At 40.6% G+C, this 139,096-nt stretch overlaps 2 long non-coding RNA genes across 4 annotated transcripts; one reads left to right on the forward strand and one right to left on the reverse strand.

Annotated features, from left to right (window-relative positions):
- Positions 1 to 6,281: 6,281 nt before the first annotated feature.
- LOC119826572 lies at positions 6,282 to 20,419 on the reverse strand. Of its 2 annotated transcripts, none has more exons than XR_005287451.1 (5): positions 20,151 to 20,419; positions 19,872 to 19,935; positions 19,607 to 19,752; positions 14,946 to 15,094; positions 6,282 to 6,370 (listed from the first exon to the last, which is right to left on the reverse strand). It is a non-coding gene; the product is annotated as an uncharacterized LOC119826572 (long non-coding RNA). The 2 variants fall into 2 exon arrangements; XR_005287450.1 differs by having other exon boundaries at positions 20,141 to 20,419.
- Positions 20,420 to 20,775: 356 nt separating this feature from the next.
- LOC119826337 lies at positions 20,776 to 117,254 on the forward strand. 2 transcript variants are annotated; one of them, XR_005287399.1, is made up of 7 exons: positions 20,776 to 21,037; positions 30,994 to 31,079; positions 34,415 to 34,525; positions 52,134 to 52,239; positions 65,073 to 65,135; positions 107,337 to 107,402; positions 117,196 to 117,254. It is a non-coding gene; the product is annotated as an uncharacterized LOC119826337 (long non-coding RNA). The 2 variants fall into 2 exon arrangements; XR_005287400.1 differs by having other exon boundaries at positions 107,369 to 107,402; positions 117,196 to 117,248.
- Positions 117,255 to 139,096: the final 21,842 nt, after the last annotated feature.

Genomic DNA, 139,096 nt, shown 5'->3' on the forward strand with positions numbered 1-139,096 from the left:
AGAAGGACCCAGCAATTCCACTATTGGGAATCTACCCAAGAGATGCCCAATCATACAACAAAAGCATATGCTCATCTATGTTCATAGCAGCATTATTTGTAATAGCCAGATCCTGGAAACAACCTAGATGCCCTTCAGTGGAAGAATGGATGAAGAAACTGTGGAATATATACATGCTAGAATACTACTCAGCGGTAAAAAACAATGACATCTTGAATTTTGCAGGCAAATGGATGGAAATAGAAAACACTATTCTGAGTGAGGTAACCCAGACCCATAAAGATGAACATGGGATGTACTCACTCATATTCGGTTTCTAGCCATAATTAAAGGACATCGAGCCTATAAATTTGGGATCCTTGAGAAGATAATAAGAAGGTGAACTCCCAAAAAAAGATATAGTAATCCTCCTGGATATTGGAAGTAGACACGATCGCCAGGCAAAATTGGGAACTTGAGGGTTGGGCGAGACTGGGCCAAGGGAAGATGGGGAGAGAAAAGTGTGAAGGGGAGAACGGGGGGAGCTCGGAGGAATGGGGTGCTTGGGATATAGGAAGGGTGGATATGGGAGCAGGGAAGCATATATCTTAATTTAAGGAGCTACCTGAGGGTTGTCAAGAGACTTGACCCTAGAGGGGTTCCCAGGTTTCCAGGGAGACGCCCCCAGTTAGTTCCTTGGGCAGCTGAGGAGAGGGAGCCTGAAAAGGCCAGTTCCTATAGCCATACTGATGAATTTCTTGCATATCACCATAGAACCTCCACCTGACGATAGATGAAGAAAATGACAGAGCCCCACATTGGAGCACCGGACTGAGCTCCCAAGGTCCTGATGAGGAGCAGAAGGAGAGAGAACATGAGAAAGAAAGTCAGGACCGTGAGGGAACCTCCAGCTGGCGACAGATGGGGAAGGTGACTGAGCCCCACATTGGAACACTGGACTGAGCTCCCAAGGTCCTGATGAGGAGCAGAAGGAGCGAGAACATGAGGGATTAAGTCAGGAACGAGAGGGGTGCGTTCACTCATGGAGACGGTGGGACAGAACTAATGGGAGATCACCAACTCCAGTTGGAATGGGACTGATGGATCATGCGAACAAACCCGTCTCTCTGAATGTGGCCAACAGTGGGGGCTGACTGAGAAGCAAAGGACAATGGCTCTGGGCTCTGATTGTTCTTCATGGACGGGCTCTGTGGGAGCCTTCTCAGCTTGGTCGATCACCTTCCTGGACCTGGGGGGAGTTGGGAGGACCTTGGTCTTAGCATAGAGTGGGGAACCCTGATGGCTCCTTGGCTTTGAGAGGGAGGGAGGGGAGGTATGGGTGGAGGGCAGGGGAGGGAAGGGGGAGGAGGAGGGGAGGGAGTGGGGAGGAAGAGGGAAGGAGATGGAAATTTTTAAATATAAAAAAATAAACCATGAGAAAAAAAAAAGAAAAATAATTCATTCACAAGGATGATGATCATACTGATGGTAAGAAAAGCATATAGGTTGGGGGCAGGGTTCTTTTCTTATCTCCACAGGAAACCACTCATCTTCAAAGAACTTAAGGGACCCTGGATATTTAAATACTGATGGATGGACACTAGTTACAACCTAATATGGATCAACACAGAACCCGAATAGGTTTAGTAAGTATAAAACATTTTTTACATATATATATATTATATATCTATAGATATAAATATATAATATATATATATATATATTACTGTGCTTTTATTTATATGTATATAGAGCTGGTTTTGGAGTTGGACTATGGCTCAGTCCCTCTTCAATTTCAAGCCTGTTGATAAGAGATATCTCAGAGTTTCTGTCTCAGGTCAGGAGCCATGAAATGAGACATAATAATAATAATAATAATAATAATGATGATGATAATGATGATGATACTTGATAAACTTTCTTTGCCTTTCCTCATATCTTTGTCTGTCTTTATTATACCTTCCATCGAATATATATGTCTGTATATGTCTTTGTAGATAATGTTTACCTTTCCTGTAACAAACAATAAATTTTCCTTCAGTAATCTTTGAAGTTTCCAGGATGAAGATGGGGCCCCACAACATCAATTTCACCTGGTTACTATGACATCATGTTTTTAATAGCGCTAAAATTAGACCTGTTTTTTTGGGTTTTTTTTTTGGTACCAACTACACAAGACAGTTTCAAATGGTGTACAATTTTGACAACACTCTGGCCGGACCTCCTCAAAACACTCAGAGGCTAGTTACAATTTCCTCGACCAAATGTTATTCTGGGAATTTTACCATCATTTGCTTTCATGGGACCCCCTGAGAAGAACGTTGCCCCCATATCAGCTGGAAGCAATCATAGAGGACGACGCCCCCTCTCCCAACAGTTTGCCCTCTGGTTTAGGGACATCATTTAGTAGTTGGTATAGGGTTGAGGGGATGGGGGAGGTATTATATGGACTCAGGGGTGTTTTAAAAAAAGGGGGGGAATTACCTGGTTTGATGGGATGACTGGTATTTGTGAATTATTGTTTTTAGAAAATTGCATTGTTGTTGATTCTTGTATATTGAACATTGTATGTGAGTATGCTTCTACCTCTATTGTATGAGAGTATGCTTCTACCTCTGTTTAAAACAATTGTTATATTGAGATATTTATCATATTGCAATGTACATTTGTGTAATGACATTGTTTACGTTTGGGGATATTGTCCTCATTTATTGCACAGTTGTTTATTCTCTTAGTCTCCAAGTTAGATAGGTATCGGGAATTATATATCAATAGTCATATATGTTTGTCATATTTATATTTAGGATATTCAGGTTTTTAGATACATAGAAATTATATTTAGTATAGATAGTATAATCTTCGACCTCTTTGAAGAGCTGTAGAAAATGGCCTTTAATCTAACCTAGAGTTTTGTACTTATGAGACACAATCACTCCTGGCAACACCACTCTACTCCCGAGAAAATGTTGAGTACCAAAGGCACTCCACTGGGAGCTTGTCTTCTTCTTGGCAGAACTGGCCTTTGGGCAAAGAAAAGCCCACACCTCAACTACTGACAAAGATACAGAATATCCATAAGTGGATAAAACAGGATTGTCTTATCTTGCCAAGACAGGGTAGGACAGTTCTACAAAAAGTTCCTTGCCTTTGAAAAATGTTATGTCAGTTGTGTTAGGCCTTAGCCAAAGTTGGTTGCCTTAACATTGCAAAACAAAACTTTGGGTGACTGCCCAGGTAGTTAGTTGTCTCTGTCATTTGTTGCACATTTTGGAAGTTTCTTGTTTGCACTTCCTGGTTGCTTAAGTAATGTTACTTCCCTTCTCAGATCTTTGATGGGGTTGAAGATTAGATAATTGTAGTTACCCTCTACATTATTTAGACTCCTTGAAATAGAATGTTTAGTAAAACTTTTGTTATATGTTTCCTCTTAATATTATTTGTTGTTTGTAATTTTATATTTATTATTTGCTCCTATTGAATATAGTTGTATTTGGTTTGGTTCTGTCTTATTTAGACAAAAGGGGGAGATGAAGGGGAAGCCTAGCCAAAAACCTTGTTTTGTAAGGCGTGTCCCCCTTGGTCTAAAGGCGTGTCCCCCTTTGGCTAAAGGCGTGTCCCCCTTAGGCTAATATTGACTTATAAAATCTTGTGGGCCTGCAGCCCGCCTGCTCTTTGTTTTCCTGTGCTCCTCACTGGAACCTTGGTTCTGTAAGTTCCCTTTCCTTTCCTTTATTAAAACTGAATTATATATATTAAAGCTAGTCTGGTGAATCATAACTGTCAATCAACCACGCACCTTCAAGCCAGGACTTTGAATGTGGGCCCATAGCTTTCTTAGCAGAGAATAGATGATGCCTGCCTCTGGGAAGCCTTTTCTCCTGGAGAAAGGTAGGAATAGTACAGCCTTAAGAAAAATTCAGTCATATGGTAGCCACCTCTTTACATTCCTCATGCTCTACAACAGCAGAGGAAAGCACCTTCCAGGTCAGGGTGATGGTATCATTCAGGGATGCCACTGAAGGTCATGTCTACTCCAGAGGAATAACACGTACCATTCACTTACCTTAATCTTTCTCACGGCTAACTCCAGTCCAGGGAAGCATTCTGGATTAATGAAGAGGGATATGATTGAGAGTTGGGGACTGTAGACTTAGGGTTGTATAAAAAGAAATGAAAACCTTGGAATCAAAGAGAGAAACATGAAGGTGCTATAAATATGTTATCAATGAGGAACCCTTACTGTTCCCCTGCCATCTGGAAGCCAGGAGGAGGAAGGAGGATATGAGGGCCCAAGTGATTCATCTTGCTCACACTTGTATCCCATCTATGATCCTTGGTCTCAGACCTAGAGAAGCCAACAAACAAAAAGCCCAACATAGACTGCATTGGAATTTAAAATAATAATTAGGGAAGATAAATTTTTTTAATGTTGCATATAATCAAATCTCTGATCCTAGAAAGGATGATTTCACAATAGATGTCAAGACCAAGGACCTTGAGATCTTGTCTGTTGTATGTATACACAGTTCCAGGACTACTACTATTAGAGAAATGGAAATTTGAAAAGGGTGGGGGGATGTCTTGGGATTACATGCAAATTTTCCTCAGCTCTTTGTCCTTGTTCAGTTCAGAAACCAATAGGAAAGACACACTCAGAAAGGGCATGCATTGCCAGTACCTTGTCAAAATGTATCCCCTCCCCTGTGTAGGATATAGGAGAGGTCTATGCACTACTCTCTGCTTCTAGCATTCCTTCCTACTGGGCTCTGTCCATTCAGAAAATTAGGAGGAAGAACTATTTTTGTGGAGAACATGTTCCAAGCTGTGCTACACACAGAACACAGAATAGGCACAGCTTAGAAACCTCATAACCCATGGAGGAGAACCTTGCACCAGACTGATCCTGATGCCAACAGAAATGGGATTAGGCTGGTACTCACCTACATGTAGGGATAGTAATCACAGGCCCCTGGGGTTTAGGTGTTGATACAACTAGCCTTCTCTTAAAGATGGACAACTAAGTTAGCCTCCAGAGTGGGACCAACAGTGAAAATGGAGCTGGAGCTGGCAGGAGGGTCTGGAACTTGAAGCATAGTTGTTCTCCAGACAACTAATACTAAGAAGAGGGTAATATAGGGTGGACCTTGACCTCAGAAGAGGTCATATCTGACTGCTGCTGGCTTCTCTCAGGACACCAAGAGGTGAGTTTTCTGAAGTGTGGGGGAGTTGGACCAAGATCCCATGGTTCTTAAGAGGAAAACGGCAATACATTGCTATACTGTTGAACCAGACAGGAGAAATCGATACTCCATCCTCCACAAGATTCGGGAAGGTCATCAAAGAGATCTACAGAAGACTACCAAAGATAACAGACAGCATGGTCATCTCTCACTGCCACACATTGCTTTGTAATGTGAAACTTCTCATAGTGACTTTCCATGGGAACCTCACATAGCTGAGTCCTCATGTCAACCTACACATGCCCCATGGATATTTCCATGAAAGCTCTCATACACAAATCTCACAGACCCCCTATAGAGGCCTCTACAGAGACCACCCACAGAGCTTTCAGTCATACAGAGGCCTCAATTTCATAGTTGCACCCCTTCTCACACAGACACATTCCCAGACCCCACAGTTAAACTTCCACATATACCTTATATAGAGACCTGTGTCAGTCAGCAAATAGGGACCCACAGATACTGCTCACAAAACATGTAAGGCAACACAAAGACCACCCCAGACTTCTCCCAAGGATGCCCCCAGTCAGCATGCAGAGATCCCAAATCCTAAACTCCCCCAGAAAACCCCCGAGACTCCCTCACAGAAATAATTAGAAAACAAAGAGTCCCCAAGTCTCAAAAATCTCTCAGAGGGACCACCCTCCCCCATGCTCTACACATCTTTCTTAGATTCCAAACACCACCCTGAAAAAAACAGGTGATGTTTCCCATCTCTCACAGGTCTAATTCAGACAGCACATTAGAGACTGCCATAGAGACCTCCCATGGAACTGTTCACAAGAACTTCTTTCTCTCTGACATCCTATAGAGATAGCACCCCTTACACACTTCCCACACAGCACAGATCTCCCATTGCCAGGGATGCTTCAAACAACCTTTCCCAGAAATTTCAGACTGCTCACAGTTCACACAAAACCTCTTACGGAAATTCCACAGAAACCTCACCCAGGGATTTCCTCAACTTCTTACAGAACTCTGATCCACAATTTAGAGAATCATACATTTTTAAACATAGTAAACTACTGTCAACTTCCAGTGAAAGTATTTTGTCAGTTTCTTACCATTTGCCCAAATGACAATAATGCCACATTTTTGTCTCTCATGGGGGGGAGGTTTTGAACTTAGATGGTTTTCTTTTTTTGAAAGACCTGAAGTAGAGGAACCAAAAACAACTTAAGGAATGAAAGGGCTTATTCGTCTTACAATTTCAGTTATAGTGTGTCATTAAAGGATGTATGTCATTAAAGGAAACTGTGGTAAGACCTCAAGCAGGAATTTGAAGCAGAAACCATGGGAGAATGCTTCTTGCTGGCTTTATCAGCTTTGTGCTCAGCAGGCTTGCTCATACATCTCATGGCCCTCTTGTGTAAGGATGGTGCCACTCACAGTGGACTGTGCTCTTCTACATCAACGATAAAGACAATGCCCCATCCATATACCACAGTTCTATCTGATCTGGGTAATCCTTAAGGGAGACTCCCTTATCTAGTGACTCAAATGATCCTTTTATAGGGGTTGCCAAAGACTATTGGAAAACAGGGATATTTGTATTATATTGATAACAGTAGCAAAATTACAGTCATAAAATAGCAACAAAACTAATTTTATGGTTAGGGATCACCACAAATGAAAAACTGTATTAAAGGACCATAACACTAGGAAGGTTTAGAACCATTGCTTTAGGCTGTGTCAAGGTGAAAATTAAAGTTAATTAGGACAATATATTTTATGTTTGTTATAAATATAATTTCTGATAAGATTATTGACTGTTACTATCTGAACTGAAGGAAGTGTATATTTAATTAGATTTATATAATAGCAATTAATACTTATCTGACCACTTTCCAAAGGACACGCTTTGGTATGACTTTATGTTTCTCACATGAATGAACTGTTATCCTTGCCTTGATCAATTCTATTTTAATGACAGCTGTCAAGTATGTGTCACTAGATGATCCACACCATCATGGTACTTTCTCTAAGAGTTACAGAGTTGATGTGAAGGGATTTTGAATTAGTTTTGATATAAAATTTTCATTTTTCTATTGTGTGTGTGTGTGGAGTTATGTGTTACATGCATGTGAGTATATCTCACACAACAAGCCTGACACCAAGCTGAAGATCATGGGGTGTTTTCCTATGTCACTTTCTACATCATTGCCTTGAGACAGGGTCACTCATTGAATCAGAAGCTCACCATGTTGGTTAGGCTGGTTGTTCAGCAAGTTCTTGGAATCTGCCCCACAATGCTGGGGTTATAGGCATCTATAGCTATGTTTGACTTTTTTCATGTACTAGGCACTCTCCCTAGCTCCCTATAGTTTAAAATTATTTTTCTATGTCATTTCCCTGTGAAGACATTGAAACCTAAATGACGGAGTAGCAGCATGGTTGCCCTCTAGCCCTAATCAGATTATATACATGTTTTAACAGTGTAAACTATGCAACTAAGCATAGTGATCAGAACCAAATTAAGTCAGTTAAGGGAAAAGTAAAAGAAAACTTTCCTACAGGACAATATTGTCTTAGGGTAACTATTTTATCAGGTTTAAATGATTGATATTATTTCGAATTAAAGTTGTGTATGAGGAGTGAGCCTGCTTTTGGTCCCAGCCGCCTGGCTCCCAGCTAGCTTAATCCCCAAACTAACCACACAGAAATTTGTAGGGCCCGGGTCTGACCTTGTTCCTAGGGCTCATCTTGTGGACAGTTTCTGGTCAGATGACTAAGCATCCTGTTTGTTCCTGTGCTCCCTCTGCCCCGCCTGGTGATTTGTTGTAGGGCATTGTTGACTCTATTGTTGGTATGGTAATTTCCCACCTGCCTAGGTGGAAGTCCTTGTGCAGCAGTTAGATAAGGTAATTTCCCACCTGCCTGGGTGGAATTCCTTGGGCAGGAGTGGGGTATATAAAATTTTCCCAAGGCTAAATAAACAGCATTCGGCTGATCTCCTTTCGAATGACCCAGGTCTCTTTGTGTGTTCTTTCAATCTCCAGGCCCTTGTCCAACTCGCGTAAGGTACAGTGGCGCGCGAACTGTACCGAGGGGGCAACACAGAATCGGGTGTTACAGAAATTGTATTAATTAAATTAATGCTTGGACAGTAAACTTTAGCCTTTTATTGGCTAACTCTCACATCTTGATTCAACCCATTTCTAGTAATCTGTATGTCACCGCGAGGTCGTGGCTTACTGAAAAAGATTCAGCATGTCTGACATGGAAGCTTCATGGCAACTCTGCCTCCTTCTTCCCAGCATTCAGTTCTGTCTACTTCACCTACCTAAGTTTAGCAGGCGAGCACTTCCTACTTCAAAAGTTAGTCCCTTCCTCTCATAATACCAGGTATAGAAAAGTTGATTTAGAGAGCACTGTGTACATTAATATCATAATTTAATGCCCTAGATGTTATTTTTGACATACCCTTTGAGCATGGATATGTTGTAATCATCAGCTATATTTGTCAAGATTAAGCTAAACATTGGTAGACTGTAAATGGAAGTTTCTATTCCACCTGGTCCTGTAGCCATTCAGTCCAAAAGAAACACACAGAGGCTTATTTAATTACAAACTGCTTGGTCTATTAGCTCAGGCTTATTATTAACTAGTTCTTACAACTTAACCCATAATTCTTATTTATGTTTAGCCACATGGTTTGGTACCTTTTCTCAGTACAGCATTTTCATCTTGCTTCCTCTGTGTCTGAAGGACAACTGCGACTGAGCCTTTCCTCTCCCCTGAATTCTCCTAGTCGGGTCATCCCGCCTATACTTCCTGCCTGGCTACTGGCCAACCAGCATTTTATTAAACCAATAGGGAATGAAAATCTTCCTGCTATGAACGTAATGAACTAATTTGTACACAGACCCCACTAAATGTTTTTCTTTATAAGAGCTGCCATGCTCATGCTCTTCACAGCACTAGAAACCCCAACTAAGACAACTGGGCAATTCTCATATAAACCTCTCTGCACCCTCTCCTGGTAACAAGGTCACTTGGTTAGTGCCTTAGTTGTCAAGCCAAGTCCACTCGTTCTTTCTGGGAAGCCCGTTTCTTCTCGGCTCCAGCACAAGGTTGCTGCCTCCAGCATTTACCCATCTGCCCACCTCATTCCTTCCTGCATTCCAGGAAAAAGTGCTACCCTATACCAGGGTTCTGGAGAGACTGTGTATAACAGCCTGACCTTGCTACATAAGGGGCAGCCTGTATATGAGGATACACTTTAGCATGTCATCTGTGAAGGAGACAGGACCACCTGTGGAATTCGAAGGTGGTTAGTGGGAACATCTCACTGTCTCCAAGAAAGACTATTGTTTCTATGGGACCTAGCTGCAGGATTTCATCCCGAAGAACACCACAGTACACCATTGCAACAAACTTCAGAAATGAAACATGTAGAAAAAAACACTAGTTTGTTCTCCCTTCTCTGAGAGTTGTGGAATAAGCCCAAGTTCCATCAGGGTATTAAGGAGACATAGCTATTTATTCCTTTAATTGGCTGGCTTTCTCTTGGTAGGTGTAACGATCCAAGAATGTCCAGCAGTGTCAGTTTTCTCAATATAATGGCATAATTATCCATTGTTAGACCCTTATTTCTGGCTTCCCTACCTGACAATTACAGTTTGAATATGAAGCGTTCCTGTGAAAAGGCTTATCTACCGAAAACTTGGTTAGCAGTTAGAAGGACCATGAAGAAGTGACTGGATCCTGAGAGCACTGCTCTCACTACTCGCAGCTGGTAGGACCTGATAACTGGAGGAGTAGATGTGCCTTTGAGGGCTATTCCTTGTCCTTCCCACTACTTCATCCACAGTTCAACTATTGTGAGATAACCAACTCTTTTCCACCACATGCTCCCTACCATAATGCTCTGCCTCATTACAGCCTGAAAGTAATGGAATTAGCCAAGCATGAAATCAAACTTCTAAAACTCCCTAAGTTGTTTATCTTAGGGACAAATACACAAAAAAGTATTCTTCAATTAGGCCTGAAGGCATACCATCATTCTCCCTCATACTATCCCTTCATGCATTATTTTAAAAAGGGATAAAGGTAGGAAATAAAAATATTAAAATGGAATAGGAACCTGAAACATTTTTCTCTGTCAACTTATTTATTGTCCTTGCTCTAAGTCTCAGATTAAACTTTCAGAAAGCAGCAGATCATGTCCAGGATTAAGAGATATTTTATGTTAGAGATTTAAAACTGATTTCGTGTTGTTATCCATGTTGAACAAACTTTTGGGCTGAAATGATAACAGATTAACAAAATGTGCTCTTGGCCAAGACTACACTGCAACATATTTTTTTCCTCAACGTGAGGATGTGACATGCCTGGATAAGAAAGGTACCGAGCCATTTGGCTAACATAAATAAGGATAATGGGTTAATATAAGTGATAAGAACTAATAAGAAGCCTGAGCTAATAGGCCAATCAGTTTATAACCTAATGTAGACTCTCTGTGTGCTTTTCTCTGGGACTAAAATGTTGGGGGGCCAGGTGGGACAGACACCTCAGCAAGCAGGACCTCATACTACAGGGCAGATGCAAGGGGACAGGGAGATGAGTGGGATCAGAATACATGATATGACATCCACAAAGAATCAATAAAAGTTAAAAGAATTTTCAAAATATTCAGCAATAAATGCAAGTAGGTGAGAAAAAAATGAACTAACTAGAAAATATGTCCACACAATGTGAAACGCATAAAGGAAAAAATGAGCTGTGGTACAGCATATTAAATTGCTCACATATGCATAATGAGAACACCAGAGAAGGGTATGGTGGTTTAAATAAGAATGCCCCCAAGGTTTATATATTTGAATGTTTTCCAGAGAGTGGCACTACTTCAGAGGGGTTGGGAAGAGTAGCTTTGTTGGGAAAAGTGTACCACTGGGGTAGGGTTTGAGGTTTGGTTTCAAAAGCCCATGGAATGGGACTGATGGATCATGCGACCAAACCCGTCTCTCTGAGTGTGGCCAACAGCGGGGGCTGACTGAGAAGCAAAGGACAATGGCTCTGGGCTCTGATTGTTCTTCATGGACGGGCTCTGTGGGAGCCTTCTCAGCTTGGTCGATCACCTTCCTGGACCTGGGGGGAGTTGGGAGGACCTTGGTCTTAGCATAGAGTGGGGAACCCTGATGGCTCCTTGGCCTTGAGAGGGAGGGAGGGGAGGTATGGGTGAAGGGGAGGGGAGGGAAGGGGGAGAAGGAGGGGAGAGAAGGGGGAAAAGGAGGGGAGGGAGGGGGGAGGAGGAGGGAAGGAGATGGAAATTTTTAAATATAAAAAAAAATAAACCATGAGGAAAAAAAAAAAAAAAAAAAGCCCATGCTAGTCTTGGTGTCCCTCATTCTTAAACCAGAATGTAGCTGTCTGCTACTTCTCTAGCACCATTTCTGCCTGTGTGCCACCATGCTGACCACCATGACAGTGGACTGAACCACTGAAACTGTAGCAAGCCCTCAACTAAATTCTTTCTTTTTTAAGAGTTGCCTTGGTCATGGTGTCTTTTCATAGCAATAGCCACTTATTAGGAGAAGAGGAGAGACAGGGATGGCTGAAAAGAGTACACAAGGAAATATTGGCAGAGAAGTTCCTGAATTTTACACAAAAATGTCTCTATTGATTTAAGATAGGACAAACTTGTAACTAAGAAGCAAAGCCTGGATACAAGACAAATAGGTAATCTTGAAAGTCACAAGAGATAAATATCCCATTATATTAAGAGCTGTCTTTGAATGAATAACCACGTAAGAAACATGGTAACAGGATGACCTACTCTGGGGATACAGGTAGAAATGGAGCTAAACTCAGTGGTCAAGTATGTAATTTGTGAAAGGTCCCTGCATTTAACTACCAGTAATTAATCTAAAAGTGAAAGAAATAGTTAAGCACGGATTATCTATATCTAGAAAAAATGAGAAATTAAAACCTTCCCTGATGAAGAAAAATTGAGAGCTCTCATTTACCATGGGTAAAACTGCCCTGCAGTCTGGTCCAAACTACGGTATGACCCAATAACAGTATGGTCCAAAAATCTATAGACAGAAAACAGATCAAAGCTTACTTGGAATTGGAGGGAACAGAGTAAGAATTAAAGTGTTTAGATAATCTCTTTAAGGCAACAAAGAGATTTTCAGTAAAATTCAAAGTCACTTCTTAAATTGATTCTGGTAATAGTCATAGATATCTGAAAAATCACAGAACTCAACATTTTTTAAAATGGGAGAATGGTGCAGTATGAAAACTGAATCCCAGAAAACCTGTTTTTGAAATGGGAGAAGGCAAAGTGACTCAGATATTAGAGAGAAGAAAAACAAATCCAGGATGGACCTTGGGAAAAGCCACATGAATTGATTGGAGAAGACACATCAGGAAAATGCTTTCCAGGAAGGAAATGCCAAGTGGAGGCATGTGGAACATTCCAGGGAAGAGTAAGAAAAGTAGAGACAGGTGTTATAGAAAAGTTTAATAAGGTAATATCCACCAGATTTGCAAATAATCAGGTCCGGGAGATCACAAAAAAACTGGAAGAGAAACTGAAGTATTACAGAGATTTGAAGTTGGATGCAACTGGGTTTCCCGCCTAGCTCTATTCCACCCTATCACAGCCAAAGCAGCTTCTTTATTCATAAACCAATAAAAACAACACATATACAGACTGACTTCCTACATCAAGGCTAGGAGTGCGGCTTGGTGATAGAGCATTTTGTCTTGTATTCATGGAGAACTGGGTTTTACCTACTTTATGGAAGAAAGAGAAGGGCAGCTAAGTCAACTAGTCAGAGTTCTCACATTGAAAATACTTGAGTTCATATTACAATTTTCAGTTGAAGAACACAGCAACACTTTGTATTACTTCAGCAAGTTGTTACATAAATCAACTACTTCAAAAGCAAATATATTTATCTTCATATTTCTCATGTATGTAAATCCTTGCTATTATCTAACACTCTGTGATGATCACTGAAAAACCTGTCAGATATAAATGTGAAGTTCAGTAATATTGAAGAACCTGCATCTTCCCACATACTACTTTTGACTCTGCTATTGTATGTTTATGAAAAAGTGTCTCATCCATTTATTTTCTACTTTTCTATGTTAATATTTAGACAAATATTTATAAAATGTATTATATGTAAACTGATTATTGAAAACCAAACTGAACCTGAGATACTCCCTTGTTCTTAGCAGAGTGTGGAGAAATGTGTAGCTTCTCCTAGGAGGAGAAAAGATAAATGAGAGGCCTGGTCTGCCTCAGAGCCCCTATATTCACTTTTCTTATGAATATCTCATTTCAGCTGACAATCCCTATGACTCTTAAGAAGGAACGAGAGGGCAGCAGAACATAGAACTATTATTATCTTTGTCCTTTTATTGGGACTTTAGAAATACCCTTGGATAACCCTGGCTCCTAACAAGGAAGCATCAGAACGGTCACATGGTGACGGACTTGGGATTGTGTGAGAGCTTAACATCTGGAAAGAGTGAGGGAGAATGAAGGAAATAGGGTATTTCCTATTTTAGGATTCACCAGCTGATTGGCTTCTCTGCATACACCACTTTCCCCCACCTTTTCACTAGTGACTTTTTGATATGTAGCCAACAATTATCATCTTTTTCTATCCTTGTGCAAGTTGTTGTAAGATATCCATGGCCATAAAAGCCTGCAACGGCTTCTGGACCAGGTTGCATTACTTAGTTATTATATTCATGCTGGCATAACAAATTTGGAATTTTGTTTTCCTTTCTAGAATGTTCTAACTGTACTCTGAAGATCTTGCAGGGGACTCTGTCAGAAGGGCTGTTTAAGTCGTAGAAGTCTCTGGAGCTCCCTCTCTCTAATTTTTTATATAAACTGCTTTGATTCAGAGGGGCTATGACATGGTCTTGAAAATTAGACTCAAATTAGACTCAACTCAAATTTTCAAATTCACTAGACATGTACTGTATAGTACTATGGCCATTAGCTACAAGTAATAACTGAACATCTGAAGTTTAGTCAATACCCTCAGCCAAGCCAGTGACTTAACTGTATCAGTAAAATTGCCTTCACTCCTTTTTCCTGATCAGGGAGTGCAAACCTACGTGTTTTGCGTTCTCTTTCTATTGGGCAGCACAGCACTATAAAGCCAGTCAATCCCTATCTTTAAGGACTTTGCAAGTCCACATGCACGCTACACTCATCTATGGAGACCTGGGCTGGACTGCTCTACCTCAAGCTCACTGAGGGTTTAAGCAGGTACTTGCATTTCTGGGTAGTAGATTACAAGGAGTCAGAGACAGGGACCAAAACTGTGTCAGTACTGGTATCCTTTCCTTACCTGCTTGTTTGTGTCCTGGGGTATTTATCCATATAAATACATTTCTTGTTTTATTTTTTATTTTTCCTTAATGACTTGTTTAACTACAGGTAGGATTGAAAATGGTGAGATAAAATACTAAACAATGGAGCAAGTGTATTTGAGGGTTGCTTAAATTTATCACAGGAATTTGACACACTCTCCTACAGATTATTTAATTCTATGAATAACAGCAGGAGTTTCTGGTGCTATCCCCTTGTTTAACACCAACATTACAGATGGATTTACCTTTCCGGGCCCAATAATCTGGCATGTTCTATACTTGTCAGAGCTTGGAGTTGAGGCTTGGGTGCTAGAGCTAGTGGGGAGGTCCTGCTTAGGGAATTTCCATAATGTCCACAACGGTCCACACACACAAACTCACCTGTGCGGAGATCTCCAGATCCATAGTCTTGTCTACCTCACGTAGGGCAAGTTTCAGTAGACTCCCTCTCTTAGAGCAGATGAGAAAATAATGGCAGGAGACAGGGGATCCATATGTTTACAGAATAATGGTCACATAGGACCTTCATCCTAAGAACAGCAAGGTAGACAGCTCAAAAAACGACAATTCCCATAAACCTTTGCGACCAGAGGAAGTACCGTCCTCACCCCGCCCCTTGTCACAGCATTGGTCAGTGGGTTGGGAGATTAAAATGTCTGTTTATCCCTGACCATGGGGACCCATGTTTTTTTCACATCAGAGTCCTAGGCATAACAATAAGCCACCAACTATTCTCGGTTGGGTCCTGTTGTGTGTGTGTGTGTGTGTGTGTGTGTGTGAGAGAGAGAGAGAGAGAGAGAGAGAGAGAGAGAGAGAGAGAGAGGGAGAGGGAGAGGGAGAGGGAGAGGGAGAGGGAGAGGGGAGAGAGAAGACGAAAGAGAGAGAAAGACACACACACAGAGAGAGAGAGGGGGGGGAGAGGAGAGAGGAGAGAGAGGAGAGAGAGAGAGGAGAGAGGAGAGAGAGAGAGAGAGAGAGAGAGAGAGAGAGAGAGAGAGAGAGAGAGAGAGAAGCAACAACAAAAGAAGCCTCAACAGAATGTGAAAAACACTAAGGAAACTTGTATTACTTGGTGTATTACTTGATGCAGGAAGTTCTTACTTTCAAAGGACATATACCGAAACTTGGACAGCTATGCATTTGTAGCTTTAGACAATTTAGTGTATATGTGTGCTTGTGTATGTCATTTGTCTGTTTGTGTGTGCCAGTGGGTATACGGAGACATCAGAGGATACTACCTTGGATTTTGAGACAGAGCCTCTCACTGACCTGGAGTTTACTGATTAGGCTGGGCTAGCTAGCCAGTAAATATCAGTGAACACTTGTTTCCTCCACAATGCTGTTACATAAGTGTCCACCACACCCTTCATTTTTCACTTGAGTTTTATAGATGGAATTTTAGCCTTCACTGCCCAAATGCTGGGATCACACAAGTGTGCCACTATGCCTTTTTATTTTTCTTAAGACACATACTGACATCTAGATATTACTAAGTAGGGAGTTCTGGTCTTTGCCTTTGCTTCTGGTGTAAGATCAAAAGGTAAATATTGGGTCTGTAGAGTAGAAAACAGAACAGAAAGCAAGGATAGGAGTTCCCATGGTAGCAGTGACTTTTCTGAAGGGGTGAAAAACTGAATCTTGAAGAATGTCAAGGAGGAATGGAGCAGTGAGTGAGTCCTCAGGCAGGAGACCCAAAGGTCTAGTTTTGTGTGTCTATTCCATTTGTCAATAACAACAACAACAATAATAATAATAATAGAAGAAGATGAAGAAGAAGAAGAAGGAGAAGAAGAAAAGAAGAAGAAGAAGAAGAAGAAGAAGAAGAAGAAGAAGAAGAAGAAGAAGAAGAAGAAGAAGAAGAAGAAGGAGAAGAGAGCAATGTCATACAGACACCAAAGAACATTAAAAATCCTCTTTAGAGATTAGGAAATAGCTTAGAGGCAGGGGGCTTGCCTAGCAGTGTGAAGCTAAGGGTCCAGTGCCCCCACAAAAGTCTTCATTTTTATCCTTTTTTTCCTTTTTTGAAACAGGGTTTCTCTGTAGCTTTGGAGCCTGTCCTGGAACTAGCTCTTATAAACCAGGCTGGCCTCGAACTCACAGAGATCCACCTGCCTCTGCCTCCCGAGTGCTGGGATGAAAGGTGTGCGCCACCACCGCCCAGCTCGGCTTCTTTGACTCTTTTGAGTCAGGATAGGAACTACCTTCTCCTCTTTCTGAAGTGAACTGACATGAGATGGAAACCTCAAAATAAAGAATGTGTACTTCTTTCATCTACAAGGCCAATTTACTTAAATCAAGAAGTTACTCCAGAAAACAAAAACGTTTACCTCCTGATCAACTATACCACATTTAATCAAAGATATGGTGAGTATGCCATGAAGAATATGTATGAATGGATGTCCCATCACACATCTCAGAATGGAAAGTTGTAGTGATGAGAGCAGCGGGCTGCATCCCGCCACCCGGCTGCTGGCTAGCTTAAAACCTGAAATAACAACACACAGACTGTATTCATTTAAACACTGCCTGGCCCATTAGTTCTAGCCTCTTATTGTCTAATTCTCACATCTATATTAACCCATTTCTAATAATCTGTGTAGCACCACGAAGTGGTGTCTTACCAGGAAAGATTCGGCATGTCTGACCTGTTGGCTGGCTTCATGGCGACTGTCCCAGAGAGGAGAGGCCGGGCAATTGTCTGAGCCATCTACCACACTTCCTTCTTCCTGTTCTGTCTACTCCACCCACCTAAGGGCTGGCTTATTAAATGGCCAAGGTAGTTTCTTTATTAACGAATGAAATCAACACAAACAGAAGACTCTCCCACATCAGGAAGTGTATTTACAGATGCAGCCACTCTGGTCACTTACTGTATAAAAAAGAAATAAAACCCCATTCTCAGTCTTTGACCTTAAGAACATCTATAAACAAAATATTAGTTAAGATCAGATCTCCAAATTAGCCAGTTATATAAAGGGATTTTCAGTTACAGTCAGAAGGTTCACCCACCATTTGTTTCATGATCTTTTCTAACTTTTCTAACATGAGAAAAATGGGAGCAGATGCTATTCTTCCCTTCCCCTTAGTACTGTTTCGTGTTTTCTCTGGCCCTGAGCAAGTCTGATACCTCTTATAAAATTAAGTCCTCATCAAGAAGGTCCAATCTGCTGCAACAGGAGTTACAGTTGTGAACTGCCACGTGGGAGCTGGGAATTGAATCCAGGTCTTCTGGAAGAGCAGACAATGCTTTTAACCATCTAGCTATCTCTCCAGCCCCAGATTTCTACAATCTTAAAATCAACTTGGTCTAATAAGGGTGTTCTAGGCCAGCCAGAACTACACACAGTTAAGAGAGCCATCAACTTAATGGCTATTCACACTTGTTGTAAAAGGAGCTGCGTGCTGCCATCCTGGTGCCCAACTGCCCGACTAGTTTACACCTGAAATAATTACACAGAAACTGTATTCATTTAAACACTGCCTGGTTTATTAGCTCTAACCTCCTTTTGGCTAACTCTCACATTTTGATTCAACCCATTTCTAATAATCTGTATGTCACCACAAGTTCGTGGCTTACTGGGAAAGATTCAGCATGTCTGATCTGGCGGCTGGCTCCATGGCGGCTCTCTGTCTCTGCCTCCTTTCTCCCAGCATTCTGTTCTGTCTACACTGCGTATCTAAGCTGCTGTCCTATCAAAAGGCCAAGTCAGTCTCTTTATTTAACCAATGAAAGCAACACATAGAAAGAAGATCCTCCTACACCACAAACTGAGTCAAAAATGCTAACCTACTTAGCTACTGAGCTATTCCATAGAGAAGGAGACTCAGTCATAATATGATTTTATTTCTCCAGAATAGATGCTTTGACTAAATATATGCTTAGGTACAAGCTTTTTTTTCCCTGACAGAAGTATAAATACTTATATAGGGGTAGATTATAAGCAATTAGAAAGGAAACAAAGTATGTTTTAGGTATAAAAACACACACACAAAAATTAGTTCAGTGCTCTTGAGAAATTAAAAAAATGTCTTTCTGATGATGGCTGCGTACACTACTACTGGACTATATGCCACACCTCAAATTTTTGTGACAACAGGCTTTACCATTGTAAACATCAAACCCAAAATACATGAGACTTAAAAATATAATATTAAATATAAATTAAAAATTTGTCTCAAATCTAATTATGTAATCTCTTCTAGTGATATAGTCTTATTTCCCAATCATTGTAAGTTTAAAATCAAGGGCATGCCTAATAGGGCATTGCTCTCAATACTTAAATATACACTAAATGACAATAACTCTTCAGTCAGCATACTGGTCACTGAACAGGGGTTAGAGTGAGCACAATATACTACCCCACCGATCTACAAACTGAAGCAACTGTTGAATATGTCAAAGAAAGTTCTTTTCCTTTGGTGTTTTGAAAAGTGCCTTTCAAATGTTTGAGATTATAATATGATTACATAATTTCCCTTTCTTCCCTCCCTCCATGTCTCCAGCACCAACCCTTCAATTTATTTTGCAATTAGGGGTTTTTGTTTTAGTTTGGTTTTGCCTTTTATGTCTGGGCATAACTTGCATGCAGGGAATTCCAAAAGTCAGAAGAGGGTCCGGGCGGTGGTGGCGCACGCCTTTAATCCCAGCACTCAGGAGGCAGAGGTAGGTGGATCTCTGTGAGTTCCAGGCCAGCCTGGTCTACAGAGTGAGTTCCAGGACAGGTTCCAAAGCAACACAGAGAAACCCTGTCTCGAAAAACCACCACCACCACCACTAACAACAAAAAAGTCAGAAGAGGGTAGTGGATTCCCTATAGCTGGAGTTCCCTGACCACTGTGAGCTCCCACATGGATACTGGGAATCAAACCCCCACCCTCTAGAAGCGGAGCCAGTGCTCATCCAGAGGTCCTGAGTTCAATTCCCAGTCATCACATGGTAGCTCACGACCATCTAAAATGAGATATGGTGGCCTCTTCTGGCCTGCTGCCAAACATGTAGGCAGAAGGACACTATACATAAACAAACCATGAAATGTACTCACGATGTGTCTATTCCGAAGGTGTCAGCGGTAAACCATTTCGTACATATTCCACACTGCAACTCCACCTCTCCCAGTTGTCGACCATTCTCTTCATCCACAGAGCCCACCTGGGTATCCATCGCTTCTGAAGTATCACCAGCACCTTCCTGGAGGCACGGGGCAAGAAGAGAATCAAATGGGTTGGCTGACTACATTTTTTAAAATTAGATTAAAAATCTTAAAACAAAATCGAGCTTGTCTTTCAAAGCCATAAAATAATACTTACTAGAGTATCTTTCCCATTAGAAGATTCTGTCTCCAGACCACTTACATCAACCACGTTTGCATCCCTATAAACAAAGTAAGAGATTTCAAGATAAACAAACTTCAAAATACCTACTCCGAAACCAGCAAACAACAAACAAAAACCGAGGAAGCAAATACGGATGGACTTCCCAGTCTCAGCCTGTCCTGGACTGGATGCCCAGGCAAACAATCCGAACATTAGAAGGGATATAGTCAAGGCAAGCACAGAGAAGCCTAATGGGTCCTTACAGACGCGTACACGGCTTAGAGACAGTCCTAGGGGGAAGAGTCACAGGGATCTGCGTTTCCCAGGGCTTTCAGAACGACTGTGTCCACACCGCTACCAACGGGAGATGCCCTTCCTGCGCTTTTTCAGGAACTAGGATTAGGAGAGGCAGGAGGATTGCAAGGGCGGGAGAGAGGGAAACAGGCTTGGCTCGCACGGGTGCTGATGGAAACGACGTCTTGAGGCGCAGTTCAGAGTTTAGCAGCCTGCGGGGTTGCAGAGGGCACCGCTCAGGCCGAGACCTTGGCCCGGGTCTAAACCTTTGCCCCGTGAGCCGCCGGTTTGCGCGAGGGGCGGGGCAGGGCGGGCGCGGGAGGGGGGGGCGGGCACGAGAGGAGAGGAGGGGCGGGCACGAGAGGAGAGGAGGGGAGGTGCGGGGCGAACACGAGGGCGGGCCAGGGCGGAGACGAGGGGCGGAGTGGGGCGAATGCAAGAGGCGGGCCGGGGATGGGCGGTGACGAGGGGGAGGGATGGGACGAACACGAGGGGCGGGGCGGGGAAGAGGGGCAGAGTGGGGCGGGGACGAGGGGCGCGGTGGGGCAAGGACGAGGAGCCGGATGGGACGAACACGTGAGGCAGGGCGTGGTGGGGCGGGGACGAGGGGCCTCCCTCTCTTGCTCTCGCGGGCTGCAGACGCCTCACCCGCTCTCAGCCTCTCCTGAGCTGGGCTTCGCTCCCGGAGCAGCGGACGGCCCCTCTCCAGCCACGGCGGCCACCGGCTCCGTCTCTCCCGCCTCAGCCGTGGTGGCGCTTGCAGCTGCTCCAGGACCAAGACCGGAGCCCACTCCAGGGCCAGGACCTGCCCCAGTGGCCGCCATCGCTACCCCTTCGGAGGCTCTCGCGAGAATAGCATCTGTTCGGTGAGTTGCCGTGGGGCCCTGCCTTCTTGAAGTGGTAAAGGCCTTTTGTTGGGGGCCCACCTCTTGTTTGTGAATCAGGAACTTGGAGCCTGCCCGCTTTAAGGCCAGAAAAGCGGAGCGCGACCCAGAGAGCTAGGGTTTGAGGGAAGCCGCGCACTAGGTCTTTCATTTGCTTTCCTCTAGGTTTTACGTTATTTCTTAAAAGCAAAAACAAACAAACAAACAAAAAAAAACCCTGTTCATTTCGTGGCTAAAAGTGGAAACCACCGCGTATATGCGGCTTTGAGAGCGTTGTGTGCGGAGCGAACGTTCATAAGACGTAAGAAACTTCCAGGAAAAAACAGCACCTCGCTACCTCAGGGCTGCTGTAGGCTGCTGCACTCCTGGTGGCTCGCCACTCCGGGCCCGGGCAGGAGACGGGGGAAGAGACCCGAGGAGGCTAGGAGGACCGTGCGCGCCTGGAGCTGCGGGGCTTCTTCCCGGAGGAAAATGAAGCCCCGGGGCAGAGTCGGTACCCGAGAACTGAGTATAGACAGGTAGAAGAGCAGATACTAAAAAGTGGAGAACGGGGGATATGAGCAGGTAGTTGAAACCCTGGAGTAAGTGGAAGGAAGCATAGGGTCTCCAACCTCTAGGATATAGACTGTAACAGAATCTCCCACCTCCTCTCTCGCTCAGTGTGTGTGTGTGTGTGTGTGCGCGCGCGCGCGCGCGCATGCTCGTCTATGTGGGCATGTTTGTGCCATGGCGCAATGGAGAGGTTATAGGACAATTTGCGGGAACGATTCTTTCCTTCCCATTGTGTGGTTGTAGGGATCTATCTAACTCAGGCTTAGCCATTACCCACTGAGCCATTTCACTGACCCTACATTTGCTTTTTTTTTTTTTTTTTGAATGATTTGCAGTAGAACATAAATCTTTAAAAAAAAATAGGGATAGATTATTGATGAGTTACTTTGCTGCCGTGAGGAAACGCCATGATTAAAGGTAACTTAAGGAAGAAAGTGAGTTTCATATTTTGACCTGAGGGCTTCACAGGGTTAAGAGTTCATGATGGTAGAGGAGAGAAATGGCAGCAAGCAGCAGGCATAGCGACTAGAACACATGACAGAGAGCTCACATTCGTTACCAGAATCGCCAAGCACAGAGAGAGGGAACTCCTAGAAAGTAGCTTTACTTTTTATTCATAAAGCCCGCCCCCAGTGACGTACTTCCTCCAGTAAAGCTTACTCCTTAAGCCTCCCGAAATACCACAACAACTCGAGACCAAGTGTTCAGATCCCCCAAGATGATGGGGGACAAGTCTCATTCAAACCATCATAGGTCATAATTCTTGGGGAGTAAACTTTCTCTGAAAGTAGTAAGTATGGCCTGGGAATGTAGTCTGGCTGCGGAAGCCATGGGGGTACATCACCAATAGCCCTCAAAGTGCCAATAAGACCTAGATTGAGGGAACCCAATCAACAAAAAGGACTGGGTTCAGAGCATGATCAACTTCGCGGACTACATCACTGAAAAAAACATTGCAGCCCTTACCACTACAACTGTTAATTGCCAATTCTCCTTCCTCAAGGAAGGGTAGGGCCTCATGAGCCCTTCCCTACCCATAGTGAAATGGTGACAGGTCCCCATCTTGTGCATACTGGGATTTTGTGAGCGCAATGGTTGTTCCATGAGCAGAAGACTGTGGGCGTGGGGGGTTCTATAGATGTCTCTCTTAGGGCTGCGGACTCAGCAGTCACCTTTCCTTAGCACTGGTCCGTGGAGTTTCCACATGCAGCCCTACAGAAAGCAAGCTTCTCTGACAAAGGCTGAGAGCGGCAGAGTCTACTGCTCTAAACAGATACGTGGAAGGCAGTTTGAGCACTTGTTAACTTAGCAAAATAACAGTAGTATGTTCCCCCTTAGTGCTGTGGGATTCTGAGCAAAGAGATGAGACATTGAGATTTTTTCAGGAAAATAGCTTGAATGATGCTAGCAGACTCAGCCAAACATCTGCTCAAAAGAACCCGAACTCCTGGAGCCCTTGGTGAAAATAGCCCTCCCCCCCCCCCCATTGTTGAGCGATGGAGGGTTTCACCACAAGGTCACACATAAGCATTTGGGCTGGGACTAAAGCACCAGGTGAAAGCTTTGTGTCCTTTCCCAAGACCTCCAGGAAGCTTTAGTAAGTTAAGAGGGTGTGTGTGGGAGGGCTGTGGTGAAGCTGACATTCAGTCAAGGATGATGCTTGGCCTGTTGGTTTATTTTTGTTTTTCTGGGTTCTCAGGGGCTCCTACCATTCTAGGACTTATCACCTCTGGAGCCAGGAGTGTTTGACTAGGTTTACAGTACCAAGCATGAGTTCTTTCTTTCTTCTTTCTTTCTTTCTTTCTTTCTTTCTTTCTTTCTTTCTTTCTTTCTTTCTAAATAAAGATTTCTTCATTTATTATGTATACAGTGTTTTGTCTGCATGCATATCTACATGCCAGAAGAGGACACCAGATCCCATTGCAGATGGTTGTGAGCCACCATGTGGGTGCTGGTACTCAGGACCTCTGGAAGAGCAGCCAGTGCCCTTAACCTCTGAGCCACCTGTCCAGCCCCAATAATTCCTTCTTGTGGAGCAGGCCTCTAATTGAAGTAGAAAGGGTTTGGTTAACCCTGTATGAGCTCTACCACTATTGCAGTAGGGTACATCTTACCTGCAGGTTGGTATCTACATCGTTTCTCCTCCAGTGATCTTCCAGCACCTTTTGGCACTATGAACACCAGCCAACTAGGAGGAAATTTTTAGGTCAGCTCCAGACTGACTTCTCTATGTCCTGTAATCAGGGTGTGTACTATCTTTGTCAGTACAGTCTTAGCATCTATTTCTGTTTGGCAACCAGGATGAATGGCGAGAGCTTATATTGTTTTGGGAGGCCTCTGGGGCCTTATAACAACACCTGGCATTGGGGCTTTTGTTTAATAACCCATGACTTTGGGAGCATTAGCCATCCATGTAGGCTACTTCCATTAATTTTTTTTTCATACTTTGAAAAAGAATAGTTTACAGAATAATGTGTTCCTGCATGTTTCTCATACATCTTTAGTTTTGGTTAATTCCCCATTCCCTTTCCCCCATCCCCCACTCCCACTCAGACTTTTCAACCCATGGTATTCTTCTCTATTGTCGTCATATTACCCGTGTTACACTACCCCCTTATCCTACTACATTCCTTAAGCTCTTTAAAATATTTTCTCTGGTTCTAGGATAAAGCAGTTGCCTGTGTATTTTTTAAGTTTGTTTACTTTTTAAGTCTTAAAAGGGAACATACCTGCGTGTGTGCCCCACTACATCTGACAAAGACCGGCTTATAGTAGATATTCAAACGAGCGTCTACTGCTTTTCATTCTTGTTAGCTTTCCAGGCATAAGCAGAGTGCTTTCTTAGTAACTGTGGAGGGCGCTGCTGCAGCAGAGTTATTCTCCAATCTTCAAACCTAGAATTGCTACCATGACAAAATAACTCCGTACCACCATGAAAAGTTATCGGATTTGAAGCTAGCAGCATGGACATTTACACCTTTACTAGCTCTTGGTTGCAGCAACATGTGACACAGACACACACTAAACTGTGGTACATATCCATGGATGGAAGGTATCACCCTCCTGTCAGTTTGCAGTGAGAAGTGGGAACCATGGAGTAGAGAAGTGTGCACAGTTTGAGTTGAGGTCTGTGTAGCTTTAGGTTTCATTCTCCTAGCAAATATTTTTAAGGATCCATAATTTACACACTCATTACCAAATAATGATGAAATTCATATCACTTGCCAGGTGTAGGCCAGGTGCAATATTAGTTGCAGTTGCTTAGTGCTGAGTGAAACAAGCAGGATACGCCATGCTAGTGGAGTGCACAGTCTTAGAGGAGAGAGCAGAAAACAGGCCAGTAACGTAAGTATGAGTACTGTGGAGAGGGGCAAAGACAGGGTCTGAGCCGGGTGTGGTCGTCCACACCTTTAATTCCCAGGTGGGGACAGGAGGATCAGAAGGTAAAGTCCCATCAGGGCTATATGAGGCCTGTCTCAAAACTACCATCAGTCCTCTACCAAGAAAACAAATGAAAGCCAACAAAAAAGGGTCAGAACACCATGAGAGAGCCCAGTGGAGCAGCTAGTTGGGTTTCCATTTGTGGGGTGGTCAGGAGAAGCTGAGACTGAGGAAGTGGAGCCCCAAAGAATAGCAGGTCCTAGGGCCGTGAGATCACTAGATAGAGAGCAGAGACAGCTCACACCACAACTGACTGTAGAAGGAAGGGGCTTTGTGTCTTCCCACAAAGAGGAGGTCATGTGGCTGGAACACACAAAAGTGTGTCCAGTGATCTCAGTTTGCCCAAGACTGAGAAATTTCCCAGGGCATACAACTTTACATTAAGTAAGGGGAAAATTTCATCTTGAGATGGTCTCACTGTGTAGCTTGCTATGTAGAGTAAGTATATTGGCTTTGAACTCACAGAGCGCCATCTGCCTCTGCCTCCAAAGTGCTGGGACTAAAGGTGTGCATCACTGTACCTAGCTAGTTCTTGGTAATTGGGAAACAGAGCCCTCCCCAATTAAAACTGTTTATTTCATTTAACTGATGTATAATTATAGGACAATTTAATTTATTCCCTGAAAATGTCATACAATGTGTTTTGATCATATTCACCTTCTTTCCAACCCTTTTCATATCCACCCTCTCTTCCCAATCCACCCAACTTTGTTTTATCTTGTTTTTTAAAATGCCCATCAACTCCAGTTTGTGTTGCCCATATATGGATTTGTGGCCTTCTTTTGGTTTATGGCCAATTTTCCAGGAGCTACACTATTAAGGAGAACTGACTCCACTTCCCCAAGCAGTTATCAGTTGGCATTAGCTCATTATCTAGTGGTGGAACTTTGTGCCCATCTTTCCTCTCCATATTAGAATTTTGGGTGGCTTGATGTATGCTGTCACAATAATTTTGAGTTCATATATGAAACTGCCGTATTGTATTCAGAAGACACAATTTGTATTCATCCACCATATCTGGTTCCCACACTCTTCCCAGCCCCTCTTCCACAATGATCCCTGAGCCTTGGGAGGAGGGATATAGATGTCCCACTAAGGGCTGATCATTCTGAAGTCTATTGTTTGCACCTTGACCAGTTGTAGGTCTGTGTGTTGATCACCATGTTCTGCAAATAGAAGCTTCTCTGATGAGAAGTGAGAGATGTGTTAATCTATGGGTGCAATGATAAATCATTAGGAGCTGATGTAATGCTGTGTCCATTTAGCAGAAAGAAAGTAGCAGGTTTTCTCCTACAGCTCATGTCCTGTCTAGCCATAGATTCTTGGCTTGACAATAGTGCCAGGTATGGGTTTCATCTTGTAGAGTAGAACTTGAACTAGAAAGTGATTGTTTACTCCCATGATGCCCATGCCACTATTGCACCGCTGGACATGTCTTTACCATAGCTCAGGGTTCACATCTGGGTATGGCTGATGATGACTTTTCTCGTCTGGTAGCTTACATAACTCCTTCTAGCACCATGAGAGCTAGCATGGAGGAACAAGCTTCCAAGTCAGCTTGATATCTCCATGTTCTATGCATCAGCAGAAATGTCTCACCATTAAGTTTTGGAGGTTAACCAAAAGCGTTGGCAGTAGATGGTGATATTCAGAGGTCTGTAGGTCCACACTGGTCAACAGTTCAAAAGGAGATGGCCAAACTCACAGCATTGCTATTGAAGTCAGAACAAAACAAAGGATGTCCCATTTTCACCCTCCTGTTCAACAAGTCCTGTGTAGAATAATGAGGTAAGTGAAGGTGATAAAAGGGATAAATATAGAAAACGGAGAAGTCAGTGTAGCAACTTACAGTTCTGTATGTAAAAGACTCCAAAGACTCCACCAGAACACTCTACAGCACATTCAGCAAAGGAGCAGGATACAAGAGCCAATAGCCTTCCTCTATGCAAACTGCAAGCATACAAAGATAACATAGTAGCCATACAATTTGAAACTGTCTCAAAAAAAATCCTAGAATAAATCAAACCAAGGAAGTGAAAGACTTACACAATTAAGACTTTCCTACACTGAAAAAAGAGTTGCTAAAAATACTAGAGGACAGGAGGACTCCATGCTCCTGGATTAGTAGGATCAGTACTGTGCAAATGGCCATCCTACCAAAAGCAGTCCAAAGATTTAAGTCTCCTTCAAAGTTCTAACAGTTCTTTACAGAAATTGAAAAAATAATCTTCAATTTCATATGGAAACCCAAGACCCAGTATAGTCAAAACAATACTTAATAGTATGCGACGTGCGCCCGCGTGTATCTGTGTGTGTGTGTGAAAAGTAACACACCCCATGAATGGTCCTCTTTCAATTTTCTTACCATCTAGTCTCCATTTTTACATTTAAATGAAGCATATGTGAAAATTATAAGTTAAGAGAATAGTGAGGTGGCCAGTGGGTAAAAGCACTTGCAGCCAACCTTGATGATTTGAGTTAGATTCCTGGAAGTCACATAATGGAAGGTGTTGGGGATTATTGAGGTGTGTGACTTTTGTTAATGGTGCTTTTTGTTTAACTCTGAAGCTGTGATTCTTTGCCTGCCTAAAACACGGAATGGTCTATTAAAGAGCTGAATGACCAATAGCACGGCAGGAACAAGGATAGGTGGGACTGGCAGGCAGAGACTATAAACAGAAAGAGAAATCTGGAAAGAGGAGCAAGAAAAAAAGGAGAGGAGGACATCAGGGGCTAGTCACCCAGCTATACAGCAAGTCACAGAGAATGAAGTAAAAAAAGCTATACAGAAATAGAGAAAGATAAAAGCCCAGAGGCAAAAGGTAGTTGGGATAACTTAGGAAAAGCTGACAAGAAACAAGCCAAGCTAAGGCTGCATGTTCATAACTTAAGAATAAGCCTCTGATTCATTTGGGAACAGGGTGGTGGGCCCCTCATAAAGCCAATGTGGGCCCCACATTTCACAACAGGAAGGAGAGAACCAAACTCCTGCAAGTTGTCCTCTGACTTCTATATATGTGTCTGGGTGTGTGTGTATCCACACACATACATATGCACACAAAATAATGTAAAACAAAAAACCCTAGAAGCCAAGATCCACATTTGTGTGACAATATATGGTATTTGTCTTTCTGAGACTGCATTACTTAATAGACTGTCTTCCAGTCTCATATGTTCTCCTGCTAACTGCATATTTTTTTATTTATGGGTGATTAAAATTCCATTGTGTATATGCACCACATTTTTATTCTCATTCAACCGCTGATGGGCATCTATAGTGATTCTGTTTCCCTGCTCTTATGAATAGAGCCGCAGTGCACATGAACGCACAGGTGTTCTGCTGTAGGACCGAGTGCTTTCAGGTCTGTGCCCAGGAGCAGTATAGCTGAGTTGGATGGTAATTTAGATTCTGAGAGTCCTCTACACTGATAGCTGCACCAGTTACACTCATACCAGCCATGAATTAATGTTTCTCCTTGCCCATGCCCTATTCAGAATGTATTGTTCTTTTCTTGAGGATAGCCATTTGCACTGGAGATGGACTCTCACAGCAGGTTCAATCACAGCAGTTTTAAATTACATCTCTTTCATGGCTAATGATGTTGTCCTCCTTAAACATATTATCCATTCACGGCTCTTCTTTTGAGAACTCTATGTTCTGTCTCCTTAGCCTGTTTTTGTATTGTTTGTTTTGCTTCGTTTCTTCCTCCATCCCTTTCTTCTTTTCTTTTTAATTTGTTTAGACAGGTCTTACTGTTTAGCTCTGGTTGGTCTACATCTCTTCATGTAGACCAGGCTAGCCTGGAATTTGCAGAGATCTGCCTTCTGTCTTTCAGGGACTGGGATAAAAAGTATGCACCACTATGTCAGGCTTTCTTTTTTCCTTCCTTCCTTCCTTCCTTCCGTCCTTTCTTTTTGTTTTAAAAAGATATATTTATTATATATACAGTGTTTTACTCGTATTCCTGCAGGTCAGAAGAGGGCACCAGATCTTATTACAGATGGTTAGGAGCCACCATAAGGTTGCTGGGAATTGAACTCAGGACCTCTTGAAGAGCAATCAGTGCTCTTAACCTGTGAACCATCTCTCCAGCCCCTTTCTTTCTTTTTTGATACAAGGTCTTCCCCAGCCCTGCTGTGGAGCCAGAGATGACCTTGATGACCTTGATAAAACTTCGGCTGACCTCCCGAGTGTTAGAGTTACAAGCATATGCTACTGTGTCAGGTTGGTGTGGTGCTGGGCTTCAAAGCCAGGGCATTGTATGTGCTAGGCCAGCACTCTACCAAAGGACCCATATTGCTAGTTCGTCTTGCACATTTTAAAATTACACTTATTTAGTGTAACACTGGGCACACTTGGAAGTCAGAGGACATAATTGGGAATCAGTTCTCTCCTTCCACCATGTGGGTGGGTGGGGTCAACAGGTCATTAGGCTTGGTGGCCAGTACCTTAGACCCACCCACCGAGCCTCCTCACCAGCCCTGTGATACAGTATGTGCTGGTGGCAGAATACTAAGGAGAAAGATGGCTTAGTTGCCTGACAACATATTGTTGAAAATATTAAATGGTGAAAGTTAAGGAAGTGAAAATAATATAATTACAACAACTTAAGCAGAAGCAGACTGACGAAATAATGTGGCTAAATATCTGACTTTATTTTTCAAATAAACTTTACACACACACACACACGAGGCTTATTTGTAAAATAAATATTTATTATATATTAATAAATATGTATATATATTCATTCACATACTTGATTTTGGAAGCATATATGTTTATAATAAATGAATCAGAGGCAAGAAGTGTTGTGTGCTCTGACGCTGGAATTGCAGGTGGTTGTGAGTCACCCAATGTAACTGCTGGGAACCAACCTCAGGTACTCTAAAAGAGCAGCAAGTGTTCTTATCCACTGAGCAGTCCCTCCAGCTCTGCGAACAATTCACCACCTCTCTCCTTCTCTCTTTTCCTTCTCCATTCAAAAAAGGAATGCCATGGTTACTGGCATCTTTCCTTTTTTAAATTAAATTTTAAATGAACTGTGATTTTGTGTGTGTGTGTGTGTGTGTGTGTGTGTGTGTGTGTGTGTGTGTGTGTGTGTTGGGACATCACACCTAGGACTTTGTACATGAATCCTACCTCTTGAGATATATCCACAGCCCTACTTTGAGTATAAAATGTTCTAGTCAAATTCGAGCTTTTAAAAATACTAACTCCAGAATCTTACTAAATGAATGCATGAGACTGGTTGTTAAGTTAAAACTTGGATACTTTCTGGAAGACCACATTTTGCCACACCATACATTTGAAATTGTTGATTCGTTAATTCTTTTTTTTTTTTTTTTTTTTTTTTTTTTTTTTTTTTTTTTTTCGAGACAGGGTTTCTCTGTAGCTTTGGATCCTGTCCTGGAACTAGCTCTTGTAGACCAGGCTGGTCTCGAACTCACAGAGATCCGCCTGCCTCTGCCTCCCGAGTGCTGGGATTAAAGGCGTGCGCCACCGCCGCCCGGCTGATTCGTTAATTCTTGTAAATACATATTTTATTTTTATGTGTATGCCTGTACTCCTGTGCCTGCAAGAGCCCTTGAAGATCAAAGAAAGGCATCAGATTTTCTGGAACTAGAATTATAATTTCAAATCTTCATGGGGGTACTTTGAACTGAACTCCGGCCGTCTGCAAAAGCAACAAATGCTTTTAACTGCTGAGCCATCTCTCCTTCCTCTTACCCTTATTTTTCTTAATTCAACGATAGTTTCCATTTTGTAGTTAAAAAGTTTAATATGTAAAACAAAGTGGCAGAGGTGGGCCTGGAAGAATCCAGTCATTACAGTAAGTTATTAATTTGAATGAGTGATTGTTGCCATTAAAAAATACAACAAGACTAGAATTGTTTTTCTTCTAACACGTTTTGAGTATAATTATGGGGAACATGTCTGTTTTCAGGGACAGGATAGAATGGGCTGATATAGACCCAGTACCACAGAATGACGGCCCTAATCCAGTGGTCCAGATCATCTACAGTGAGAAATGTAAGTTTGTAAGTTTGTGTTTATTAGGAAAATCTCTGTAAATTAAACTTCTAACAAAGTTGAAATTTACAACCATATAGCATGAAAAACAGAGATTTTTCTTTAATGAGAATCTGAATTACTTTTGGTGAGTTAATGTTATTTACTTTGTCTTTTGTCTTAATACTTTGTTGAAGGAATAGAAATATTCTAAGTAATGAATGTTACATTATAATACATAATAGCTATTGTATGGTTGTGCTTTAATTTGTATTTAGAACATAACAAATGAGTTACTGTTTTATTTAGGATCAGCTTTAGTTGCTCAAGTACCAGCATTTTAAGATGTATTTTAGCTGTGTAGTGTTAGCCTCAGTTAACATGCATGTGCTGACCTTTTCTTTGACAAAGTAGCCTTTTCTTACCACGAATGTGACCTGTTTTGTAAGTGGGAGGTCATGCAAATGTTGATTGCTCTTCTAGGAAAGCATATATAGATGAAATGAAATGCTGTTTTTATAATTTTATGTGTTTTTATGTTCAGAAGTGTATTTATTTTTTCTTTCAGTTAATACTTTGTTTTCTAAGATCATTCCTTTTTGCAAAAAGCATGCATTTATTTACTTACTGATTATTAAGTTATGGTAAGAACTGTTTGAAAAGGAAGAACAATGGTATGGGGGTTGCTGTATATGAAATGAAAATGTAGTACCAAACAGTTAACATGCCATACTGGAATAGAAATCAGAAGGGGTAAGCACTGAAGTAAGTCATCAGTATATATGAGGCCTTACTGTGTGATTGAAAAGCATGTTTCATGCTTTCATCAATGGCTTGATCCTCTTGGCTATGCATTTAGATAAAAGCATAATTATATCACTATCTCATATCTTAATGAACATGTAAGTAAAGATGAATTAATGTTCTGAGACAAAAAATAAGCTCTATGCAAGTATAAGAGAGTCAGTTTGGGTGAGAGTGTAGCTCTGTAGAGCATTGCCTACAGAGTATATGCAGGGTCCTGGATTTGATCCCTGGAAGACAGCAAGAGACATTCTCAACCCTCTATAAACAGGGTAAGCAAAGAAAATGCCACTTCATTCTATTGTGATGCAAATATTATGAGATTAGGTATAAAAGTACTCGATATTAAGGAAAATTTCAGAGTATATAATTATATGAAAATGTTTTCTGAAATATCTCACATGAAAATGTTTTCTGAAATATCTCACATAATATTTTTAGAAGAAATAGAAATACACAAAACTGTCTCCCTCACTAGTGATGAGAAATGTAAACCCCAAACCTTTTCAGATTTGTAAGGTTTCTTGGGGACAGGAGGGAGACTGAGTCTCACGTTAGCTCTGGCTGACCTAGAACTCACTGTGAAGATCAGGCCTTGAATTCACAGAGATCCACCTTCCTCTGTCTCCTGAGTACTTGGCAGAGGTATTTTCTCAGTTGAAGTTCCTGCTTCCTAGATAACCCTAGCTGTGTCAAGTTGACAATAAACTTATCAAAAATTGGAAGGTAAATATACCAGAGTTTAAAACTTACACAGTTGCAGAACCATGAGTTAAAAAGCAAGCAACATTATGGGAAAAGATACGTTATAGAAAGCAGGACTGCTAATCAGAATTTGGTAAGGAACTCTTAGACAAGAATGAAGAGACAACATTAAAAATATGAACTGAAAAGCAACAGAAAATGAAAATTCATTAGCCATTAAATAAAATCTGTTGTTATTATTAAGGGTAAAAGATATGAAAAATAACGTAAGGGCCTATATAGACCTAGAAGTAAAGTGCTGTCTAAAGTTGAAGCTTCTTAGCTCCATCAATTATAATGGCATGTAGTAGTTCTCAGATGCTGACATTTTTGGAAAGCAGTGGGATACAGCTGTAAAAATTAGAAAGTAGGGCTGGAGAGATGGCTCAGCAGTTAAGAGTACTGTCTGCTCTTCCAAAGGTCCTGAGTTCAGTTCCCAGCAACCACATGGTGGATCACAGCCATCTGTAATGAGATCTGGTGCTCTCTTCTGGCCTGTAGGCAGACATGCAGACAGAATACTGAGCATACTGTACACATAATAAATCTTTTAAAAAAATTAGAAAGTAGTCAAGTCTTATAAACTTATGCTAACGTTTTTCTTTTAAGATTTAGTTTTGTACAGATGACTGTTTCTGCCTGCATGTGTGTCTGTGCGTCATATGCATGCAAGTGTCCATGGAGGCCAGAAGATGGCATAGAAACCTCTGGAACTGGAATTGCAGAGGGTTGTGAGCTGTCATGTGAGTGCTGAGTGCCAAACCCATGTCCTCTTAACTGCTGAGCCGTGGCTTCAGCCCCTGAGTGCCACTTCTAATATGTGTTCTGGCCTTGCTCTAGCATATGGCATAAGGGAGGTGCTAAGGAGATGCCTTGTAGACAAGAGCAAAGGAAGGGCCTGAGTTCTTTCTCAGCACCCTCACAAAGCAGCTCATAACAACCTGTAACTCCAGCTCCAGGGACTCTGGCACCCTCTTCTGGCACCCATGGAAACCTGAGTACACACAGTCACACTAAATGAAAATAAAAATCACTCTTAAAAAAAAAAGTTATGTGCCAAGGATTAAGAGCAGAGACTTTGAAGTTCAACTACCTGACTTAAATTCTGGCATGTTCATTTTACTGGAGCTTTATCCATAAACACCATTTAACCTCTCTGTAGTCAACACCCATAGAGAACTGTAAATGAGGACAGAGAAGCAAGTGTTCCAGAGAGAGTGAATTTCTTACATACACACTACAGTGTTTGGCTCATAGTTAGCACCAAGAATATCAGCTGTAAAAATATGCACCTGTTTTGAATCATCAAGATCAAGGAAACCACCTGTGTAGAGAAATAGATTAAAAATAAAGCTTGAACCATATAACCATTAAGAAGACATAGAGCAGTTATAACATGAATTTTACATAAGGTATTTGAGAGATTTAGTTTGGCATTAACCTATAATACATGTGGTAAGCATGATTAGACTTCCATAGCTCATGTGTTGTGTCTGTGACACTGAGTATTGTCTGAGTGGCACTGCCATTTGCCTCTGCTGACATGGTACACAGCTGTAACCCTAGCTCCTGGGAAGCAGGAAGATTAGGAGTCAAAGCCGGCCTTAGTTATATAGCAAGTTTAATCTAGCCTGGTATACGTGAGACGCCATCTCAAGAAATTAATAATACAATAATAAAACAGCCCAGCCACCCAACTGTTTGACTGTGTTTGCTTCCTGGTATAAATGATGCACGTGCAGATAATATATGCGTGTAAGTACAGTGGATTTTAAACCATGGTACTTGTGTGTCCTGTCTCCTATTAGAGATGTTTACGATTACTTCCGAGCCGTTCTGCAACGCGATGAAAGAAGTGAACGAGCCTTTAAGCTCTCCCGGGATGCTATTGAGTTAAACGCAGCCAACTATATAGGGTGGTAAGTAATAGATGCCATTAATATTTACTGCTAGCAGGACTCGGGTTTGAGTCTGTGTCTCCATTTTTAACTGAATTTTAATTTTCATCAAAATAATAATTCATGTATTTGTCTTAAAGTCTGTTGAATGAAAAATAGCAATCTCTGCCCCATTCTTTTGTGCCACCAGAGTCCCTTTCCATTTTGTTGAATTAACTTCTGTGTACAATATAACACTCTGCTACTCTTTGGTTTTGCATTGTCCACATAATTCTTTCTGTGGGAGTTGCAGAGTTAGGTGTACTTCTTTCTGCAACAAATGAGTTATAGTTTGTGCTATCCATGTTTTGTAGTACAATTACATGTCCGTTAATAGATTGCTGAAAGGAGTATTTTTAATTTTTTAACTTATATTTGTGTCTGTGTGTACAATGCACAGACACATGACAGCGCCCTTTGGGAATCAGTTCTTTCCACTGTGTGGGTCTCTGGGATTGAATTCAGGTCGTCAGGCTTGGTGACACCAAGCTCTGATTTTTGTTTTTTAAGACAAGGATCTAGTATAGTGCAGGTTGGCCATGAGCTCAGTAGGTAGCTGGGATGATTTGTGATCTACTGTATCTACTCTCAGGTGCTGAAATTCCAGCTACGTGCCTCCATGCCCAGCTTCATGCATGGCAGGCAAATACGCTGTATATTGAGCTATAGAGCCAGCTGAGATTTCTGTTCTGTTTGGTTTAGTTTCCTTTGTGGCAGTAATTCCTCTCCCAGACTCTGACCTGTAACTATTTCTTTACTGTTGAATATGTCATACTCTGATATCTAGTCAAACCTTATAAATCTATTATTGTCTTTTACTTTTTTTTTTGATTTTTTTTTTGGCTAAGAGTGGTGTTTTTTTTTTTTATAAGGATTTAATCAAATTGAAAATGAATCATCTTCCTGTTCTTACAACTTAATTGTATTCCTCTTTGTGGCGAGAGGCATATTCCAGGACACTGAAAGAAAGGCTAACATTTAAACTCCACATTGACTATCCATCTATATACTCAAATACTACTTGAACTAATCATATTCTCTAATTGATTTTTTTTTTTTTGTTAAAAATTTCCGCCTCCTTCCCGCCTCCCATTTACCTCTCCTTCCCCCCCTCCACTCCTCCTGGCTCTTCTGTCCGAAGAGCAGTAAGGGTTCCCTGCCATGTGGGAAGTCCCAGACTCTTACCTATTTCTTTACTATTGAATATGTCATACTCTGATATCTATTCAAACCTTATAAATCTATTGTCTTTTACTATTTTTTTATTTTTAATGAAAAAAAAAAAGACAATAAAACCCCTCAAAATGTCACCGTGCAGACCAAGCTGCCCATAAACACACAAAAATCTGCCTGTTTCTGCACACACGCACTCTGTCTCCAGTGTTGGAATTAAGGTATGAACCACCACACCCAACTATTTTTCAGGATATACTTTCTCATTTTATAGAGTATTACTTCCTTGAGTAGAAGAAAACTTAGAAAAGATTGTGTGTGAGGCTGGAGAGATGGCTCAGTGGTTGAGAGCACTGGCTGCTCTTCCAAAGGTTCTGAGTTCAATTCCCAGCAACCACATGGTGGCTCACAACCATCTGTAATGAGATCTGGCACCCTCCTCTGGCATGCGGGCATACATGGAGGCAGAATGTTGTATACATAATAAATAAATAAATCTTTAAAAAAAAAGATTGTGTGGATAAAAGTGTTTGACATGGGGCTGGAGAGATGACTCAGTGGTTCAGAGCAATGGTTTTGTTTGGGTTGGTTTGGCTTCCTTGCTTTGGGTTTTTGGGTTTTTTGTTTGTTTGTTTTTTTAGAACGGATTTCTCTATGAAGCCCTGGCTGTCCTGGAACTGTCTGTAGGACCAACTGGCCTTGACCTCTGAGATCTGCCTGCTTCTGCCTCCCAAATGCTGGGATTAAAGATGTGCTTGTTGCTCTTACATAGGACCTGGATTTTATTCCCAGCAACCATGATAGCTCGCAACCATCTGTTTGTTATTCCAATTCCAGAAGATCTTATGCCCTCTTCTGGCCTGTGCAGGCCAGTATACACATATGGTGCATAGATATACATGCATTAAATACATTTTTAAAAATATATAAATATTTTTACAAGTAATGTATAAAACATATACATTAAAAATTATTAAAATACATTAAAACACTTTTTTTAAGTTTGAGATTTATTTAATTAAAGGGTTTTTGTCTTAAGCCTTTTTCTTTACTAATAGATTTCTACATTGGAAGCCTTATTCTTTTAGAATTTTGCAATTAATTTTCTTTTTTAAAAAACTGCTGTTATGAAGATTTCCTATTCCTCTTTTAAACCTTTTTTTTTTAACTTAATTTTATTTCTTTAAAATGTGTATGAGTGTTTTGCTTGCATGTGTATCTGTGTACCACATGCCTGGTTCCCTCTGAGGTCAGAGGAGGGTGTGGGCTCCTCTGGAACTGGAGTTACAGAATGGTTATAAACCACCATGTGGGACTGAACCCAGGTAAGAAATGGTGTCTTAACCACTGAGCCGTCTCCCAGTCCTAAACCTTGTCTTGACCTCTTTTAAGTTGTAGGTTTAAGTGCTCTTCCCTTCTCTGTCTTCTTTCTGGATTGACTTTAAAGCTGCATATTAAACCTCCAGTACCATCTTTTCTTACTCTTTTTTTTCTTTTTGTTATTTTATTTTACCTCGTTTTACTTTTGAAGACATGCTCTAAATATGTAGCCCTGGCTGGCCTGGAATTCTCTATAACCCAGGCAGCCTAACCTCAGAGCTCTACCTGCCTGTGCTTTCCAAGTGCAATTTAATCTGGGATTAAAGGCGTGTGCCCAGCATACCCTGTAGAAAGACTTATTTTATTTGTAAGTAATATTCTGGTAGTGGTTCTAAACTACAGTATTTTGATAATGTTTGTAATGTTATTATTATGTAGATAACTATATCCTATAGAAAACATGTCTTATTTTTTATTATAGAATGCCAAAATCCAGAATATTGCCTAAAAATAACAATGTAGTTACTTGTCTTCCCATTCCTTAAAGCTCAAAACTTTCCTTTTTCTCTATTTTTGTGTTTGTTTTGTGTTTCTCTATTTACACATGAAATACTTGGTTCTTCCAGTTCTAGATGTATGAATTTGGACAATTATAAGTTCTTAGATGGCTAAATTATTGGCTGTGTAAAGTCAGTACCAGACTATTGTCTATAGATTATATTATTGTATTGTAGCTTTATTTGGTGTTCTTGCTAGGCAACTTGTGTGGAGTAACCAGAGTGCATGCTTGCTGTTTAGCTATAGGCATTTTTAGAGAGGTCTCTTGAGGTTACGTCAGAAGGATGTGCAAGAGGAAATGAACTACATCACTGCAATAATTGAGGAGCAGCCCAAAAACTATCAAGTTTGGTAAGAGGAAAACAGGAAGGATGTATGCCACTCTGCTAATGGCATTTGACACTGGGAGCTGAGATTTATCATCTTAGTCATTTACATTCAAACTAACCTGCCTTGTAGGATTATAAGTTTCAACCTTAGGAGCAGCACTGCTAGAGTGGGAAAATTATGAAACTTGTTTTCTAGTCAGTATAAAATAACTTTTATATTTGATACTTTATTCTTTTATCTAAAAATGCTTATTAGTTTTGTGGATACAGAGAAACTAAAAGCAGTCTAAATGTGAGAGCAAATAAGAAAACCAGTTATTTTCAGGAGCATTGTGAAAAACATGATGGTAGGGATTTTCATGGGGTGCATTCTGTAGCAGTCCATCCCATGCGATAGCTGGTGGGAGAGCAGAGAGCAGAAGGAGAGAGGAGCTGGTGTCCAGACACCCCTGCAAGGGCACACTCCCAGAGGGAGTAGGGTACGGACAACAGAGAGAAAGGACTGGAGTTGGGAGAGCACTCGTCAGAGACTGTACCTGAGCAGCAGACACTGCTGCTGCTCCGACTGTGTGCTGTGGTGCTGACTGAGTGGTGGGACCAGGGGCAGAAAGAGCCGTGTGGGGAAGACTTCTGAGCAGAAGAATGAAAGAGCACCATGCACTCAGGGATGTGCATATAATTCCATGCGACTAGAATACATTTCAGCTGTCCTCGAGATACAGGAAAAGTGTGATCTTATTTTTTTTTTAAAGCACTTTTTAAAATAATGTCTATTTATTTATTTATTTATTTATTTATTTATTTATTTATTTATTAAGTGTGCAATATTCTGTCTGCATATATGCCTGCAGGCCAGAAGAGGGCACCAGATCTCATTACAGATGGTCGTGAGCCACCATGTGGTTGCTGGGAATTGAACTCAGGACCTTCGGAAGAGCAGGCAATGCTCTTAACCACTGAGCCATCTTGCCAGCCCCAAGAGTGTGATCTTAAAAGACCTAATGAATACTAATACAGATTTGGACTGACCATAGTGTAAATTTCCTTGTGGGGATAGGAGTTCTGGGGGTTGAGACAGGTCCTTGTTGTGTAACCATGGCTAACCTGAAACTGGGTAAGTGGACCAGGCCAGCCTTGAACTTGTGCTACTCACGAGATTATAGATAGGCATGTACCGCTATGCCCGGTGATGCGTTTTAATTAAGGAAATGATGTGATCAAGTTTGTGTCTTGTACGCTGTGTTAGTCAGCTTTCTATGCCTGTAGCACTTAGGTCATCAGTTTGTAAGGAAAAAAGCTTTCGCTTGGCCCATGATTTCCAAACTGTGGTTGGCTGGCCCGTTGGTGTTGGGATGATCTTAAGGCATTATGGTGGGGGTGGGCATATGTGGAGAAGGAAGCTACTTGTTATCGCACCTGAAGCAGAGAGACAGACATGCCCTGCAAGGACATACTCCCAGTGACCTCACTTCCTTTCACCAAGTTCTGCTTCCTAAAGGTGTGGCGGCCGCACTTACATTTCGCCATTACAAGATGGCGCCGAGGGCTAAAGTAAACAAGTATGTGGCGCGAAAAGTTCGCCTAGCAACAGGTTTCCACCAATCCTTTTCTGCCTCGTCACCTAATCAGTAGACACGCCCCGTCCTCCTGTATATAAGCCGCCACCCAGCCCGGCTCGGGGCCCCCTGCTTCCAGCTCTCCCTCAACCAAGCAGCGCTTCAATAAAGTGTGATCAGAGAAGAATCCTGTGTCGGTGGTGATCTTTCCCTGCTGGTCGGGGCTCGCTCGCCGCAGCTGGTGCCGAAACCCGGGAACTTCGGCGGACACACGCGGGGGGCCGAAGAGGATTCAGAACTCTACACACGAAGCGGTCGGCGCCGGTAAGTATCCTCAGGTATGCTTCTTGGAGGAATTAGTCCTTTGTGGTTTGCATTAGCAGTGGTTGTTTTTGCTGTAGTGGTTTATGCCTTTTGCATTTTTATCCGTTGTCATAGACCAGGAGAGGAGTGTCGCTGCTGCAACATCTAAAGCGAAAGTAAGTCCGTGGCAGATAATGCGACTTTTCTGCCCTTTTGTAAGCCTCTTGTAGAAAAGTGAGCAAAGATGGGCAACGATCAGTCTGTCTCTGGTGCATGCGATTTTGTAGATCCTATACAGCGGTTACTACAGGAGAGAGGATTGAAAATCTCGAAATCCACCATAAAGGTGATTGTCGGGGATATTGATCACTCGGCGCCGTGGTTTGCGGTGTCTGGGGATCTAAATCTGCATTGCTGGAGAAAGCTAGGCAAAGATTTGGAGGCAGCAAAGGAACAGGGGCAATTAAAAAAGGGAACTTATCCTTTTTGGAGATTAGTACACTCCTGCTTGAAAGACGGAAAAAATGTAGAGGAGTTAAGAGAAGGAAGGAAAATGTTGGCAAGACACCAGGACAGCCTTTCAGAAGCAGGTTCAAAGACAGAGGAGGATACTGAAGAAAAGTGCACGGTAATAAGGAACAAAAAAGGGAAAAAGAAAGATATAAAAGAAAAGGAGGATCCTAAGATAAATAAACCTTCAGCACCTCCCCTGTATCCGGTGCTGGATGAATTCGCAGCCTTGCGGCTGTCTGAAGAGGAGTTGTTAGAGGCAGAGGAGGAGAGCTTAGAGGAGGAAGATGCACGTTATGAGGAGGAGAGATATGGGCCAGCTCTAAAAGCGCCCACTAGAGAGCTTCCCCCTCCTTACGTGCAGCCCAGGAGTAGCTGCCATTTCATCCACAGGGGCACTCTTGCGCAGTTAGCTGTGCATTATCCACCTTCAGTGGTGGTATTTCCTGTCTTTGAGGATCAAAATCAACAAAGATATCATGAGCCAGTCCCTTATAAAGAGTTAAAAGATTTAGTGGAAGCGGCAAAGACTTATGGAGCTAATGCGCAGTATACTCGCACATTGCTGACTCGGTTGACCACCAGAGCTATGACACCAACAGATTGGTGGGAAATTGCTAGAGCATGCCTTTCTACAGGTCAATATCTAGATTATAGATCTATAGTGGTAGAAGCTGCTCACACTCAGGCTCGAGTAAATGCGCAAACGCCAAATCGAGCTCCCTGGAATGCAGACATGTTATTAGGGCAAGGGCAATGGACGGCTAATCAAACAGCCTATCCAGTGGAGGTTTATCAACAAATTAATGAAATTTATACAAGAGCATGGAAAATGATACCAAAAAGAGGTGAAGTAACGGGCAATCTTACGAAGATTATTCAAGGCCCTACTGAACCATTTTCGCAGTTCGTAGCTCGCATGATGGAAGCCGCAGGGAAGGTGTTTGGTGAAGCCGAAGAAGCCATGCCTTTGGTTCAGCAGTTAGTGTTTGAACAGGCTACTAAAGAATGTAAGAGAGCCATCATGCCGTGGAAAAATAAAGGACTGGATGCTTGGCTTAAGGCCTGCCGAGAGATAGGCGGCCCTCTAACTAATGCTGGCCTAGCGGCTGCTATGCTAGCAGTCTCCAGGGGGCAGGGAAGATCAGGTACCTGCTTTAATTGCGGGAAGCCGGGGCATGTACGAAAAAATTGCCCCCAAGGCACACATAAAAAGAGCCAAGGTCAGAGACAGCCGGGCACATGCCCGCGGTGCAAAAAGGGAAAACATTGGGCGAATGAATGTCGATCTGTGAAGGATATTAATGGACAGCCCATTCCCTATGCCACATCAGCTATGTCAAAAAACGGGCAGAAGGGCCCACTACCCCAGGGCCCGAGAATTTATGGGGCAATTCAGGAGCCAAACATGAGACCACCCCAGTCATCAGAAGGGCCACCACAGGCTCCGCAGGGTTGGACCTCCATGCCACTACCGGATTGGTACTGACTCAGAGTATGGGTGTTCAAGCTATAGACACAGATATGTCAGGACCTCTAGAGGAAGGAACAGTGGGACTAGTTTTAGGAAGATCCTCCAGTACTCTTAGAGGGTTATTAGTGCTACCTGGAGTGATCGACCCTGACTACAAAGGCATTATTAAGGTAATGTGTCATTCTCCGTTTGGCATCATTTCGATTGCACCCGGAGATCGTATTGCACAATTGTTAATTCTTCGATCAGACCATGAAAAATTTCCCTCTTATGAGAAAGAGAGGGGCAAGCGAGGGTTCGGCTCCTCTGGGGTTGAGCTAGCATGCTTGTCTATAGGACTTGATGATCGCCCCATGTGTACCCTAGAAGTAGAAGGAAAGCTCTTTACGGGCCTGTTGGATACCGGAGCGGACAGAAGTGTGATGCGTAAAACAGGATTGGCCGAAGAGGTGGCCGTTACAGACGGCTGCACAAACCTTACAGGGTCTAGGATACCAAAATACTCCAGATATGAGTGCTAAGCAATTGCATTGGAGGATGGAACACAGTCAAGGCACTTTTCAGCCTTTTGTCATAGACCTCCCTTTAAATTTATGGGGAAGGGATGTACAACAACAATTAAAATTGATAATTACCAATGATTATTCTCAAGTGAGTAAAGATATCATGAAGGCACAAGGCTTTGTACCAGGAAAAGGGCTGGGGGCTCGCCTTCAAGGACAAAGTGACCCCGTGTTGCCCACTCCCAAATCTGATCGGAAGGGCTTGGGTTTTTCCTAGGGGCCACTGATGATGCGTTACGCATCCCCTGGGGCACAGATACACCCATTTGGGTGCCTCAGTGGCCCCTGTCTATGGAAAAGCTCCAGGCCGCACACATATTAGTTAAAGAACAACTTCAGCTTGGTCATATTGAACCTTCTGTGTCTCCTTGGAATTCCCCTATTTTCATCATAAAAAAGAAGTCAGGAAAATGGAGGCTGCTGCATGACCTTAGAGCAGTTAATGCACAGATGCAACTCATGGGATCTGTCCAAAGAGGGTTGCCTCTTTTAAGTGCTTTACCAAGAGATTGGCCTGTTTTTGCCATAGATGTTAAGGATTGCTTCTTTTCTATACCCTTGCATGTTTTAGATAAACATCGTTTTGCATTTATTGTTCCCTCTATAAATCATGAACAGCCTGATGAACGCTATCAATGGAAGGTCTTACCACAGGGTATGGCCAACAGTCCCACCATGTGCCAGCTATACGTGGATCAGGCGTTACAACCAGTGAGACGTAGTTTTCCCAAAGTTAGGCTGATCCATTACATGGATGATATCCTATTGGCAGCAAAACAAGAGCATATGCTAGAACGGGCATTAGTTGCCCTGGAGGCATCCTTAAAACAAAAGGGGCTGATTATTGCCGCCGATAAGATTCAAAAGACAAGTATTATAGAGTTTTTAGGAGCCCGTGTTACCCCAAAACAGATTTTTCCACAAAAAATTTGCATTCGCACATCACATTTATGCACTTTAAATGATTTTCAAAAATTGCTCGGAGATATAAATTGGCTGAGAGGATATCTCCCCATTACTCGTGAGGTTTTGCAGCCGTTATTCTCCATATTAGAAGGAAATCCTGATGTAACGTCACCTAGAGAGCTTACACCCAAAGGAAAAGAAGCATTAAAGATAGTGGAAAAGACCATAGAACAAGCGCAGGTTCTTCGGTTTGATCCAGAACAACCATTATTGCTTTGCATTCTGCGCACTGTTGGTCATCCTACTGGAGTATTGTGGCAGACAGGCCCGATTTGGTGGATACATGGTCATACACTTGGTTCGCGCACGTTAAGCTATTATCCTGATTTAGTGGCACAACAGGCATTATTGGGAGTGAAGTTCAGCTTGACCACCTTTGGCAAAATGCCAGAAAAGTTAATATTGCCTTATACCAAAGATCAAATTGAGGTTTTGACAGGGACTGCTGATGATTGGGCCGTATTGATTTCCTCATATTCAGGCGTTATTGATAATCATTATCCGTCTGATAAATTGCTGTCCTTTATGGCACAGAATGTTGTATATTTTCCAAAGATTACCAGTGCTTCTCCTTTGAATAATGGCTTGACTATTTTTACTGATAGGTCCAAAACTGGAATTGGAGCCTATATGGTATATGGCTCCCCGCCTGTTACTCTGAAATTTCGCTCTGGAGCACCCCAAGTCGTGGAGTGTCAAGTAGTGTTGGAGGTCTTTAAGGCCTTTCCCCATCAGCCTTTTAATTTGTATTCTGATTCATGCTATGTAGTTAATGCTGTAAAACATCTGGAAGTGGCTGCATATGTTAAACCTAATAGCATGGTTGCATCTTTGTTATTACAAATTCAGAGTTGTATAGTTCAACGTGCTAAACCATTTTTTATCGGTCATATTAGAGCTCATTCCGGTCTTCCTGGACCTATGACTGAAGCTAATGATATGGTTGATAGGGCTACCAGGGAAATGGCTTTAGTTGCCCTGGATCCTATGCAATTGGCTGAACAATTTCATAGAAAGTTTCATGTGCCTGCAAATACCCTTCGCCTTAAGTTTAATATTACTCGCGACCAAGCGCGTGAGATAGTTAAACAATGTTCCTCCTGTGTGGTTTTTCATCATCCGCCTCATATTGGGGTTAATCCACGTGGGTTAAAGCCACTTACCCTTTGGCAGATGGATGTTACTCATGTTTCAGAATTTGGCAAACAAAAATATTTGCATGTTTCTGTGGACACTTGTTCAGGTGTTATACATGCCACCCCGTTATGTGGTGAAAAGGTCCTTAACGTAAAGACCCATTGCCTAGAAGCCTGGGCTGCTTGGGGCAAGCCTTATTCTTTAAAAACTGATAATGGCCCGGCATATGCCTCTAAAAGTTTTCAACAATTCTGCTCTATTTTTGAAATTAATCATATTACTGGTTTGCCCTATAATCCACAAGGACAAGGCATCGTGGAAAGGGCTAACCGCACCATTAAGGAATTGCTTCAAAAACAAAAAGGGGGAATAGCCGAGGGCGCATCCCCGCGAGATAGAATATCTCTCGCTCTCTTTACATTTAATTTTCTGACCTTGGATTCCAATGGCCGTTCAGCCGCGGAAAGACATATGGACCACAGACACAGAAATACAGAATTAGTAAAATGGAAGGATGTAATTGATAATAAATGGTATGGACCGGACCCTGTGATACAGAGGTCCAGGGGAGCTGTTTGTGTCTTTCCTCAGAATCGGCCAGACCCGGTGTGGATCCCTACCAGACTGACAAGGATCGTGACAACACTGGAACAGCCTGACGAAGAGCAAGGAGATGTTGCTGCTCCTGATCCTGTTGGTGAACCTGCCGGTTCCAGTTGAATCTGAAGAATCTTATTTCTGGGCTGTGGCCCGTACATGGCCCATTCCAATTCCTGTTCACAATGAGTCCACAATATTGCCACAATTTTTTGTTGATAGTTGCCAATTGAACTTAGTTTGCAAAAAGGTGGATGCACAGGAACAAAAATTTAATCAAACTGTAGTGCCCCTAGCAGGAACTTTATGTTTTACCACAAATCAGAGCACTTCTATCTCAGACTGCATCTTGCTAGATGCTATGAATCTTACTGTAGCTAGAGATCCATTTTTAGAAGATACCCCCAATTTTTTGAGAAAGGCCATTAGCGTAGCCCTGCCTCAGGTCAGATCTGGAGCTAAATCTGGATCTGGCTCCTATTCCGGTTCCAATGATACTGTTAATGTTACCACTTATGGGATAAGTTGCAACCTTACAACGCCCAATTGGGTACAGGTTAGCAAGGTTAATAATAGTGATTCACAGGTTGGCAATAGTAATCATACTAGTAATAATATTTTTTCTTGGTCTGTCCCTAGATGCTCTGGTAATGATTTGAGCTATCCCCCTGAATTTGTGGATTGCAGAGGACGATATGATAAGTTTTACAATAATTCTGGATGGGTTCTTAGGAATCTTAACCATTTTAAGGTTAAAAGAAAACTTATGATAAAGGTTGGATCACCCTTTACTCCGTGGATACTTATAAATTCCAGAGGAGCTATAACTGAGTTGTCTCCATTTGCTACATTTGTTCGCTCTGGAATAATTATGTTAAATAATTATACAGGGATTATGAATCACACTTCTAAAGAAATTAATATAACTAGTGTAGAGAAAAAACATAATACTACTCTACGGCAAACCAGAGTTTGCCTGGATCCTCCCTTTGTCTGGCTTTTGTTTAATACTACAGGGAGTTCAAATAATACTGCAGTTGATTGCAAGAAGGATAATTGCTCTCTGTCACAATGTTGGAATTTCTACCATTCAGGTGCGATTGTTATGCGCATCCCTACCTTTGTGTTTTTGCCTGTAAAAACCAATCCTAAGAACTTCCCATTAGCCACCCTGGTTCGCCGGAAAAGGGATTTTGGCATTACAGCAACTATTGTGACGGCTATTGCAGTGTCTGCTGCGGCGGCTGTTACTGCAGGAGTAGCTATGGCCAATCAAGTTCAGACAGTTACTATTATCAATTCCGTGGTTCAAAAAACCTCGGACGCTATGTATATACAAGAAAAGATTAATCATCAATTAATGTCAGGTATTTTATTGTTAAATAAGAGAGTTGATTTGGTGGAAAGAAATATGTTAAAAATGTTTGATATAGTTACCTTTGGTTGTGTGGATCGTACTAAGCACTTGTGTGTTACCCCCTATACTGCTACCCTTAATGAATCCCGAGCGATTTCTCAATATCTAAATGGCAATTGGACAAGGGAATTGGAACAATTGCAAGCCAATTTTAGTTTGAAGATTTTGGCTTTGAATCAAACCCAGGCGACTATGGTTTCGCTGGGGGAATTTACAGATTGGCTGGTAGATACCTTTTCATATATTAAGGAATGGGCAGGGGTTGGCGTGCTAGGATTAATATTAACTTCGGGAGTGATATTGGCGTTGTTTCTGATTCTAAGGCTGATTCGGGTAAGGAAACGGGAAAAGGTGGCCATTGCACGTGCCCTCGCAGCCTTGGAGGCCGGCAACTCCCCCCAAGCTTGGATCAGCATCTTACAGGACTCCTGACCCTGATCCCTGCTTTTGCACCCGAAGGCCATTGAGCCATTGCACTCGGAAAGAGGGATCGATGAGGTTCCCCTGAATCTGGGGATGTGTTGTCCTGGACAGGAGGTCTTGCACCTAAGAGTGCACTGAGTAGATCCACTCAGGAGATCATGACCTTATGCATATGGGTAGTCCTGCTTATTTTTCCCATCCCTGAGAAAAACGGGACATGTCTACATTTTCAGGGTAAGGTCCTCTGACCTCAGCCTTGACTGTCTTTTAAATTTCATAAAATTAAAAGGGGGGAACTGTGGCGGCCGCACTTACATTTCGCCATTACAAGATGGCGCCGAGGGCTAAAGTAAACAAGTATGTGGCGCGAACTTTTCGCGCCACATCTGCCTAGCAACAGGTTTCCACCAATCCTTTTCTGCCTCGTCACCTAATCAGTAGACACGCCCCGTCCTCCTGTATATAAGCCGCCACCCAGCCCGGCTCGGGGCCCCCTGCTTCCAGCTCTCCCTCAACCAAGCAGCGCTTCAATAAAGTGTGATCAGAGAAGAATCCTGTGTCGGTGGTGATCTTTCCCTGCTGGTCGGGGCTCGCTCGCCGCATAAAGGTGCCATCATCTCCAAGGAGCTCAACAGGCCGAGGCAAAGCCTTCCTTACATGGGCATTTGGGGAATATTCAAGATCCAAACCACTACAGGTTTATGGTTACAGCAGGACAGAGGGTGGCCTGTACCAAGTTTCCAGTCTTGGAAGCTAGGGCCAGGTCATCAGATGTAGTCCACCTGTAGGGAGAAAGGATGATAAACTTGGGGAGAAAATTAGAAAAGTAGCCTGTTTTGAAGTTTACGGGAGTGTGGTGGTTTGAATAAGAATGTCCCCTGTAGGCTCATGTGTTTGAACAGAGCACTTGTTCCCCATTTGGTGGCACTGTTTGGGAAGGTTTAAGAGATGTGGTGTTGGAGGAAGGATGTCTCTGGGGGTGGACTCTGAGAGGTAAAGACTCACGCATTTCCAGCGTGCTCTGCTTTGTGCTCTAGCTCTTGGCTTACTGCTCTTGCCATCAGGCTGTTGCCCTACTTCCCCACCATGATGGTGGTGGGCTCTCATTTCTCTGCCGCCATAAGACCACATAAACTGGTTTTCCCTTCTACAGGCTGCCTTGCTCATGGGTGTTCTGTCACAGCAACAGGAAAAACTAATGTAGCGAGTCACAGAAAGGCTGTCTGTGTCTGCTGCTTGTGAGAGAAGAGTGGCGCTGTCATAGGAGCAGCTCACTGAGGAAGAAGGGCGAGGTCGGTGCTGGACCAGACGGGTTTGGTCAGGTGAAGGAAAACTAACTCTGTCTAAAAGGAGGTAAAGGTTGTTTAGGTGGGGGCCAGTATGAGGGACTGATAAGATATGGGGCACTCTCTGCTTCCTGGAAGTGAAGTCATAGCTGTGGATGAGGACGTTCAGGGAGAAAGTAAGGAGCAGTCAGGCAGAGCACCCATAAATAAAGATCAAGAGACAGGTAGAAGCTGACGGTGGGAGCAGAGCATGTGCTTGGCATCCTAGTGCCCTGTGCTCAGGCTCCAGTACGTGCACGTTTATGGAGAGGGAGGGATCAGTAGCAAGAAAGAAGCTGAGAGCAAGGATCAAAGTTGGGATAAAGATTGGAACGGGAAGCAGTCTTGGGCACAGGTTAGCTGTAGGAGGAACTCTTCATTGCAAATGTAGGTAGGTAGCAAACATGAGGATCAAAGTTGGGATAAAGATTGGAACGGGAAGCAGTCTTGGGCACAGGTTAGCTGTAGGAGGAACTCTTCATTGCAAATGTAGGTAGGTAGCAAACATGAGCTGCTATCTGACTCAGCTGGGTAATTTTTGTTTTTTGTAATTCAATTTTATCATGAACTAGTATGTAACTGACATAAATGTAAAATTTTCAAAGAATTGAAACATAAACGATCTAACAGCAAATAATGCAACAAGATTTTCCAAATCATGCAACTGGCAGTTGCTATAGACATTTCCTTTTGTAGAAAAAAGCTGTGACAAGCGACTTCACCACTGTACCCTGTGAAACCAGACAGTTGCATGCCTTAGAAATCTGTGGTATAAAATAATTGTTAAGCCAGACATGGTGACACATACTTGTAACCCCAGTGTTCTCGGGGTCAAGCCAAGATAGGTAGCTACAGGCCAGTGGGTACAGTGAGAATGTCTAAAAAAGCAAAACAAGAAACAGAAGTAGGAAAGAACAATTCAAAAGATTCTTTGAACTCGGGAGGCAGGTGGATCTCTGTGAGTTCGAGGCCAGCCTGGTCTACAAGAGCTAGTTCCAGGACAGGCTCCAAAGCCACAGAGAAACCCTGTCTCGAAAAGAGATTAGCTAGAAATTTTAGACCTAGTGTCCACCCTTTCGACATTCCAGCATGGTGTGGTCATTACAGATGTGTTGGGCTCCATTCGTAGCTATCATGGGAGGTTGGAGATTTCTGCTTTAGACCTTGCTGTAAAGATACTCTGTTAAGATGCTTTTATATAAAAATCAAAAGCGATACGATACAGCTATTTCAGGTATTGTATTAAGTACATCTAGTTTTCGCTAAAGAGAAGTAGCTTCTTGTCTGGATACTGCAGACGCTGTAACATCCGTCACCCAGTGTTAGCAGAACCAGAACACAGATCCAGCCAGCCGCTGCTGAGCTCCCAGCAGTGTTTACTTGGGGTACATTTGAAATTGTCCACATTGCTGGCTTTTCTACTACCTAAGATGAGAATGCAAGTCCTGTACCCTAACTAATTGGTCCTGTAGTTGGGGAATTTTTACTCTAACCACACATTGGAATGCCAAAATGTTGTTGGTTGTTTTACTCTCTGGGGGGGGGGGGGTGGTCTGCCACACAGTTCCCACACAGAGGCTTATTCTTACTTGTGAATGTGAATGCCCGCCTTAGCTTGGCTTGTTTCTAGCCAGCTTTGCTTAAGTTATCCTGTTTACCTTTGGCCTCTGGGTTCTCTCCTTTTCTTACCTCTGTAATCTTACTTTCACTCTTGCTACGTGGCTGGCTGTGTGACTGGGTGGCTGGCCCCTTCTTTTTTCACTCCGTGATCTCTCTTTTCTCTCTTCTTCTTCTGTTCATACTCTGCCTGCCAGCCCTGCCTATCCTTTCTCTTGCCTCACTATTGGCCATTCAGCTCTCTTTTAGACCATCAGGTGTTTTAGACAGGCAAAGTAACACAGCTTTACAGAGTTAAAACAAATGCAACATGAAAGAATGCAACAACACATCTTTGCATCCTTAAAACAAATGTTCCACAGCATAGACAAATGTAACACATCTTAAAATAGTGTTCCACAGCAGGTCCTGTTTTGTTTTTTTGTTTTTTTTTTTTTCTGTGTTTTTCTTTTGGTTTTTCAAAGCAGGGTTTCTCTGTGTAACAGCTCTGACTGTCCTGGAACTCACTTTGTAAACTAGGCTGGCCTTGAACGCAAAGGTCTACCTGCTTCTGCCTCCTGAGTGCTGAGATTAAAGGCCAACTTACTCAGTTTCTTCTTTTATTAAGTTCTCACTGTGAAACTCTGCTGTAAACTTCCTCTCTGTTTAAGTCTTTAGATCACAGAATATTAGGGAAATATTGCATTGTTTTGTTCTGAGAAGTCAGTTTTGTAAAACTTACAGAACCCTGGGATAAGAAATTGTTAGTAATAGTGACTGGGAGAGTTTTAATAAAAAATCTTTTTCTTTTCTTTTTTTAAATATTGATTTTATTGAACTATACATTTTTCTCTGTTCCTCTCCCTGTCTCTTCCCTCCCCTTCAATACTCTTCCAAGGTCCCCATGCTTCCAATTTACTCAGGAGATCTTGTCTTTTACTATGTCCCATGTAGATTGGATCCATGTATGTCTCTCTTAGGGTCCTCATTGTTGTCTAGGTTCTCTGGGATTGTGATTACTAGGCCTGTTTTCTTTGCTTTATGTTTAAAAACCACTTATGAGGGCTGGAGATATGGCTCAGAGGTTAAGGGCATTGCCTGCTCTTCCAAAGGTTCTGAGTTCAATTCCCAGCAACCACATGGTGGCTCACAACCATCTGTAATGGGGTCTGGTGCCCTCTTCTGGCCTGCAGGCATACACATAGACAGAATATTGTATACATAATAAAGAAATAAATTAAAAAAACTTATGAGTACATACGATATTGTGTTTCTGGGTCTGGGTTACCTTGCTCAATTTGATGTTTTCTGGCTCCATCATTTGTCTGCAAATTTCAAGGTGTAATTATTTTTCTCTGTGTGTAGTACTCCATTGTATAAATGTACCACAGTTTCTTTATCCGTTCTTTAGTTGAGGGGCATTTAGGTTGTTCCCTCTACCTAAATAATTTTTTATTGATAGTATTTTGCCTTTTTCATATATGTGAGATGAATTCTTTACGTTTTTCATCCATGTTACTAATTGGGCATTGAATTCTCCTTTTTCATGTCACTCCTCATTAGTATAATAAATACGGTAATGTGTTTTTAAAGATTGATATTATTCCAGTACATATCACACACATGCAATTTGTAGCATATATAAAACCAGAGATCTTTCTAGACTATTCACAGGTATGTGTTTCCACCGTGATTTTGTTTTTTTCCTTTTCATGTGAGGATGAAACCCAGAGTCACACATACTAGGCAGATGCTCTAGTGTTGAGCTAGCTACCAAGCCTCACAGTGCATCTTAGAACCTTAGGTAAAAAGTGTGTAACTTTTTAGAGCAAGGAAAACTGAAAATGGAACCCAGTATAAATCACAAGTATTTTTCTAACACAGAAATTGTCTTGTGACAAAGTTGTAACTTGTCCTAGTTATCTATTTTCTGGGTCAGAGGTAAGTAAGTTCTACCACAAACTGGTAGAGGGAAAAGTCTCCTGTAGGTGACATTTGAACATAGTGATAGCTGACTAGTTTGCAGTAGAGAGGCTTTAAATGGGTGGGCTAGTTTCACATCTCTCGTTCATCTATATGCAGTGCTTCAGAATCCTGCAGAAAAGTCCTAGGCTTTGAAAGCTTACTGTTGTTGCAGGTCTGGTTGGAGAGAAGTGATACCTGCTTGTGCACACCTGTTACTGTGCCTCTCAGCTCCCAGTGTGCTGGCATTACCTGTCACTTAATCTCTTTCTGGCAGTGTCGAGAATTTGTGCCTCTTGAATGCCCAGTGCATCACCTCATGTAGCACCTGTAGCTGACGTGTCATCAGGGCTAACCTAAGTTTTCCCCCTTCTTTCTCAGGCACCATCAGAGAGTCTCAGTGGAATGGCTTGAGTTCGTTGCCGATATTCTTAATAAAGATGCAAAGAATTATCGTGCATGGCAGCATCAACAGTGGGTCATTCAGGTACTGCCTTCCTTAGGGTCTAAGTATGCGCCTGAATGGGGATGTTGACTTTTTGACCTTCCTACCTTTGCTTCCCAAGTGCAGGGATTCTACTATATTCAATTTTGTACGCCAGTGAGATTGAACCCAGCGTGCATGAGAGGCAGTCTATGAGCTTGGTATACCCCAAGACCTAGTATTTTTATTTTTATTGAAAACTGTAATCAGCTAAGTATGATGGTTTCATATTTATAATCCTAGCACTTAAGGGGGCAGAGGCAGGCAGATCTCTGAGTTTAATGTTACCCTGGTCTACATAAGCAAATTCCATGCCAGATTGGGAGACATAGCGTGGCCCTGTGTCAAAAACCAAAGCAAACAGAAAAAAATTGTAATTACATAAAACTGTGTGTTACACACAAATAAACACACATCCATGTCACCTACCTACCACAACAACATAAATACAGTATTACCAGTGTCTTTGAAAAGCTACCTCATGAGGTACTTTTTTTTTTTTTTATTAAAAATTTTCATGTCTTTCCCTCCTCCTCCCCATTCCCTCCCCTCCCTTCCACCCATACCCCCACTCCCTCCCTCTCCAGGCCAAAGAGCCATCAGGGTTCCCTTCACTATGTTAAATCCAAGGTCCTCCCCACTCCCCCTAAGTAAGGGAAGGTGAGCAACCAAACTGATAAGGCTCACAGTGAGCCCATCCATGCTGTAGAGTCCAAGCCCATCACCGTTGTCCTTGGTTTCTCAGTCCTCCTCCAACGTCAACCACATTCAGAGAGTCCGGTTTGGTCGCCTGTTCCATCAATCCCATTCCAACTGGACTTGGTGATCTCCCATTAGTTCTGTCCGACCGTCTCAATGAGTGAACGCACCCCTCACGGTCCTGTCTTCCTTGCTCATGATCTCCCTCCTTTTGCTCCTCATCAGGACTTTGGGAGCTCAGTCCGGTGCTCCAATGTGGGGCTCTGTCATTTTCTCCATCCAATGCCAGGTGAAGGTTCTATGGTGATATACAAGATATTCATGAGTATGGCAATAGAATCTGGACATTTCTGGCTCCCTCTCCTCAGCTGTCCAAGGAACTAGCTGGGGGCATCTTCCTGGAAACCTGGGAACCCCTCTAGAGTCAAGTCTCTGCCAACCCTAGAATGGCTCCCTTAATTAAGATATATAATTTCCTGTTCCCACATCCACCCTTCCTATATCCCAACCATCCTATTCCCCCAAGCTCTCCCCATCCTCCACTTCACACTTTTCTTTCCCCATCCCCCCTCCCCCCATCCCACCCCACCCCCATGTTCCCATTTTTTTGCCTGGCAATCTTGTCTACTTCCAATATCCAGGAGGATAACTATATGTTTTTCTTTGGATTAACCTTCTTATTTAGGATCACGAATTATAGGCTCGATGTCCTTTATTTATGGCTAGAAACCAATTATGAGTGAGTACATCCCATGTTCATCTTTTTGGGCCTGGGTTACCTCACTCAGGATGGTGTTTTCTATTTCCATCCATTTGCCTGAAAAATTCAAGATGTCATTGTTTTTTACTGCCGAGTAGTACTCTAATATGTATATATTCCATACTTTCTTCATCCATTTTTCCACTGAAGGGCATCTAGGTTGTTTCCAGGTTCTGGCTATTACAAATAATGCTGCTATAAACATAGCTGAACAAATACTTTTGTAACATGATTGGGCATCTCTTGGGTAAATTCCCAAGAGTGGGATTGCTGGGTCGTGGGGTAGGTGGATACCGAATTTCCTGAGAAACCGCCACACTGCTTTCCAAAGTGGTTGCACAAGTTTGCATTCCACCAGCAATGGATGAGTGTACCCCTTACTCCACAACCTCTCCAGCAAAGGCTATCATTGGTGTTTTGGATTTTAGCCAATCTGACAGGTGTAAGATGGTATCTCAAAGTTGTTTTGACTTACATTTCCCTGATTGTGAAGGAGGTTGAGCATGCCCTTAAGTGTCTTTTGGCCATTCGAACTTCTGTTGAGAATTCTCTATTCAGTTCAGTGCTCCATTTTTTAATTGGGTTCATTAGCATTTTAAAGTCTAGTCTCTTGAGTTCCTTATATATTTTGGAGATCAGACCTTTGTCTGTTGCTGGGTTGGTGAAGATCTTTTCCCAGTCAGTAGGCTGCCTTTGTGTCTTAGTGACAGTGTCCCTTGCTTTACAGAAGCTGCTCAGCTTCAGGAGGTCCCATTTATTCAATGTTGCCCTTAATGTCTTTGCTGCTGGGGCTATACGTAGGAAGCGGTCTTCTGTGCCCAAATGTTGTAGAGTACTTCCCACTTTCTCCTCTAACAGGTTCAGTGTGTTCAGATTGATATTGAGGTCTTTAATCCATTTGGAATTGAGTTTTGTGCATGGTGATAGATATGGATCTACTTTCATTCTTCTACAGGTTGCCAGCACCATTTCTTGAAGATGCTTTCTTTCTTCCATTGTGTACTTTTAGCACCTTTATCGAAAATCAGGTGTTCATAGGTTTGTGGTTTAACATCCGGATCTACTATTCGATTCCATTGGTCGACTTCTCTGTTTTTATGCCAACACCAAGCTGTTCTCAATACTGTAGCTCTGTAATAGAGTTTGAAATCCTGGATGGTAATGCCTCCAGAAGTTTCTTTATTGTATAAGATTGTTTTGGCTATCCTGCGTTTCTTGTTCTTCCATATAAAGTTGATTATTGTCCTCTCAAGATCTGTGAAGAATTTTGATGGCATATTTAAGGGGATTGCATTAATCTATAGATTGCCTTTGGTGGAATCGCCATTTTTACTATGTTGATCCTCCCAATCCAAGAGCAAGGGAGATTTTTCCATTTTCTGTTATCCTCTTCAATTTCTTTCTTCAACGACTTAAAGTTCTTGTCAAATAGATCTTTCACTTCCTTGGTTAGAGTTACCCCAAGATATTTTATGCTATTTGTGGCTATCATGAAAGGTGACGCTTCTCTGATTTCTTTCTCTGCTTCCTTATTCTTTGTATATAGGAGGACAACTGATTTTTTGGAGTTGATCTTGTATCCGGCCACGTTAGTAAAGGAGTTTATCAGCTGTAAGAATTCTTTGGTGGAGTTTTTGGGGTCGCTTATGTACGCTATCATATTATCTGCAAATAATGAAAGTTTAACTTCTTCCTTTCCAATCTGAATCCTCTTGATTCCCTTATGTTGTCTTATTGCTATTGCTAAAACTTCAAGCACTATATTGAAGAGATAAGGATTGAGAGTGGACAGCCTTGTCGTGTTCCTGAATTTAGTGGGATTGCCTTGAGTTTCTCTCCGTTTAATTTGATGTTAGCTGTCAGCTTGCTGTAAATAGCCTTTATTATTTTTAGGAATGACCCTTGTATCCCTGATCTTTCCAAGACCTTTATCATAAAGGGGTGTTGAATTTTGTCAAATGCTTTTTCAGCATCTAATGAGATGATCATATGGTTTTTATCCTTCAGTTTATATGATGGATTACATTGAGAGACTTTTGTATGTTGAAACAGCCCTGCATCTCTGGGATGAAGCCTACTTGATCGTAATGGATAATTTTTCTAATGTGTTCTTGCTAGTATTTTATTGAGAATTTTTGCGTCAATGTTCATGAGTGAGATTGGCCTGTAATTCTCTTTCTTGGTTGAGTCTTTGTGTGGTTTAGGTATCAGGGTAATTGTAGCTTCATAAAAGGAATTTGGCAATGACTGTTCTGTTTCTATATTATGAAATACATTAAGGAGTATAGGTATTAGGTCTTCTTGGAAGTTCTGGTAGAATTCTGCATTGAAACTATCTGGTCCTGGGCTTTTTTTGGTAGGGAGGTTTCTGATAACAGTTTCTAATTCTTCGCCACTAACAGGACTATTTAGATTGTTCACCTGGTCCTGGTTTAACTTTGGTATATGGTACTTATCTAAAAGTGTCCATTTCTTTTACATTTTCCAATTTTGTGGCATACAGCCTTTTGTAGTAAGATCTAATGATTCTCTGAATTTCCTCTGTGGCTGTGGTTATGTCCCCCTTTTCATTTCTAATCTTATTAATTTGTTTGTTCTCTCTCTACTGTTTGATTAGTTTGGCTATGGGTTTGTCAATCTTGTTGATTTTCTCCAAGAACCAGCTTTTTGTTTCATTGATTCTTTGGATTGTTTTCTGTGTTTCTATTTTGTTGATTTCTGCCCTCAGTTTGATAATTTCCAGTCTTCTTTTCCTCCTAGGTGAGTCTGCTTCTTTCTTTTCTAGAGCTTTCAGGTGTGCTGTTAAGTCTCCAATGTGTGCTTTCTCCGTTTTTTTTTTTTTTTAAAGTGGGCACTTAGTGCTATGAATTTTCCTCTTAGCACTGCTTTCATAGTGTCCCATAGGTTTGAGTATGTTGTGTCTTTATTTTCATTAAATTCAAAGAAGACTTTAATTTCTTTATTTCTTCCTTGAGTCAGGTGTGGTTCAGTAGTTGACTGTTCAGTTTCCATGATTTTGTAGGCTTTCTGGGGGTAGCGTTGTTGAATTCTAATTTTAATCCATGGTGATCCGATAAGATGCAGGTGGTTACTAATATGTTTTTGTAACTGTGGAAGTTTGCTTTGTTACCGAGTATGTGGGCAATTTTCCAAAACGTCCCATGAGCCGCAGAGAAGAAGGTATATTCTTTCCTATTTGGGTGGAATGTTCTATAGATGTCTGTTAAATCCATTTGGTTCATTACCTCCATTAAGTCTCTTAATTCTCTGTTAGGTTTCTGTCGGATTGATCTGTCCATTGGTGAGAGAGGAGTGTTGAAGTCTCCCACTATCAGTGTGTGTGGTTTGATTGCTGCTTTGAGTTCTAGTAGTGTTTCTTTTACATAAGTGTGTGCTTTTATATTACGGGCATAGATATTTAGGATTGAGACTTCATTTTGATGGATTTTTCCTGTAATGAGTATAAAATATCCCTTTCCATCTCTTCTGATTGATTTTAGTTTGTAGTCAACTTTGTTAGAAATTAGTATGGCCACACCAGCTTGTTTCTTAGGTCCATTTGCTTGATAAACCTCTTCCTAACCCTTTACTCTGAGTAGATGTCTGTCTTTGTGGTTGAGGTGTGTTTCTTATAAACAGCAGAATGTTGCATCCTGTTTTCGTATCCAATCTCTTAGCCTGTGCCTTTTCATAGGTGAATTGAGTCCATTGATACTAAGTGATATTAATGACCAATGGATGTTAACTCCGGTTGTCATTTTTTATTTGGTAGTAGAGATTGTGTGCTGGTGAAGGGTTGCTAGATGTCTGAGTTATTTTGGGCAATGCTGGACTCCTTGGTTTGTGATTTTCCTTCTATTACTTTCTGTAAGGCTGGATTTTTGACTACGTATTATTTAATTTTTTTTTTATCTTGGAATATTTTGTTTTCTCCATTTATAGTGAACGAAAGCATGGCTGGGTATAGGAATCTGGGCTTGCATCCATGGTCTCTTAGTTTCTGCAAAACATCTATCCAGGACCTTCTGGCTTTCATGGTTTCCATAGAGAAGTCAGGTGTTAGTCTGATAGGTTTACCCTTATATGTTACTTGACCTTTTTCCTTTGCAGCTCTTAATATTCTTTCTTTATTTTGTATGTTTTGTGTTTTGATTATAATATGGCAAGGGGATGTTTTTTTTTGTGATCCAGTCTATTTGGTGTTCTGTAAGCTTCTTGAACCTTAATAGGAATATCTTTCTTTAGGTTTGGGAAGTTTTCTTCTATAATTTTATTAAATATATTTTCTGGACCATTGAGCTGTAATTCTTCTCCTTCATCTACTCCTATTATTCTTAGGTTTGGTCTTTTTATTGTGTCCCAGATTTCCTGAATGTTTTGTGATGAAAATTTGTTGGATTTGCTGTTTTCTTTGATCAGTGCGTTTATTTTTATTTTCTCTATGGTATCTTCAGAATCTGAGATTCTTTCTTCTATCTCTTGTATTCTCTTGGTTATGCTTGTTTCTGTAGTCTCTGTTCGTTTACATAGATTTTCCATATCCAGCTGGCCCTCGGGTTGTGTTTTCTTCCTTGCCTCCATTTCAGTTTTCAAGTCTTGCACTGTTTCCATTATCTGTTTGATTGTTTTTTCTTGGTTTCCTAGGATATCGTTTACGGATTTACTCAATTCTTCAAACTTTTTGTTATTCTTCTCGTCCATTTCTTTAAGGGAGTTTTTCATCTCCTGTTTAAGGGACTCTATTAGTTTCATAAAGTCAAGTTTTTCTACTTCTTCTTGATTAGTGTGTTCAAGTCCTCCTGTTGTAAGTTCGCTGGGTTCTGGTGCTTTCATGTTGTTTTTCAGATTGTTGGAGGAATTCTTGCATTGGCGCCTGCCCATTTCTTCCTCTGAACAATCCCCTTTGGGTCTTCTTTTAGAAGTTCAATTCACCCCAATGAATTCAATTCACTCACCCCAATGAATGATGGATCTTCTGGTAGACAGGTCTCTTTGCTGGCCAAGCGGCTTGCTGACAAAGGGCCTACCTTGCTGCAGGCAGGCTATTGAAACAGGGGTCCTCCCACCGGCCTGGGTGCACTCAATTCCCGGTCCAGGCACCCAAACAGGCTGAGCTGTGGGATTTTGTGGCCCTGAAGACTGGAGGTTGAAGCGGGCATGTGGTATGTTTTTTACTGACTTCTCAGAGGTTCTGAATGACAGGAGTACAAGAGACCCTTGAGTTACATTGTCGCTTTGAAGTTCCTATAACTATTATAAAGTTTCTTCTCTTTTTACATTCACTATGTGTGGTTTCATGTTTCTTCTATTTTTACATTCAATATGTGTGGTTTCATGCTTTCAACCCAATTTTGAGAAGGCAAGATTAGTTTCAGCTATAATAAGAGACAAGTGAAATCTGAAACCTGAAGAAAATCTGTACATTGTTCATGCTAAATAAAATGGGAAGAGGTGTGTCCTCTCAGGTGCCAAGGCACATGCTTATGTCCTCAGGTGTGGTGTCACTTGCCTATACTACCAGCACATGGGAAGTGGGAGCAAGCGGATCAAGAACACAAGGCCAAGCTGGGCTACATAAGATCCTGTCTCAGAAAGAAAAAAGACGACAATGTCTTCAGTTTGAAAGTGAGATGTACACACCCTTTGAAGTCTATAAGACGCTGGAGTGCAGAGAAGGCTCAGTGGTTATGAGCTCTTGCTGCTCTTGCAAAGACCTAAGTTTCATTACCAGCTTCAGTACACAACTGGTCCGTAACTCCAGTCCCAGGAGATCTGATGCCCTTTTCTGGCCTCCATGCACATGGTACACAGACATGCATGCAAGAAAAACACTTATACACATACATAAGATTAAAAATGAAGGAAAACCTATAAGCCAGTGTTTCTCAAGCAGTGGTGCTTGGGGATAGTCGGCAGGATTTAGGCGTGTTCTCTGTTTATGGCCCACACAAATAGCGCTTACTTCCATCATTCATCAGCACAGAATTAGTCACCAAATGTTCCCTTAGTTTCTTATTTTCAATTCGACTTTTAAAATCAGGAACCAGCTTACTGAAACTTTTACTCTTGCTATTGTCCAATAAGAAATAAAAATACATTAGCTTTTTCAAAATGCCCTAATCATAAAGTGAAACTTCAGTACAATTTTGTGTATTTCTCTATGTGTATTTTCAGGTAATTTTATCTTGCATTTGCTTTTAAAAATTTACTTACGTATTTTGTTTTTGAGACAAGGATTCAATCTGTATCCCAAGGTAGCCCTGAATTCTTGATCCTCCTGCCTCAGCCTCCTGAATCCTGGGATAATGGGTCTGTGCTCCCACTCCTGCTTACATATACGTTGTGTGATGCTGCTCTCTATTTAGTGTTCTGTATTAATACTAAATTGCATTAATTTGTGTTCTCCTAAAGTTACTCAGTCTTTTCCTAGTTTGGTTATTATTCATTTCTGTTTGTTTTCCCATCTAAATTTTCTTGGATGACTTCTGTTTATTTCTGTTTATTTATTAGTTTGTGAATTTGTGGGATCTGTGCTCAGTTTTTTTCCTTTTGTTTTTAAGACAGTGTCTTACGTGTGGCCCAGGGGGCGTTGTTTAACTTAGAGAGCTGAGAATGAGGTTGAATTTCTGATCCTCCTGCCTCCACTCTCTGAATGCTGGGATCACAGGCTGCTCTACACATATGATAACCGCCGTGTCTTCAGGCCTACCTTTTAAACTTTGCTGACATAGTGCTTGTTTTTTGTTTGCTCATGTTGTTGTTATAAATAATAGGACATTTCTGAGTGGATTTTTTTTTAACTTTTAGAAATTTCGACCTTGAGATAATGAGCTATAGTATGTAGACCAGCGTCTCAAAGAGGATGTGAGAAGTAACTTTGCCTGGAACCAAAGACATTTTGTCATTTCCAGTACCACTGGTTACAGTGATCGTGCTGTGTTGGAAAGAGAAGTCCAGTTAGTATCTGCCTTCACTTATTCCTTCATTATTAAAAATGTGTGTGCCGGTCATGTCTCAGGCACTCAGACGCTGCAGAGTCAAGGCTTGCCCAGTCCCGCCCTTATGGGGACTCAAATGGGGGAGATTTGGGAAGCAGCACTCATGGATAAATTTGCATGTAATGCAGTATATCTCTGTGTTGCAGCCCCTTCATTTTCTTGACTTGTTGCTTCTAGAGATTATGAAGTCCAGTTTCATAATGCCAGGAAATTTCATTCTGGATCTATTTTCACTAAATTCTTGAATTTTAGGTAGCTGTTCCCAAATGCCGTGTTATACTTATACTTGATTCTAGGTGTTGAATGACGCTCCTAGCTTTAAACAGGGATCACTCCAGACATTGCCAAATGTAGCTTTTGTGGTAAAATCACACAGGCAGCCAAGCATATGCAGGTGCTTCTCTATGTAAAGATGTAAGAAGTGGACATGTGCAGTTGGAAAGAGTTTTATGTCAGTAAACAGTAGTAGTCTCTACCCTTACACCCTTACTTGTTCATTTTGTTTCAGTGTCCGGTTAACACTTGGATCATGTGTAGTTGGTGTTTGTTTTAGTTTTGGTTTTTAACATTTTTTTCGGTTTATTTATTTTATTGTATGTGTGTGAGTGTTTTGCCCAAATGTATGTCTGTATGACATATACCTGGTGCCATGGAGGTCAGAAGAAGGCAGCAAATACCCTGGAACCTGAGTCCTGGGAGGTTGTGAGTCACTGATCCTCTGCCAGAATAGCAAGTACTTTTCACCTCTGAGGCAGTGCTCCTCAATACTTCTTGAAATGGGCCTTGCTTTGTAGCCCAGACTGGTCTTGTACTTGAGAGTTTCCTGCCTCTCCTTCTTGAGTGCTGGGATTCTGGGTGAGCACCACCACACTCAAGAATCTGATCTTGACCCAAATAAATAGTGGGCTTAAGAGAAAATGTCTGTTCATTAGGTTAGTTTTTAAAAGACCTAAAATACTGAATATAAAGCACATGGAAAATTCACACTTGTCTCCTCTCCTTCCACTATGAATGAGAAATAAGCAAGAAGTGGACTTTCCCTAATTAAGGTAAATTCCGTAAAGATGCCAAAACTAATATTTAAAATGTTAGTAATAGATGGTTTATGAAGAATTTATAGTATGTTAATTAAAATTTTAAGTCTTAAGAATATAGGTGGATAATTTGGTTTGATTATAGTTTCCTCACTCTCCCCCCATCCCTTTTTTTGTAAAAGTAGGGTAGTATATTTATGGGAGAAAAGTATACTGAGTTAAAGTAAGTTTGAAGACAAGATTTCTTATTCTTGAGGTGGAGATGTAGTTTAGTTGGTAAAGCATGTGCCTAGCATTGCAGAGCCAAGGATTTGATCCCCAGCACTGCAGAAAACCAAGTGTGCTGGAGCAGTGCAGGCCATGTGCTGGAGCAGTTCACGCCGGTTCACACCATGTGCTGGAGCGGTATGCACAGTGTGCTGGAGCTGTATGCACTGTGTGCCGGAGCGGTTTACGCGCAGTGTGCTGGAGCGGTGTGCACTGTTTGCCATGTGTTGGAATGTGCTCGCCATGTGCTGGAGCAATGCGTGCCCTGTGCTGTGTGCTGGATCAGTGCGCGCTGTGTGCTGTGTGCTGGATCAGTGCGTGCTGTGTGCTGGATGGGTGCATGATGTGCTGGGCACTGAGGGGATGTAGGCAGAAACGTCAGAAGTTGAAGGTTATCCTTTGCTATCTAACAATTCCAGGCCAGCCCAGGCTAGTTCAGACCCTTACTCAAAAATATAACTAAATGAAAAAATGTAAAAAGGTTTGAATTCTCTCTCTCTTTCTAGAATAAGTTACAATTATGTATGTCCTTTCAGGCTTTGTAATATATTTGCAAACACACAGTATTTTTCTATAGGTGTTATTTTTTATGTGTGCAGGGTTTTTTGTTTGTGTTTGTTTATTCTTTATGAGAAAAGGTTCATGTATCACAGACTGGTTTAGAACTCAATACATGGACTGATAGGATTTTTGAACTCCTAGTTCTCCTGCCTCCACCTCTGAGTGCTAGAATTATAGGCCTGTACCACCACACTGATTTCTTTTGTTTTATATGTACTATATCATACCATATTTCTGTGCAAGCAGAATCTGCTGTTGTAGGTTAAGTATACTTTACCTAAATACTTGGGATCAGTCTTGCTTGAGACTTTGGAATAGTTGTGTTGCATTATAATTATAATTAATCCTGTCTTAGAATATAGTATATACTCGTGACCACTTTTATCTGTAAATTCCGTAGCGTTTTTTTGTTTGTTTGTTTGTTTGTTTTTTGTATGTTTGGTTTTTTTGGAAACTGGATCTCTGTACCAGGCTTTTTTGGGGGGCCAGCAACCAGTTCCCAAATCATGACACGGATACTTAATACTAGTTTTGAGTGCTCAGCCTTAATTTATGCTTGTTTCTTACTAGCTCTTAAAACTTCACCTGTTTCTCTTTATCTACATTTTGCCTCTAGACTTTTCATCCTTTTTTCCTTCTCTATATCTTACTTTCACTGCTTCTTGTGTCTGTCTGTCTGGCAGCTGCCTGACTTCTTGACCCCAGCAGGTCCCTCTCTTTCTCCTTTGTTCTCTTGTTCTCCAGTTCTCTCCAGCCTAGATTCTTCCTCCTATTCATTCTCTCTGCCTGCCAGCCCCACCTATCCCTCTCCTGCCTACCTATTGGCTGTTCCATTTTTTATTAGTCCAGTCTGGTGCCTTAGGTAGGCAAGGTGAAACAAATGCAACACATCTTTACATAGTTAAACAAATGAAGTATAAACAAATGTAAAAGACTTTACATCGTTAAATATTCCACAGCAGGTCTTATTGTGTAGTCCAGGCTATCCTGGCACTCACTTTGTAGATAAGGCTGGCTTCACACTCAGAGATCCACCTGTTTCTGCCTTCCCCAGTGCAAGGACTAAAGGCATGTGCCACCACACCCAGCTCCATGCCATTTCTTTTAGCTCCTAAGGTGATATCTAGTTTCTTAGGTATAAGTTGGCTTTTGATTCGCCACCCCAGGTTTCTTTATCAATAAAAGACAAATCTCCTTCCTTTTAGTAACATTTACTTCAGAAGGAAAATCTTAGATATTCCTTTTTTTCTCAAAAAAAAAATTGGAGGTACTTAGGGTCCAATGCAAAGTGAAATCTTTGTGTGTGTGTGTGTGTGTGTGTGTGTGTGTGTGTGTGTCTGTCTGTCTGTCGGTCTGTCTGTCTGTCTGTGCCACATATGGGCAGGTGTCTGCAGAGACCAAACACTTCAGACCCTCTGTAGCTGGGATAACACACATTTGTGAGCTGCCTAACATGTGTGCTGGAACCAAACTCGAGTTCTTAGGGAGAGTAGGGAGCAGTCTTAACCACCAGGCCATCTTTCCAGCCCTTCCATATAATTAAAAAAAAAAAACAAAAAAACAAAAAAAACTTTTGTTCTATGTTGATGGAGTGGCGGGCTGTGTCCCGCCACCCGGCTAGCTTTACCCAAAATAATTACATGGAAACTGTATTCTTTTAAAACACTGCCTGGCCCATAGTTTCAGCCTCTTATTGGCTAATTAACCCATATTTAGTAATCCGTGTAGCACCATGAGATGATCACTTACCAGGAGAGATCTTAACCTGCATCCATCTCAGAGAGGAGAGGCATGGCGACTGCTTATGGCGACTGCCTGAAACGTCTCCCCAACTCTGCTTCCTTTCTCCCACAGTTCTGTTCTGTCTACTCCGCCTACCTTATTTTCTGTCTCTTAAAGGGCCAAGGCAGTTTCTTTATTAATTAACCAATGAAAGTAACATAGACAGATGGCTCTCCTCCATCAGTTCTATGTCTACAAATGTTTTCTGCATATGTACCTGTGTGTCACATGCATGACGTGCTTAGAGCAGACAAAGGAGGGTCTTAGGTCCCTGGACCCTGGGACTGGAGTTACAGGTGTTTTTTTTTTTTTGGTGGGGGGGGGGGGTTCGAGATAGGTTTCTCTGTGGCTTTGGAGCCTATCTTGGAACTAACTCTTGTAGACCAAGCTGGCCTCGAACTCACAAGAGATCTGCCAGCCTCTGCCTCCCGAGTGTTGGGATCAAAGGCATGTACCACCACCTACTGAGTGACCATCAGTATCTTAACTGCTAAGCTGTCTCTCCAACCCCATTCCTTCTTTTGTGGGGAAGGGGCAGTGTCGAAACAGGCTGACATGTGCATACTCAGGACTTTCTTACCTAGTTGGAGCTCAAGTGGTACCAGGAAACATTGGGAGGATCCAAGTGAATGCCTGACAGGAGAGAAATGGGAAAGTGCATGTCAGGTTCCACCCCCGTGTTTCTAAAACTGTGTCTACTTGGCCTCTTTTAAAATAATATTCTTTTCCTTACAGGTATACTCTGGAAAGGATCAAATTAGTACCACACAGTGAAAGTGCATGGAACTACTTGAAAGGGTAAGAGGCTGTTTTTGCTGGGTTTTCATAAGAGAACCACCAGGCTGCTATGAGCATCATCATGGAATGTCCTCCATAAGAATGCCAAGGAATTTCCTGTGTGGATACATCTAACAATAGAAGCAAAGCATGCTCATGGTCCCCTGGCATGGTGCCCTCTGTTTTTCCCCTTTCCACCTCTAGGCACACTTCAACAGTTTTTAGAGCAGTACACAGCAATGCTGATGTGCTGTAATAGTATTAGTTCATTTCTTTTCTCACCTGCTTGCATTTATTGCTGAATATTTAAAAAATTCTTGATGTAGGTGTGTCTTCTATCTATCTGATGATTTCATTGGTTAATTAATAAAGAAACTGCTTGGCTGGATAGGTCAGAACATAGGTGGGTGGAGTAGACAGAACAGAATGCTGGGAAAAAGGGAAGTTAGTCAGAAGTTTCTGGAAATTGCCCTGCCTCTCCTCTCTGGGACAGTCGCCATGACTCTCCTCTCCGAGATGGATGCAGGCTAGAATCTTCCTGGTAAGCCATCCCTTGTGGTGCTACACAGATTACTAAAATTGGGTTAATCAAAATGTGAGAGTTAGCCAGTAAGAGGCTAACCGGGCCAAGCAGTGTTTAAAAGAATACAATTTGTGTGTTGCTATTTCGGGTGTAAAGCTAGCCGTGTGGGATCCGGGTGGGATGAAAAGCAGGCCTCCTAGCTTCTCACTACAAATTCTTTTAACAGTTAATTGATTCTTTGGGGATGTCATATTATGCATTTTGATACCACTCATCTCCCTGTCCCCTTGCATCTGCCCTGTAGTATGAGGTCCTGCTTGCTAGGGTGTCTGTCCTGCCTGGTTCCTCAGCCATTTAGTCCCAGAGAAAGTCACACAGAGCGTCTACATTAGGTTATAAACTGATTGGCCCATTAGCTCAGGCTTCTTATTAGCTCTTGTCGCTTATATTAACCCATTATCCTTATCTATGTTAGCCACATGGCTCGGTACCTTTCTTAGCCATGCAGGTCACATCCTGCTTCTTCGGTGGTCTGGGCAGGACTTGGGAGAAATGGGCCTCCTCCTTCCCAGCATTCTCCTGTTCTGATCACCCTGCCTCTACTCCTGTCTGGTTGACCCACCTATACTTCCTGCCTGGCCAATCAGCATTTATTTAAAACATGATTGACGGAATAATGACAATTCTCTCGTACCACTCCTCCTCCCCCCCCCCTTTTTTTTAAACATGGGAAAATATCCATAGTCCATTTTTTGGGAATGTGGGCATAGTGTTCCAGGCTACTTCCGGCTGGTTGGGAGCGCTGATAATCTTATGGGTACCTAAAGAAAATTTAAATTTTGATCAAGTCCTGACTGGAATATCCTGTGAGTCTTGATCATCTCAGGCAACAGTCTTGAATCTGTTCTGCATGTAGAACTCAGACATCTGGGCCATCTGTTCCTACCAGAGATTTTTCAGGTGGTCTTCTTTGATCAAACCTAACTTTTCTTAACTCAGAATGAATCCACAGTCTCTCATTTTCTGTGGGAACAATAGCAAAATCTGTTCTCCAAAGTAGTATACCTTTTGACTTCAATTTTGAAGTCAAGGTATTTTTAAAATATCTCTTTTGGATTAATTTAGCAGCATTTGTGAACAAGTATCTTTTAGCAGCTGTTGCTCCTTCCTTAGCATTCAAATAATTCAAAGAGATCATAATAATATATAGTATCAAGATTTTGTTTCCACAATTGTAGACTCAGGTTTGTATAAAAAGAAATTAAATTCTTTTTGTTTAAACAGAAAAAGAGGAAATGGTGTAGGAGGTTCTTTTGTCTGTGTGTTGCTTTCATTGGTTGATGAAAGAAACTGCCTTGGCCTTTTGATAGGTCAGTCTTAGGTAGGTGAAGTAGACAGAACTGAATGCTGGGAAGAAGGAGGCAGAGAGAGTTGCCATGAAGCTGCCAGGTCAGACATGCTGAAACTTTCCTGGTAAGCCACAAACTGGTGGTGACATACAGATTATTAGAAATGGGTTGAATCAAGATGTGAGAGTGTGGTGACATACAGATTATTAGAAATGGGTTGAATCAAGATGTGAGAGTTAGCCAGTAAGAGGCTAAGCAGTAGTTTAATTAATATACTTTCTGTGTGGTTTTTTGGGGGGTTAAGCTAGCTGGGTAGCTGGGAGCCTGGCGGTTGTGACCAAAAGCAGGCCCGCTCCTCATACAACAACTTTAAATCGAAATAATATCATTTAAACCTGATAAAATAGTTACCCTAAGACAATATTGTCCTGTAGGAAAGTTTTCTTTTAATTTTCACTTAACTGATTTAATTTGGTTCTGATCACTATGTTTAGTTGAATAGCTTGCACTGTTAAAACATGTATATAATCTGATTAGGGCTAGAGGACAACCATGCTGCTACTCTGTCATTTAGGTTTCAATGTCTTCACAAGGAAATAACATAGAAAAATAATTTAATCTTAATCTAGAGGGAGCTAGAGAGAGTGCCTGGTACATTAAAAAAAAAAAAGTTAAACATAGCTGTAGATGCCCATAACCCCAGCATTGTGGGGCAGCTTCCAGGAACTTGCTGAACAACCAGCCTAGCCAACATGGAGAGCTTCTGATTCAATGAGCGACCCTGACTCAAGGCAATGATGTAGAAAGTGACATAGGAAAACACCCCATGATCTTCAGCTTGGTGTCATGCTTGTTGTGTGAGATATACTCACACGCATGTAACACACAACTACACACACAATAGAAAAATGAAAGTTTTTATCAGAACTTATTAAAAGTCCCTTCACATCAACTCTGTAACTCTTAGAAAAAGTACCATGATGGTGTGGTCCTGGTGGATCATCTAGTGACACATACTTAACAGCTGTCATTAAAATAGAATTGATCAAGGCAAGGATAACAGTTCATTCATGTGAGAAAGTCATACCAAAGTGTGTCCTTTGGAAAGTGATGGTCAGATAAGTCAGACATTGTATTAATTGCTATTATATAAATCTAATTAAATGTACACTTCCTTCAGTTCAGATATTCACAATCACAATAATCTTCTCAGAAATTATATTTATACAAGTAGATACTTTTGTCTTTAAGTGTTTTAAACAATGCGTCTTTTTTTCAGCTCTGAAATAACAAACATAAAATACATTGTCCTAATAAACTTTAACTTTCAACTTGACACAGCCTAGAACAATGATTCTCCACCTTCCTAGTGCTGTGGTCCTTTAATACAGTTTTTCATTTTGTGGCGATCCCTAACCATAAAATTATTTTTGTTGCTAATTTATGACTGTAATTTTGCTACTGTTATGAATATAATACAGATATCTCTGTTTTCCAAGTCTTAGACAACCCCTATAAAAGGATCATTTAATACCCCACAAAGGCTTCAAAACCCACAGGTTGAGAACTTTTGGCCTAGAGTCATCTGATAAAGGAGTCTCTCTTAAGGATTACCAGATCAGATAGAACTGTGGTATATGGAAGGGGCATTGTCTTTATCATTGATGTAGAAGAGCACAGTCCACTGTGAGTGGCACCATCCTTAGACAAGAGGGCCATGAGATGTATGAGCAAGCCTGCTGAACACGAAGCTGATAAAGCCAGCAAGAAACATTCTCCCATGGTTTCTCCTTCAAATTCCTGCTTGAGGTCTTACCGCAGTTTCCTTTTATGACATACATCCTTTAATGACACACTGTAACTGAAATTGTAAGACAAATAAGGCCTTTTATTCCTTAAGTTGTTTTTGGTTCCTCTGCTTCAGGTCTTTCAAAAAAAGAAAACCATCTAAGTTCAAAACCTCCCCCCAATGAGACACAAAAATGTGGCATTGAGATTATTTGGGCAAATGGTAGCAGACTGAAAAAACACTTTCACTGGAAGTTAACCATAGTTTACTGTGTTTAAAAATGTATGATTCTCTAAATTGTGGATCAGAGTTCTGTAAGGAGTGGAGGAAATCCCTCCAGTGAGTTAAGTCCTGAGTGAATGGTGTGGGAGGTCCTTCTGTATGTGTTGCTTTTATTGGTTAATGAATAAAGAAGTTGTTTCAGTCAGTGGCTTAGCAGAATAGAGCTAGGCAGGGAAAACTAAACTGAATTCTGGGAGAGAGAAGGTGGAAGCAAGGAGAAGCCATGTAGCCCTGCCAGAGACAGATACCAGACAGAACCTTGGTGGTAAGCCACATCCACGTGGCGATACACAGATTAATGGAAATGGGTTAAATTATGATATAAGAGCTAGCCAATAAGAAGCTAGAGCTCATAGGCCAAGCAGTGATTTAATTAATGCAGTTTTGTATGGTTATTTTGGGACTGAGCAGCTGGGAGCAAGTAGCCTCCTACAACAAATGAATATGTGTTGTTGACATGCACCCAGCCATGTTGCGGACTCAGTGGCCCTAGGACCCATGAGAAATTGTCAAAGCCATTACCTATATTGGCCAGGCTCTAGAAGAATGACAATATTTTGCTCAGCAGTCTAAGTGTTAGTGTTTATGAACAATTGATTATTGTGTAAAAACTAGCAACCATAGCTTCATTTTCCAGAAGTTTACAGGCTGAGCTACACCTCACCTACAAAGACCTCCTACTAAGACTAGGTAGCCCCTTTGTTTGTGCTGTACATAATGAACACACTGAGGTTCCTAGTTGAGGTGATAGCAGATTCCACCTAATCCCAGCTTTATTATACCTTTGTCTGTTGGTCCTTCCTTCATTCCCTCAGCACCCCGTCTCCAGGTAAAAAAAAAAAGTTCAAACTAATGAAATCTTGTGAAAGAAAATATTTATGCAGGTCTTAGTGTAGATTTTCTTCAGAGATATAAGAAATATTACTAAAAGTAATGTGTTTCTTCAATAACAGAAACCGATTCATTTGGTATGATGCTGACAATCTGGCTATGATTCTCAGTGACTCACAACACTATCCTATCTAGGGTACCCTTTTGCTGATGATGTTGCTGCAGCAGCAGATCAGGCTCCAGAATGTGTGAGCTTTCCATATGAGACCCTTGATCCAGTTCTCTGCTGAGAACCCTGGATGAGGTTTCCATGGAGTCTCCGTAAGAGGTTTTGTGTCAACTGTGAGAAGTATGAAACTTCTAGGAAAGGTTGCTTGAAGCATCCCTGGCAATAGGAGATCTGTGTTGTATGGGAAGTCTATAAGGGGCGCTGTCTCTGTAGGGTATCAGAGAGAAAGTTGTTCTTGTGAACAGCTCCATGGGAGGTCTCTATGGCAGTCTCTAATGTGCTCTCTGAATTAGACCTGTGAGAGATGGGAAACATCACCTGGTTTTTTCAAGGTGGTGATTGGAATCCAGGAAGGATCTGTAGAACATGGGGGAGGGTGGTCCCTGTGAGAGATTTTTGAGACATGGGGAGTCTCTGTTTTCTAACTATATCTGTGAGGGAGTGTCTGGGGTTTTCTGGGGGAATTTGCTATTTGGGATCTCTGCCATCTGACTAGGGGGTGTCTTTTGGAGAACTCTGTGGCGGTCTTTGTGTTGCTTTAGGTGTTTTGTGAGCAGTATCTGTGGGTCCCTATTTGCTGACTGACACAGGTCTCTATATAAGGTATATGTGGAAGTTTAACTGTGGGGTCTGGGAATGTGTCTGTGAGAAGGGGTGCAACTATGAAATTGAGGCCTGTGTGACTGAAAGCTCTGTGTGTGGTCTCTGTAGAGGCTTCTACAGGGGGTCTGGGAGAATTGTGTGTGAGAGCTTTCATAGAAATCTCCATGGGGCATTTGTAGGTTGACATGAGGACTCAGCTATGTGAGGTTCCCATGGAAAGTCACTATGAGAAGTTTCAGATTACAAAGCAGTGTGAGGCCGTGAGAGGTGTCCATGCTTTCTGGTCTCCCTGGGAGGCTTCTGTAGATCTCTTTGATGACCTTCCTGAATCTTATGGAGGATGGAGAATCGACGCCTCCTGTCTGGTTCAACAGTGTAGCCAACGTATTGCCCTTTTTCTGATAAGAACCATGGGATCTTCGTCCAACTCCTCTACAGTTCAGAAAACTCACTTCTTGGTGTCCTGAGAGAAGCCAGCAGCAGTCAGATATGACCTCATCTGAGGTCAAGGTCCAGTCTGTATTGCTCTCTTCTTAGTTTTTGCAGTCTGGAGACAACTATGCTTCAAGTTTCAGACCCTCTTGCCAGCCCCAGCTCCATTTTCACTGTTGGTCCCACTCTGGAGGCTAACATAGTTGCCCATCTTTAAGAGAAGGCTAGTTGCATTAGTACCTAGATCCCAGGGGCCTGTGATTACTATCCCTACATGTAGGTGAGTACCAGCCTAATCCCATTTCTGTTGGCATCAGGATCAGTCTGGTGCAAGGTTCTCCTCCATGGATTTTAAGGTTTCTAAGCTGTGCCTATTCTGTGTTCTGTATGTAGCACAGCTTGGAACATGTTCTCCGCAAAAATAGTTCTTCCTCCTTCTAATTTTCTGAATGGACAGAGCCCAGTAGGAAGGAATGCTAGAAGCAGAGAGTAGTGCATAGACCTCTCCTATATCCTACACAGGGGAGGGGATACATTTTGACAAGGTACTGGCAATGCATACCCTTTCTGATTATGTCTTTTCTATTGGTCTCTGAACTAAACAAGGACAAAGAGCTGAGGAAAATTTGCTTGTGATCCCAAGTCATCCCCCCACCCTTTTTTAATTTCCATTTCTCTAATGGTAGTAGTCCTGGAACTGTGTATACATACAACAGACAAGATCTCAAGGTCCTTGGTCTTGACATCTATTGTGAAATCATCCTTTCTAAAATCAGAGATTTGATTATATGCAACATTAAAAAAATTTATCTTCCCTAATTATTATTTTAAATTCCAATGCAGTCTATGTTGGGCTTTTTGTTTGTTGGCTTCTCTAGGTCTGAGACCAAGGATCATAGATGGGATACAAGTGTGTGTAAGATGTCAGTCTCTCTCTCTGTCCCTCCCTCTCTTCCCTGCTTTGACTTCGTCCTCCTTTCTTATTTTCTTTCACTCTCCCACCTCTGGATCAGAAATAGTCTAAAGTGAAGGCTCAGATATTGTTAGTGAGAGTTTCCTGTTAAATTATTCTAAAAGGATGTCAGTAGACAGAACCCAAACTTTTCATCAAAAAATAGACTCCTGTCTAAAAGTTGCAAAGTCTAGAATCATAAACTGGAGTCTCAAAATGAAAGGGTGGAGGATGAAGTGGAGGCTAAAACCAGATTTTCCTGAATTCACTCAATGTGTTCAGAAAATACAGAACAGAGCCAATCAATGTCAGTACTTGCCTCTGCACACTGGGAGGACATCATCATCTCCTCGGTGTGACCCATTAGGGAAAGATGACTGCTTTGCACAGGGGGTGCACATAACTAGCAATTGCTTATCCCTTTCAGTAATTGCTGGATGCACAGTTACCTAGCAAATCTTGGAACTCATATCCAGCAAAGTCTTTACCCAATGAGGTCTTGATTCTCCAGTGAGTGTTAGTAGTATTAGAAGCCCCTGAAGTTTGGACTTTATCTCCTCTCCATTTGAAGATAAGAGTTTTGGAAAGCCAATGGTTTCATGTGTCACTTTTTGCAAGCTTTCCCCATGCTATCGGGGTTGTACCCTGAAATTTCTTGCCTATAGCTATGACCTGAAATGTTTTCCCTAAGCTTCCCTTTAGTAGCATCAACGTTTTCAGTTTTAAATTAAAGTCTCTGATCCAGTTTGAACTAGTTTTTGTACAGGGTCAGAGCTATAGATCTAATTTGATTTTTTTGCAGATGGATGTCTAGATTTGCAAATACCTTTTGTTGGAAAGGCTGCCATTTTGTTCAGGGTGTGTTCTTTTTTGACAGCTTTGTCAAATTTTATGTGTCCATGTGGATTCAACTTCATGTCTTCTATTATATTCCCTTGTTTACATTTCTATTTTATGATGGGCAGTACCATGCTTTCTGTGGTGTGGTTTCAGATCAGGTTATAATATTGTGCCTCTAATTATGTCCTTTCTGCATAGAACTGTCTTGATTATCCATGGTCTTCATTCTTCTCTTCAGTGTTTAGGAGTGCTATTTTCTATTTCTGCAGAGAACATTAGTCAACTTTTTGCTTTACAGGAATTTCACAGAAATAATTGTTTTTACAGATTTCATTTGGAGGCACCACCATTTTAACAATATTGATTCTGGCAATCCAGGAGCTTGGAAGCTTTTTCCAACATTTAGTTTCTTTTCTAATTTATATTTTTTCAGTGTCTTAAAGTTGTTTTGCTGTGAAATATTGTCTTCTGGATGTGATGTGGTCTTTGCACCCATGAACTCACAACAGAATACCTAGAAAAATGACCCCTTGACATTCTATCACAGAGAAAGGGCTCATTAAACCACATCACTCACTGAGATCCATTGACAGGTAATGGCTGTGGGTGAGAGGAGTCATATTTGACAGTGATATAGCCACTGGCAAACTGTCTTTACTTGAGTAAATAGTCCCTACCCCCCATTCTCATGTGGGTAGTGGTCATGAAATGAAGTGGAATATTAACAAACAAAAGAGAAGAAAATAAGAGAGTAACTTGTTGGGAAAAGGGAGGGGCAAGGAGAGGACATGAAGGTTATTATGCACATGGATGTGCATGTTTATATGTCCATGTGTGTCTCTGTGTGGCAAAATTGTGAAAGAACAAATAATACAAAAAGAAAGTTTTAAGCCCACCATGTGCGAAGAAGAAAGGAAAGCAATAGCTAAGGGCACAAGAAGAGAATCATGAAACATCTTCATTTCTACGTTGCCAATGAAGACTCTGGCTAAGCAGATATTTGCAATATACTTTTCTCTTAAGGGATAAGAACAGGAGTCAAAATACAGTTGAAAGGGGAATAAGTTCTAGGCTTCTGCAGCACGGTAGGATAACTATACTCAGTAATAAGTTATTACGTGTTTGAAAAATAACTAGAGATGAATAGGTGAAAGGTTCCAACACAGAAAATGATTGTGGGATTGTAGAGGGGTTAATTACCCTGATTTGATTCTTACATAGAGTCTACATATATCACATCATGCTAGTTTACCCTGCAAACAAATACCATATGTATATGGATTAGTTACAAAGAGATCCTAGGTAGTGTTGTTTCCAGGTGTATGGAAACACATTAATAAGTAGATAATGGTGTGCCAGCACTTTTAAATACTCACTGTGGTCTGTTTATATTCTATCTCATTGCTTTTCCTCATAGAAACTTTACAAAGCAGATATTATTGTTTTTATCTCACAGATGACAACATTGGGCCTGTGAGGTGTGCAGTAACTTGCCCTAGAGGAACCTTGATAGTTGTATAAATCTAAGCATCTCTGAAGCTCTAGATATCCATCTGTCCTTAGTACCACCCAGACTCATGGCAGTAAAATTCTCTTATCATAGCCCATGTCCAGTGTTTATACATGTAAGTTTTCAGGAGAGGCTTGTTTCAACCATTATTTACCAAATGCCAATATCATACATGCTGTTGAATCCCATTTGCCTCACCAAACATTAATATTACACAGATATTTTTTGCTTCTCTAGTGTTTTACTGTTCTCTCAGTGTGATGCATTAATGGTCTCCTGTGATCTGCCTTGAGTACACTAGAAATGAGCTCAGAATTCCAGAATGTGCAATTTATGTTTTACAAAAGTAAAAAGAAAAAATGATGCTGTCAAGACCAGAGACTTTGAAACTTCTAGGTGGCCTCTTCAATCTTTTCTATTACTGTCAAGAGTTAATGCAAATAACTCCATAATACCTCTATCTGGACTAATAATTGGTATCAAGCTGATGGATTTATTGCTTACATAAATATTTTTAGAAACATTAATCTCAATTTATACCCCTCACTGATAAATGAGTGATCTAAGCCACCATTATAAACTTCACAGAAGAAATGTTTTGGAAGTGGGGTGGATAGGCATTTCAGAGTTCTCAGGAAGTGTCAATTTGTTATCTGTGAAAGATAAAAATTCCAGTGTGCTGAGTCAACAGTTGGAGGAAGCTTTAAGAGCTTGGAGAAAGGGACTTTTCTATTTGCTAATAATGTAAGGAACTTTCAATGTCTATAAATTACTATAAATTGCTGTGCATACTAATCTCATTCTGTTGCTGTAACAAACACCACAACTAAATGCAACTTGAAGAAAGAAAGGATTTATTTGGGTTACAGATTACAGTCTGTGATTGGGGGGAAGTGTAGTGTGGAGCTGCGGGCGGCTTCCCGCCGCCCTGCTCTTGGCCACCGGCTAGCTTAAAACCCAAAATAACATCACACAAATTGTATTCTTTTAAACACTGCCTGGCCCATTATTTTCAGGCTCTTACTCACATCTTGACTAACCCATATCTAATAATCTATGTGACACCATGAATGGTGTCTTACCCGGAAAGATTCAGCATGTCTGACTTGGTGGCTTGCTTCATCGCAACGGTTGTAGAGGCAGGGCAATTGTCTGAGCCATCTACCTCACTTCCTTCTTCCTGTTCTGTCTACTCCACCCACCTATTTTCTAACCTATTAGGCCAAGCAGTTTTCTTTATTAATTAACCAATGAAATCAACAGATTGATAGAAGACCCACCTCCATCATTTCCCCTTTTTCTGTTTAAACAAAAAGGAAAGGCTTTAACTTTAACATAGTAAAATTACATATAACAAAATAGTTATCATGCAAAAATTACAGTTACAATATTTATATCTACTTTATCTTTTATCATAACAAAGGAAAACAACTATAACTATCTATTCTTCTTCAGCTCCATCAAAGTCTCCAGAAGGACACAGTATTACCTAAGTAAATCAGAAATATGCAATTTCCAAACTCTAGAAATGATAGAGACATCTCACTGCCTGGACAGTCACCCAAAGTTCTTTTGTATTGTTGGGGCATCTATCTTCGGCCTATAGGCCCACAGTATCCAACAGACTTTCCCATGAAGCAGGAAATTTCAAAGACAGTTCAGTCACTATCTGCTGTATCCTACAGAATGTCTCGCAGACTCTTTCATGAATCAGGAACCGAGAGAGATCATCTCACCTATAGGCAAGTTCAGCAGTCCTCTCTCTGAGGGTTCTCTGTGTTCAGTTTATGCAATAGTCCAGGCAAGAGCAGTTTCTTGCCCAAATGGCTATCCAACTCCATAAGTAGCCTCTTCGATGCCCATCTTCCTCTTGAAGTAGCTGGTGCTGCCAGGAGCAGATGTGTCTCATTGTCATGAAAAGCCCTAAGTTATTAAAACATTTTAAATGCCATATTCTATAGTCTTTGAAAGATATGAAGAATGCCTATTTAACTTAAATATATCTCTATATATCTAGAAAATTTAACTTACATGACTATAAGCTTTACTACTATCAATGATTATCCATTAACAACCTATATTTCTTAATTATACATTACATTTTTAAAATGAACTACACAATCACAATACCTTAATCAGTATCAGAAATACATATACATATAACAAAACTGACCTTAAATTTAAATTACTAAAGCAAAATCCATATCAATGCAAATTACTCATCTCCATATTATATCCCCCTTTAAATGTAAAAGAACACTTATAAACAATATTTGGGAATATGGACGTAGATATTTCTCTCCAAACTGCTTCCTGCTGAATGGGGACGCTGTTAATCAGATCTTTCATGGTGTAACCTGTGTGCCAGGTTCATCTCAGTCATCAGTTGGGTGAAGTAATTTTTTGAGGGTGTTCAGGACAACCTTTCAGGAGGGCGTGGTCTATCATACCATATTGGGATAGAAGCAATCCACATGGTCCCATTTTTTGTAAAAATAAAAGAAGAATCTCTTTTCCAAAGTATCATATCCTTAGATCCAAATTCTGAAGTCAAGGTATTTTCAAGATATCTTTCTTGGATTAGTTCAGCAGCATTTATAAACAAATATCTTTTAGCAGCTCTTGCTTCTTCCTCAGCATTCAAACAATTCAAAGAAAGCATAATAACATACAGTATAAAGATTTTCTGTGTATTTTCCATCTTTGTGCAGCTTTATTTTAACCCCTATTTCGTCTATTTTTACTTTTTTTTTTTTTGAGACAGATTCTCTGTATATCTTTGTCCTGGAATAACCCTGTAGACCAGGCTGTCCTTGAACTCACAGAGATCTGTCCTACTCTGTATCCCAGGCATAGGTATTAAAGGCGTGTGCTACCACACCTTGAAGTCACAGAGGTCAATCTCCGTCTCCCAAGTGTTGGGATTAAAGGTGTGTACTATCACACCCAACTACTCTTTCTATCTTTTTTACTTTTAAGGACTTTAACCTTTATCATGCATATGTTTTTTTTTGTTTTTTTTGTTTTTTTTTTTTTTATTTTTTACGTTTAAAATTTACATTTATTTATTTATTTTGTGTGCTGGGGGTACATGGCACACATACATACATAGATCAGAGGACAACGTTACAGAGTGAATTTTCTCCCGCTACAATTTGAGTTCCAGGAATCAAATCCAGGTCCGTAGGTTTGTTGGCAAGGGCCTTCACCTGCAGCGCCATCTTTCCGGCCCTCCCCTTCATATATTTTTTAAGCTGTGATAAATTTCTTGGAATGAGTTTCTGAAATCCCGTCTGGTATTTACAGCAACCACGTGGGGCTTCTATCCCCACTGCTCCGCGTTGCAGGGATAACTAAACAACAGCCTCAAAGTGTCTGGCTTCGTGGTCAAGCTCCCAGCTTCTGCCTGTCAATGGATTCCAGTTCCATTTTGTCAGCCTGTCATTTTATTGATTGGATTCCCTTTATAACCGTCACAGCATCACGGAGCATGACTGTGTCCTGCGGATGATGTGATGTTTCCTTTGTCACTCAGTCTGTACAGGCTTTTATAGAACAGCAGTTGCTCTTAGCCCTTGAAGTACTGTAGGCTTGTATCCGCCCTCAGCAAAATACTTAGAAAATGGAGTCCCTAGAATTAGAACTTTCAAATTCCAGGATTTAATTTTCTTTAAAAAAAAAAAAAAGGCAGCTGAGAAAATCTTTTCTCTATCTAATCAAACAGCAAGATCCACGCACTAGCTCATATCTCCTCATCCTTTATTCTGGAACACAGAAGTTATAGGAATGTAAAGTACTAAGCAAAGGTACTAAGACATTCGATAAAGGATAAGGGACAAGGCAGAGCAGAAGACTTCTCTATCCCACAGGAAAGCATTTTGCCTTCAGAGCGGTGAGCTGTTCAGATGCAGCCTCCTCACAACCAGCCGTTTCCAGATACACCATGAGGGTCAAATACTATTTAAAGTTACCGTGGGCATTTTGGTTGGAAATGCTAGACAGTTACTCAGTTAAATTTATAACCATTCTTTTTTTTTTTTTTTTTTTTCATGGTTTTTTTTTTTTTTTTTTTTTTTTTTTTTTTTTTTTTTTTTTTTTTTTTCCTCATGGTTTATTTTTTTTATATTTAAAAATTACCATCTCCTTCCCTCCTCCTCCCCCCTCCCTCCCCTCCTTCTCCCCTTTCTCTCCCCTCCTTCTCCCCCTTCCCTCCCCTCCCCTCCACCCATACCTCCCCTCCCTCCCTCTCAAGGCCAAGGAGCCATCAGGGTTCCCCACTCTATGCTAAGACCAAGGTCCTCCCAACTCCCCCCAGGTCCAGGAAGGTGATCGACCAAGCTGAGAAGGCTCCCACAGAGCCCGTCCATGAAGAACAATCAGAGCCCAGAGCCATTGTCCTTTGCTTCTCAGTCAGCCCCCGCTGTTGGCCACACTCAGAGAGACGGGTTTGGTCGCATGATCCATCAGTCCCATTCCAACTGGAGTTGGTGATCTCCCATTAGTTCTGTCCCCCCGTTTCCATGAGTGAACGCACCCCTCTCGTTCCTGACTTTCTCCCTCATGTTCTCGCTCCTTCTGCTCCTCATCGGGACCTTGGGAGCTCAGTCCAGTGCTCCAATGTGGGGCTCAGTCACCTTCCCCATCTGTCGCCAGCTGGAGGTTCCCTCACGGTCCTGACTTTCTTTCTCATGTTCTCTCTCCTTCTGCTCCTTATCAGGACCTTGGGAGCTCAGTCCGGTGCTCCAAGGTGGGGCTCTGTCATTTTCTTCATCTATCGTCAGGTGGAGGTTCTATGGTGATATGCAAGAAATTCATCAGTATGGCTATAGGAACTGGCCTTTTCAGGCTCCCTCTCCTCAGCTGCCCAAGGAACTAACTGGGGGCGTCTCCCTGGAAACCTGGGAACCCCTCTAGGGTCAAGTCTCTTGACAACCCTCAGGTAGCTCCTTAAATTCAGATATATGCTTCCCTGCTCTCATATCCACCCTTCCTATATCCCAAGCACCCCATTCCTCCGAGCTCCCCCCGCTCTCCCCTTCACACTTTTCTCTCCCCATCTTCCCTTGGCCCAGTCTTGCCCAACCCTCAAGTTCCCAATTTTGCCTGGCGATCGTGTCTACTTCCAATATCCAGGAGGATTACTATATCTTTTTTGGGAGTTCACCTTCTTATTATCTTCTCAAGGATCCCAAACTTATAGGCTCGATGTCCTATAATCATGGCTAGAAACCGAATATGAGTGAGTACATCCCATGTTCATCTTTATGGGTCTGGGTTACCTCACTCAGAATAGTGTTTTCTATTTCCATCCATTTGCCTGCAAAATTCAAGATGTCATTGTTTTTTACCGCTGAGTAGTATTCTAGCATGTATATATTCCACAGTTTCTTCATCCATTCTTCCACTGAAGGGCATCTAGGCTGTCTCCAGGATCTGGCTATTACAAATAATGCTGCTATGAACATAGATGAGCATATGCTTTTGTTGTATGATTGGGCATCTCTTGGGTAGATTCCCAATAGTGGAATTGCTGGGTCCTGGGGTAGGTTGATCCCGAATTTCCTGAGAAACCGCCACACTGCTTTCCAAAGTGGTTGCACAAGTTTGCATTCCCACCAGCAATGGATGAGTGTGCCCCTTACCCCACAACCTCTCCAGCAAAGGTTATTATTGGTGTTTTGGATTTTAGCCAATCTGACAGGTGTGAGATGATATCTCAAAGTTGTTTTGATTTGCATTTCCCTGATAGCTAGGGAGGTTGAGCATGACCTTAAGTGTCTTTTGGCCATTCGAACTTCTTCTGTTGAGAATTCTCTGTTCAGTTCATCGCCCCATTTTTTAATTGGGTTAATTGGCATTTTACCGTCTAGTCTCTTGAGTTCCTTATATATTTTAGAGATCAGACCTTTGTCAGTTGCAGGGTTGGTGAAGATCTTTTCCCAGTCAGTAGGCTGCCTTTGTGTCTTAGTGACAATGTCCTTTGCTTTACAGAAGCTGCTCAACTTCAGGAGGTCCCATTTATTCAATGTTGCCCTTAAAGTCTGTGCAGCTGGGGTTATGCATAGGAAACGGTTCCCTGTGCCCATTTGTTGTAGAGTACTTCCCACTTTCTCCTCTATCAATCTCAATGTGTTCAAATTAATATTGAGGTCTTTAATCCATTTGGACTTGAGTTTTGTGCATGGTGATAGATATGGATCTACTTTCATTCTTCTACAGGTTGACATCCAGTTATGCCAGCACCATTTGTTGAAGATGCCCTCTTTTTTCCATTGTGTACTTTTGGCTCCTTTATCAAAAATCAGGTGTTCATAGGTTTGTGGTTTAAGATCCGGGTCTTCTATACGATTCCATTGGTCAACTTCTCTGTTCTTATGCCAATACCAAGCCGTTTTCAATACTGTAGCTCTGTAATAGAGTTTGAAGTCAGGGATGGTAATGCCTCCAGAAGTACCTTTATTGTATAAGATTTTTTTGGCTATCCTGGGTTTCTTGTTTTTCCATATAAAGTTGATTATTGTCTTCTCAATCTCTGTGAAGAATTTTAATGGGACCTTGATTGGGATTGCATTGAATCTATAGATTGCTTTTGGTAGAATTGCCATTTTTACTATGTTGATCCTCCCAATCCACGAGCAGGGGAGATCCTTCCATTTTCTGGTATCCTCTTCAATTTCTTTCTTCAAAGACTTAAAGTTCTTGTCATATAAATCCTTCACTTCCTTGGTTAGCGATATTCCCAGATATCTTATGCTATTTGTGGCTATTGTGAAAGGTGATACTTCTCTGATTTCCCTCTCTGCTTCCTTATCTTTTGTGTATAGGAGGGCGACTGATTTTTTGGAGTTGATCTTGTATCCTGCCACGTTACTGAAGGAGTTTATCAGCTGTAGGAGTTCTTTGGTGGAGTTTTTGGGGTCGCTTATGTATACTATCATATCATCTGCAAATAATGAAAGTTTAACTTCTTCCTTTCCAAATTGGATCCCCTTGATTCCCTTATGTTGTCTTATTGCTATTGCTAGAACTTCAAGCACTATATTGAAGAGATAAGGAGAGAGTGGACAGCCTTGTCGTGTTCCTGAATTTAGTGGGATAGCCTTGAGTTTCTCTCCGTTTAATTTGATGTTAGCTGTCGGTTTGCTGTAAATAGCTTTTATTATATTTAGGAATGACCCTTGTATCCCTAATCTCTCCAAGACCTTTATCATAAAAGGGTGCTGAATTTTGTCAAATGCTTTTTCAGCATCTAATGAGATGACCATATGGTTTTTTTCCTTCAGTTTGTTTATATGATGGATTACATTAATAGATTTTCGTATGTTGAACCAGCCCTGCATCTCTGGGATGAAGCCTACTTGATCGTAATGGATAATTTTTCTAATGTGTTCTTGGATTCGGTTTGCCAGTATTTTATTGAGAATTTTTGCGTCCATGTTCATGAGTGAGATTGGCCTGTAATTCTCTTTCTTGGTTGAGTCTTTGTGTGGTTTAGGTATCAGGGTAACTGTAGCTTCATAGAAGGAATTTGGCAGTGACTCTTGTGTTTCTATATTATGAAATACCTTAAGGAGTATAGGTATTAGGTCTTCTTGGAAGTTCTGGTAGAATTCCGCATTGAAACCATCTGGTCCTGGGCTCTTTTTGGTAGGGAGGTTTCTGATAACAGTTTCTAATTCTTCGCGACTAACAGGACGATTTAGAGCATTTACCTGGTCCTGGTTTAACTTTGGTATATGGTATTTATCTAAAAAACTGTCCATTTCTTTTACATTTTCCAATTTTGTGGCATACAGGCTTTTGTAGTAAGATCTAATGATTTTCTGAATTTCCTCTGTGTCTGTGGTTATGTCCCCCTTTTCATTTCTGATCTTGTTAATTTGCGTGTTCTCCCTCTGCCGTTTGATTAGATTGGCTAAGGGTTTGTCAATCTTGTTGATTTTCTCCAAGAACCAGCTTCTTGTTTCATTGATTCTTTGGATTGTTTTCTGTGTTTCTATTTTGTTGATTTCTGCCCTCAGTTTGATTATTTCCAGTCTTCTACTTCTCCTAGGTGAGTCTGCTTCTTTTTTTTCCAGAGCTTTCAGGTGTGCTGTTAAGTCACCAATGAGTGCTTTCTCCGTTTTCTTTAAGTGGGCACTTAGTGCTATGAACTTTCCTCTTAGCACTGCTTTCATTGTGTCCCATAGGTTTGAGTATGTTGTGTCTTTGTTTTCATTAAATTCAAGAAAGACTTTAATTTCTTTCTTTATTTCTTCCTTGACCCAGGTGTGGGTCAGTAGTTGACTGTTCAGTTTCCATGAGTTTGTGGGCCTTCTGGGGGTAGCATTGTTGTTGAATTCTAATTTTAATCCATGGTGATCCGATAAGACACAGGTGGTTACTAATATTTTTTTGTAACTGTGGAAGTTTGCTTTGTTACCAAGTATATGGTCAATTTTCGAAAAGGTTCCATGAGCCGCAGAGAAGAAGGTATATTCTTTCCTATTTGGGTGGAATGTTCTATAGATGTCTGTTAAGTCCATTTGGTTCATTACCTCCATTAAGTCTTTCAATTCTCTGTTAGGTTTCTGTCTGATTGACCTGTCCATTGGTGAGAGAGGAGTGTTGAAGTCTCCAACTATTAGTGTGTGTGGTTTGATGGCTGCCTTGAGTTCTAGAAGTGTTTCTTTTACATAAGTGGGAGCTTTTATATTAGGGGCATAGATATTCAGGATTGAGACTTCATTCTGAAGGATTTTTCCTGTTATGAGTATAAAGTGTCCCTTTCCATCTCTTCTGATTGATTTTAGTTTGAAGTCAACTTTGTTGGAAATTAGTATGGCCACACCCGCTTGTTTCTTAGGGCCATTTGCTTGATAAACCTTTTCCCAACCCTTTACTCTGAGTAGGTGCCTGTCTTTGTGGTTGAGGTGTGTTTCTTGTAAACAGCAAAATGTTGGATTCTGTTTTCGTATCCAGTCTCTTAGCCTGTGCCTTTTTATAGGTGAATTGAGTCCATTGATATTAAGTGATATTAATGACCAGTGGTTGTTAACTTCAGTCATTTTTAGTAGTAGAGTTTGTGTGTTTCCCTTCTTCTAGTTGTGCTGGTGAAGGGTCGCTAGATGCCTGAGTTATTGTCGGCGTTGTTGGACTCCTTGGTTTGTGATTTTCCTTCTATTACTTTCTGCAAGGCTGGATTTGTGGCTGCGTATTGTTTAAATCTGTTTTTGTCCTGGAATATCTTGTTTTCTCCATCAATGGTGAATGCAAGCTTTGCTGGGTATAATAGTCTAGGCTTGCATCCATGTTCCCTAAGTGTCTGTAGCACATCTATCCAAGCTCTTCTGGCTTTCATGGTTTCCATTGAGAAATCAGGTGTAATTCTGATAGGTTTCCCTTTATATGTTACTTGACCTTTTTCCTTTGCAGCTCTTAATATCTGTTCTTTATTCTGTATGTTTTGTGTTTTGATTATTATATGGCGTGGGGATGCTTTCTTTTGATCCAGTCTATTTGGTGTTCTGTAGGCTTCTTGTACCTTCATAGGAACATCCTTCTTAGGTTGGGGAAGTTTTCTTCTATAATTTTGTTGAATATGTTTTCTGGGCCTTTGAGTTGTAATTCTTCTCCTTCTTCTACCCCAATTATTCTTAGGTTTGGTCTTTTCATGGTGTCCCAGATTTCCTGAATGTTTTGTGTTAAGAATTTGTTAGATTTGTTTAGTTCTTTAATCTGTGAGTTTATTTCTTCTATAGTATCTTCAGAGTCCGAGATTCTTTCTTCCATCTCTTGTATTCGGTTGGAAATACTTGTCTCTGAAGTTTCTGTTCGTTTACTCAGAGTTTCCATTTCCAGTCGTCCCTCAGATTGTGTTTTCTTCAATACCTCCATTTCATTTATCAGGTCTTGTACTGTTTCCCTTACCTGTTTGATTGCTTTTTCTTGTTTTTCTTGTTTTTCTTGGGTATCTTTGAGAGATTTATTTATTTCGTCTACCTTTTTGTTTGTCATCTCCATTTCTTTATGGCAGTTTTTTACCTCCTGTTTAAGGTCCTCTATTATTTTTATAAAGTACTGTTTAATGTCGGTTTCTTCTATATCTTCTGGGGTAGGGTGTTCAATTCTTGTTGTTTCGGGATGTCTGGCTTGTGGTGATGTCATGTTGCCTTTCATGTTGTTGGAGGAGCTCCTGCATTGGCGCCTGCCCATCTCTTCCCCAAAGAATGATGGATCCTTCTGCAGACTGTGAGGTCATGCATATGTTTTTAACACAGTGTAAATCATTTAGAGGTTTGCTTTGTTTTTGAAACTCTCTTTACTCTATCTCTCTCTCTTTTTTTTTTTTGACCATATGAGCCTTTAAATTACTAAGCAATATGGGTAGGATTCATGGGTAGGATTCAAGCTGCGGCTTTGCCAGCTAGATCCAGCCCATTCCTTAGCTTTCCAGCCTCATGGCAGAGGTACCAGATGTAGCCATGTTTATCACCACAACTCTGTGGCGGTTCAAGTTCCCTGCCAGCAAGCAAGCTGCAACAGTGTTAAACAACAATCAAAAGTCAGGACTGCCTGCTTGAAAGAGTCAGAGTTTGCCTTGGCAGGACGGCCCAGAAAGCCAACATTTTAAAACGGCACAGCTTTTGTCCTGCTACGGCTGAAAACCGAAAAACACATGTTCAGACCCGAGAAATTGCTGCTACCAAGAAGCCATGCTTTACTCTATTCTTTCCCAAGCTTTCTCAGGCTTTCTGTGGATTCAGCCATCCACGTGGGCGCCATTCTGTAGTGTGGAGCTGCGGGCGGCTTCCCGCTGCCCTGCTCTCGGCCACCGGCTAGCTTAAAACCCAAAATAACATCACACAAATTGTATTCTTTTAAACACTGCCTGGCCCATTATTTTCAGGCTCTCACTCACATCTTGACTAACCCATATCTAATAATCTATGTAACACCATGAATGGTGTCTTACCCGGAAAGATTCAGCATGTCTGACCTGGTGGCTGGCTATTTTACTTAGAATGATAGATGTTGTTGAAGATAGATATAGATAGATAGATAGATAGATAGATAGATAGATAGATAGATAGATAGATAGATATAACTTGATAAGGAAGATATTCCTAGGGCTAGTAATTATATTTCAATTCATCTACCATATATTTTCTGAATCGATCTGCCTGAAGTGCTGAAGCTTGCTTGCATTTCAGAAGAAAGGAGGGGGCAGATGGAAACCAAATATGCCAAGGTCTTGAACACATCTAAATGGAGTGCTATTTTGATCCTGGAATATACAGCTGAGTGTGAATTAACAATGCAATCTCCCCAGGAACCCCTGGGACCACGTGTGGTACTGTCTCATTAATCATGATCTATTCTTGGTGATCTACACAGGGAGCTAACACGGGAAGAAACATTTTCTGGTTTTCCTTGTTGGCCCGGCAAATGGAAAGGTCATTCATTAGGTGTTCATATGGAGCCATGTGTGGGGCTAGGGACTTGGGCTGTGTTAAGGGAGGGAACCCAATTACTTTCTGTAGCAAAATGAGATTTCTCTTGGTATCTTTGCCCTAAAACTTAAAGTTTCATGCTTCGTTTGGGATTTTTTTACAACTCCAGGCAAAATGTGCTGTATTTTCCTGAGAGGTTGCCACTAAACAGGATACGTATATGAGCAAAGTTCACAAGTTAGATATTTGAAGCCTTTCTGGCCAATACAGTGAGCACAACTCCATACATATGCAGTTCGTTATTGAAGAATATTCACCATGATGAATATCCGTTGCTTCTCCTCAGACCTGATGCTGACTCTATGAATGGAGAAGTCATCAGGAATAATAATTCCCAATGACAATCAAGGCTCCGATCCTGAAAGTATGTTTTAACCCAAACTGTCTAATTAGTTCCCAGCATTTCTGTCTACTTTATGGTATACACATTTAGTTTAAAATGCTAGTTGCCATGAATTTGGGGAAAAGAATCAGTGTGTCTTTGTGTGTACATGTGTGTGTGTGCATGCACGTGTATGTGGGTGGGTGGGTGTGTTTGAGAAAAGGTTTAATTATGTAGGCCAAGTTGGCCTGAAACTTAGCATATATAGTCCAGAGTGGCCTTGAACTCATGGTAGCTGTTATTTTGTTCATGTTCACTTCACAGGTATTTGGCACCAGCCCAGTAATATATACGCATATTAGTGAGAATAATAGGAGTTCCAGGTACTGCATTCCATGATGACACTTATGTGTATACAATTTAATCACTTTCTACCCATCATGGTTCTTATCCCTTCACCTTTCTTCCCTTCCATATCCCTAATACGTCTCCTTTTATACGTCCTGCATATGAGGGGAGTCATGGTTATATTTCTGGGTTTCGTTTATGTTTGCTTTGGAGAATGATGTCCAGTTCCATTCATTGCCCTGCAAACAACGTAACTGCATCCCTTTACATGGTTGAATACACCACCAAGTGTATATATGTGCATAGTTTTTCTATTATTCATTTATCCATTGATGGACAAACATTATTCTGTAACTTGGCTACTGCAAACAGTACAACATGGGATAGAACAGAATCATGGAACTGTAGCTATATGTATAATTAACTTATTCTGATTCTCTTGTGAACTCATGCATACAAAGTATGGTTGAATCATCGTGTAAGTAGCTATGTTTTTAAATACTTGAGAAACTCCCAAACTGACTTCCATAGGAAAGAGACAGCTTTATTTCCTGTCATGAAGATGGTACCCTTTCCTGCACATCCTCACCACTATTGTGTGCTTTCTTGATGATAACAATTCTGGTTAGGATGAGATGGGATCTTAATGAACTTTTTTTCTTTTTTAAATTTTTGAGTTTATAATATCATTACTTTTCTCCCTTCCCTTTCCTCCCTTCAACCTTTCTCATACTGTCCCTCCCTGCTCTCCTTCAAATTTATGGCCTCTTTTCTCACTAATTGTTATTGTATACATGTATACATAAGCATATACACATATATTCCAAAATATAATTAGTCTATATAATATTACTTGTATGTATATTTTCAGAGTGACCAGTTGGCACTAGACAACTAATTAGCATGCTCTTTCCTGGGTAAGACCACTTCTTGCATTCCCAGATTTCCTCAGTTGTCTATAGTTATTTGGGTAGGGTTTAGGTCTTGTGGGCCTTTACCCATTCAGTTTGAAATGTTTGTTGGTTTCACCTTTTGTCAGCTCGTGTTTCATCACTCCTGTTTGCAAGACTTTAAGGGTGTACTTTCTGATGTTACTAGGAGATACAATTTTATAGCAAAGTCCCTCCTCCTCTGGCTCTTACAATCTTTCTGCTCCCTCTTCTATAATGTTTAGGTGTAGGAGTGTTTTGTAGAGGTGTCCACTGGGATAAGGCTTCACAGCTCTGCATTTTGATTGGTTGTGGTTTTCTGTAGTGGTCCACAGTTGCAAAGAGAAGGTTTCTTGATGAGGGGTAAAGACTACACTTATTTGTGAGTCTAAGTACAATTGTTTATAGATTGCTATAATTTTAATGAACCTTTCTTATATTGGATGATGGTACTCTATCCAAGAGCAAAAGATTACCTAACAAAAACCATAAAATCAGAAATGAGACTCTATCTTTTGAGCCATCAGTCAGAGCTGTCCAAGAAATCATCAAAACATAGTTTATTGCTGTTTCCCTTGGTTACCCCCTGAGAGGTTGAAGGTAAGTCCCTATTGCCAAAGATACTATGCACTGCAGAAACACAGCCCATGGGCCCCTGAGTTGGAAGTGACCCAAAAGCTCACTTCCTGAGAACAAGCTTTCATGGCACTAGAGGCCATCATGTGTGATTCCAAAGGAAGAAGGCAAACAATAGTCCCACCTAGCTATGATTCCTGTGAACCCCATCAACAACTAGCATGGCACAATAACTCTAAGGGCACAATAGTGACATGTATAACTTGGCAGTGGACAACAGCTCTCTTATTGAACTTAAGATTTGCTCAACAAGATGGAAAGCGTGTCAGATACCAGAAAACCAGTCAACCACTGAGTGCTTTGTAATCATGGCTGTTGGAGGAGAACCTACAACCTTTCATTTTCTGAAACAACGTAATCCCTAACAACAATTTATAAACTTTTTTCCTTAATAAATTTTGATTTACATTTACCTGATTGGTAAAGATGTTATTTGTAAGGGTTCTTTTTCTTCATTTATATATTTTCATTTGAAAGTGTCTGTTCATTTCATTTGTCTACTTAGATTATTAATTCACTGTTTTTTAATAAATTCTTTATATAGTAGGGTTATTACTTCCTTGTTGAATAAATACATGGCAAAGATTTACTTATGTTCTATTTTATTAAAGTAAGATTTATTCTTGAACTACTATATGCAAAGATTTTCTTCTATCCTCTAAAATGTGTCTTCACTGCACAGCTTCCTCTTGAACACAGGGTTCATTCCCACAGTTTTATTCAATGGTCCCTCAGAGCTTTCTTTTTCAGTGACCCCAGAATTGGCAGATATTGCCTGGTCTCGGTAGTTTTCTTTTTTTTTTTTTTAATTTAAAAAATTTCCATCTCCTCCCCTCTTTCTCCCCCTTTGCTCCCCTCCACTCCGCCCATACCCTCGCTCCCTCCCTTTTCAGGCCAAGGAGCCATCGGGGTTCCCTACTCTATATTAAGACCAAGGTCCTCCCAACTCCCCCCTGGTCCAGGAAGGTGATCAACCAAGCTGAGAAGGCTCCCACAGAGCCTGTCCATGCAGAATAATGTTGGGGCAGCTGGCCCAATCCCTGCGTTCAGGGGCGTGGCTGCCCCAGCGGAGTAGCATTCCCCTTAGATAGGATCGGGGCGCCGGAAGGAGCCCCGTTTTGGTTTTCCCCTGCGTACCTTCTGCTCCACTGGACCCTTGGATCTGTAAGTTCCCTTATTTTCCCTTGTATTAAAACTGATTTATTATAAAGGACTACCGTGGTTATTTCCCTAAACCCTATAACCGCTGGTACCTTGCCGGTACATCTGACGCGGACCGCTCCGCACCGCCCCCGGCCCCGCGGAGGCGCGAGGTCGTCCAGCTGCCGGTCGTTGGGAGTCCCGTGAGCGTGTGTTCCCCCTCCCTCCCAGACGAAACTGCGGCTCGCTCAGGCCTGCGGCGCGCGACCCCCCCCCCCGACCAACCGCCAGTCGTTGGGAATCCCGCGCTCGCGCGTGCGCGTTCCTCCCACCCGTAGTTCTTGTAGGGACCCGAAGCTGATATTAAGCTAGCGGATTGCTACCCGCTCGCCCGCAAGCTGTTTGTGCAGCTTTTGCCGAGGTTCACCGTTGATTTTAAGCTACCGGAACATCGCCACCGCTTCCCCAGCTACTGTGCTCTGCGTGGGACGCCATCTTTGGTTTTCCCAAAACACGTGAAACTCGGTGCACTGCGCCATCTAGTGGCAGACAACGGTAATTACAGGTATTTTTTTCATCTGATCGGAATCAAGCATTTAAATTGAAAATGTCTGATAATATCACTATTAAAGGATTCTATAATTTGTTTAATTACACGATGACTGAATTTTTGAGCGATACAGATGTGGTTTCCTTTGGCTGGATATTTACAGGGCTTGGTATCTTCTTTATTTTTGTTTGTTTCATTACAACGTGGTTGGAAAATAAAAAGGAGATAGAGTCCTTACAAGCAGGAGCTAAAAAACTAAACAAGGACATAACTGGTTTGGAAAACACTAATAAACAGCTTGAAAAGACGGTTGCAGCTCTCGAGGAAAGGAATAATAGACTTTCCTCTGAGATGGCCACTAATAAACACCTTGAAAAGACGGTTGCAGCTCTCGAGGAAAGGAATAATAGACTTTCCTCTGAGATGGCTTTGTTACTTGAGAAATTTGGAACTTTCGAGGAGAAGTTTGAATTTCATGAGGAAAGGAATAACAGATCTCTCTCTGAGATGGCTTTATCACTTGAGAGGAAAATGCAAGGTATGGAGTCAGGAACAGCGGATCTGAATCATAAGTTACAATCCCTGTCGGTAGAAACTGAAACATTATCTGAGAAGATTCGAACCGTTGAATGTATTAACAAGACTTTATCAAAGAGCTATGAAAGATTGCTGGACAGAATTTCAATACAAGATGGCACCATTCATGCCATGAAAATTCTGTCCAAGGATGAGACGTTATCGGTGTTGGACAAACTTCATACCCTTGAATCCTCTATGAAAGCCTTGGAACATAATACTGGGCAAGAGATTGAGGCATTGCAGAAGGCAATGGTAAATAGATTTGAAAAGATTGAGGAAATTATGGGCTCTCATGAACAGGAGCAAATAGTACAAAAGAAAGTCCCAACCCCATCGATAAATAGAACTCTCCGGGATAGCTTCAATAGAACTCTACCTATTTTCCCAGTGATAACTACAGAAAAGGTGACTGGTTCTAAAAACCCTAAGATCACCAAGGAATATACATGGGAACCTATCCGTATGAATGATCTGAAAGAAATTAAACAAGCTGTTATGAATTTTGGGATGCATAGCTCCTTTGTTAAGGAGATGCTAAAGTCTTGGTCCCTTTCAATTAACCCAACCCCTAGGGACTGATTGGACCTAGTCTCAGCTGTTTTAGAGAACGGACATCAGTTGAGCTGGAAGTGCATGTTTAGACAAGAGGCTAGGCTTTTAGAACAGCAGGAAAGATCAAAGGGAGTTGACATCACCCTAGATCACATTATGGGTGAAGGACTTTATTCTGATCCTCTAGAACAAGATAATTATGATGAACACACTCTATCCATATGTACTACCGCAGCCTTGAAGGCTTGGGACAGGGTTCAAGACCCAAGACAGAGAACGGAATCATATATCAGAGTTAAACAAGGTCCGAGAGAACCATTTGTGGACTTTTTACATAGACTAACTAAAGCTGTACAAATAGGGATATCTGACCCAGAAGCAAGGCAGGTAATAATTGAGTCCTTGGCTTATGAGAATGCCAATGTAGAGTGCAAAAGGGTTTTGACGCCTCTAAAGATCAGATCAGCACCCCTGGAGGAATGGGTCTTACATACAATGAATATTGAATCGAATGAGCTTCACGCCCATCACGCCGATACGTGGGTAGAAGAAGCCATTGCCAACGGTAGAAGAAGATATCAAAATACCAAATGTTTTAATTGTGGCAGAATGGGACATATGAAATGGAATTGCAGACAAAGGACTTACAGAAATAATAATAATAATAATAATGCCTTTGCCAGGAATAACAGGAATAGAAGGCCTCAGCCTTCAGGGTTATGTTGGAGATGTGGGAAAGGTAGACATTGGGACAGCAAATGCAAATCATCAAGAGATAGGCAAGGAAATCCGCTGCAGGCGGGAAACGCCATGGGGGGCCTCTCGCAGGCCCCCATGGCGAATGTGGTCCAGTCATTTCCCGTTACAACGGAGAACATGCCTTGTCAGGACAATTAGAAATCCCCATGTCTGCTGTTGGAAGCGAAAATAGCCCAAAAGATGAATTACGTGTATTTTGGCAAACTTCTATAAGTGATCAAAGACCAAAGTTAAGAGTGTGTGTAAATGGCATTTTCATTACTGGCCTGCTGGACACAGGAGCGGATGTTAGTATCATTACTCCAGAATCTTGGCATCCGTATTGGCCACTACAGGATGTAAATGTTCAACTTTTGGGAATTGGGACCCTATCTCGAGTAAGGCAAAGCACTAGATGGGTCGAATGAATCGGTCCTGAGGGACAGATAGGAAAATTAAGGCCATATGTAGCTAATATTGCAGTAAATTTATGGGGTCGTGACCTATTGCAGCAATGGAATACTCAAATTAACATTCCTGCTGCCTCTAGAGCATATATTTCTGAGGAAAACATCAAAAGGTATTACAGATGGCGAAAATCGGCCATTCGGGCTGTACAAGAACACAAACCAATGGATGCCCCTCCAGAATCACCAATGGCCCTACCTCTAAAATGGTTGACTGAAAAACCGATATGGACAAAACAATGGCCTTTATCTGAGGAAAAGTTGCAAGCTTTAGAGCAGCTAGTACAAGAGCAATTGGATGCTCAACATATAGAAGAATCTACTAGCCCTTGGAATTCTCCTGTATTTGTGGTTAAGAAAAAATCTGGTAAATGGAGAATGGTGACGGATCTCAGAGCTATAAACAGGATTATTCAACCTATGGGCTCTCTGCAATCTGGACTTCCTTTGCCTTCTTTATTACCAAAAGGATGGCCTCTCATAGTTATTGATTTAAAGGACTGTTTCTTCACCATACCTTTACAAGAAAAAGATAGAGAAAAGTTTGCCTTCACAGTGCCTACTTATAATAACTCTCAACCTACCAAGAGATACCAGTGGACCGTCCTCCCACAGGGCATGTTGAACTCTCCTACCCTGTGCCAATACTTTGTGAACCAACCATTACAAATAATACGCAAGATGTTTCCCAAATCCGTTGTTTATCATTATGTAGATGACATCTTATTGTCTGATTCAAACGTGGATACCTTAGAGAGACTATTTGAAGAGGTGAAAATAGTTCTACCTAAATGGGGATTACAGATTGCTCCCGAAAAAATTCAGAGAGGAGATTCTGTTGATTATCTAGGTTATAGAATAGGTTTGCAAAAAATTAAGACACAAAAGGCACAAATTAGAAGAGATCAACTGCAAACTCTTAATGACTTTCAAAGGTTGTTGGGAGACATTTCCAGCCTTCGACCGGCTGTTGGGATAACACCTGATATGATAATTCACTTAAACAAAACCTTAGATGGGGAAAGAGACCTAAACAGTCCCAGAGAATTAACAGCTGAAGCAGAAAAAGAACTGACAATGATTGAAGAAAGATTGCAAGAAGCACATGTGGATAGGGTGAATCCAGAACTCAGTTGTATTCTCGTTATATTGCCTTCAAAAATTTCTCCTACAGGAATTCTAATGCAAAGAGATGATATTATTTTAGAGTGGCTCTTTCTACCTCATAAGCCAAGTAAGAAATTAAAAACCTATGTGGAAAAGGTTTCTGAACTAATCATAAAAGGTAAATTGAGACTTCGCCAACTAGCAGGCATAGACCCAGCAGAAATCATAGTGCCTTTCACCGCTGATGAGATACGAAAATTGTGGGAAGATAATGAACCATGGCAAAGAGCTTGTGCTAACTTTTTAGGAGAAATTAATAACAACTATCCAAAAAGCAAAAGGCTTAACTTTATAAAGAGAACTTCTTGGATTCTTCCTCGAATTGTCCGTGATGCTCCAATAACTGGAGCCCGCACGTTTTATACTGATGCTAATAAATCAGGGAAGGCAGGCTACAAATCAGAAGACTTGAGTAAGGTGGAACAAAGTCCTTATGATTCTGTCCAAAAGGCAGAGTTATTTGCCATTCTTATGGTGCTAAGGGATTTTAAGGAACCTCTTAACATTATTACTGACTCACAATATGCAGAAAGAGTTATCTTACATATTGAAACTGCCGAATTCATACCTGATGATACTGAACTAACCTCATTGTTTATCCAGGTACAAGAAATGATCAGGAACAGACTTTGCCCTATGTATATAACACACATCCGATCCCATACGGGTCTGCCAGGTCCTTTAGCACGTGGCAATGCAGATATTGATCAGCTATTGATTGGTAGTGTGCTGCAGGCTTCCGAATTTCATGAAAAGCATCATGTCAATAGCAAAGGCTTGAAGAAAGAGTTTTCTATTACATAGCAACAAGCTAAGGAGATTGTAAAGAAATGCCCTACTTGCTCTTTCTATAACCAAGCACCACTGCCTGCAGGGACTAATCCAAAGGGCACCAAAAGGAATGAAATCTGGCAGATGGATGTGTTCCATTTTGCAGAATTTGGAAAATTAAAATATGTACACCATACCATTGACAATTATTCAGGATTCCAATGGGCAACTGCTTTAAGCTCAGAAAAGGCCGATTCAGTAATCGCTCACTTATTAGAAGTCATGGCCATCATGGGTATACCTGCACAAATAAAGACGGATAATGGTCCAGCTTATGTCTCTAGAAAAATGAAACGGTTTTTTGCCTATTACAATATTAAGCATGTTACAGGCATACTCTACAATCCTACAGGTCAAGCAGTCATTGAAAGATCAAATAGGACGATAAAGGATATGTTGCACAAGCAAAAGGGGGTGGAGAATACCCCCAGAAATAGATTACATAATGCTTTACTAACTTTGAATTTTCTCAACGCTAATGAAAAGGGGACAACGGCTGCAGAAAGACATTGGATAATGGAAAAGTCTGTTGAATTAAATCAACCAGTTTATTTCAAGGATGTGCTAACCTCACAATGGAAGCCAGGGGATGTGCTGCGTTGGGGAAGGGGTTTTGCTCTTGTCTCCACAGGAGAAGAAAAATCGTGGATACCATCAAAGTTAACAAAGGTTCGGTTTGAAGAGGAGAAGCCCCTTGGAAAAGACAAATAACAATTCATGCACAAGGATGGTGAACATACTGATGGTAAGAGACCTATAGTTCGGGGGCAGGGTTCTTTTCTTATCCCCACAGGAAGAAGCTCACCTTCAAAGGACCTGAGGGACCCTGGATACCTTGAATATTGATGAATTGGAACCAATTGCAACCCAACAAGGATCAGCATTAACATTGGGTAAGCTCTGTGAGTATAAAAAACAATTTTTGTATGTGTGTCAATATGCATTTCTTCATAGATATTTAGAGCTGGTTTCTTGGAGTTGGACTCTGGCCCAGTCCCTCTCCAATTCCAAGCTTGTTTATAAGAGATTTCTCAGAGTTTCTGTCTCAGGTTAGGAGTCAAATTATGAGACAGAATATTAATAACAATAATGTTGATAATGGTACCAATATATGTGCCTTCTTTGCCTTCATTCATATCTATGGTTGTTTTTAATGCACCTTTCATTGAAGATATGCACGTATACGTCTGTATGTGTCCTTGTAGATAATGCTTATCTCTCTCGCAACAAACGATAAAATTTTTTCTTCAGTAATCTTTGCAGTTTCCAGGATGAAGATGGGGCCCCGCAACATCAACTCCAACTGGTTATTATGACGTCATGTTTTTTGTAGCGCTAATATTTGGCCTGTTTTTTGGTACCAATTGCACAGAACACTTTCGAATGGTGCACATTTTTGACAACATTCTGGCCTCATTTTCTAAAAAAAATTCAGAGGCTGGACACATTTTTCCTAGATGAAATGTTACCCTGGGTATTCTACCATCATTTGCTTTCACAGGAACCCCTGGGAAGAAAAGTCGCCCCTATGTCAGCTGGAAGCAATCTTGGATGACGACGCCCCCCCTCCTAACAAAGTTTACCCTCAGATTTAGGGACACTAATTGGTGGCTGGTATAGGGTGGTCGGGTTGTGGAAGGCTTTATATGGACTCAGGGGTATAAATTATGTGTATATCTATATGTATATCTATATATATATCTATATATACATATATATATATATAGGGGGAGGGAGGGATTAACTGGTGATCTGAAGGAATAATTGATTTTTGTGAGTTATTGTTTTTTAAAAAAAACTATATGAGTGTTGATTCTTGTATATTGATATATTAAACGTTGTATGAGAGTATGATACTACCTCTGTTTGAAACAATTGTTATATTGACATTGTTTACTATATTGCAATGTACATCTCTACCTCTGATATTATTTATGTAATGACATTGTTTACCATATTGCACTGTACATTTCTACCTCAGATATTATTTATGTAAGGACCCTGTTTACATTTGGAAATCATTGTCTTCATTTATTGCACAGTTGTCTATTCTATTAGTCATACAGTTACATAAGTGTTGAGAATTATATGTTGGTCATATTTATATTTAGGACAATCAGGTTTTTTAGACACATAGAGGTTGTATTTAGTATAGATAGCATAATCTTCAACCTCTTTGAAGAGCTGTAGAACATGGCCTTTAATCTAACCTAGAGTTTTGTATTTATGAGACACAATCACTCCTGGCAACAATGCTCTACTCCTGAGAGAACGTTGAGCACCAAAGACACTCCACTTGGAGTTTGTCTTCTACTTGGCAGAACTGGCCTTGGGGCAAAGAAAAGCCCATACCTCCATTACTGACTAAACTACGAAATATCCATAAGTGGATAAAACAGGATTGTCTTATCTTGCCAAGACAGGATAGGATTGTTCTACTAAAGGTTCCTTGCCGTTGTATAATGGTATGTCAGGTTTTTTCAGGCCTCAGCCAAAGTTGGTTGCCTCAACATTGCTATCAAGACTTCGTGTGGTTGCCCAGGTAGTCAATTGTCTCTGTCTTGTGTTGCACATTTTGGAAGTTTCTCGTTTGTGCTTCCTGGTTGCTTTGGTAATTTTACTCTCCTTCTCAGATCTTTGATGGGGTTGAAGATTAGATAATGGTAGCTACCTTCTAGATTATTTAGACTTCCCAAAGTAGAGTGATTAGAAAAATTTTTCGTTATATACTCCTCACCTGATATAGTTTACTTCTTGTAATTTTATATGATCTGTTCCCATTGTATATAGTTGTATTTGGTTACTGAATCTGTCTTATTTAGACAAAAGGGGGAGATGTTGGGGCAGCTGGCCCAATCCCTGCGTTCAGGGGCGTGGCTGCCCCAGTGGAGTAGCATTCCCCTTAAATAGGATCGGGGTGCCAGAAGGAGCCCCGTTTTGGTTCTCCCCTGCGTACCTTCTGCTCCACTGGACCCTTGGATCTGTAAGTTCCCTTATTTTCCCTTGTATTAAAACTGATTTATTATAAAGGACAACAGTGGTTATTTCCCTAAACCCAATAACCGCTGGTACCTTGCCGGTACAGAATAATCAAAGATCAGCGCCTTTGTCCTTGGCTTCTCCATCAGCCTCCACTGTCGGCCACATTTAGAGAGTCAGGTTTGGTCTCATGTTCCATCAGTCCCAATCTAACTGGAGTTGGTGATCTCCCGTTAGTTCTGTCCCACCGTCTCCATGGGTGAATGCACCCCTCATGGTCCTGACTTTCTTTCTCATGTTCTCTCTCCTTCTGCTCCTCATCAGGACCTTGGGAGCTCAGTCCGGTGCTCCAAGGTGGGGCTCTGTCATTTTCTTCATCTATCGTCAGGTGGAGGTTCTATGGTGATATGCAAGAAATTCATCAGTATGGCTATAGGAACTGGCCTTTTCAGGCTCCCTCTCCTCAGCTGCCCAAGGAACTAACTGGGGGCGTCTCCCTGGAAACCTGGGAACCCCTCTAGGGTCAAGTCTCTTGACAACCCTCAGGTGGCTCCCTAAATTAAGATATATGCTTCCCTGCTCCCATATCCACCCTTCCTATATCCCAAGCATCCCATTCCTCTGAGCTCCCCCCATTCTTCCCTTCACTCTTTTCTCTCCCCATCTTCCCTTGGCCGCGTTTCGCCCAACCCTCAAGTTCCCAATTTTTGCCTGGCGATCATGTCTACTTCCAATATCCAGGAGGATTACTATATCATTTTTGAGGGGTTCACCTTATTATCATCTCAAGGATCCCAAATTATAGGCTCGATGTCCTTTAATTATGGCTAGAAACTGATTATGAGTGAGTACATCCCATGTTCATCTTTTTGGGTCTGGGTTACCTCACTCAGAATAGTGTTTTCTATTTCCATCCATTTGCATGCAAAATTCAAGATGTCATTTTTTAATTGGGTTAATTAGCATTTTACAGTCTAGTCTCTTGAGTTCCTTATATATTTTAGAGATCAGACCTTTGTCAGTTGCAGGGTTGGTGAAGATCTTTTCCCAGTCAGTAGGCTGCCTTTGCGTCTTAGTGACAATGTCCTTTGCTTTACAGAAACTGCTCAGCTTCAGGAGGTCCCATTTATTCAATGTTGCCCTTAATGTCTGTGCAGCTGGGGTTATGCGTAGGAAACGGTCCCCTGTGCCCATTTGTTGTAGAGTACTTCCCACTTTCTCCTCTTTCAAGCACAGTGTGTTCAGATTAATACTGAGGTCTTTAATCCATTTGGAATTGAGTTTTGTGCATGCAGATAGATATGGATCTACTTTCATTCTTCTACAGGTTGGCATCCAGTTATGCCAGCACCATTTGTTGAAGATGCCCTCTTTCTTCCATTGTGTACTTTTGGCTCCTTTATCAAAAATCAGGTGTTCGTAGGTTTGTGGTTTAAGATCCGGGTCTTCTATACAATTCCGTTGGTCAACTTCTCTGTTTTTATGCCAATAGAGTTTGAAGTCAGGGATGGTAATGCCTCCAGAAGTACCTTATTGTATAAGATTTTTTTTGCTATCCTTGGTTTCTTGTTTTTCCATATAAAGTTGATTATTGTCCTCTCAATCTCTGTGAAGAATTTTGATGGGACTTTGAATGGGATTGCATTGAATCTATAGATTGCATTTGGTAGAATTGCCATTTTTACTATGTTGATCCTCCCAATCCACGAGCAGGGGAGATCCTTCCATTTTCTGGTATCCTCCTCAATTTCTTTCTTCAAAGACTTAAAGTTCTTGTCAAATAAATCCTTCACTTCCTTGGTTAGAGTTACCCCAAGATATTTTATGCTATTTGTGGCTATCGTGAAAGGTGACGCTTCTCTGATTTCTTTCTCTGCTTCCTTATCCTTTGTATATAGGAGGGCAACTGATTTTTTGGAGTTGATCTTGTAACCTGCCACGATACTGAAGGAGTTTAGCAGCTGTAGGAGTTCTTTGGTGGAGTTTTTCGGGTCCCTTATGTACACTATCATCTGCAAATAACGAAAGTTTAACTTCTTCCTTTCCAAAAAAAAAATTCCCTTGATTCCCTTATGTTGTCTTATTGCTATTGCTAAAACTTCAAGTACTATATTGAAGAGATAAGGAGAGAGTGGACAGCCTTGTCGCGTTTCTGAATTTAGTGGGACAGCCTTGAGTTTCTCTCCGTTTAATTTGATGTTAGCTGTCGGCTTGCTGTAAATAGCTTTTATTATATTTAGGAATGACCCTTATATCCCTAATCTCTCCAGGACCTTTATCATAAAAGGGTGCTGAATTTTGTCAAATGCTTTTTCAGCATCTAATGAGATGACCATATGGTTTTTATCTTTCAGTTTATTTATATGATGGATTACATTGATAGATTTTCGTATGTTGAACCAGCCCTGCATCTCTGGGATGAAGCCTACTTGATCCTAATGGATAATTTTTCTAATATGTTCTTGGATTCGGTTTGCCAGTATTTTATTGAGAATTTTTGCGTCAATGTTCATGAGTGAAATTGGCCTGTAATTCTCTTTCTTGGTTGAGTCTTTGTGTGGTTTAGGTATCAGGGTAACTGTAGCTTCATAGAAGTAATTTGGCAGTGACTCTTGTGTTTCTATATTATGAAATACCTTAAGGAGTATAGGTATTAGGTCTTCTTGGAAGTTCTGGTAGAATTCCGCATTGAAACCATCTGGTCCTGGGCTCTTTTTGGTACGGAGGTTTCTGATAACAGTTTCTAATTCTTCGCGACTAACAGGACGATTTAGAGCATTTACCTGGTCCTGGTTTAACTTTGGTATATGGTATTTATCTAAAAAAGTGTCCATTTCTTTTACATTTTCCAATTTTGTGGCATACAGGCTTTTGTAGTAAGATCTAATGATTCTCTGAATTTCCTCTGTGTCTGTGGTTATGTCCCCCTTTTCATTTCTAATCTTATTAATTTGCGTGTTCTCTCTCTGCTGTTTGATTAGTTTGGCTAATGGTTTTTATCAATCTTGTTGATTTTCTCCAGGAACCAGCTTTTTGTTTCATTGATTCTTTGGATTGTTTTCTGTGTTTCTATTTTGTTGATTTCTGCCACAAGTTTGATTATTATTATTTCCAGTCTTCTACTTCTCCTAGGTGAGTCTGCTTCTTTTTTTTCCAGAGCTTTCAGGTGTGCTGTTAAGTGTCCAGTGTGTGCTTTCTCCGTTTTCTTTAAGTGGGCACTTAGTGCTATGAATTTTCCTCTTAGCACTGCTTTCATTGTGTCCCATAGGTTTGAGTATGTTGTGTGTTTGTTTTCATTAAATTCAAGAAAGACTTTAATTTCTTTCTTTATTTCTTCCTTGACCCAGGTGTGGTTCAGTAGTTGACTCTTCAGTTTCTATGAGTTTGTGGGCTTTCTGGGGGTAGCATTCTTGTTGATTTCTAATTTTAATCCATGGTGATCCGATAAGACCCAGGTGGTTACTAATATTTTTTTGTAACTGTGGAAGTTTGCTTTGTTACCAAGTATATGGTCAATTTTCGAAAAGGTTCCATGAGCCGTAGAGAAGAAGGTATATTCTTTCCTGTTTGGGTGCAGTATTCTATAGATGTCTGATAAGTCCATTTAGTTCATTTCCTCCATTAAGTCTTTCAATTCTCTGTTAGGTTTCTGTCTGATTGACCTGTCCATTGGTGAGAGAGGAGTGTTGAAGTCTCCAACTATTAATTTGTGTGGTTTGATGGCTGCCTTGAGTTCTAGACGTGTTTCTTTTACATAAGTGGGAGGTTTTATATTAGGGGCATATATATTCAGGATTGAGACTTCATTCTGAAGGATTTTTCCTGTTATGAGTATAAAGTGTCCCTTTCCATCTCTTTTGATTGATTTTAGTTTGAAGTCAACTTTGTTGGAAATTAGTATGGCCACACCGGCTTTAGGTCCATTTGCTTGATAAACCTTTTCCCAACCCTTTACTCTGAGTAGGTGTCTTTCTTTGTGGTTGAGGTGTGTTTCTTGTAAACAGTAGAATGTTGGATCCTGTTTTCGTATCCAATCTCTTAGCCTGTGCCTTTTTATAGGTGAATTGAGTCCATTGATATTAAGTGATATTAATGACCAGTGGTTGTTAACTCCAGTTATTTTTTTTGTAGTAGAGTTTGTGTGTTTCCCTTCTTCTAGTTGTGCTGGTGAAGGGTTGCTAGATGCCTGAGTTATTGTGGGCGTTGTTGGACTTCTTGGTTTGTGATTTTCCTCCTGTTACTTTCTGCAAGGCTGAATTTGTGGCTACGTATTGTTTAAATCTGTTTTTGTCCCCGAATATCTTGTTTTCTCCATCAATGGTGAATGCAAGCTTTGCTGGGTATAGTAGTCTAGGCTTGCATCCATGTTCCCTTAGTGTCTGTAGCACATCTATCCAAGCTCTTCTGGCTTTCATGGTTTCCATTGAGAAATCAGGTGTAATTCTGATAGGTTTCCCTTTGTATGTTACTTGACCTTTTTCCTCTTAATTTCTGTTCTTTATTCTGTATGTTTTGTGTTTTGATTATTATATGGCATGGGGATGCTTTCTTTGATCCAGTCTATTTGGTGTTCTGTAGGCTTCTTGTACCTTCATAGGAACATCCTTCTTTAGGTTGGGGAAGTTTTCTTCTATAATTTTGTTGAATATGTTCTCTGGGCCTTTGAGTTATAATTCTTCTCCTTCTTCTACCCCAATTATTCTTAGGTTTGGTCTTTTCATGGTGTCCCAGATTTCCTGAATGTTTTGTGTTAAGAATTTGTTAGATTTGTTTAGTTCTTTAATCTGTGAATTTATTTCCTCTATAGTATCTTCAGAGTCCGAGATTCTTTCTTCCATCTCTTGTATTCGGTTGGAAATACTTGTCTCTGAAGTTTCAGTTCATTTACTCAAAGTTTCCATTTCCAGTCTTCCCTCAGCTTGTGTTTTCTTCATTACCTCCATTTCATTTATCAGGTCCTGTACTGTTTCCCTTACCTGTTTGATTGCTTTTTCTTGTTTTTCTTGGGTATTTTTGAGAGATTTATTTATTTCATCTACCTTTTTGTTTGTCATCTCCATTTCTTTATGGCAGTTTTTTACCTCCTGTTTAAGGTCCTCTATTATTTTCATAAAGTACTGTTTAAGGTCGGTTTCTTCTATATCTTCTGGGGTAGGGTGTTCAATTCTTGTTGTTTCAGGATGTCTGGATTGTGGTGATGGCATGTTGCCTTTCATGTTGTTGGAGGAGCTCCTGCATTGGCGCCTGCCCATCTCTTCCTTCAAAAGGAGCCTGGAGGCGCTTGGTGTCCTAGAGCAATCTTTGCTGTGACTGAAACTGGCTGGATCTCCCCAGTGCCGGAGGAGGACCTATTCCTTGCGTCACAATCTAAAGAAGCCCACACTCCCTTGCAGGAATCCTCAGACCTGCCTGGAGGCCAGAATCTGACCCCTTTCGGTGGATGGCCTTAGTACAGGAGCAGGACACCTGAAAACACTAGGGAAGGCTTGGGAGAGGCAGGGACATGAGAAACAAAGACAAGCCTGCAGAGGGAGCTAGGGCGAGGGGGTCTGTGCTCTCTTCCACGGCAGGTTGCCCCAGGGTCTGCACTCACTCACCAGTCCAGATGGAAGTTTACGGCTGAGGATCAGGGATTCCAGGCAGCCCAGGGATGCCGCCTGGACAAAAGGGCCAAGGTGGGGGCAGGGCGGGATGGAATATCACAAAGTGAACCTGGCATCACAATCTGAAGGAGCCCGCACTCCCTTGCAGGAATCCTCAGACCTACCTGGAGGCCAGAGTCTGGCCCCTTTGGGTGGATATCCTTAGTACAGGAGCAGGACACCTGAAAACACTAGGGAAGGCTTGGGAGAGGCAGTGACTTGAGAAGCAAAGACAAGCCTGCAGAGGGAGCTGGGGGGAGGGGGTCTGTGCTCTCTTCCAGGGCAGGTTGCCCCATGGTCTGCACTCACTCACCAGTCCAGATGGAAGTTCAGGGCTCAGGATCAGGGATTATAGCTCGGTAGTTTTCTTAAACCCCAGAGAAAGACTCTAGGATAACTTCACTAGAATGCCCTTATGCTCACATGCTTCTTATGTCTGAAGGATGCCAACCTCATGGATGGCACAGCCAAGTTCAACTTCTGGCTTGGGATATCTCTTGCCCCTTATATTACATCAGTGACAGCTTTTGTGTATTGAAGCAACTGCATTCTAGAATCAAGCAACCCCCTTAGTCTTTTTCCCTTTCTGTACTGGAACCTTAGCTAGGTAGTATTTTCACCTATAGACCAAGTAGTCAAGCATATCCAGCCTACAGGAGACATTTCTCATTCAGACTCTCAGACCTTGGTTCAGGAGAGTCATTGCTGGGTTCTGTTAGCAGCATGCTACACCACCAGAACCAAAAAAATTGACATCGTCAGAGAGCCTCTCTTCTTATCTCTTACCTGAAGGATTTAGTGGGGAAAATCTAGTAGTGATGGAGGAGTGTCTATGTGTTAATTTCATTGGCTAATAAAGAAACTGCCTCGGCCCTTTAATAGAACAGAAAATTAGGTAGGCGGAGTAAACAGAACAGAATTCTGGGAAAGAGAAGGGCAGATGCTTCAGACAGTCCCCATATGCAGTAGCCATGCTTCTCCTCTCTGAGATGGATGCAGGTTAAGACCTCTCCTGGTAAGCCACCCCTTGTGGTGCTATATAAATTACTAAATATGGGTTAATCAAGATGTGAGTAAGAGGCTGAAATTAATGGGCCAGGCAGTAATTGAAAGAATACAGTTTCTGTGTAATTATTTTGGGTAAAGCTAGCCTGGTGGCGGGACGCAGCCCGCCATTCCATTCTACAGAATAGGAATCTGAGGACAGCATCAAAGTGAAAGTGCCGTTCTATTTTGTGCATTATCGTTTGTTAGAAGAATGTCTCCATGTTCAAGGTTGCCTCTTAGACCCCCCCTGAGACCTGTAGATGGAGCGGCAGGGCTGTATCCCACCACCCAGCTAGCTTTACATCTGAAATAATTACACGAAAATGGTATTCTTTTAAACATTTCCTGGCCCATTTTTTCAGCCTCTTATTGGCTAATTAACCCATATTTAGTAATCCGTGTAGCACCACGAGGTGGTCACTTATCAGGAGAGATCTTAACCTGTGTCCATCTTGGAGAGGAGAGGCATGGCGACTGCATATGGCGACTGCCTGAAGTGTCTGCCTCATTGCCTTTTACCCAGCATTCTGTTCTGTTTATTCTGCCTACCTAATATTTTGTCCTAGTAAAGGGCCGAGGCAGTTTCTTTATTAACCAGTAAAGACACTCCTCCATCAGAGACCAAGCTAAAGACACTCCAGCTGTTGTATCCCCATCTCCAGATGCTGAAGGGAAGAAGTAAAAAAGGACAGAAAAGAACAAGATGTTCCTTTCCATGTCATTTAAATTAAACTTGCCCTGAGCTCCTCCCACTTAACTTTTCATTGGTCCAAGTTAAGTCACAGGACCACTAGTTATAGAGCATGCTGAGCAATGCTGGCTTCTAGCAGAGTGTATTGCTGTCTTGAATGTAGTCTGGATGCATACCAAAGCAGAGCACAGCAAGTGAGCAAGACACTAGCACTCTCTAACCATCCGCTCGTAAGACATCCTGGCTGGAGGGGCATGATATAGGGGTTGGCATTTGATGTGTACTAGAAGCTGTGGTGCTGACATTTGGGCTGTGAACATGTGACATAGGCCTTAATACCACCTGCTATCATGTATGTTTATCTTCTTCACCTGCATCAGGGAATGTCACTGTGCACTTTTTGTTAGATAGAGGCATTTTCTGCAATGTCTAAGACATGCATCATGGTAAGTAGAGAAATGAACCACGCCTATGCTGTGAATTAAACTGTGCCTAAACAGTGATCTCACAGTTTTTCCACGGTGTTTCCAAGCATGAGGAGGCTTTGGGAGCAGTGGTCACTATGCTTTGTGGGCTCCACTTCGAAGCTGAAAGTAGCACTAAGACCACAGTGTATCTTGGCCATCTAGGGTTTGACAGAAGCCTCTAGAAGAGAATAGCAAGTCTAACATTTGAGTGCTTTTTCCTTAAAAATATGCCCTCTTTGCCATTCCTGGCTCAGATATGCAAATCAGAAGAAAACGATATTTTGCTAAGATCAAAAGTTTAAGGAAGCTTCTAATCTTATCATTAACACTTCACCCTGACATTCTGAAGATCCTTGAAGTATTAAATTGCTTTGGAGTGCACATGAGTGGTATTCAAAATCATTTTCAAAATACCAGATTGTATACATAGTAACAGTCACATAAAAGAGGGTTTCAATGGAGAGGAGAGAGATAAGAGAAGGACACAGGGTTAAAATAACTAGAGTTTATTGTATATGTGGATGCAGCTTGTCAGCAGATACAAAAATAAAAAATAAAGTTATTGCAAAAGTACCAACATTCCCTACAGTGCCAGAACTTTATGAACCACAGCTTGAACATAGACCTTAAAATATTTCCTAAGTCTCCATGTCTCAGAGTAACTCCTCAATTATGGAGTACATTTGGAATCACGTGAAACTTGTAAATCCTTCACTAGAAACAAGACAATGGCAACTCTTGGAAAAGAGGCTACTAGAGACTTCATTGCTCTCAGACTATTAGAAAGAGCACAGTGTCTAATAGGAGATTGCACTTGATACTTTATTTTATTAAAGAAATATATATATTAAATATGGATTGGACAAAACTGATAGACAATGTAACCAAATCCGAATCACTTTGGTGACATGGATTGCCCACTTGTTACATGTTACTTGTGGGGAAAAAAGGCATAATAAATATGATATAATTAATATAATAGAATATCTCACTTTTCACACTCAAAGGAGCTTATAAAATGATCTCTTTTTGTTTCCCCAAGTGATAGGACCACACATACTAAAATTTTACATTTTACTTTAATGACCACAATTTTCAAGATTTCTATGTTAATATTGGCATGATTTAAATATTCTAACAGTGCCGACTGATGGACTATTTCTGAATTCATCCCAATAAAAATAATGGTTGATTAAAAACGCCCTATATGAACTCTGACAAATACTGTTTTCACATTGTGGGGTTGATTCTTAGTGATGAGCTCATGACATCAAAAGAAAAGTTTATCTTTTTATATTCACGGATATTGATAGACTGTTGTCTAATGTCTCTAACAATTTGAATTTCTATCTCATCTCTTTTTTCCTTACATCCTTTCATCTTTTATCCATTTTCCCATGGTAACATCTGTAATCTAGTTTTGTAAATCCTCTTTGCATATTTTATATATCAATCTTCTGTGTTATGTTTCTATAAACATTGTCTGTTGAGTCTTGGTCCTTTAAAGCAAAATATACCATTAAAATACTTCCAGGTTTTATGAAGTAAAAAAAAAAAAATATTTGTATTCACTTTTTCAGTTTCTTCTCAATCGTTTGAGCTCCTTCTTCAGATGAATAATTCTTTTTTCAAGATGAAATATATAGTGCCAGTATTGAAAGAACTTTAAGCTGTGTTTTCAATCTTGATTGATATATGTATTTGTTCATATTTATTAGTTGGGAAGTGAGATGTTGAGTCTCATTCATAATGGATAGGGATCAATCCTCGGAAATTAAACCACCCATAATCTTAAGCTTTCATCATTTGTTTATAGTAAGATTAATTATTGTCAGATATAAAGTGAATTCTGCTTACCTTGGTGCAATGTAGAATGGCAGAAGATAGTTTTTCTTTCAAGTAGTGTTGTTGAATTTCTTGATAGCCCCTCTCCTCTCCTACCCTCTCCCCCATTTCTGCTGGCTCCCTTTCTAATCTCACCTTCATTTTAAATCTTGACTTGTTTAGTTTTTAAGAGTTACACATAATACTGAATTTACATACTTTCACTCCTCTTTCCAACTTTTTTTTGTCTCTCCCCTCCTGTTAACTTTATGACCTCTTTTTCTATTATTATTGTTTAAAACACACACCTCTGTGTGTGTGTATGTGTGTGTGTGTGTGTGTGTGTGTGATAAACGTGTATATAATATCCCGAGTTCATCTAATGTTTTGCATATGCACATGTGTTTAGGCTGACTACTGGGGTATGATAGCCTAGCAGTCAGTTCAACCCTAAAGAAAACTGATTTTTTTCCTCTCTCAGCTTCCAGTTATTGCCTGTCGTTCTTCCTTTAGGTGTGGAACCTGTGAAAATCCTCCATCCACACTGGTAAGTCAACTCATGACATTATGTAGCTCTTGCTGGGCGGCGGTGGCTCTCGCCTTTAATCCCAGCACTCGGGAGGCAGAGGCAGGTGGATCTCTGTGAGTTCAAGACCAGCCTGGTCTACAAGAGCTAGTTCCAGGACAGGCTCCAAAGCTACAGAGAAACCCTGTCTCGAAAAACCAAAAAAAAAAAAAAAAAAAAAAAAAAAGACATTATGTAGCTCTTGTTTACCCAACCATATTCTTTACACCAACTCCTTGTTTTCTAGGTATGAGTGCTAGGGTCATGTTGTACTCACCTTTCTGTGCTAACCATTTCTCTAAGCATAGCCTCTTCCAGCGTCATGCCAGTTGTCACAAATGACAAAATTGCTCTCTTTGTATGGCTGTGAACGCATAGCATATTTCCTTTACTCATTTTTGGTTGATAGGCATTAAAGTTGGCACTGATCATGGCTACTGCTAGTGCTTCAATAATATGAACGTGTACCTAGCTTTTTGACATGGTTATTTCATTACCTTTGGGTTTATGCCCAGTTCTGAAACTACTGAATTGTAAAGTGAGATCCATTTTTAGTTTCTTAAGGATGTTTCATGTCCCAGGGCACCAAAGCTATACTAATTTACATTATTGCCAACAGTGCATAAGGCTCCCGCTTTTTCTATACCTAACCCAGTACCTACATTTGATCTTCCTGACTACAGTCCTCACTGGGGTTAGGTGACAGACATCTCAAAGTAGTTTTCATTTGTTCTTGCCCAGGTCTTGATAATAGTGAATATTTTTCATGTATCTGTTGGCCTTTTGTACACTAAATTTTGAGATATGTCTATTTAGATTTTAAGATACTGTATTTTTGCTAATTGCATTTATTGAATTCATTTTTAAACACTGAAAATGAGAATGCCATGTTATTTTCATATGGAATGACAGCATGCTATTTTTGCTACATTTTCCACTCAACATAAGAATAACACCTTTGCTGCATTATGGTCTCATAAATGCTGTCGTTTAACTTTCAATTATCTACCCTCCCTGTGTGAGTTCTACATCTATCCTGACATAATCAGAGATGCGACCTGAGTATTGTTAGAAATGTTCCACTTCTTGCTAAATCAATTCATCTCTTTTTAATAGTCCCCATCAACAATCTTTTGTCTACTTTGAATCAGTCATCTTTTCGGGTAAAAATTCACAATACGATACTTGGTCAAAAGCACTCATTAATCCTGAATTGGATTTATATACCAGTTAAATCTGAATAGGAAAAACATCACATCTTTTCTTTTTTTGGAGGGCTTGTTTGTTTTATATCCATGAATGTATTCTGATATGATAGTTCATTCAGAACATTGTACTTAATGTGTGGCTAGTATATAATTTTGGTTTCTATGGAATAAAATATCTTCTGTAGTTTTCTAAATGTATGGCTAGAGAACATATATTCTATTTTGTGTGTGTTTGTGGGGGGGCTGTGTGTGGGTGGGTGAATGAAGGTTCAAGTGTGGAGGTCAAAGGGTATCTGTCCTTACCTTTTTCCGTGTGTGAAACAGGGTCTCCCATTGCTCATCCCTATGTGTTCCATGGCCACTGGCCTGAGCTTACAGGAATTATCCCACTCATGTTGCAGGATCCCTGTTCTGCCATCACATGCACAAATGCTTCTGGCTTTCTGTGGTTCTGGGAGTCTCAGGTCCCCATATTCTCAAATCCAGCAGTTTATCCCTTGAGTCTTGAGCCCAGTCCCATATTAGCTACTGATACACATTACTAAAAATATGGAAAATTAGATTTTATTTATTTTATGTGCATGTTTGTGGGCATAGAGGCATGCATGTGGTGATCACAGGACAATTTGTGGGAGTTATTTGTCTTTTATTCCATCAGTGCTGCTAACAGAATGTATCACAGAGCAATGCACAAACACGAAAACTATTTTTCACATATCTGGATGTTCACAAGCCTACGCTCAAGGGAATGGCACCTGGTAGTGATATTTGTACTGTGTCAGTGTTTGTTAGGAAATCCAAAGGTAAGACAGGGAGAGATAACGGGAAGAGACTGACCTCAACTTTTTATAAGAAACTTCTTGCGGTGGTAGTGATGTGAATTCATTCATGAGGGTCCTACTTCCATTATTTTCATTACTCCCTTTAGGTCCAACATCTCCAAACCACCATGGAAAGGATCAAACATCCAACATATGACTTTTCAGGGACACATGAAAGCTACAACACCATTTTCTTAGCTCTGTCTCTTAGTTTTGTCTCTGGCAAAACTTAGAAATGTCAAAAGTAGGAGACAGAGAAAAAGAGGTGGAAATAAAATGTAAAGGAAAAAGGACATTTCCCTTTGAGCCACAGAGTCAAAAGCCTGTGAGAAAAAAAGCTGTAAAGCAAATGTGAGGTGAAATATTGAACTTCATTCAATTTATACTGCCTTAATTTAGAAAAGACGGCCTATATTTATAACAGCCTGTGGGTTGTATTTAAAATACCAATAGGAAGGGACAGAAATTGCAGAATATTTCTCAAAAAATATATTACTTAATATAAATGATGAACTTTATATGAATTTTTACTGTTGTTTTTGTCTTATTTCTAAACAAATAAACTAATGAGTTGAGATATGATGGTATCTAAGTTGTGGTTTAAATCTTCAAGTCAAGTGTTAAAGTGTGATGTTTCAGCGCGGGAAGCTTCTGCTTTCATTATCTTTTTGTTGTTGTTATTAATTTACTGTTAGAATAGCCTCTAGAAGATAACACGGAGTCCTTACTGCATGCCAGTGCTTCTAGAATCTTCCAAGAGCTATTTAGATGACTGATAAAACAACCCAGTATGGCCTCTTTAAGATCTTTAGAAAGACCATAACTTTAATGGTAACTTGGTCTTTCCTGGATCCTTTGTCTCATGTTACCTTGTGTTTTTATTATTGATGATTCAATAGGGAACATCTCTACACACAGTCTGGGGTGGGTCTAAATTGTCGTTCTCACTTACCCTTTCCTATTATTGGTCTTTAAAGTCTGGCTGGGCTCCCTTCCTGATCCTTAAAGCTAACGTTTGGTTTGACAGCTGATGTCATTGAACTTGGGTTATCACCACCACTAAAGCTACTCATATCCACTAATCTTTGATGGGGATTTCATAAAGAGATCTGCTTCAAGCATGAGAATATTTTTTAGAAGTGTCCCAGAGTGAAAACATTGGGGGTAAGGAAAATGCAACTGTATTAGTTGTTAGATATTGGTAAAAGGCACTTAGTTATAGCCAAGCTCGAGAATGGATGGAGGAGGCAGTGATGGCATTTAACCCAAAGCTTTTTCCAGATCAGACTTCTATAGATACCATTGTCATATCGGTTTCCTCTTTGTAGGAAATATTGTCTCCTCCCTTTTCTCAGTTATACTGTCATACCTGGTTTCCCATCCACAAAGTAATCATGGTTTAATGTAACTCATTGGCCATGTGAAACAATGTTTCAATTGAAGGTCAGGTATTATGAGGCATCATTAATGAGCAAAGCACTGTGCTTGTGTGGGGAGTCCATGTTGGTGAAATGTTCTTGCCAAGTGTGATGGTAAATATTGGTAAATGATGGAAAAACCTTAAAGGGTTCTAGAATCACCAAATAGATAAGTCTCTGGGTGTGTCTACAAGGGTTTATCTAGATTAGATTAAGGGATATGGGAGAATCCACTCTGATCTTATCTGATCATAGGTGATCATTATGTAGACTACAATTCCTGACTAAAAGCCAAAAAGCAACCTTAGTACAGGAGTCCATTGCTTTCTTCTTCCTGACTGTAGGTCTTATGTGACCAGCCAAACTCCTGCTGCCATGCCTTTTCCATAACTGGAATACATCCACAAAAATATGAGTCAGAACAAAACATTCCTTTTAAAATGTTTTCTTGTGAAATATTTTCTCATGTCAATGAGAAAAAGTAACTAGTAGTTGAATCTTGAGTAATGAGTCAAGTAGTCACGACAAATGGAAAAGGGAAGAGACCTTACCAGGTATAAGCCAAGACCTTATTGTAGGAGGAGAAGTTTGTCTCATGACATCTCCAAAACCATGATCATGAGTAACTCTTTGTCCTCAAGCCTAGATGTCCTTGTCTAAAATGTTTAACATTTGTGAACTTGAAAACTCTTTGTAGTTTCAAAAAAATCAAGTTACATTACCACTAACAAAGCTATATTGAACATGCAATGTTGTAGACAGCAGTTTTTATGAGTACTGGCCTTGGCTGATATGTTCAGGGACCTGAAAATGTGTTCTCACCCCTTCCAATGTGTGCTGGGTGCTGAAGATATGTGCTGGGCATTGATGCGATGTGCTGGATTTTGATGGGGTGCTGGGCTCTGAAGATGTGTGCTGTGTACTACTGATGTGTGCTGGCTTCCACTGATGTGTTTTGGGGCTTTGATAACATATAGAGTGAGAAGCTTGGTTGTATGCTTTTATAATTTCTGGGTTTCTCATAGGTCCTGAAAGAAAATCATGAAAAATGTAAAATATAAAGCCAGATGTGATGGTGCACCATTGTAATCTAGACACTTGAGGGCCTGAAACAGGACAATTGCTCTGAATTTGAGCACTGTCTGAGTTGGATAGTAAACACAAAACCAGCTGGCCTATGATATAAATATCTCTACTTTTATGTTATAAGGAATACCAGAGAGATAACCATTTATACAGAAAGAAGTTGAAGTATTTCATGATTCTGGAGCCAGGGAAGTGTATGAACATGCTACCTTCCAGGGTCTCTAGCTGCTAGATTAGTGAAAAATGAAAGGACAAAAAAATATACAGAGAAGACTCAAACCAACAGGGTTCTTGGCTCAGAGCAACTTATTTCTTCAGTAGCTAATCAGTCCTGTGATGGAGAACTGTTAATACTTCTGAAGGACCTTCAGTGTGTACATTTCACCTGTTGTGTGGTCCTTCCTACATAGAACTAGCAGTATTGGATTAAGGATACAATTAACACTATCCTAACATCACATCTACAGTGATTGGTTTCAAGAAAGTCACACTCAGAGGTACTGGAGACAGGTTGGTTTTACAAATAACTTCTAAGCAGGTATAGCCACCCCACACAAGAGGAAGAGATCCTAGGAAATTAATATTTTAGAGGCTAATTCTAGGTGAGCTTAGATTCTCTTAGCTTGCACAATTCTGTGACCCTGGAATTTAAGCTCTTCAAAGCCTCTTTATAGCTTTTGTTTACACTGAAGAAAGGGGGAAATACTGAGACACACACACACACACACACAAACACACACACACACACACCCCAAGCAGGGTTCAGTGAGTACAGCGAAAGTTTAACTTCTTCCTTTCCAATTCGAATCCCCTTGATCCCCTTGTTTTGTCTTATTGCTATTGCTAGAACTTCAAGCACTATATTGAAGAGATAAGGAGAGAGTGGACAGCCTTGTCGCGTTCCTGAATTTAGTGGGATAGCCTTGAGTTTCTCTCCCTTTAATTTGATGTTAGCTGTCGGCTTGCTGTAAATAGCCTTTATTATATTTAGGAATGACCCTTGTATCCCTAATCTCTCCAAGACCTTTATCATAAAGGGGTGCTGAATTTTGTCAAATGCTTTTTCTGCATCTAATGAGATGATCATATGGTTTTTATCCTTCAGTTTATTTATATGATGGATTACATTGATAGATTTTCGTATGTTGAACCAGCCCTGCATCTCTGGGATGAAGCCTACTTGATCATAGTGGATAATTTTTCTAATGTGTTCTTGGATTCTGTTTGCCAGTATTTTATTGAGAATTTTTGCGTCAATGTTCATGAGTGAGATTGGCCTGTAATTCTCTTTCTTGGTTGAGTCTTTGTGTGGTTTAGGTATCAGGGTAATTGTAGCTTCATAGAAGGAATTTGGCAATGACTGTTCTATTTCTATATTATGAAATACCTTAAGGAGTATATATATTAGGTCTTCTTGAAAGTTCTGGTTGAATTCTGCATTGAACCCATCAGGTCCTGGGCTCTTTTTGGTAGGGAGGTTTCTGATAACAGTTTCTAATTCTTCGCGACTAACAGGACTATTTAGAGCATTTACCAGGTCCTGGTTTAACTTTGGTATATGGTACTTATCTGAAAAGTGTCCATTTCTTTTACATTTTCCAATTTTGTGGCATACAGGCTTTTGTAGTAAGATCTAATGATTCTCTGAATTTCCTCTGTGTCTGTGGTTATGTCCCCTTTTTCATTTCTGATCTTATTAATTTGTGTGTTCTCTCTCTGCCGTTTGATTAGTTTGGCTAGGGGTTTGTCAATCTTGTTGATTTTCTCCAAGAACCAGCTTTTTGTTTCATTGATTCTTTGGGTTGTTTTCTTTGTTTCTATTTTGTTGATTTCTGCCCTCAGTTTGATAATTTCCAGTCTTCTACTCCTCCTAGGTGAGTCTGCTTCTTTCTTTTCTAAAGCTTTCAGGTGTGCTGTTAAGTCTCCAATATGTGCTTTCTCCATTTTTTTTAAAGTGGGCACTTAGTGCTATGAATTTTCCTCTTAGCACTGCTTTCATAGTGTCCCATAAGTTTGAGTATGTTGTGTCTTTATTTTCATTAAATTCAAGAAAGACTTTAATTTCTTTCTTTATTTCTTCCTTGACCCAGGTGTGGGTCAGTAGTTGACTGTTCACTTTCCATGAGTTTGTAGGCTTTCTGGGGGTAGCATTGTTCTGGAATTCTAATTTTAATCCATGGTGATCCGATAAGATGCAGGTGGTTATTAATATGTTTTTGTAACTGTGGAAGTTTGCTTTGTTACCGAGTATGTGGGCAGTTTTCGAAATGGTTCCATGAGCCGCAGAGAAGAAGGTATATTCTTTCCTGTTTGGGTGGAATGTTCTATAGATGTCTGTTAAGTCCATTTGGTTCATTACCTCTATTAAGTCTCTTAATTCTCTGTTAGGTTTCTGTCTGATTGACCTGTCCATTGGTGAGAGAGGAGTGTTGAAGTCTCCCACTATCAGTGTGTTTGGTTTGATGGCTGCCTTGAGTTCTAGTAATGTTTCTTTTATATATGTGGGTGCTTTTGTATTAGGGGCATAGATATTCAGGATTGAGACTTCATTCTGATAGATTTTTCCTGTAATGAGTATAAAGTGTCCCTTTCCATCTCTTCTGATTGATTTTAGTTTGAAGTCAACTTTGTTAGAAATTAGTATGGCCACACCGGCTTGTTTCTTAGGTCCATTTGCTTGATAAACCTCTTCCCAACCCTTTACTCTGAGTAGATGTCTGTCTTTGTGGTTGAGGTGTGTTTCTTGTAAACAGCAGAATGTTGGATCCTGTTTTCGTATCCAATCTCTTAGCCTGTGCCTTTCTATAGGTGAATTGAGTCCATTGATATTAAGTGATATTAATGACCAGTGGATGTTAACTCCGGTTGTCATTTTTTATTTGGTAGTAGAGATTGTGTGTTTCCTTTCTTTGAGATGTGCTGGTGAAGGGTCACTAGATGTCTGAGTTATTTTGGGCAATGCTGGTCTCCTTTGTTTGTGAATTTCCTTCTATTACTTTCTGTAAGGCTGGATTTGTGGCTATGTATTGTTTAAATTTGTTTTTATCCTGGAATATTTTCTTTTCTCCATTTATAGTGAATGAAAGCTTGGCTGGGTATAGTAATCTGGGCTTGCATCCATGGTCTCTTAGTTTCTGCAGAACATCTATCCAGGACCTTCTGGCTTTCATGGTTTCCATAGAGAAGTCAGGTGTTAGTCTGATGGGTTTACCTTTATAAGTTACTTGACCTTTTTCCTTTGCAGCTCTTAATATTCTTTCTTTATTCTGTATGTTTTGTGTTTTGATTATAATATGGGAAGGGGATTTTTTTTTTTGATCCAGTCTATTTGGTGTTCTGTAAGCTTCTTGAACCTTAATAGGAATATCTTTCTTTAGGTTTGGGAAGTTTTCTTCTATAATTTTATTAAATATATTTTCCGGACCATTGAGCTGTAATTCTTCTCCTTCTTCTATGCCTATTATTCTTAGGTTTGGTCTTTTTATTGTGTCCCAGGTTTCCTGAATGTTTTGTGATGAGAATTTGTTGGATTTGCTGTTTTCTTTGATCAGTGCGTTTATTTTTATTTTCTCTATGGTATCTTCAGAATCTGAGATTCTTTCTTCTATCTCTTGTATTCTCTTGGTTATGCTTGTTTCTGTAGTCTCTGTTCGTTTACATAGATTTTCCATATCCAGCTGGCCCTCGGGTTGTGTTTTCTTCCATGCCTCCATTTCAGTTTTCAAGTCTTGCACTGTTTCCATTATCTGTTTGATTGTTTTTTCTTGGTTTCCTAGGATATCATTTACGGATTTACTCAATTCTTCAAACTTTTTGTTATTCTTCTCGTCCATTTCCTTAAGTGAGTTTTTCACCTCCCATTTAAGGGACTCTATTACTTTCATAAAGTCAATTTTTTCTACTTCTTCTTGATTAGTGTGTTCAAGTCCTCTTGTTATAAGTTCGCTGGGTTCTGGTGCTTTCATGTTGTTTTTCAGATTCTTGGAGGAATTCTTGGCATTGGCACCTGCCCATTTCTTCCTCTGAATAATCCCCTTTGGGTCTTCTTTTAGAAGTTCAGTTCACTGCAATGAATTCAATTCACTCACCCCAATGAATGATGGATCTTCTGGCAGACAGTCAGGTCTCCTTGCAGGCCAAGCAGCTCAGTGACAAAGGGCCTACCTTGCTGCAGGCAGGCTAATGCAGCAGGGGACCTCCCACCAGCCTGGGTGCACTCAGTTCCCGGTCCAGGCGCCCAAACAGGGTGGGCTGTGGGATTTTGTGGCCCCAAAGATGGGAGGATGAAACGGGGGGGGGGGATTCTGGGTGCAAGCTGGGAAGGGACAGGAAGAGAGAGGCAGTATCGGGGAGCATAACCCCTGCAGGAAGAGCAGGAAGTGTGTGTGTGGGGGGGGGGGGAGTTGGGGAATTTCGGTGGTCCCTCTCCGGGCAGTTGCCTCGGTTCAGGCACCCACTCCTCACTCACCCCAATGAATGATGAATCCTCTGGCAGACTGTCAGGTCTCCTTGCAGGCCAAGCAGCTCAGTGACAAAGGGCCTACCTTGCTGCGGGCAGGCTAATGAAGGAGGGGACCTCCCACCGGCCTAGGTGCACTCAATTCCAGGTCCCCGGCGCCCAATCAGGTTGAGCTGTGGGATTTTGTGGCCCCAAAGACAGGAGGATGGGGGGGTGTTCTGGGTGCAAGCTGGGAAGGGACAGGAAGAGAGAGGCAGTATCCGGGGAGAATAATCCCTGCAGGAATAGCAGGAAGTGTTTATAAATGTATCTTGACTTTCAAATTTGGGTCTAAGGATATGTTGCTTTGAAAAAAATGTTCTTCTCTTGTTTCCACAAGAGAACCTGTGGATCGCTTCCAGACTGGTGTGGTTTTATAGAACAAGACCATCTAAAAGTTTGTTGTAAACACCCCTACAAAAAAATGTTTCACCCAATAAACAGCAGGAAGCAGTTTGGAAAAGCTACACCCATATTTCCAAATATTGTTTATAAATATTTATTTATATTTAAAGGGGGATATGCTATAGAGTGGTATGGATCTTAGTTTATTAATACAATGTATAGAAATGCAATGTATAACTAAAAATTATAGCTTAATAGAGAATCATCCAAAAAAATCAAGATGGTAGTCATGTTAGTTACATTTTCTAGATATACAGAGATGTATTTCACATGGATAGGTATTCTTCAAATCTTTCAAGGACTACAAAATATAACATTTAAAATGTCTTAATATCCTAGGACTTTTCATGGCAATGAGATACATCTGCTCCTGGAAGTACCAATTACTTCATGAGGAAGATTGGCATCAAAGAGGCTCCTGATGGAATTTGTTAGCCATTCAAGCAAGAAACTGCTCTTGACTAGACTGCTTAACTGGGCATGCAGGACCCACAGAAAAATGGTTGCTAAACTTGCCTAAAGGTGAGATGGTCCTTCAGGGTTTCTGCTTCATAAAAGAGTTTGCTAGACATTCTGCAGGTCAAAGAAAAAAGTGACTGACAAACTGCCAATATAGGTGAAACTGTCTTTAAAATTTTTTGTTTCATGGAAAAGTTTGCTAGATACAATGGGCTTGCAGGCTAAAGATGGATGCCCCAACAGTACAGAAGAACTTTGGGTGACTGTCCAGGTAGCTAGATGTCTCTGTCTATTCTAGAATTCAAAGATGATTATAATGTACTTTCTGTTTACTTAGGTAATATCATATCATTTGGGAGTCTTTGATTACTGTGGGACAATTGTCTTTTAATCTGTCCCCTGTATTATTTTTAATAAAATGCTGATTGGCCAGTAGCCAGGCAGGAGGTATAGGCGGGGCACCCAGGCAGGAAGTAGAGGTGGGGCAACAAGAATGTTGGGAAGAGGAAAGAGTGACCCAGCTACAGAAGAAGCAAGATGTGACTACTTCACTGAAAAATGTACCAAGCCATGTGGCTAACTCAGACAAAATTTATGGGCTAATAAAAGTGATAAGAATTATTAAATAGGAAGCTTGAGCTAATGTGACAGATGTATCATTTCACTGAAGAAATATTTGATGATGAGCTTTATAAGAATTGTAACAAAAGCCTGAAATTGTCCAGAATTAAAACATTATTGTGTTTAATCTGTTTGGCAAAGCTTCTGTGGGCAAATGTTAGCATCTGTAGTAGTTGTTTATTAGAAACTGTTCTTAGAATAATTAGACTTAGGTTTTCTGCATCCAATGTCTGTGGTTCTGTTTCTGTTATGTCAATCATCCCTGATCTGAGTGGGATCTGAAATGAAATATTATATCACTGTTTTATGCTTCAATCCATATTTAATTATCCAGTATAATAATGAGACTGTAATTACCTGCTGGTGCAGATATTTGTCAGCATATTTTGAAAGGGAAAAATTTATTTAATCAATCCAATGAATGAAGAAGACTATAAAAGTACCTATATGAAAGTATTGGATACAAATGAGTTCTCATTCTCTTTTTTAAAACAACAACACAAAACAAATTAACCAAACAATGAAAATCCAGTTTTGTACTCTTTAAGAGGTCAGCCTAGTTAAGGAAAATTAGCATATATTTAGTAAATGGTGCAATTAAAGTTTCAAGCATGATTTTGTTTCTACTGATTGGTATCAGTCCACTTTTCTACCCTAGTAAAAACATGAATATGTTTGCAAATAGCGAATGCTTTCTCAATAAGAACAGTGGCTTTAGCAATGTGCAGTAATCCAGACCTTACTGAAAAGGTAGAGCTGCACAGCTTTAACATGGGAACATGGTTGTGAATAGGTTTTATTATATTAATCAATATTAATGCCAAAATAATTACATTTCCCTACTAAAATGACAAGTTCATAGAGATACAAAGAAAGAAAGAAAGAGACAATAATCACACCACATAAGCAAAAATTATGCAATACTATTAATTAACTTGACTTGGGATCTTCACTTGGGTTCTTATGTATATCAACTTATGTATATCAAGTTACAATTTTGAATATATAATTTTACGTTTCAACTATGCTACAATGAATCCATGAAAAAATTTAAGAAGTAAATGACTGTTAAGATCAAAAAATAAAAATAAGAAAAAAATAAATTGTAATAGTAAAAGCAGGAAATGCTAATAGGATTTGTATTTTGGTGGTCTTTTTCACTCTTTCAGGTTGTATTTTCATGTAAATTAACAATAATTAGAACAGGAGTGATTACAAACTTATTTTTAAATAAACTACAGAGATCATATTTGAAAGTACATATGTCTATACTTAGAATGCATTAAAAATTCACAGATATAAATGCATACATTATTGAGAATAAAGAAATTAATAAAAGATTTTCTAATGACTCTTGTAATTCCCTCAAAGGATTGATTGTAGGGTAATATTGATGACTGGATACCATATTATAGATTTACAACCAATAAAAGCTATTATAGTTTAGACTGAACACTTGACTTAGAATACATATGCTACCTTCTTCTTTATCTGCTTCCTCCATTATTGTGTGTGAAGAGCACAATAATGCATTAAGATCATCACCAACAGTAGGTGGAAAGTTCTATCCTTTAAATTGCTCCCAAGTAATCACACAGAGGCTTAAGATTAATCATAAATGCTTAATCAAGAGCTCAGGTTTGTTACCAGCTAACTCTTACATTTTCAATTAACCCATATTTTTACCTATGTTTTTGCCATATGGCTTGGCACCTTTTCTTAGCACTGCATGTCCATATTGCTTTTCTATGTGTCTGCTTGCTCCTCCTCTGATTCTACCCATCTTCTTCTCCTCAGCTCTAGGTATTCGCCAGTCAGTTTCTTTATTAGACCGATCATAGTGACATATATTCACACTATGTAGTGAAATATTCCACAATTTCCAATTTTATAAAATTAAAAAGGTAATTTTTAACTTTAAAATAGTAAAATTATGTGTAACAATTATGTTATTAGTAACTTCAGTTACTAAGTAATAATTACAGTAAAATAACAAATCCATTTGGATTTGGCAAATTTAGAGAACATATTCTATTATTTATCTTATCTTTGTGAGTCTAAATTTTTATATCTAATTTACATTTATGATAGCTAAAAAAATCTTTAAGTATGTCAATCTAGTATTCAACTCCTCCTAAGAACTAATGATGGTGAAATTTTCTCTGTGACAGGGATATCTGACTGGCTGGATAGTCAACCTAGGTTCTTCTGTAACATTGAGAAATTGAACTTTGGCCTACAAGTAGAATATCTGACAGATATTTCAAAGAAGCAGGGAATTTTGAAGATCTGTCCTACCTTGTCTTCACAATGTTTGGAAGTTTTCATTTTAATGTCTTTCTAGTTCAGTTTGGACCGTATACTGACAGCAATCGAGAGGGCAGTGTCTTTGCTCAAATGACTAGCTTTTTCCATAAAGAAAACAAAATCCAAATGGGTTGTTTCAATGACTTTCAATTTCTCTGAAGTAGAATGATACTGACTGGAGCAGACATATCTTACTGTCATAAAAAGTATTAGGCTGTTAGATATATTAAAGGCCATTTTCTGTAGGTCTTTGAATGTTTCAAGACTATCTTGATATATATATATATATATATATAAACATACCTAACATGGCTGTAAGTTTGTCTATTATAGATGACTATTGATCTCTGTTTCTTAATTATATATTTTATTTTTAAATGACCTGCATAAACATAATACTCTAAACAAGGGTAGAAACATAGTACAGCATAATAAAATTAACTTTAAATTTGTATCAATAAGCCAAAATCCAGAAAAAGTAAAATATACTTAAATTAATAATTGTTTTTAGTATTAAAGTAGATTAAAAATCTCCCTTTGAAGCCACAAAACAATCCCACACCAGTTAAGAATTATGGATAATAAAAAAAGGTTATTTGAAGGGAAAAACTTACAAATCACTGTCTCAAACAATAGTTCTCTCATCGCAATCAGGAAACAGAGGCTAGCAGCTGGAATGAGAGTTAGAAGCAATAGAGAGAGTGCACAGTTTCCACTGCTTTTTAAAGTATAAGAGACCATGCCCCAGTGGACTAGTATCTCAAAGGCTATTGGCTGAAAGAGCAGAATGTGCTCCCACAGGACCTCCCCTTTTTGTTTAAGTAAGAGAGTTCCAAACCCAATACAAAACTATATGCGTTAAAAACAGATATTAAGTATAATTAGAAGTACATGCAGCATAAACAATATTAAGCAAGGTATACATGATAAATTTTAATTTAATTTAATTCTATCTTTTAGAGTCTAAGTCTTGTATAGAAAATGGCTTGGCTAGATCATAAGAGTACAATAACTATGAATATCTAATCTTCAATCCCAAAAAAGCCTGAGAAGGGAGTTAATACTACTTGAGGGGTAAAGTCTTTAAAGAGACAAAGTACAGATAATTTTAGATTTAAAAATGCAAAGAAAAATAAGCCATGTAAAAATGAAAAATTCACAGAGGGTCTGGATTATGTATTTTATAATGTTTTTTTCAAAATTTTTGACTATAAAGGAGCTAAATACAAAAAATCATTTCATTAAATGGGCTGCCAAGCCGAACCTGCATATATGTTCTAAAGGTATCTTGACTTCAGAATTTCGAACTAAGGACATCATGCTTTGGAAAAGAGTTTCTTCTTTTGTTTTCACAGAGGATGAGACCCTGTGGATTGCTTCTATCCCAATATGGTATGATAGACCACACCCTCCTGAAAGGTTGCAACAATGGACACCTTCAGAAAATCACTTCACTCAATTGCCAACTGAGATGAACCTGGCACACAGGTTATATGATGAAAGACTGAAATAACAGCGTCCCCATTCAGCATAAAGCAGTTTGGAGAGAAAAAACTGTGCCCATATTCCCAAATATTGTTTATAAATGTTCTTTTACATTTAAAGGCGGATATGATATAGAGATAAATAATTTACATTGGTATGGATTTTAAGGTCAGTTTAGTTATATGTATACATATTTCTGATCTTGATTAAGGTATTGTGATTGAGTAGCTCATTTAAAAATGTATAATTAAAAATATAGGTTGTTAGTGGATAATCATCAATAATAGTCAAGCTTATAGTCATGTTAGTTAGATGTTGTAGATATATAGAGATATATTTCATTAGATAAGCATTCTTCATATCTTTCAAAGACTGCAGAATATGGCATTTAATGTTTTAATAACTTAGGGTTTTTCATGACAATGAGACACGTCTGCTCCTGGCAGCACCAATCTACTTCAAGAGGAAGATGGGCATTGAAGAGGAAACTCCTTATGGAGTTTGATAACCATTTGGGCAAGAAACTGTTCTTGCCTGGACTGCTGCATAAACTGGACACAAAAAACCCACAGAGAAGCCAGGCGGTGGTGGTGCATGCCTTTAATCCCAGCACTTGGGAGGCAGAGGCAGGCGGGTCTCTGTGAGTTCGAGACCAGCCTGGTCTACAAGAGCTAGCTCCAGGACAGGCTATAAAGCTGCAGAGAAACCCTGTCTAGAAAAACAAAACAAACAAACAAAAAAATACCAGAGAGAGGACTGCTAAACTTGCCTAAAGATGAGATGGTCTTTCTGGGTTCCTGATTTATGAATGAGTCTATGAGACATTCTGCAGGATACAGAAAAAAGTGGCTGAACTGTCTTTGAAATTTCCTGCTTCATGGAAATGTCTGCTGGATACTATGGGCCTGAAGGCCAAAGATGGATGCCCCAATGGTACAGAGGAACTTTGGGTGACTGTCTAGACAGGGAGATTTCTCTGTCAATTCTAGAGTTTTAGAAGTTGCTTGCTTCTTGTGTAATTAGGTAATATTATATCCTTCTGGAGTCTTTGATGGAGTTAATAAATGGATAGATATAGTTTTCCTTAGTTATGATAAATGTTAAACTAGATCTAAATATTGTAACTAATTCTTGCTTGATAACTGTTTTGTTGTATGTAATTTTACTATGTTAAAGTGAAAGCCTTTCTTTTTTGTTTAAACACAGCAAGGGGAAAAGATGTAGGTGGGTCTTTTGTCTATGTGTTAATTTTATTGGTTAATTAAGAAACTGCCTCGGCCCTTTAATAGGACAGAAAATTAGGTAGGTGGAGTAGACAGAACAGAATTGTGGGAGAAAGAAAGCTGAGTAAGGCAGATGCCTCAGGCAGTCGCCATGCCTCTCCCCTTTGAGTCGGATGCAGGTTAAGATCTCTCCTGGTAAGACACCCCTCGTAGTGCTACACAGATTACTAAATATGGGTTAATCACGATGTGAGAATTAAGAGAATAAGAGGCTGAAACTAATGGGCCAGACAGTGTTTAAAAGAATACAGTTTCCATGTAATTATTTTGGGTAAAGCTAGCTGGGTGGCAGGATGCAGCCCGCCATCCATCTACAGAAGTATAATCAAATAGCTTCCAGAGTGAGCAATATATGACAGAGAAAATTAGCTACCTGATCAATCACCCAAAGTCTCATTGGAACCGCGACGTTGAAGCAACCAACTTTGGCAAAGGCCTAGTGTAACTGACAAACCATTTTCAGAGGCAGGAAATTTGTCAAAACCATTTACCCTGTCTTGGCAAGATTTGACAGTCCTGCTTATCCATTTCTATATACTATGCAATTTGTCAGTGGTTGAGGCATTGTCAGTTCCTTGCCCAAAGACCAGTTTTGCCAAGAAAACAAGCTCCAAGTGGAGTGTCTTTGGTGTTCAACATTCTCTCAGGAATAGATTGGTGCTGTCAGAAGCAATCATTTCTCATGTCAACAGAACCCTAAATTACTTAAATGCCATATTCCACAGATCCTTTTTTTTTCTTTGTTTGTATTTTTTTTCCCTCATGGTTTATTTGTTTTATATTTAAAAATTTCCATCTCCTTCCCTCCTCCTCCCCCCTCCCTCCTCTCCTTTTCCCCCTTCCCTGCCCTCCCCTCCACCCATACCTCCCTCCCTCTCAAGGCCAAGGAGCCATCAGGGTTCCCCACTCTATGCTAAGACCAAGGTCCTCCCAACTCCCCCCAGGTCCAGGAAGGTGATTGACCAAGCTGAGAAGGCTCCCACAGAGCCCGTCCATGAAGAACAATCAGAGCCCAGAGCCATTGTCCTTTGCTTCTCAGTCAGCCCCCGCTGTTGGCCACATTCAGAGAGACGGGTTTGGTCGCATGATCCATCAGTCCCATTCCAACTGGAGTTGGTGATCTCCCGTTAGTTCTGTCACACCGTCTCCATGAGTGAACGCACCCCTCTCGTTCCTGACTTTCTCCCTCATGATCTCGCTCCTTCTGCTCCTCATCAGGACCTTGGGAGCTCAGTCCAGTGCTCCAATGTGGGGCTCAGTCACCTTCCCCATCTGTCGCCAGCTGGAGGTTCCCTCACGGTCCTGACTTTCTTTCTCATATTCTCTCTCCTTCTGCTCCTCATCAGGACCTTGGGAGCTCAGTCCGGTGCTCCAATGTGGGGCTCTGTCATTTTCTTCATCTATCGTCAGGTGGAGGTTCTATGGTGATATGCAAGAAATTCATCAGTATGGCTATAGGATCTGGCCTTTTCAGGCTCCCTCTCCTCAGCTGCCCAAGGAACTAACTGGGGGCGTCTCCCTGGAAACCTGGGAACCCCTCTAGGGTCAAGTCTCTTGACAACCCTCAGGTAGCTCCTTAAATTAAGATATATGCTTCCCTGCTCTCATATCCACCCTTCCTATATCCCAAGCACCCCATTCCTCCGAGCTCCCCCCCCCCGTTCTCCCCTTCACACTTTTCTCTCCCCATCTTCCCTTGGCCCAGTCTCGCCCAACCCTCTAGTTCCCAATTTTGCCTGGCAATCGTGTCTACTTCCAATATCCAGGAGGATTACTATATCTTTTTTTGGGAGTTCACCTTCTTATTATCTTCTCAAGGATCCCAAATTTATAGGCTCGATGTCCTTTAATTATGGCTAGAAACCGAATATGAGTGAGTACATCCCATGTTCATCTTTATGGGTCTGGGTTACCTCACTCAGAATAGTGTTTTCTATTTCCATCCATTTGCCTGCAAAATTCAAGATGTCATTGTTTTTTACTGCTGAGTAGTATTCTAGCATGTATATATTCCACAGTTTCTTCATCCATTCTTCCACTGAAGGGCATCTAGGTTGTTTCCAGGATCTGGCTATTACAAATAATGCTGCTATGAACATAGATGAGCATATGCTTTTGTTGTATGATTGGGCATCTCTTGGGTAGATTCCCAATAGTGGAATTGCTGGGTCCTGGGGTAGGTTGATCCCGAATTTCCTGAGGAACCGCCACACTGCTTTCCAAAGTGGTTGCACAAGTTTGCATTCCCACCAGCAATGGATGAGTGTACCCCTTACCCCACAACCTCTCCAGCAAAGGATATTATTGGTGTTTTGGATTTTAGCCAATCTGACAGGTGTAAGATGATATCTCAAAGTTGTTTTGATTTGCATTTCCCTGATAGCTAGGGAGGTTGAGCATTACCTTAAGGGTCTTTTGGCCATTCGAACTTCTTCAGTTGAGAATTCTCTGTTCAGTTCAGCGCCCCATTTTTTAATTGGGTTAATTGGCATTTTACCGTCTAGTCTCTTGAGTTCCTTATATATTTTAGAGATCAGACCTTTGTCAGTTGCAGGGTTGGTGAAGATCTTTTCCCAGTCAGTAGGCTGCCTTTGTGTCTTAGTGACAATGTCCTTTGCTTTACAGAAGCTGCTCAACTTCAGGAGGTCCCATTTATTCAATGTTGCCCTTAATGTCTGTGCAGCTGGGGTTATGCGCAGGAAACGGTTCCCTGTGCCCATTTGTTGTAGAGTACTTCCCACTTTCTCCTCTATCAAGCTCAATGTGTTCAGATTAATATTGAGGTCTTTAATCCATTTGGACTTGAGTTTTGTGCATGGTGATAGATATGGATCTACTTTCATTCTTCTACAGGTTGACATCCAGTTATGCCAGCACCATTTGTTGAAGATGCCCTCTTTCTTCCATTGTGTACTTTTGGCTCCTTTATCAAAAATCAGGTGTTCCTAGGTTTGTGGTTTAAGGTCCGGGTCTTCTATACGATTCCATTGGTCAACTTCTCTGTTTTTATGCCAATACCAAGCTGTTTTCAATACTGTAGCTTTGTAATAGAGTTTGAAGTCAGGGATGGTAATGCCTCCAGAAGTACCTTTATTGTATAAGATTTTTTTGGCTATCCTGGGTTTCTTGTTTTTCCATATAAAGTTGATTATTGTCCTCTCAATCTCTGTGAAGAATTTTAATGGGACCTTGATTGGGATTGCATTGAATCTATAGATTGCTTTTGGTAGAATTGCCATTTTTACTATGTTGATCCTCCCAATCCACGAGCAGGGGAGATCCTTCCATTTTCTGGTATCCTCTTCAATTTCTTTCTTCAAGGACTTAAAGTTCTTGTCAAATAAATCCTTCACTTCCTTGGTTAGAGATACTCCCAGATATCTTATGCTATTTGTGGCTATTGTGAAAGGTGATACTTCTCTGATTTCCCTCTCTGCTTCCTTATCCTTTGTGTATAGGAGGGTGACTGATTTTTTGGAGTTGATCTTGTAACCTGCCACGTTACTGAAGGAGTTTATCAGCTGTAGGAGTTCTTTGGTGGAGTTTTTGGGGTCGCTTATGTATACTATCATATCATCTGCAAATAATGAAAGTTTAACTTCTTCCTTTCCAAATTGAATCCCCTTGATTCCCTTATGTTGTCTTATTGCTATTGCTAGAACTTCAAGCACTATATTGAAGAGATAAGGAGAGAGTGGACATCCTTGTCGTGTTCCTGAATTTAGTGGGATAGCCTTGAGTTTCTCTCCGTTTAATTTGATGTTAGCTGTCGGCTTGCTGTAAATAGCTTTTATTATATTTAGGAATGACCCTTGTATCCCTAATCTCTCCAAAACTTTTATCATAAAAGGGTGCTGAATTTTGTCAAATGCTTTTTCAGCATCTAATGAGATGACCATATGGTTTTTTTCCTTCAGTTTATTTATATGATGGATTACATTGATAGATTTTCTTATGTTGAACCAGCCCTGCATCTCTGGGATGAAGCCTACTTGATCGTAGTGGATAATTTTTCTAATGTGTTCTTGGATTCGGTTTGCCAGTATTTTATTGAGAATTTTTGCGTCAGTGTTCATGAGTGAGATTGGCCTGTAATTCTCTTTCTTGGTTGAGTCTTTGTGTGGTTTAGGTATCAGGGTAACTGTAGCTTCATAGAAGGAATTTGGCAGTGACTCTTGTGTTTCTATATTATGAAATACCTTAAGGAGTATAGGTATTAGGTCTTCTCAGAAGTTCTGGTAGAATTCCGCATTGAAACCATCTGGTCCTGGGCTCTTTTTGGTAGGGAGGTTTCTGATAACAGTTTCTAATTCTTTGCGACTGACAGGACGATTTAGAGCATTTACCTGGTCCTGGTTTAACTTTGGTATATGGTATTTATCTAAAAAACTGTCCATTTCTTTTACATTTTCCAATTTTGTGGCATACAGGCTTTTGTAGTAAGATCTAATGATTCTCTGAATTTCCTCTGTGTCTGTGGTTATGTCCCCCTTTTCATTTCTGATCTTATTAATTTGCGTGTTCTCCCTCTGCCATTTAATTAGTTTGGCTAAGTGTTTGTCAATCTTGTTGATTTTCTCCAAGAACCAGCTTCTTGTTTCATTGATTCTTTGGATTGTTTTCTGTGTTTCTATTTTGTTGATTTCTGCCCTCAGTTTGATTATTTCCAGTCTTCTACTTCTCCTAGGTGAGTCTGCTTCTTTTTTTTCCAGAGCTTTCAGGTGTGCTGTTAAGTCACCAATGAGTGCTTTCTCCGTTTTCTTTAAGTGGGCACTTAGTGCTATGAACTTTCCTCTTAGCACTGCTTTCATTGTGTCCCATAGGTTTGAGTATGTTGTGTGTTTGTTTTCATTAAATTCAAGAAAGACTTTAATTTCTTTCTTTATTTCTTCCTTGACCCAGGTGTGGGTCAGTAGTTGACTGTTCAGTTTCCATGAGTTTGTGGGCTTTCTGGGGGTAGCATTGTTGTTGAATTCTAATTTTAATCCATGGTGATCCGATAAGACACAGGTGGTTACTAATATTTTTTTGTAACTGTGGAAGTTTGCTTTGTTACCAAGTATATGGTCAATTTTCGAAAAGGTTCCATGAGCCGCAGAGAAGAAGGTATATTCTTTCCTATTTGTGTGGAATGTTCTATAGATGTCTGTTAAGTCCATTTGGTTCATTACCTCCATTAAATCTTTCAATTCTCTGTTAGGTTTCTGTCTGATTGACCTGTCCATTGATTGGTGAGAGAGGAGTGTTGAAGTCTCCAACTATTAGTGTGTGTGGTTTGATGGCTGCCTTGAGTTCTAGAAGTGTTTCTTTTACATAAGTGGGAGCTTTTATATTAGGGGCATAGATATTCAGGATTGAGACTTCATTCTGATGGATTTTTCCTGTTATGAGTATAAAGTGTCCCTTTCCATCTCTTCTGATTGATTTTAGTTTGAAGTCAACTTTGTTGGAAATTAGTATGGCCACACCTGCTTGTTTCTTAGGGCCATTTGCTTGATAAACCTTTTCCCAACCCTTTACTCTGAGTAGGTGTCTGTCTTTGTGGTTGAGGTGTGTTTCTTGTAAACAGCAAAATGTTGGATTCTGTTTTCGTATCCAGTCTCTTAGCCTGTGCCTTTTTATAGGTGAATTGAGTCCATTGATATTAAGTGATATTAATGACCAGTGGTTGTTAACTTCAGTCATTTTTAGTAGTAGAGTTTGTGTGTTTCCCTTCTTCTAGTTGTGCTGGTGAAGGGTCGCTAGATGCCTGAGTTATTGTGGGCGTTGTTGGACTCCTTGGTTTGTGATTTTCCTTCTATTACTTTCTGCAAGGCTGGATTTGTGGCTGCGTATTGTTTAAATCTGTTTTTGTCCTGGAATATCTTGTTTTCTCCATCAATGGTGAATGCAAGCTTTGCTGGGTATAGTAGTCTAGGCTTGCATCCATGTTCCCTTAGTGTCTGTAGCACATCTATCCAAGCTCTTCTGGCTTTCATGGTTTCCATTGAGAAATCAGGTGTAATTCTGATAGGTTTCCCTTTATATGTTATTTGACCTTTTTCCTTTGCAGCTCTTAATATCTGTTCTTTATTCTGTATGTTTTGTGTTTTGATTATTATATGGCGTGGGGATGCTTTCTTTTGATCCAGTCTATTTGGTGTTCTGTAGGCTTCTTGTACCTTCATCCACAGATCCTTGAAGTGGTTAAAGAATATCTATGTCGACAGAATAAATCACTATGTATCTAAAGAACCTAATTGATGCCGGGCGATGGTGGCGCACGCCTTTAATCCCAGCACTTGGGAGGCAGAGGCAGGCGGATCTCTGTGAGTTCGAGACCAGCCTGGTCTACAGAGCTAGTTCCAGGACAGGCTCCAAAGCCACAGAGAAACCCTGTCTCAAAAAGAAACCAAAAAAAAGAACCTAATTGATCTACTGACAATCTGACAAAATAAATTTTCATAGGTGTATAAATGTAAACAAATATAATGGATATAATTTGAACTTGTATAATTATATAAAAATTTTAGCAATGTAAATTATCCACAAATAATAGCTCACAAGTATTCACTCTATTACCCACTATTACTATCCCTCCATTTTTTGAACAAATATAGCTTTCACACAACCCTCTATCTAATACAAGTAATAATCAACAACTCCTAAACAGTGTTCCCAACTCAATAGAAAACCTTTTTTGGGACAGGGTGCATTGTGTTCTAGAATTGCGTCCCACTGTCATGGGGACAGTGTTCTCTTAATAGGATGGTGTATGAGGCCTTTCTGTATTTGTGTTGCTTTCATTGGTTATTAAAGAAACTGCTTTGGCCTAGTTGATAGGGCAGAATCAGGTAGGCGGGGAAGACAGAACACAATTCTAGGAAGAAGAAAGCAGAGACAGGTAGACACCATGAAGCACCAGCCTGAGACGGACATTTGTTAGAATCTTTCCCAGTAAGCCACAACCTCGTGGTGCTACACAGATTATTAGAAATGGGTTAGATCAAGATGGGAGAGTTAGCCAATAAGAGGATAGAGATAATGGGCCAGGCAGTGTTTTAATTAATGCAATTTCTGTGTGGTTATTTCTGGGATTAAGATAGCCAGGCAGCCGGGACAAAAAGCAAGGCCTGCCAGGTGGCCGGGAGCCGGGTGGCCAGGATAAAAAGTAGGCCCGCTCCTCTTACAACAATGGGAATCTGCAAAAATTAAGTGGTGGTTAAGTTCCAAAATTACTGTCTAGTATGGTTGTAAACAATTTCTGAGCAGTCAATAGGTTTTTTTCCTTTTCCAAAGTACTCATTTGGAGTTCTGGCCATAATATGAGAAGGTGCCCCATTTCAGCAGCTGGTACCCAAAACGGTTTTATAGTAGTGCTGTCTACATCATGATATCAACTCAATTATGTGGAGTGGTTGCTGTGGGTCCCCATCTTCTTCCTGGAAACTTCAAAGATTTCTGAAGGAAAAGGATCTGTGGGAAAACCTATTGTTCATCATGGAAAACTTAAACATCATTATATAAACTATATACAATGAAGAATATGATATGGACAATATAGGCATGGACAAGTTAATTTTTTTCCTAAAGTCTTCCTTCAGTTCCATACCAGATAGCTCCCAATATGAGACAGAAACTCTGAATGTTCCTTTAATAAGCATGGATTTAGAGAAGTACAGAGCCACTGTCTAACTCTAAAACCAGCTAAATATATTAATATAGATAGATGATAAGTAGATAGATAGACAGACAGACAGACAGACAGACAGATAGATAGATAAGTGTGTGTATGTAAGTGTAACCAGTATCTTTATACATAATCCATATTCCATTTTCTAGATGATCTTTAATGGATAGTTATTTTCCTTCTGCCGACATTCAAACATCCAGGATCTCTTGAATTTTTGATGACTTGTAATTTTCTGATGCATAATTTTCATGCAAAGATAAGAGCAGAACCCTGCCCCAACCCAATATGGCTTTTCTTACCGAACCTATGTGGATGGCACCATTGTGGATGAGCTGTCATATCACTGTTTCAATAGGTTTCTCCTTTTCAAAACAAATCTTTATTAATTTTGATGGTATCCATGATTTTTCTTCTCTGGTGGAAACAAGAGCAATTCAAGGTTAATAAAGCATTATGCAATCTATTTCTGGGGGTATTTTCTATCCCTTTCTGTTTGTTCAGCATATACTTTGTAGTATGATTTGACCTTTCTAAAACTGTCTAACCTGTAGGATTATTTGGTATACCTGTAATGTGCTTTATATTATAATAAGCAAGAAACTTTCATTTTCATAGATACATATACTGGACCATTGTCTGTCTTTATTGTGCAGGAATGCCCATGATGGCTATAACATCTAATAAATGTGTGATTATTGAATCAGCCTTTTTTTTAATCTCAAGGCAGTTGCCCATTGAAAACCTGAATACGTGTCTATGGTGTGGTCTATATATTATAATTTATCAAATTCTGTAATGTGGAAGACATCCATCTGCCATATTTTATTCATTTGAGTACCCTTTGGGTTACTCCCTGCAGGCAATGGTGTTTGATTATAGAAAGAGCAAGTAGGACACTTTTTTTTTTTTTTTTTTTTTTGGTTTTTCGAGACAGGGTTTCTCTGCAACTTTTTTAAGGACACCTTTTTATATTCCCCTTAGCTTGGTGCAATGTAATAGAAAACTCTTTCTTTAAACCTATGCTATTGACATGATGTTCTTTATGAAATTCAGAGGCCTGTAACACACTTCCAATTAATAATTGATCTGCCTTACCTTGTGTTGAGGACCTGGCAGACCCATATGGGTTCAGATGTGTGTTATGTAGATAGGACAAAGACTATTACTGATTATGTCTTTCACCTGGATTAACAATGAAGTCAATTCTGTATCATCTGGTATAAATTCAGCAGTTTCAATATGTAAGACAACTCTTTCTGCAGATTGTGAATAAGTAACTATATTGAGATGTTCTTTAAAATCCATTAGCACCATAAGAATAGCATATAATTCTGCCTTCTAGACAGAATTATAAAGGCTTTGTTCCACCTTACTTAATTCTTCTGGTTTGTAACTTGCCTTTCCTATCTTATTTGCATCAGTATAAAATGTATGGGCTTCAGTTATTGGTGAATGATTTATAATTTGGGGAAGAATCCATGAAGTTCTCTTTATAAGGTTAAATCTATCAATTTTTGGATAATTGCTATTTAATTTCTCCAAAAAAATTAGCACAAGCCCTTTTCCATGGTTCATTGTCTTCCCATAACTTTGTTTTCTACTTGATCAGCAGTAAAAGGCACTACAATCTCTGCTGGGTCTATACCTGCTAATTGACAAGGTCTCAATTTACCTCTTATCATCAATAATCCTATTTCTGTAATCCTATTCTGTAACCTAGGTAATTAACAAAATCTCCTCTTTCAATATTTTCAGGAGCAATTTAGGCAAGACTTTAACTTCTTCAAACATCCTTTCTAAAGTATCTGTATTTGAATCAGATAACAAAATGTCATCCATGTAATGATAATATAGACTTAGGAAATTACTTAGATATTATTTCTAATGGTTGAATGACAAAGTATTGGCACAGGGTGGTGCTATTGATCATTCCCTGCAGGAGGACGGTCCAGCAATATCATCTAGTAGTCTGAGAATTATTATAAGTAGGCATAGTGAATGCAAAGTTATCTCTATCATTTTCATGTAAAGGTATAGTGAAGAAAAATCCTTTAAATCAATAATTATGAGATACCATCATTTTGGTAACAGAGAAGGCAGAGGAATTCCAGATTGTAGAGGGCCCATAGGTTGAATTACCTTGTTGATAGCCCTTATATCTGTCACCATTCTCCATTTTCCAGATTTTTTTAAACAACAAATACAGAAGAATTCCAAGGGCTGGCAGATTCTTCTATATGTAGAGGATCTAGTTGCTCTTGTACCAACTGTTCTAAAACCTGCAACTTTTCCTCAGCTGGAGGTCACTGCTTAACTCATATTGAGTTTTCAGTTAACCATTTTACAAGTAGGGCTGTTGGTACCTATGAGGGTTCATCAATTGCTTTGTGTTCTTTTATAGCCCAAATGGCTGGTGTTCATTACCTGTAATGTCTTCTAATATTTTCCTCAGGAACATAAGGTTTGGGGGGTGCAGGAATGTTAATCTGGGTATTCCATTGCTGAAACAGGTCACAACCCCACAAATTCACTGCAATATTGGCTATATATGGCCTTAGTTTTCCTATTTGTCCTTCAGGTCCTATACATTCAACTCATCATGTGCTTTGTTTTACCAGAGATAGGGTTCAAATCCCCAGGAACTGAACATCTACCTCTTGAAGAGGCCAATTCAGATGACATGTTTCTGGAGTAATGATACTTACATCCATACGTGCGTCTAATAAGCCTTCAATAAAAATGCCATTTATATAAACTCTTAGCTTTGGTCTTTGATCATTTATAGAAATCTGCCAAAATACATGTTTCCTCTATACTACTATAGTTTTAAATCCTCCACATTTAACCCATCATTCAACCAGTATTGCTTTTTAGAGCAGGCATTCGATTTTTTAATTTTTATGGCAAGACATTTTCTCCACAGTAACTGGGAATGACTGGACCACATTCATCAGGGGGTCCTGTGAGAGACCAGTTTGTGTGTTGTTATTTCAGGGCATAAGCTAGCCAGGCAGCCAGGAGCTGGGCAGGATTAAAAGCAGGCTTGCTCACTGCTCCTTACTACAGAATGGCACCCACGTGAATAACTGAATCCACAGAAAGCCTGAGAAAGCTTGGGAAAGAATAGGGTAAAGCATGTTTTTTTTTGTTTGTTTGTTTTTTTTTTTTTTTGGTAGCAGCAATTTCTCTGGTCTGCTCTGCTTGCTAGAGGCAAGCAAACACTCTCATCTAAGACAGGCTTCCTGACTCAGCTTTAGTTTCAAAACCCTGCAGCTCTTTTAAGAGGTCCTGCCACGAAACACTTAAACAATGTTGATGAAAAGCTGAATGCATGATTTTCGGGTTTTAGCCGCAGCAGGAAAAAAGTTGTGCTGTTTTAAAATGCTGGTTTTCTGGGCTATCCTGCCAGGAAAAACTCTGACTCTTTCAAGCAGGCAGTCCTGACTATGGAGCTTTTAACACTGTTGCAGCTTGCTTGCTGGCAGGGACCTTGAACTGCCACAGAGTTGTGGCAGTAAAAATGGCTCCGGCGGTACCTCTGCCATGAGGCTGGGAAACTAATGGGCTGGATCCAGCCGGCAAAGCCACACCTTTAATCTCCTTAAAGACTCATGTGGTCAGAAAAAGAGAGATACACTAAAGAGAGATTCAAAAACAAAGAAAACCTTTAAATGATTTATGGTGTGTTAAAAATATATGCAGCCTAAAAGTTAAAGTTCTTAAAGTAAAAGAGAAAGAAAGAAAGAAAGAAAGAAAGAAAGAAAGAAAGAAAGAAAGAAAGAAAGAAAAGAAGAAAGGAAGGAAGAAAGGAAGGAAGACAAAGAGAGTAGTTGGGTGTGGTGGTACACACCTTTAATCCCAGCAGGCAGGAGGCAGAGGTAGATTGAACTCTGTGACTTCTAGGTGTGGTACCACACACCTTTAATCCCAATGCCTGGGAGGCAGAGACAGACGGATCTCTGTTCAAGGACAGCCTGTTCTACAGAGTTATTACAGGACAAAGATATACAAAGAACCTGTCTCAAAAAGTAAATGTAAAAATAAAAGAAATAGAGGTTAAAACAAAGCTGCACAAAGATGGAAAATACACAGAGAATCTTGATACTGTATGCTATTATGCTCTTCTTGAACTGTTTGAATGCTGAGGAAGTAGCAACAGTTGCTAAAAGATATTTGTTTACAAATGTTGCTGAACTAATCCAAGATAGATATTTTGAAAATACCTTGACTTCAGACTTTGGATCTAAGGATATGATACTTTGGAAAAGAGATGCTTCTTTTGTTTTTACAGAAAATGAGACCCTGTGGATTGCTTCTATCCCAATATGGTATGATAGACAACACCCTCCTGAAAGTTTGCTGTGAACACCTTCAGAAAATTACTTCACCCAACTGATGACTGTGATGAACCTGGCACACAGGTTACACCATAAAAGATCTGATTAACAGTGTCCCCATTCAGCAGGAAGCAGTTTGGAGAGAAATAACTCAATATTCCCAAATATGGTTTATAAATGTTCTTTTATATTTAAAGAGGGAGATAATATAGATATAAATAATTTGGATTGATATAAATCTTGGTTTACTGATACTAATTTAAGGTCAGTTTTGTTATATGTATATGTATTTCTGATTGATTAAGGTATCATGATTGTATAGTTCATTTAAAAAATGTAATGTATAATTAGGATATATAGGTTGTTAATGGATAATCATTGATAATAGCCAAGCTTGTAGTCATGTTGGTTATATATCTCTAGATATATAGAGATATATATTTTCAATATATAGAGAGATATATTTCAGTTAGATAGGCATTCCTAATATCTTTCAAAGACTATAGAATATGGCATTTAATGTTTTAATAACTTATGACAATGAGACATGTCTGCTCCTGGCAGCACTAAGCTACCTCAAAAGGAAGATGGGCATCAAAGAGGTTCCTTATGGAGTTTGTTAGCCATTTGGGCAAGAAACTGCTCTTGCCTGTACTGTTGGCATAAACTGGACACAAAGAACCTGCAGAAAGAGGACAGCTGAACTGCCTAAAGGTGAGATGATCCTTCAGGATTCCTGATCATAAAAGAGTCTGTAAGACATTCTGCAGGACACAGTAGATATGGACTGATCTGCCTTTGAAATTTCCTGCTTCATGGAAATATCTTCTGCATACTATGGGCCTGAAGGACAAAGATGGATGCCCCGACGATACAAAAGAACTTTGTATGACTGTCCAGGCAGCGAGATGTCTCTATCATTTCTAGAGTTTGGAAGTTGATTATTTCGTGTTTACTTAGGTAGTATTTTATCTTTCTGGAGTCTTTGATGGAGTTGAAGAATGGATAGATAGTTATAGTTTTCCATTGTTTTGATAAAAGATAAAATAGATATAAATATTGTAACTGTAATTCTTGCTTTATAGCTGTTTTGCTATATGTAATTTTACTATGTTAAACTGAAAGCCTTTTTTGTTTAAACAGAAAAAGGGAGCCGGGCGGTGGTGGCGCACGCCTTTAATCCCAGCACTCGGGAGGCAGAGGCAGGCAGATCTCTGTGAGTTCAAGGCCAGCCTGGTCTACAAGAGCTAGTTCCAGGACAGGCTCAAAAAAAAAAAGCTGCAGAAAAACCCTGTCTCGAAAAACAAACAAAAAAAAACAAGAAAAAGGGGAAATGATGGAGGAGGGTCTTCTATCAATCTGTTGATTTCTGGTTAATTAATAAAGAAAACTGCTTGGCCTGATAGGTCAGAACATAAGTGGGTGGAGTAGACATAACAGAGTGCTGGGAAGAAGGGAAGTAAGTCAGATGCAATGAAGCTCCGACCCAAGATGGATGTAGGCTAGAATATTCCCGGTAAGCCTCCTCTCGTGGTGCTACACACATTACTAAATATGGGTTAATCAAAATGTGAGAGTTAGCCAGTAAGAGGCTGAAGCTAATGGACCAAGCAGTGTTTAAAAGAATACACTTTGTGTGTTGTTATTTCGGGACATAAGCTAGCCAGGAAGCTGGGAGCCGGGAGGTGGGAATGCAGCCTGCTTGCCTCCTCACTACACTGGACCATTGTCTGTCTTTATTTGTGCAGGTATACCCATGATGGCCATAACTTCCAATAAATATGTGATTCCTGAGTCAGCCTTTTCTGAGCTCAGGGCAGTAGCCCATTTAAAACCTGAATATGTGTCTGTGGTGTGGTGTACATATTTTAATTTACCAAATTCCATGAAGTGGAACACAACAATCTGCCCTTCAGGCCCTATGCATTCAACCCATCTTGTGCTTTGTTTTACACAAGATAGGGTTCCAATTCCCAGGAACTTAACATCTACCTCTTGAAGAGGCCAATTTGGATGCCAAGATTTTAGAGTAATAATACTTACATCCGCACCTGTGTCTAATAAGCCTTTAATAAAAATGCCATTTATACAGAATCTTAGCTTTGGTCTTTGATCGTTAATAGAAGTCTGCCAAAATATATGTTTACTCTGTCCTACTGGATTTTTTGACTTGTCCTCCACATGTAATTCATCATTTAGACCACTATTGCTTTTTACAGCAGAAATTGGAGCTTTTAATTTTCTTGGTGAGGCACGTTCTCCATGGTAACTGGGAATGACTGGGCCACTTTTGGCTTGGGGGCCTGCGAGAGGCCCCTCAAGGGGTTTCCCAATGGTATCAGGTTGCCTTGTCTGTTTGTGGCTGACCTGCATTGTTGGCCCAATGTTGGCCTTTACCGCATCTCCTACATAACCTGAAGGCTGAGGTCCCCTATTTTTGTCATTCCCAGAGGAGATACTATTCCTAGAAGTTCTTTGTCTGCAATCCCTTTGCAGATGTCCTAATTTACCACAATTAAAACACCTGGCAGTTTGATGTCTCCTCATTGCTTTGGAAATTGCTTCTCCTACCCAAGATTCATCATTATAGCTAAATGTCTCAACATTCATTGTATGCTGAATCCATTCATCCATTGGTGCTGATATAGACCTTAATGGCCCAATTATGTTTTTGCAATCTATATTTGCATTTTCAAAAGCTAGAGATTCAAGAAGTGTTCGTCTAGCTTCTGGGTCTGTTACACCTATGTCCAGAGCCTTAATTAATCTTTGCAAAAATCAATAAAGGGTTCTGTCCCTCCCTAATCCTGTTATATGATTCAGCCCTTTCCGCTGGATCTTGTATCCTATTCCAAGCATTTAAGGCTGCTTGGTGACATAGACACAATACTTCTTTGTCGTAAAGAGCTTGGATCTGGAGATCAGCATATACTCCTACACCAAGAATTTGATCTTGGGAAACCTCCACACCTTTTTCTCTTTCTTGTTGTTCCATATGTTTGGATTCTTCTCTGAAATAAATTCCAAACATCAAGGAAGGTCCATTATCTAAAACTGCAGATACTGAGAGAAATCATGGGGGCTATCTCTGACATTAGAAGCCCAAGTCCTTAAGAAATGCAGAGTGCAAGCCATAATAATTGACAGCTTGCTTAATTTCTTTTAAATCATTCAGTTCTATTGGCTTCCATCTAGCTTCTTTGACTCCCTATGAGCCTTTAGAAGTTGACGCTTTGTCAGAATAAATTACCAGGTAAAACCAGAGTCGCTAAAACCCTGGGTAAGCCAGTTCTTTTTTTTTTTTATATGGTTTATTTTTTTTATATTTAAAAATTTCCAGCCGGGCAGTGGTGGCGCACGCCTTTAATCCCAGCACTCGGGAGGCAGAGGCAGGCGGATCTCTGAGTTCGAGGCCAGCCTGGTCTACAAGAGCTAGTTCCAGGACAGGCTCTAGAAACTACAGGGAAACCCTGTCTCGGAAAAAAAAAAAAAGAAAGAAAAAAAGAAAAAGAAAAAAGAAAAAATTTCCATCTCCTCCCTTCCTCCTCCCCCTTCCCTCCCCTCCCCTCCACCCATACCCCCCTCTCTCCTTCACCAGGCCAAGGAGCCATCGGGGTTCCCTACTCTATGTTAAGACCAAGGTCCTCCCAACTCCCCCCAGGTCCAGGAAGGTGATCAACCAAGCTGAGAAGGCTCCCACAGAGCCCGTCCATGCAGAAGAATGAAAGCCCAGCGCCATTGTCCTTGGCTTCTCAGTCAGCCTTCACCATCGACCACATTCAGAGAGTCCGGTTTGGTCTCATGTTCCATCAGTCCCATTCCAACTGGAGTTGGTGATCTCCCGTTAGTTCTGTCCCACTGTGATGGGTGAACGCACCCCTCACGGTCCTGACTTTATTTCTCATGTTCTCTCTCCTTCTGCTCCTCATCAGGACCTTGGGAGCTCAGTCTGGTGCTCCAATGTGGGGTTCAGTCATTTTCTTCATCTACCACCAGGTGGAGGTTCTATGGTGATATGCAAGAAATTCATCAGTATGGGTAAGCCAGTTCTTAATAGCTGGTGGTGGCATTACATC

This window comes from Arvicola amphibius, chromosome 11, assembly GCF_903992535.2.
Source record: "Arvicola amphibius chromosome 11, mArvAmp1.2, whole genome shotgun sequence".
Taxonomy (NCBI): domain Eukaryota; kingdom Metazoa; phylum Chordata; class Mammalia; order Rodentia; family Cricetidae; genus Arvicola; species Arvicola amphibius.